Source organism: Danio rerio, chromosome 18, assembly GCF_049306965.1.
Source record: "Danio rerio strain Tuebingen ecotype United States chromosome 18, GRCz12tu, whole genome shotgun sequence".
NCBI classification, from domain to species: Eukaryota; Metazoa; Chordata; class Actinopteri; order Cypriniformes; family Danionidae; genus Danio; species Danio rerio.
The window spans coordinates 25799972-25944150 of NC_133193.1; the positions used below are offsets into that span (position 1 = coordinate 25799972).

Genomic DNA, 144179 nt, shown 5'->3' on the forward strand with positions numbered 1-144179 from the left:
TAATTCTCATACTAAGTACTTTTGCATGCACAGCAGCACAGAAACATGACAAAACAGTGACACAGCAAAGACGAACTGCTGCTCTTGCGGTTTTCAAAAGACGCAAATGAAGATGCAGCTGTTTGTCTGCATTGCAGACAACCATATCCATATCCATAGACAACCATATCCATGCTGGCACATAAAACCTAAGGATGTTCCATATTGAATCTAGTTTCGTTATGTAACTATTTATAGTATAGTAAATATTTATATCTATTTTTTTACTGAGGATTTGCACCATGTTTATTTGGACTTTATTTGGACTTTGACACATTATTTATTATTTTCTTATTTTTATTTGTTCATTGTAAGTGGTGTGGTTTATAGTAACTAAAAATATATTATTTGGAAAAAGTCAAATTTGCTTCACTGTTCTATTATTTTGTAACATACCGTATACCGCGAAACCGTCAAACCGTGGTATTGTTTTAGACGATTATCATACCGTGAAAAATTCATACCGTTACAACCCTAATCACAACCAATAAGCATAGGTTTCGCTTTTGTTTGTGGACCAAGCTTTTTGAACAACACGGAATGAGAGAAAGGCATACATTTATGCGCGGCTAAATAAGACGCCAAAAAAAAAAAGTTTTGCATGAAATAATTCTCATACTAAGTACTTTTGCATGCACAGCAGCACAGAAACATGACAAAACAGTGACACAGCAAAGACGAACTGCTGCTCTTGCTGTTTTCAAAAGACACAAATGAAGGTGCAGCTGTTTGTCTGCATTGCAGACAACCATTTCCAAATCCATATCGATAGACAACCATATCCATGCTGGCACATAAAACCTAAGGATGTTCCATATTGAATCTAGTTTCGTTATGTAACTATTTATAGTATAGTAAATATTTATATCTATTTTTTACTGAGGATTTGCACCATTTGGACTTTATTTGCACCTATTTGGACTTTATTTGGACTTTGACACATTATTTATTATTTTCTTATTTTTTTATTTGTTCATTGTAAGTGGTGTTGTTTATAGTAACCAAAAAATATATTATTTGGAAAAAGTCAAATTTGCTTCACTGTTCTATTATTTTGTAACATTTGTAACATACCGTATACCGCGAAACCGTCAAACCGTGGTATTGTTTTAGACGATTATCATACCGTGAAAAATTCATACCGTTACAACCCTAGTAATGATAGTAGATGGCACACCATAGAGATGTTTAGCATACCAAAATAGAAATCAATTTGATACAAACACAACACAACTGCTAATACTTTTCTGTAAATGTAAAATTAAATCAAAAATAGATTTTAGTAAATCAGTATTTAGTATCAAAGATGCTAAAATAACACTGATTTGATTGCAAAAAAAACAAAAAAAAAAACAGAACACCTGTGAGGTATTTACACTGCATCCGGAAAGCATTCATAGCGCTTTACTTTTTTATGTTACAGCCTTATTTCAAAATGGATTAAATTCATTTATTTCCTCAAAATTATACACACAATACCCCATAATAACAATGTGAACAAGATTATTTTTTAATTGTTTTTAAATTTATTAAAAATAAAAAAACCTGGAAAAAAAAAAAAAAAAAAAAAAAATCACACGTACATAAGTATTCACTTTGCCGTGAAGCTCCAACTTGAAGACCGGGTACATTCTGTTTCCACTGATCATTTTTGAGTTCTTTCAGCTGCTTAATTGCAGTTCACCTGTGGTAATTTCAATTGATTGCACATGATTTAAAAAAATGTATACGCCTGTCTATATAAAGTCCCAGGGTTGACAGTGCATGTCAAAGCACAAACCAAGCATGAAGACAAAGGAATTGCCTGTTAGGGCTGTGCAATTAATTAAAAATCCGATTTCGATTCCAATTTTAGCTGCTAACGATCATGAAAAACCATTAATCGAGATAAACGATTATTAACTTAGCAGCGCGAAAGGGCGCATGATTATGTGTGTGTTTACGTGCGGTGCGCACACACATAAGCATGCGGTCAGCATTCAGTCTCATTCGCACACTGAGACGAGCAGAGTGCAGTCAGCGCACACATCTAAAGTCATCTTAATGTGAGCGCTTTAATGTTCAAACAGGTGTCAAAACACGGTGTTTAGTGATTATTCATATTACCCCTCATTTGTGTAATAAACATTAGAGTTGAGAATCAAAAGACACGTGAAAGAGAAACCATTAAAGCGAAAGTGCGCAATGTTCCTGCTGCCGCCTGTTTTTATGATTAATCAAACAACAAAACAAGAAAATCCCTTAGTGTTTTTGACTGTTTTTGAGTGCTTTTCTTACAGTGAAGATGCTAAAAGCACAGTTTGTTTAATATTTTTATTCTATTATATTTATTTCTCTTTCCTTTGCAGGGTGGAAAATAACTGTATATATGCAGTTAAAGTCAGAAATATTAGCCCTCCTGAATATTAGCAACCCTTTTCCTCACCAATTTCTGTTTCATGGAAAGATTTTTTCAACTTATTTCTGAACATAATAGTTTTAATAACTCATTTCTAATAACTAATTTCTTTCATCTTTGCTATGATGACAGCACATAATATTAGACTATTTTCAAAATACAAGCAATCAGATTCAAAGTACGATTCAAAGACTTAATTAGGGTAATTAGGCAAGTCATTGTATAACAGTAGATTCTTCTGCAGACAATCAAAAATATTTATTGCTTAAGGAGGCTAATAATATTGACCTTAAAATGGGTTTTAAAATATTAAAAACTGCTTTTATTCTAGCCGAAAAAAAAGAAAAAAAAAAACAACAACAAATAAGCCTTTCTCCAGAAGAAAAAAATATTATAGGAAATACTGTTTAAATTCCTTGCTCTGTTAAACATGATTTGGGAAATATGTTTTAAAAAAAATTCTCAGGAGCGCTAATAATTTTGATTTCAACTGATAATCGTGATCACGATTATTTTGGTCATAATTGTAATTATGATTTTTCCCTAAAATCGAGCAGCCTTATTGCCTGTAGACCTCCGAGACAGAATTGTCTCGAGGCACAAGGCTAAGGAAGGTTACAGTAAAATTTCTGCTGCTCTGAAAGTTCCATTGAGCACCGTGGCCTCCATCACCAGTAAGTGGAGGATGTTCGGAACCACCAGAACTGTTCCTAGAGCTGGCCAGCCATCTAAGCTGAGTGTTTGGGGGAGAAGGGCCTTAGTCAAGCAGGTGATCAATAACCCGATGGTCACTCTGTCTGAGCTCCAGCATTCTTCTGTGGAAGAGAACCGTACAGAAGGACAACCATCTGTGCAGCAATCCACCAATCAGGCCTGTATGGTAGAGGGGCCAGACAGTAGCCACTCCCTGTCTGGAATTTACCAAAAGGCATTTGAAGGACTCTTAGACCATAAGATACAAAATTCTCTGGTCTGAGGCAGCATCATGCAATGGGGATGTTTTTCAGCAGCAGGAACTGGAAGACTTGTCAGAATAGAGGGAAATATGAATGCAGCAATGTACAGAGAGATCTTGAATGAAAAAATCAGAATGATTTCAGAATGCTCTTGACCTCAGACTGAAGCGACGGTTCATCTTCCAGCAGGACAATGACCCAAAACACACTGCTAAAATATAAATGAAGACACCCAGACAGGGCCCAGACCTAAATCCTATTGAACATCTATGAAAAGATCTGAAAATGACTGTAAACCATTGCTTCCCATCAACCTGAGAGAGCTTGAAAGGTACTACAAAGAGGAATGGGCGAAAATTCCCAAAGACAGGTGTGTCATGCTTGTGGCATCATATTCAAAAAGACTTGAGGCTGTAATTGCTGCCAAAGGTGCATCAACAAAGTATTGAGCAAAGGCTGTGAATACTTATGCACATGTGGTTTTTCAGGTTTTTTATTTTTTATTTTTTTTGATAAATTCGCAACAATTTCAAAAAATATATTTTTTCACAATGTCATTATGTGATATTGTGTGTAGAATTTTGAGGAAATAAATTAATGTAATCCATTTTGGAATAAGGCTGTAACACAAAAAAAATTATATATATATATATATATATATATATATATATATATATATATATATATATATATATATATATATATATATATATATATACACACATATATATATATACACACATATATATATATATATATACACACATATATATATATATATATATATATATATATATATATATATATATATATATATATATATATATATATATATATATATATATATACATATCTATATATATATATATATATATATATATATATATATACACACACATATCTATATCTATATCTATATCTATATATATATATATATATATATATATATATATATATATATATATATATATATATATATATATATATATATATATATATATATATATATATATATACACACACATATATATGGAAAAAGTGAAGCGATATGAATACTTTCCGGGTGCCCTGTATGAGAGAAAAACACAGACTCACATACTTAATTTGCAAACAGCACATTACTAGCTCTGATTTTCATAAGATGATAGAAAAAACACACTCCACTTGATTGCCAAAATACCAGGAGAAATAAGGCTAAAAAATAGTCAACATAAACCTCACTACCGAGAAACATAGCAAAACTAATAGCTTTGCACACACAAAAGGCCACAATTTAATAAATAGCAAAGCTAACTGTTTACTACTGAGAAGTGCAGTTAAACTAATAGCCTCACCATTTGCCACAACACAGTTTTTTTTTTCTCAAGCCTTTGTTTTTATTTTTTAGCATGATCGTACTATAATGACAGGCAGTGAGAAAACCAGCGCTAAAATCCCTTCCACAGGATTAGCCGGAGTTCCTGGGATTGATGCATACTGGATGAGAAAACACACGCAGGTTATTCATCCCATTTCAAACAGCACTGGCAGGAGCTGAGTAAATAATGTTTGTTTGTTGCAAAGTGCTGCTAACAGGCAGCGCTGAAAAACCCTCTCGAATCAAAGGATGCAGATAATGTCCTTCAGATAGCCGGGGTTTGGAGGGTTCGATTCAGTTCAGTGACTTCATCGCATGAAAAAGTATCTCTATTCATCGTGCTGCGCGTAACGTAAAAATGTTCTGAATCAATCTCCGCATGACTCTGCTCCCCCCTGATGCCCACACACAAAAAAAGGGTCTTGTTTTGGGTGTCAGTAGGCTCATTGAGATTTCAGAGGGCCACCAGCTTTGCGGGGCCAAAGGGTCCTCCACAATCGACTTCATTAATCTAGCATTTCCGCAACCCAGCAATGAGTTGGCGTTATATGAACCTGCCTTTCAAAAAGCGAGGCGCAGTGAAAGCGGCTTGACCTAACACCCAGCTGAACTCTGCCAGAGCTGAAATCCCAAAGTTCAGCCAGACAACAAAAAAGCCCTCTCTTTCTTCCCCAATGTAAAAACACACATCACCCCATGAACCCGAGAGAGAGATGAGAGCGAGCGAATGAGAGACGGGCGAGCTCCGGAAAGACTGTTTGTCGGAGTGTATTACGAACCGTCATACGACACCTGCCGTTGTGTTTTGCTACCTTTCTCACCTCACCTGCTGGGCTGCATGCTTTGTGCTTGGCTCTTGCTAGCTTTTATACATAGTGCTTTCCGACTGGGAGAAGTCCAACTGATCTCCAATAGAGGGATTAGCATGCGCTGCCAAGCCATTACGTCATGTTTCGCCTGGTAAAAAGAGAGATCACAATGACCTGCCAGACTGTGTTGAAGCATTTTTTTAAGAGCACTCCAGGGGAAAACTAAATGCATTTGCACAAACAAACAAAAAAGCATGTCAGATATTACAAGTCTCTGATGCATATTTATTTATCATACCTTTGGTGAAGAGGCAACATGAATAGTTCGCTTCTTCAACAAGGTCAACAGGAGGTCGGCGTGCTTCAACGGAATGTTTAAGAAAACATGCAAACAGGCTAAATAAAAATACTTGGCAGGTCTTGTTTGACAGATTTCGGTTAGTTAAATGAGTTATGATGGAAGGAACGCTTGGGGTCGTGTCCATGCAGTAACAGAGCATCTTCTTCTTGATAAATATTTAAAGTGAAATGAAAGTGGTGCAACCTGTTGGTGTTACTTGTGTTTTATTCAAGAGCTGTTCTCAGCTGCGATGTCCAAAGAGATAACAAAACACACTTTAAAAAAATAATGGACATATTAATAAGTCTTAGGTTTTTGAAAGACGTCTCTTAAAATTAACTAGTGCTGTAATCAACCATTCAACCAATCAATCAATCAATCAATCAATCAAGCAATCAATCAATCAATCAATCAATCAATCAATCAATCAATCAATCAATCAATCAATCAATCAATCAATCAATCAATCCATCAATCAATCAATCCATCAAAATCAATCAATCAATCAGAATTGTTACAGTTGGCAAAATGATAGTGTACAGTAGTAACTGCAGAAGTATTACTGAAAATCATTTCACTGTTATTTAAATGTCGTTTAAACAAGAACATATTTACAAATTCCTAACTTAAAAAGGTCTTGAGTTTAAGACAAAATGTTTACTTTATTTTTTCATATAGTTTTTTTTTTATGGGTAAATCTTGCCTTTAAGCAAATTTAAGGTCAGGTATCTTGGGCCTAGAATTGATGGTGACTACTGCTTTAATGGTAAAGTAAATTTTCACAAACCATTTTTACATTTCCCTAAATCCCTTGCTCACATGTACATGAATATTTTTATAAACAATTTTCCCTACCTAATAAAAAAATAATATTAATAATCTCAAACCACATGAAAACACACTATGATGCATGATAAGAGAAGTAACAGCAGCCTTGAGATGAGAGAGATGACAACCAGGCAGCCTTGTATGCTGGGTTCACATCAAATGCAGAGTTAAGTAAATTGGATATAAGTGCATGCAAATGTGAGAAAAGGGTGAATTACCATCTTCTGGTGCAAAAGCTGCAGAATGTGCAACATGTTTGCAATAAACACAATATTCATCTCAATCGCATATTTTGAATTTGGAGTGAATCTAGCCGTGTTGGGCAGTCAGAAAGGACAAAACAGCATACATGCTGACATCATGAGGCAACAACTCTTAAGTGGCCACACAACCACACTGTAACCAGAGCTTTGAAAACTTTTTACTGTCATCGTGTTTTCATAAAGTTTTGGTTTCTGTTACCAGGTACTGCTTTTTAAGTGGACAAATGGGCAATTGCATAAAAAAAAACAAAAATGCACTTATTAAAATACCATTGTTCGTTTGGACAATAGGCCTGTCACAATAATCAATATCTCGACTTAACATACAACTCATGGACATGACCTTAATCATTTTGGGTGATGCAATGTACACTCACCGGCCACTTTATTAGGTACACCTGTCCAACTGTATATTAACACAAATTTCTAATCAGACAATCACATGACAGCAACTCAATGCATTTAGGTAGGTAGACATGGTCAAGACGATCTGCTGCAGTTCAAAGTGAGCATCAGAATGAGGCAGATGGCATGGCTCTTGGTGCCAGACAGACTTGTCTGAGTATTTCAGAAACTGCTTATCTACTGTAATTTTCACGCACAACCACCTTTTGATGAATGGTCAGAAAAAGGGAAATATCTCAGTTCTGTGGGCGCAGATGCCTTGTTGATGCCAGAGGTCAGATGAGAATGGCCAGACTGGTTCCAGCTGATAGAAAGGCAACAGTAATTCAAATAACCACTCATAACAAGTGAGGTATGCAGAAGACCATCTCTGAACACACAACACTTTAAAAGTTGGACAAAATAACAATGGCCAAACGTTGCCTGGTCTGATAAGTCTGCGTAATGTCAAAGCGTGAAATATCTCAAGACTGTTTTCTTGAACATGACAATGAGTTCACTGAACTCAAATGGCTTCCACAGTCAGCAAATCTCAATCCAATAGTGCACCTTTGGAATGTGGTGAAAGAGAAGATTAGCATCATTGATGCGCAGCCAACAAATCTGCAGCAACTTTACGAGGCTATCATGTCATTATGGACCAAAATCTGTAAAGAATATTTCCAGTACCTTGTTAAATCTATGCTACAGTACGAAGGATTAAGGCAGTTCTGAAGGTAAAAGGGGTCCAATCGGTACTAGGAAGTTGTACCTAATAAAGTGGCCATATCGCCCATACAGTACATAAAAAACAATTATAGCAACATTTTAGCTGATTGCGCAACTTTTCTGGCTCTATTGGAGCTGTCAGTGTCAGTATGATTAAACAAAACCCACTACAGTATTTACTACAAATTACTACAGTACATTTAATAATAATAATAATAATTATTATTATTATTATTATTAAATTTTTTTAGGTTTATATAGTGCTTTTCTGGACGCTCAAAGTGCTTTACATATTTCTGGGGGGACCTCCCCATATATCAGGGGTCACCAATCTCGGTCCTGGAGGGCCGGTGTCCCTGCTGGATTTAGCTCCAACTTGCCACAACACACCTGCCTGGATATTTCAAGTAGACCTTGATTAGCTTGTTCAGGTGTGTTTGATTAGGGTTGAAGCTAAAATCTTCAGGACACCGGCCCTCCAGGAACAAGTTTGGTGACCACTGCCATATATATATATATATATATATATATATATATATATATATATATATATATATATATATATATATATATATATATATATATATATATATATTTAGAGAGAGAGAGAGAGAGAGAGAGAGAGAGAGAGAGAGAGAGAGAGAGAGAGAGAGAGAGAGAGAGAGAGAGAGAGAGAGAGAGAGAGAGAGAGAGAGAGAGAGAGAGAGAGAGAGAGAGAGAGAGAGAGAGAGAGAGAGAGAGAGAGAGAGAGAGAGAGAGAGAGAGAGAGAGAGAGAGAGAGAGAGAGAGAGAGAGAGAGACAGACAGACAGACAGACAGACAGACAGACAGACAGACAGACAGACAGACAGACAGACAGACAGACAGACAGACAGATAGATAGATAGATAGATAGATAGATAGATAGATAGATAGATAGATAGATAGATAGATAGATAGATAGAATCAGTGGCATAAAATGGTCTTGTTTTGGTATCGTTTATCGCAATTATAATGTGGTGCAATATATTGTACAGCAAAAAAAAATAGATTTCATGAGATATCGGCCTAGTGGACGGGGCCTTATACGCAAGCAATTCATTTGAATATTATTATTCTTGAAAACAAAATTGTAAATTTTTGTTTAAAAACATTACAAGTTTAATTTTTCAGGAATCTTTCATCAATACAATGGGCAGTATTGTCTATTTATTCATTAGTTTATCGTTTTTAATGAAGGTAAACTGTTTACTATCACTTTTGATAACTTACTCTTTGATTTGATTGTTTTGATCCCTTTGCAAAAATGAGATTACTTATTTATGCGTTTTATGTACAGTGTATGTATGTATACACGTATGCATGCATCCATATATGTGTGTTTATACATTTATATATAATTTATTACGTATTAACATGTATATATGAGGTGTGTTAACTTTTGTAAAGAAATGGAAACATCTATTCACCAAGTATGAATGTTAGATCCACTCACCTACGTATCTGTCCCACTTGAAAAAAACAAAATGCTAAAATATATCTTCAGTATGTAAACAGCCAACTTGCCATTTTGTCATGTTACTTTTTGTAGATTGAGACTGTAATCTGTACAACTAAATTTCACCTTATCTTCCTCACCAATGCCTCCCTTTTCCCTGCAGTGTCACACATTGATTCTTGTCAAGCCACTCCAAAGCAAAGCATTACCACAAACAATCGCATCAGCCCAAACACACTGCAGAGATCCTTCATAAACACTGTATTTCCCCTTGGCGACTGATCCAGACAGAGTCACACTTTAATCAACCCATGGTTTCACATCTGGCCCAGAGAGAGGAACATGGTGGAAATGGCCACGTCTCATCTACAGCTCCGGGGCCAAATATTACTACATCACACCACAGGACACTTATCTCTTCATACATCCCTCCCCAGAGAAGATTTTACACTCCAGCTAACAGCATGATTTGGAGGTATACCAAGCGCTCGACCTCAAGGTTACTGAAATCTACAACCGGGCAGGATAAGCATTCTCAGTTTGAAGAAAGAGAACGAGTGAGGGAGAGATGGAGAGACAAAGACCCTCTCTCTCTCTCCATCGTGCACATCCTAATCTCTGTCATCTAAAGAGGATGATCTTATTTCAAGACCTATCTGAGAAACTATGGTATTTTAATGCAACTTGTGTGGTCTGGAGGTCTTAAATATCTCCTCGCCACAAATTTGTAACAGAGGATGTGGACGATCAAGTGTCCTCTGATGTGAGGGTCGACATCCAAACAAACTGAGGACTATGGCTTTCAGGTCGAATGTTAAACCCTTTGCATTCTTATGGGACATTTTTTGTCTTTTTCATTAGTTTTTTTTTTGTGTGTGTTAATGCAAACAGCAGAAGTTTTGGTGCAATCTGACATTAATTTTTTAATTTTTTTTTATTTATTGAGATATGAATTTCACCTAGTATGCCCTTTCATGAATATATTTACACTGGGTTCCACTCAGAAAGAATAAAATTAAATAATTCATTGCAGTACCTTTAAAAAAAGTTACAAATTCAGTTATAGGCTTAAATTTTCTTGACAAAACCTCTGAATTGAACTTTTAGTTTTAAATTTGTTTTGGGACTTTTTGACCTATATGGGAGAAATAGTCACTTTTAAATAAACACATGCTGTGATTTTAGCGATGCAGGCCAAACCAATTAAAGAGATTTAATTAGAACTATATGGGTGAATTTATAACTATTTATTATATATATATAGTTGTAGTCAGAATTATTAGCCCCCCTGAATTATTAGCCCCCTGTTTATTTTTCCCCCTATTTCTGTTTAACGAAGAGATTTTTTCGAACACATTTATAAGCATAATAGTTTTAATAACTCATCTCTAATAACTGATTTGTTTTATCTTTTCCATGATGACAGTAAATAATATTTTACTAGATATTTATCAAGACACTTCTATACAGCTTAAAGTGACAAGGCTTAACAAGGTTAATTAGGCAAGTTATTGTATAACGGTGGTTTGTTCTAGAGACAATTGAAAAACAAATAAGCTTGAAGGGGCTAATAATTTTGTCCTTTTGTCCAATTGATAAAATGGTTTTACATTTATTTTTTTTAGTGCTCTTATTCAAGCCAAAAAATAAGCTTTCTCAAGAAGATATATTATCAGACATACTGTAAAAAAATCCTTGATCTCTTAAACATAATTTGGGAAATATTTAAAAAAGAAAAAAAAAATTAAAGGGGGGCTAATAATTCTGACTTCAACGGTAACTCAAATAACCACTATTTACAACCAAGGTATGAAGAAGAGCATCTCTGAATGCACAACACATCCAACCTTTAGGCAGATGGGCTACAGCAGCAGAAGGCCACACTGGGTGCCACTCTTTTCAGCCAAGAAAAGGAAACTGAGGCTAAAATTTGCACAGGCTCACCAAAATTGGACAATAGAAGATTGGTAAATTGTTTCCTGGTCTGATGAGTCTTAATTTCTGCTGCAACATCATCAGGTGGTGAAGTAATAGTGTGGGGGATATTTTCTTGGCAAACTTTGGGCCCATTAGTAACAACTGAGCATCGCGTCAATTCCACAGCCTACCTGAGTATTGTTGCTGACCATTTCTATCCCTTTATTACCACAGTGTACCCATCTTCTGATGGGTACTTTCAGCTGGATAATGTGCCATGCCTCCACAGTCACCAGATTTCAATCCAATAGAGCACCTTTGGGATGTGGTAGAACAGGAGATTTGCACCATGAATGTGCAGCCAACATATCTGTAGCAACTGTGTGATGATATCATGTCAATATGGACCAAAATCTATGAGAAATATTTACACTAACATGTTGAATCTATGCGATGAAGGATAAAAGCAGTGTATATATATGTGTGTGTAAAATGTAACTAATTCGTGGTAACTAATACAAAATATATGATCCATTAATTCATGTACAAAATGTATTCCATCCGGGATTCCCCATTTTCCAGTTTAACTTTGTTCATATCTGAACTAGGCTAAAGGCCATTGTAATCTCACAAATGAGCCGAACACACTTGCTCTTAGTCAGCAAATTACATTGTTTTCACCTCTCTTCCTGCATGATTTTTCGAAAGAGGTGTGAAAAGATCATTTAGTGTCTCAGAGGGGAAGCTTCCTCCAATATCCCCGTAACAACGCGCTCCGCCTGGCCGATTGTTCTTTGCGTGATCATATAAAAAGATTCGGGAAGTGTCACTGCTTTTTATATTGTTGTTGTTGTTGTGTTTTTCCTTTCCCGAACAATGGGCTTCCAGGACAGAGTCCCCTAACGGGCTACCAGATTCCCCGCTTACCGGGTCTCCAACTCCCATCCCGCCTCTGCTATCTTTCTCTCCCCATCTGGCCCAAGCCCACTTCCCCGGCCGGGATCCATTGTGTGATCACAGGCAGCACGCGCAGGGCCGAGGACAGCCCAAACATATTCAGTTCACTCCCTGGAGGACTGCCAATGGACTCACCTAGAGGTGAAGTATTTGGCTTTATGGATTAATTATAAAGACATTTTTTAAGCCAACTAGTTGGTTCAGGATAAAACAATCTTTGTGCTGACTCCTAGGAAATGGGGTGAAAAGGTTTATTAAGGTGCAGCTAAATTTCAGAGGGAAGAAAAACAAAAAAGAAAAGTTTCACTGTTCATTGTAAGAAGCATCGTGATGTGCTGTACAGCATAAAGCACAACTCTAAGGAGTCACTTTCAAAACAAGCTGCTTTTCTGTTGGTCAGTGTGACGAATATGCATGAACGCACAATTCCTGATTGAAATGACAAGATGTCAGCAACAAAATTTCACAGAGCAATGATAAATGTGACGAATAAAATGTGACCGTTTTAGCAGAGTTTAAAGAAAAGTGTGTGTCAGAAGTGTCTGATGTCAATGACCACAAAGAAACATGCAGAGAAACTGTGGGCAAATGCATTCTGTATATTAATAGTGTTTATAAAGTCATAAATGTTCTTTAAAAATGTATCTCGTTTTCCATATAAACTTTTATATATATATAAATCATGACAATTACAAAATAATTACTGTAAATATCCTACAAAAAGTTTGAGATATATTTTTGTTGTTCAAAAATATTTAGAAAGCCCATGTACAGTAGGTCTGGTTTAAAAACAATTTGCACAATTTATGTGATGTTTTAGTTTTTTTTTTTTGACATTATATTTGCTATAATAAATTGTTTTATCAATGATGAATGGTTGTATCAATATTCTTTAAAATAGAACTTTTCAACCCCATTACAATTTTCAAAGTGCAGGGCTTTTGGTTGATATTTTGATGGCTGTATTTTACCCACAAAATTTACCTAGACTCACCTCAGGAAAAAAACATATGAAATCAGGTTGCATCAAAAACATAATGAGAATCTTTACAAAGTCTCCCACAGTACCTTTAAAACATGCACCTCAAATGACCTCTGCAGTAAATCATCATTGACATTTCAACAAGCACACAGACTAGCAGCAATGCACACTCACAGTTTCTCTTTGTTCTTACGGTTGTTGAGCATTCTTCAAGATGCATCATACAGGGAGCCATGCTGTTGCAAAAAGACGTTTCTTCCATATTTGATGTTCAGTGGACCCATACAGCAGCTTCACTGTAAATATAAAAAAATAAAAAATAAATAAATCAGAAGATCCATAAACCATTATGCTTTTTTCACTATCAGTTTAACTCATTAAGTAAAGCAAGTGTTAACTTTAAAAAAAAAAAAGTTTGAAAATATTTGACTAGCAGTCAATTATTTCAAACAATTTTTAAATTCTTGTAAAAAAAAACTTTTTACATTGTTTTGTGGTTACATGTTGGCAGTTGCATAATACTGATGTAATCATAGTCATAACATCACACATTTGCTATAATTAGGTCAACCCCATGTGTCTTCAAGCAGATGGAGAAGTTCAAGATATATGCCTCACATTATCATGATAATCTGGCTCAAGCTTCAAAAATCAACCAACTTCCTTCTTTTTAAGAAAATCATTAGTCCTAAAACTCCTGAAGTGAGTCTCACACATTTCGTTGGTTAAAACAAAAAGTTCAATAGTATTTTGCAGCAAGACACAGTAAAGGTCAGAGCACACTGATCAATTACAGTAATTTATTGCATAATAATAATAATAACAATAATAGTTATTATTATTATTATTATCATTATTATTACTACTACTACTACTATTAATATTACATTTAAAGGGACTAAGCCAAAAAGAAAATGAATAAATGAATTATTACATTATTGATAACAATTTGAAATAACGGTTTATTAGTTACTGAAAATTGATGTACCACAGTAAATGTGTGATGTACCACAAGGATCAGTTTAAGGTTTAATATATATATATATATTTTTTATAATTTACATTAATGTTTAGGGTAAGAAATCAGAGTTGTATAAGTTCATTTTACTTGCGAATGATAAGTAGTATCTTTTGTTCTGGGGATAATTTACCAAAACTTATTAAGTTGATTAAAACGAATATTATTGAATTGAAATTGTGGTTTGACGTAAACAAAATGTCATTAAATACAAGTAAAACAAAGGTTATGCTATTTGGGAAATTAAAAAGTAGTTATAATATAGATTTAAAAACTGAGAAAGAGTATATTAAATTAAGTTGCTTGGTGATGTATTTGATCCTAAAAATAGTTGGAAATCACAAATAAATAATATGATTTCAAAATTAGTAAAATCTGTAGCAATAGTGTAGAAAGCAAGATTTATTCTGTACAATAAATCAATGTATGTATTTTATAACACACTTATGTTGCCATATACAAGTCATTGTTTGGAAATTTGGGGGATACATAAAAATCTGAGTAACAATCCTTATGTACAATGCAGAAAAAAGAACTTAGACTGATAGAAAATGTGGGGTATTCAAATCCTTTATTTTCTTTAAGTTTTTGTATGTCTTTGTGTATGTATTTATTTGGTGTGAAATCATGGAACAGTCTAAAATAGATTCTCAAACAATGTCAGGATATTAATTGATTTAAAAATGTGTATAAATAGATATTAATAAAGGAACATAATGATGAATAGAGGTGTTTGAAAAAGAATTATATGAGAAAGGCATGATAAAATTTCAATTAAAGACTATTTGCATTATTGGGTCTATATTATAAAATGTAAATGTACAAATGGAACCAAACATATAATACAGTATGTCAAAGATGCCAAAATGGTAAAATATAGCTCATGTAAAGCTTATATGTCTCATGTAAAAGAAGAAGTAATGGGGTGGGGAAAATAATAAGCTTGTGCTTTATTCCACTCCATTTCGAGCATGTTAAAATGTTTTTTTTTTTTTTTTTTTTTTTTTGTTAATTAACTTTTAGGTATGATTTTTCTGTTGGAAATAAATGAATCAAATCAAATGTATTTAATAATATTATGTACTCTATGAATAATCTTCAATTAATGTATTAATCATTGTACAATGTTTAACTAATGCATTATTAAAATACAATGTTGTTCTTTCAAACATTAGTTAATGCAATTTGAGTTACAGTACATAAACTAACAAACTAAGGTTATTTGACTAAAATAACATTAACTACACTGCAAAACCCAAAAGAGTAAAAGTAACTCAAACCGTTTGAGGAAAGCGACTGCAGCAAACCATGTAAGTTCAAAAACTAATCCTAATCTGTACTGTGAACTTAATCCATTTGTGTAAATAAAGCAATTTGAGCACAGTAAACCCCAACAAATGAAGAGAACTCAAACCAACTGAGTACTGGAAAACCCAATAAGGTAAGGCAACTCAAATCGTTTGAGGAAACTGATTGCAACAAACCATTTGAGTTAAAAAAAAAAAAAAAAACTATTCGAGTGATGTCAACTTACTCAATTTAGGTTGAAGTTATGTGGTATTTAATTAACTCTTTACCCTTAACACAGAGTTCAAAACTCTTTCCAAATGAGTAGAATTAACATTTAGTCAATTTTGAGTTAACTACACTCATTTCATTTGATATAGTTGACTGTTGGGTTTTTACAGTGTAGCATTAACAAAGATGACAAAAATACTGTAATCAAAGTATTACTAATTGCTCGATTGTGATAGTAAATACATTATTTAACATTAACTAATGGACTAATTTTTATTATTATTATTATTATTATTGATAATGGAAAATAATTATTTCATAATATGGAAAAACAATGTTGTATATAAAGAGTTTTCCAGACTAGTGTTGATTTCAAGGTGGTATAAATTCATCAACAGAGTAAAGTTTTCCTATTCGCACACAAAAGCTGCAAATTAACCTGTTGCATTTCATAACAAGTGTAAATGTTTGCGTGTTTGACCTCTCGCACCCTCTTTTTATGCGTCCCTGGCGTCATCTCTTTGGTGAACTGCCGTGTGTGCATTTGTCACCCCCGCAGGAAGGAGGCCTGGAGTGTGTGCGATGCGGACGCAGCCCCTCTGGCCGAGGGAAGTGTTCCTGTGCGGCGGCCTCTTTGTGGCACGCTAATCGAGCTTTCCTGTCAGCCGGCAGAGTCGTCCCTATGCACACTGCACTACGTGAGACGGGTGGACTCCAGCACTCCTCCGGGAAGTTCTGGGATCAGCAGATAACAATACTGCTCCCACCTCTGACATGCCGCCACTGGCCGACTACATTCTCTCTCTCTTTCTCTCTTCCACTGCAATATCTCTGCTCTGTCTCTCTACCTTTTTGTGACCTTCACAAGCTTTTTCTCTATCTTTCCTTGCTCTTCTTTATTCTCGCTATCTCAATTGTCTTTCTACTGTAGGCCTGTGTCAAAGCAAACGCCCCCTCTAGTAGTCCACGCAGGGGTCATTGTCACCTCACAGTTTAGCCTCTTTGTCATTTTGCCCACACATACTGTTCAGGCATTGATTTTTGGATGCCATGCTCTAGAAGCGTTTAATGAGCTTTGCTTGCTGGCTTTTTAAAACGGAGAGTTTTGTCTAAGGAGTTCTTTGGATCAGCAGATAAACCGTTTTTAAAAAGTCTGATATTATAACACAACTATGCTTTTTGTACTGCAAAGTTGTTTTGAATGACACAAAAGTTCATGGTAACATCCAAAACTTTAAGTTGCACAAAAATGAAGTTAAAAACTTTACAGTTCAAATATTAATATTATTACATTTATAATATTATACTGTATATTCATTCATTTTCCTTCATCTTAGTCCTTTTATTTATCTGGGGTCGTCAGTGCAGAATGAACCGCCAAATTATCCAGCATGTTTTATGCAGCGGATGCCCTTCCAGCTGCAACCCAGCACTGGGAAACACCCATACACTCTCGCATTTACACATTCACTACAGTGAATTTTGTTTATTCAAATTCAACTATATCACATGTCTTTGGACTGTGAGGGAAACCATAGAACAGAGATGAAACCCACGCGGGGAGAACATGCAAACTCCACAGAGATATGGCAACTGACCCAGCTGGGGCTCAAACCAATGACCTTCTTGCTGTGAGTCGATAGTGTTAACCACTGAACTTGCAGGTTTTTTTTTTGTTTTTTTGTTAATAGAGGAGCTCTGCAATGAACAATACATTGTATAACCTTACCTTTAAAAACAAACACATTCAAAAATGAATGTAGGACAATGTTATCTTCTGAGAACTTCCTCACCTCAGAGCTCTACATGCCATATTTACAGATTAATGAAAGTTTAAAGCAATATGTTTTCTACTAGTTTCTGGCTTATAAAAAAGTGAAACTACTGTCCATTCAGATGATTTTCTTTTCCTTTTATTTCATGTTCAAAATAATGAGAATATTTCCATCACAGAAATGTAAGGCTTTGCCATCTCCCTTTTGGTCTCTTCCTACATTCTCTCGTTGACTGCGGAGACTCAATGTGCCTATGTTCATTTTAATTTAGCAATTTGCATTATATTTTACAAAATGTTACTTCAATATTATTATTTAATTTTATTTTAAGTATTGGGTTACTTTACTTGTTACTTAGAAAAGTAAAATTATTACGTAACAAGTTATTTGTAATGTGTTACCCCCAACACTGATTATAATTATAATTTCTAAAATAATTATATAAAATTATAAAATTTACTTAGCATAATAATAAATGACTCTGTATATTTTGAAAAGCTGCTCTGAAATGGCAATTTTCAGATCATCAATTTCACTTTTAATTTTTTTTCTTTTATACACTTGCTTACTATACAATGCTTACAAATTTATCCACCATCAAATAAAAAAAGACAAAAAAAAATATCAGTTAATGTAGTTTAAACATGCAAAGAGAAACAAGAAAAGTAGTTGGTATACTAATACACACACACACACACACACACACACACACACACACACACACACACACACACACACACACACACACACACACACACACAAAGATATCTCGAACAAACTTTCAATGTGGTCACGTCATAGGCCCTTGAAAATTTCCTGCTTGTTATCATATATCATAACTGTAACAAGAGGCAATTCAGTCACATTTTTACATTAAAACAGCATCATAACATAATCAATACATGGACCTTTGTGGACTCTCGGAAGCTATGGAAATTACAAAAATGTAAATCAGGAAATACATTAGGACCATTGTTATTGTTTACATTACTCAAAATGGTCTATAGCAGCAATACTATTAAAGTTACTGTTAATAAATATGAGTTTTTATTGGGTTCAATAACATGTCAATGCATGCCAGGACCCTACTGCTCTTGCCTTTAATTTCTGTAAAATTTCTGACACATTTACTGTAATATTATTTATTATTAGTAGTAGTAGTAGTAGTAGTAGTAGTAGTAGTACAGTAGTACAAGTAGTCTGGGGAATATATGTGTAATTTAATCAGTTTTATTTATTTATTTTTTTAAAGTCAATCAAAGCCAGAGATGGAGAAGACTCTCCATTTTCCCTTTTCTGCTTCGACTCATAAGCCTCTCTCAGCGTGAGGGCTGGATTACAGGGTGTTATGTCCATGACAGCTCTACACACCTTCCACGCACAGTCTTTTAGTCCGACATCTCCATGTCTTCTGTGGAGTGCGAGACCAATGATTAGAAGAGACTACATATGCTCCCCCTGGAGCTCCTTAATCACCTCCACAGCCTGTCCTGTATGGCTCTATTCCAATCTAATCGGATTGCTGTACTGTCCGTGAAAAGTGGCCTCCGAGGACCTTCCCATTCTCATACTCAAAGTCTTTTTTAAAGCATCTCAACGGACGTTCCTTTTTATCTCTTTAAATATTAAGGTTATTTGAGCGTTCAAAGATTTGTCAGGAGGGATTCTTCAAGGACTTCACTCCTCACAGTGAATCATGCAGGCTTTTTATGAGGATGGATATGAACAAAATACAATCATATAAATTGCTCCCACGGACATTTGTCTCCTGTTTAAGTGCCTCTGTCTGTACGATAGCTAAGGAGAGACAAAAATACAACAACATTTTATCTTCAGCCTATTTATGCAGCATACTAAGAGCAGCAATGGCTTAACTCCATTTGGTCCACATAAAAATACCTTTGTTTCCTGCTACAAAAGATGCTGCTGATTGGATGCAGAATACAGCATTCTGAACACATCCGATGAGAATTTTCCAATGAGTGTATATCAGCTCACTGTAAACATCCAAAGATGCTGTAGATGGAGGCCACGATATGAAAAGACTCCCTCGTTTTTTTTCTCCAGCATGTTTTTCATCGTTGTTCAAAGCCGGTCATCTCCCCGTCTCTGAGGATCATTATATTTCTCTCGCTCTCACCACCCACCTTTATAAATGTCAGACAGGAATACATTTTATTTGAACTGATATCGCTCCTTGAAAAGGTACTGCAAAAGTTTTTCCACCGTTGTGTCTGCTTCCACTAATATGATTTGTCGGGCAAATTGTGTCATTAATCTGTTTCTTTTTGACAGCGTGAGTGAGGGGTGTTGGAAATAAGGACCCCGAGAGCAGAAAGGCCCTCTTTCTGTCGTCGGAGAGAGGTTGGTTTGGCAGCACTCTTCCTTTAAGGTAAACATTTATTACTTCAGGGCTGCCCGGCGAGCTGGAGGCAGTCACTTCACAGGGCTGTAAATGTCATCTTCCCTTTGACATGTGGCTGACAAATGAGTCCAAGCTCCAGTGGCCTGGGAGATCTATCAGCCTTCTTCTTCTCCTTGGCTGGAAGCTTAAAGTTATCAGAGCTGCAGAAAGAGCTCCACAGGCCTGAGATCAGCCGCTGACCGGAGGGCGTTGCATTACCTCATGGTGAATGAGTCTCGACGTGTAGATAGGTGATAGAGGTCGGTCATGAGCCTGTGGCATTACAGTTTGAGTACAGAATGTGAAAAATGTTAAAAATAGGTAAATATTTATGAAGGGAAAATTGGTTAAAAATTGGGCCAGTTTATTAGGGATGCTATGGAGCTAATAATATGCTAAAACAATCAGAATTTGAATTGTGTTGATTTAAATGATTGAAAATTGTAATTAAATAAATCAGAATTTTTATATGCTGTTAAAAATTGTTATGCATTTGAATTTCTTCATTTGAATTTCATAACTTGAATATTGAACATCTGAAATGAATTTAAAGCAACTAAATTCTTCAAGGCTGAATTTTTTATAGACGTATTTTCATACTTCAGAATTTTTGTGTTCTGAACTCAGACTACAAATATCCAGTTTGTAAAAATACAGTTTCAAATATCCAAGATGAAGAAATTCAGAACATCAAATTTCATATCCTTAAATTTAAAACTCAGATATTCAGATTGTGAAATTCAGATTTAGCAGAAAGTAGCTCAGGGGTGATTAACAGGGAAGAGTAGACGATAGGATGCATGGCCTAAAAATTTTGAACCAATATCAATAACTAAAAATCATAATAGCCAAGTCTTTCTTTTGGTCGATTTTGATATAAATACAGTTCATATTTTGATATTATATTGTTCATTTAATCTGCAGTTCGTAAATCCTAAAGAATACAAAATCAAATATAAAATATTTATATTAAAAAAGCCTAATTCATCTATTAATTCTCTGGTGCATAAGAATGAGGACAATATATAAACTAAGTCACATGTTTTTTTTCAAATAGACAAAGTTTACTGACATTCTCTGGAAAAGTGTATCCTCAAAATTAGTTAGCATGTTAAGATTCATCAGAACTTTAGTTTAACATAACGTAGCATCTTTGCTTTCTCACAAACAAATCTGTTTCTCTTTTCGTCCAAAACATTTACTAGGTGCTGACAGGCATTTCTTTTTCGTTGTCTCTGGAAAACTTTTTACAGTTCTCAAACAGACACTTCAATGCTCCATGTTTGCCCTAGCTGCTGCCGCAGATGCTTTATATTCTTTTAAAACAGCTTTGGAGAGATGACAACCAAGTGAGATATATGATTTGTTGTTAAAACCTGATGCCAGTTTTTCTCCCTTTTTAAATGCTTGTTGAAGATACAAACACTAGTGGCACTGTCCTGTGCTGACACTGAGAAGAAACTCTTTCAGAACGGCAAAGACTTGATCACAGGTGATGATGCAAAACAGTTTTAAAGCAGCAATCACTTGCACTCGAAAAGTGGATAAATCTCAGTCTCATTTATTTATTTACCAGCAGGCAATCTTCAATATCAATGTTATTTGAATATATTTATTTGTTGGAGCAATGGAAATTATGTCATGTTTCCCCATATTGCCCGATAATTTATCTGTTTAATAAATATGATGCATCCCAATTGTTTTTTTTTTTTTTTTTTTTTTTTTTTGGAGGGGCGAGGGGATGGTTACTGCAAAATAATATTTGCAGAATTCAAATATAAATAGCAAAGGAAGAGCACTGTCTATCTTTGAATACGGACTGGTGAGAAAACTTTGTGTTTTGTCTTTTTTTTAGACCACAAAATTTTCACTTATATTTACCATCAGAATTTTAGACTCAGACTAACCTATAATCTGTTTTTGTTGACAAACTGTATTTTAAAATAGTATTTAATATTATTATATTGCAATATTATTTAATGAACCCTTTAATTTCTGTTTCTTCAGTCATTGTCGTGATACACTTGTAAAGCTGGAAGTATTAACAACTTATAGCGAAATATATATCATTATCATTCAACATGGAAAATAAATATTGAGATTACGTTTTTGCCATACTGCACAGTGCTACTGCCATACCTGATTGCGATCAAGAAATAACTGTGTAAAGAGATTTGAGTGCCCAAAAAAGTGCTATAAAAATGTAAGGAATTATTAATTATTACTAAAAGGGGTAATAAACTGCCTGAGAAAGTAGAACAAAAAATCCTAAAAAGCTAGACATGCTGAGATCCAATTATTAATATTTTTTTGTCAAATAAGAATAAAAATAGTTAAGATACAAATAATTGAATCTATAAGTCTGGAAAAAGTTGTAAAGCTAGAGGGCACTGCAGTGAACCACTGTGTATCTACAAATGGCAAAAACATGGAACCGTGAGGATTCTTCGCAGGAGTGGCCGGCAGACCAAAATGACCTGCATCGACAGTGCAGCGACAACTCATCCAATAGGTCACTTTAGACCCCAAAACAAAATCCAAAGAATTGCATGCCTCACTTGCCTCAGTTAAGACGTGAGTTCATGACTCCACCATAAGAAAAAAAGACTGGAGAAAAAATGGTTTGCATTGCAAAGTTCCGCGACAAAAACTACTATTGAGCAAAAAGAAAAAAAGGTTTGGCGCAGTAATGCAGAAAACATCTTAATGACCCCAAGATTTTGGTAAAATATTGTGTGGACTCTAATGTTAAAATATTAACTTTTTGAAAGGTGTATTTCAGTATGTATGACCAAAAATAACACCACAAAAGAAGATTGTACCAACAGTAAAATATGATGGTAGTAGTGTGATGGTCTGGGGCTGTTTTGCTACTTCAGGACAGACTTGTGTTAAACAAAACCATGAATTCTGATATGTACCAAAATATCCTGAAGAATGTCCGGCCATCTGTTAGTGACCTCAAGCTTGACGCAAACTTGGGTTCTGCAGCTTGACAATGATCCAAAGCACACCAGTGTGTCCACTTCTGAATGACTGAAAAAAAAAAAAAAAACTAAATGAAGAGTTTGGAGTGGTCTAGTCAAAGTCCTGACCTGAATCCAATTTAGATGGCATGATCTTAACAAGATGGTTTATGCTTAAAAAAAAAAAATAAAAAAATTGTGACTGAATGACAATAATTATGATTTTTCATGCATATCATTGCAGCAAACTCATTTCAAGCTATCGGAAATGCTTAAATGCAGTTGTAGCTGCTAAGGGTGGCCCAACCAGTTATTCAATTTAGGAGGTCAACACGTTTTCACACACGGCTATGTAGTTTTGTATTTTGTTTTCCCTTAATAATAGTAAAAACCTTCCATTTAAAACTGCATAACTTACTATTGTTTAAATTAGTTTGATGATCTGAAACATTAGTGTGTGATAAACATGGAACCAAGTAAGAAATCAGTACGGAACACTTCTCCACACCACTGCTGAAACAAATTATTGTTTTTACCACTCCTTTTAATCAGTCGAATGTGTCCATGCTAAACAAAAGTTTAAACCATTTAAAACTGCAATGTATACAAAACTAAAACCCCAAGATTATGTCTTTCAAACCTGCGCCAAATTCAGTGCTGCTCTCATTAAATCAAAAGGGCAATGTACCAAATTATAATAAATATTTACACTTTTCAATTAAACTTTTACAGTGATAATGTAATTTGCAATAGAAAAAATAACAAATCCAACAGTCTCTTAAATTAGAAAAATGCAAATCACAAAACACATCTCACACTTTTGGACCTAAGATTATATTTACTTGATTTGCCGTCGCCTACCTGAAAAGAAAAAGCGAGCCTGTCTTTGTGTCACTTGTCACCATGCAGATCTTCACTTCTGTGATTGAGGTTGGCTGTGTGATGTTAAATGATCTTGAGGCCTGGCTGATGTCTACTGTGCATTTTTAATCTTCTTTTTCTCTTCACGCATTGACGGCTGTCCTATCGCACGCTGTCAACTTATCATTCAGCGATTTCGTTTTGGTTTTGACTTTGTTTATATCAATGTCAGGTTGAGGTGAAATCCTTGACCATCCAATCAGGTGATTGATAGCCCTTGAAAGAATTAGCAGGTGTGTAATTGTCCCGGTCATCACTTCCTTTGTTGTCAACGTTACTGTTTTTGGAAGAGGTCTTTAGACTCGCTCTAGGTTGAGTCTGGGAAATTTGCGGCGGTATAATGGGGTGGCACCGCGCAGCTTGCTGTGGGTTTTGACCCGGACCAGAACACAAGCCGTCAGCTCGAGCGGAGGCACTCCAGCAACTGTCTTTCAGCGCCATTAATCAGACTCACAGAGGACCGCCTTCCCGCCAGATGGGGAAGCTCTCCAAAACCCAAGAAAAATAAGCAGACTAATTAATTCTTATTGGCACAGGGCAATTAGATGGAGGGTTGGCAAGAGAGAAAGAGAGGAGGAAAAAAAAATATGATGTCACCTTTAGTTGGGCACCAAACTTGCAATATATTAGTGTCAGAGCTTGGGTTGGTTAGGGGACGTTTTTCATGGCCTCAACTGTATGGGGATATGATGGGACGTGAGAGAGGAGAAAACACTACAGATAGAGGTTAATGAATGATAAAGAGGCTGTTGCGTTGAGGGATCAAGGCTTTGACATACTGAATACAGCAATTAAAAACACAAGCAACGCTGACATTCTATGCAATGCAGACAGATTTCAAGTCAAAAATAAAAATAAAATGCTGCCTTTTAAATGTGCATTAATATTTCAGACATGTATTATTTTAATTTTAATAATGCAGGGTGTCTACAAATATAGGCAAGTTAAATTTAAGATCTGTTAAGACTTGATTTTTTTTTTTTTTTAATTAAGGTTAAAGGTACAGTATGAAAGTTTGACAGTGGTTGAACTAGGTATTGCATTTAAAAGCGCAAGCACAGGTTGCCAGATTGATGACAAGAGCGAATGATTTAAATTGTGTTCTAAATAAAAGCAACGGTACCCGATTGAATGAAAATGAATATTTTCCATATTAAAATTAGTTTTTGTCCTAATCAACACCTCAAATTGATATTTTAGAAACAGCTTCTATTTTTCACAGGTGAACAACAGCACACAGACAATAATGACCTCAGATACACCTCATGTGCTTTATTCAATGTTAAATGCTAACAATATAAGTTTGAATGCCATTGTACATGACATGCATTGCCATATCCTAAAAGCAGCGGCAGATAGTTCACCTCCGATCTTGTAACTTTAGAACTTTAGAACTAAACACATATGAGTGAGTCAGCATCTACATTTAATACTGTTAAAGAGGTTTAATATGTATTAATCAGATAATAAACCATACCATTTTATGTGTGAGTGCATATTCTGTGCTTCCGAATGGCTGAATTTTCAATTTCTGTAGTGTTTCGTCTGGGAAACAGCCCAACTGCTTATTATTGCGCATCTCGTCATAAAGCGTGTTGTTAGGACACACAGTTACAGTGTAACCTGCTAAACTAATGTTTTAGCTTGATATATTTTTAGTATTTCCTAATTAATAACAACCTCATGTGGAAAGTCTCATGTGGATTCTGCTACTGTCTATGGAAGGTTGCATTTCGGTCACAAACGCATGCATCGAGATCCTTCCTGACTGACTGAATGAATGAAATATGCTGTTTCCATCAAGGCAACCTGGGCTGAGGAAATATAATTAGCTAAACTGGCAATGGGTGGGTAAAATTACCAAAACAAAGAGAGCGTTCTGGCATGGAAGCACATTTTCAAAGCAGAATGTCTGACAAAAATTGTTTCTCAGAGAAACAAGAATGTTCACTTGACATGTATCTTAAATATCTGCAAACATATTATGGTACTGTATTCAGAACTTCCCAGAAATGAAAACTGACAGGTGTCAGAGATCAGACAAATTTTAAATCCATGGTAGCCATTGAGGCATTAATCCGATTGTGGTAGGCAATGACAATTGTAACTTGCCTGAATTTTAAAGTAAATAAATGAATAATAATAAACATGACAAATTTAGAAAGCTGAATGATATAAATTAATAATATATACACAAGGCAATTAAGATTTAGGACATAAAAATGATAAATGGACAAAGTCAAATTATAATTTATCAAATTATAATTCAAACTTTATCAAAAGTTTCATTTATTCAAATGGCTGACTCATTTAGGAACAAAGCAAGTGATTTGATGATACTATATTCTTGGGTTACATATCCTCTATTATGTCTCATATTTTTTGTTGTTGGTAACTCGACTGGAAAACCTGACTTTTTTTTTTTTGCAGTAATGAGAGGTAAAATAGACAAGACAAATCAAACAGTATTTTAGGTTATAATTAAGAATTCATAAGACTAGTAAAATTATACAACATGTATTCTGGTTTTCTTTAACACACTAACATATTTCAAACTCATGCAAATCAATCTATCATTTAAAACCAAAATAAATCATTTGAATGTTACAGGTACAAATTTTAGGGACCACAACTTTTTAATATATTAAGCACCCTTGATTAAATTTCCGACAAAATATTTTAATTATTTAATTTAATTATTTATTTATTATTTTTTAGTGTTTAAAAAATAAATGTGTGAATAACTGTAATGATTTCTTGTTAAAATCTATGATGCATTGTGGCTGTTAATTTAGATTACAATAGCGATTTGGTTGCCTAAAAATACAAGCTTTTAAAAATTATATTATCACTGTGTAAACTACATGTAAAAACTGTTACATCCAGTAAATGCATATAACATGTTTATAGGCACTTGAGTGTACTTGACAGCCAAAAAAAACAATGGTGGAATACATTATTATGTTTGTGTTACACTGTAAAAAAAAAAAATAATAATAAAATCTGTTATTTTATTATTTTTTTCCAACAGCTGGGGTATTGAAAAAAAGTAAAATAACAGCCAGTAAATTACAGAAATGTATTAAATTAAAATTTCTGGTAAATTTCTGTAATTTACCATCTGTTATTTTACAGTAAATGTCTGTAATTGAATGGTCATTATTTTACGATTTTTTCCGGCACCCTAGGGTAAAATATTGGATTTCTTTTACAGTATACTTACAGTAAGCGTGCTTAAGATACTGCTTGGCATTGTCAAATACTGGGCTCATGTGAATAGTACAATATTTCTAATAATTTTTTACAAATACGTGATTAATTCATTGTTTTCTTCTATTTACATCATATGTACGTTGAAAAATATTGGTGTCTTATGGTTGTAAACATATCAAATAGCAATCCTATCATAAGCAGTATTCTTCTGAGCATTCAAAACTAATTAATAATTGCAGACATGTTAGTGAAAAGATCAACAAAGGACTTTATAACAGACATTGGACTACTGTTGTGATGTTTACCTGCTAACACTAAAACATCTAGTACAAACTGAACTAAAATTCCCAATCCATATACATCACTAAAGAAGCCTAACTAAGCCATGAAACAATTCTGATATTAGTTCATTAGACAAAGTTGTGCAAACTATTAATCCAAACACTTTGAAACTTTGTTTATTAGTAGCTAATGTAATTCCATATATTTAGATTAATTACCAAAGCAACTGGGGGAAAACAGAAAGAACTACTGTGTATTTATTCTTATTTTTTTTATTCAGCACTACATTAACAACGTCTTCGTTTAGTGCTCCGGTTAGGTAATGTGAACTGGCTTATATGATGAGGTAGATTTCAATCATTAAGATGTACTATTAGCAAGAACTCCGCTTTATTACAGTAATGTTATGCTCCTATTTGCATTCATCCCCTAGGACTTGCTTTGTGCACTTGGTTTTGTCCTAAACAGAGAAATTTTGCTTTTGGACAGAGTCATTAAAGGAAGAAATTACATTTGCATCCTGTGTAATCAATAAGAAAACTCGAGGGACTGTACAGCTCATTCCTTTCAGCATTGTGGAGATTCATACTAATTAGCAGGATGCAGGCTATAGTCCCCATATTTCCATATTTGTTAGCTTTGCACTTTTTATTTCTATTTATTCGTTCAATTATTTATTTTTGAAATGCATTAGTTAATAGGCACATTATGGTGCTGACAGGGTCGTTTTAGAACCTATTGTGGTTTTAAACACACATACAAGCCTGAAAAGAGCAACTAAACAGCATCTGTACCAAAAAAAATCTGGTACATTTTGAAGTCAAAATGACGATAAAGTGTTCTTTATACTGTGCTGGAAACACAACCTATCCTTCATCCACGGGCAAAGTGGAGTGTGATCTTCACTTCTTTCTGGGAATAGAAGACAAAATTCGGCAGGATAACCGAACCCTCATCAGTCATGAGCCCAGGTCAGCAGACAATAAGAAAAACCCATTTCTCTCAGTGGATGCCTGCCTCCCTTAAACTTCACTGTGTCACAAAGTCATATTTAATTCAAGCTTAAAGCTTTCCTTCATGATGAATCACTGAGGGGCTGAAGGGATGATATCTTTCTTCCTCACCTTTTTTTCTCACCAAGACAAAGACCTTCAAACAGATTAGGTCAGAGCAAAAAAGGTTACTCCCATCATGCAACAGTTTGTGCGAGACCCTGCACCTGAGGATTGTTTTAAAGGGTATTTTAGTTCACTAGGACGGACACTGAACGTTAGCAGCTAGAGGTCACTTTCTGCATATGCCTGCAAATTTAAAAGATGTTGACCAATGTCAGTAAATCTCTGTCCAATGACCTTGTGTTCATGATTGTAAATATTTAGATGCACATCTTTTCTGCATTACAAAAAAGAATTTGCATGTTAGTGGTAGCTCCTTTGACATGCAGTGCACTATATCAGACCCCTAACAATCATGTTCCAATCATTTCTATGGTCACAGGTGTATAAAATCAAATACCTAGGCATGCAGCCTGCTTCTACAAACGTTTATAAAAAAAAATGGGTCCTTTCAAGAGCTCAGTGATCAGGTTGCCATCTGTGCAATAAGTCCGTTTGTAATATGTATTCATTCTACTAAAAATGCCATGGTTAGTCGTATTTTAACAAAGTGGAAGACATTGGAAACAACAGCAGCTGAAGGGTCCACAGTGTGCAAAATTTGGCAACTTTTTGCAAGACTTCTTCAGGGTCCATGAAGCATAGAGAACTTTGTGGAACAGGATTCCATAGCCAAGCAGCTACATCCAAGCCTTACGTCATTGAGTGTAAGGGTTATCATTTTTCAGGGGTGGGCTTGGTCCCTTATGGCCCATTTCTACTGACTGGTACAGTACGGTATAGTATGGTTCACCTTTATCAGGCTTGCATTTTCACTGCCTAAAGGGTGCCAAGGGTACCCTTATGGTAGGCGTGGTGTGCGACAAAGTTTCAGTCGATGTCACTCTCGCTTAAGGAAATATCGCTCAAAATAAAGCTGTACGAGTTGCTCACATAGCATATGAGAAGCACTTCTCACAAAACAGATGCTTTATACATATAAATACTTGTGTATAAATGTTCATTATTAACCTTACCATGGACATGATTTGATTATAACTGCAGATCAATGACAGTGCGAAATAGCCATTACATTACAAAAAAATTCATGTAACATCTGCAATTATATGAAATAAATAAATTAAATATATATGAACACAAACAGCCCCTTACAGTCTCTGATATGTTACCAATTAAATATAAACTACAACTCAAAAACAACATACAATACAGTCCACAGTCAATGCAAATCTCTCATCTGTGTCTCTAACCTTCACCAGCACATGTAAGCTCTGTTATGAAGCAATTCCGTCATTCCGAGTTCATAATAGTCCAAAGGCGATGATAAACATGGCAGTTTGTTTATGGTTTAGGTTGGTGAAAGAATCTTTTGCTCCTTTGTTTTTTCATGCTTCACTCTCGTGTTTGTCCGTTTTTGAAAAGATCTGATGTCAGAAGCACTTTAAAAATAATAAGAAGAAAAAAAAGCACTCAATAATCATGTGCACATTATTATCATCAGTTTAAGAAGTTCGTCATTTCAAATATAGACACGCGGAGAAAGTGAAACTCCCTGGAGAAAGTGAAACTTATACTTTTATAAAAAGGTAATACTTTTACCTTTAGTGGAAACAACCATAAAAGCATACGGTACCAAACCGTACCGTACCATAACTTACCACACAGTGGAAAAGGGCCAAAAGTTCCAGTGAAAGGAGCTCTTAATGCTTTAGCATACCAAACTATTTGAACAGTTTTGGGAAGACCAGTTCCATGTCCAACATGACAACATTCCAGTGCACAAAGCATCTATGAGCAAGTCTGGTGTGGAGAAACTTGACTGGCATGCGGTTATGTTCCTATGTGTGATACATTTCTGAGTCCGTATGTGATGTTAAAGGGGGATACCCTGCCTCTCATGAAAATTGTGACATCATCAGAGATTCCGGATAAATGCGATCTCTTTTGTTCTCACTGTATCTCCCTCATGGCCACTTTGTGGCTGTGACTCTTGTGTTTTCAATTTAATTTGTTACTTTACCACTTTTTGAGATGTAAAATTGCTTTTTATTTATTTATAGGTTGGTAGTAGATTTAGTAATTAGTTAGCATTTTTGTTTGAGCAACCAATCCAGAAGTATCACCTGTTTTTTTTTGTTTTTTTTTTTCTGGGAGAGGCAGGTAAGAACTAAATCCTGAGAACAGGTGAAGTTACTGCAGAGGAACTGTTTATTTGCTTTAGTCTTACTACATATGAACTGTTATTTACTACAAATTATTAAGAGGATAATTTTTGTAAATATTTTTTATGTATTATTTATTTTTGGAATACTGGTACTTAATTTATCTTAAACTTGACATCAGTTGTTGTGACTCATTCATATGTTCGAACTGTATAATTTGTTTTTCTATGTGTTGCTAAACAAGTCTTAAAATGTTCATGGGCCGGAAAACCTGCCTAGAGTCCTGAACTCAACCTGATACAACACCTTTGGTAAGAATTAGAGACTGCTATCCTGGCTTTATCATCCACTTGCCTTATCATCAGTGCCTGACCTGCACTTTTAGAAGAATGTTTTTTTTTTATTTTATTTTTTTTTATTTTAAGTATAGTGGTTAAAGTACATCGAACTAGCAGTTTATGTTACCAAAATGTGTTTAATCGTTGTGCTTTGCTATTGTTCTGACATAAATATTCAAAGTATCTTCAAATAAGTTTAAAGCTACTAATATGATGTAATAATCCATCTCCAGTCCTTGATGACAACACAAAAACATTCTCCAGTCCCAGCTGGGTATGCGAGGGAATCTATTATTCCTCTAATCCCGCTGGAAAAGAGAAAAAGGCTTCCTGCATCATTATTTTGCCTCCAAATGTAACTGACTTTACCACACAACCCTAATTTGCTTGCCGTAATTATAGGTCGTGCTCTCCCTTTGTAATTTATAAAACCTTTTGTTCTTATCAATAATGAATGGGGCTTGGGCGATTCACGCCACTATAATATTTTGATATTATGAAAATGCTAATGCATCAGGGACCCCGTGCCTTATCGGCCAGGTCTGATGCTCTATTAAGCAGCCGGCAGAAGAAGTCGGACGCAAATTGCTTATGTTAATGCCCCTGTTGTACCCAGACAGGATGAGGAGTCTGCAATTAATTTCTTCCAGGCGGCGGATGGACAGGCAAATTTATTTCCCATCCTCAGACCGGTGGCTCCCCCTCCACACCTCCCCTCCCCTCCTCTCGTTTTTCCCTGGAACTCGACGGAGAGCTGGAAAAAGAGAGGGAGCGAAACTGAGAGAAGAGCGGATCCATGACCTAATTGAACGGCGCTGAAACGCAAGAACGAGGCAGCAGCGGGAGAAGAGCAGCGGCATCTTCATTCATTCCGTTGACAGTGTTTTCGCAACTTAAACCTGTTTTATTAATTATGTTTGACATTTCCCTAATTAGTTTCATTTAAATCACATCAGCTCCTAGCAGATGATTGTGCCGTACATCAATTCACCACGGCCTTTGTGAATTAGTGAGAGAGGGAGAGAGCTTAGGCCTTGTATAATTACACAGAATAGGTAAGTGCTAAGGAGTAAAGCCATACATTAGAACAACTGGATTTCTGCACAAATGAGCTACACCTTTTTGGGATGCTGTTATGTGTGTTTTTGTTTTGTGTTTTTCTCTTTTATGCAGAGCAGAATTGTACTTGTGTAGTTACTGATGCACTTCAGTGGCACTTCATTTCCCAATGAAAGGGTGTCTTTGCATGCAAAATGCCTGTTTAACTTCATATTTTCTCATGGATTTAGAACTATAACTCACTAAAGTTACTAAAGTGTATCTGGAATATCGTGCTCATGCTTATTGGTGGTGTTTGTTTCATGCACCGTCTGCTTAGTGTAACTTAAATTACAGTAGTGTTATGTGTCTAAAATTAATATGGAACCTTTTTTACAAGCTAAATCAAATTACTCGTATGAGTCCATTGAACTTATATTATGTTAAACTGCCCTAAAAAAGCTTGTGTAACTTACAAAATTAAGTTAGAACATGATTAACTTGGTGTAACAAGTTACAATGAACTAAAACATGTCATGACTAATTAATCGTAATTTTTACAGTGTAGAGAAGTAAGTGTCTTACCTCATGTCAACATCTAATTTTTATAAACCATGTTGCGAGATATACGAATAAACATCAGTTTTCCAGCAGAAGTGATTTCATAACCATTAACATTTTTGTATTATTATTGTAATTTGATTACATAAAAATGTTGAATATTAAAACAAATGAAAAAAATCTGAAAGAAATATGTTGTTGTTGATTTAATATGCAATCAATGTATATATTTACTTAAAATTGCCACCTTAAATACCTCTTTTGCAGGACGTCCACACATGTAGCGGAATGACAGTAAAGTCTGACTTGACTTGATATTTTATATGAAACAGGTAGCATTTATGAGTTATTGAATCAATTCCTATCAGACAAAAGTTGCATGTTATTTTTTCACAGGATCTAGAATCCATTTTTTTTTTGGTAAAACCGGTCCCACTTTATATTAAGTGTTCTTAACTACTATGTACTTACATCAAAATAAATACAAAAAAATAAATACAATGTACTTACTGTGTTTATAATGTATTTGAGAACACTTATGGTGCTTTTGAGTTGGGATAGAGGTTGGGTTATGGACAGGTTTGGTGGCATGGGTAGGTTTAAGGGTGGGTTAAGGTGTAAGGGATGGTCAACAGTGTATTTACAAATGTAAATACAAAAGTTAATTACAGTTGTAACTACATACATGTATTTAATCAAGCATAAGTACACAGTAAATACATGTATTTAAACAATAGGTTCAATGTAACAAACTATTAGGTCCTGTGTAAGTACATATTAGTTAAGGCCACTTAATTTAAAGTGGGACCGTAAAACCAAAAGTTTTGGAACAAGGATTAAAATTGTTACAATGTTGTACTTTGTTCTTGGTGCTTCGCTTGGTTGTTTGCTTTTAAACAGTAAAGTTTCTAAATCGAGCAAAATAGCTAAAACTTGTCAATTGCGAGTAAACTCCTTTTATTGGTCATAATTTCACGTTTTGTTTTTTTTTGTTTGTTTTTTTCCTCTCAGCTGTCATGCGGTCTTATATTTAATTTATGATGATGAGCAATAAGACAATAGAAGCAAAAAGCTGCATTTTAATTTTGATTGGTGACACCCACAGACATCAACACTAACTATAAATTGGTAAGGTAAGGTAAGACTTTATCATACAGCAGTTAACTTATGCATTATAGAAAGAATTAACAGGTGAACCATTTTCCTAACAGATTAACAGCTCATGTTAATAGTCAACATGATTTCACTTTGTATTAGACATGAAACGCACATTTACTGGTACGAATAATGGCATCCCACCCTTCTCATAATTCTATGCCTATTACATTTCCATAATACACTGAGATATAGCCTGGTTCAGATCGTATTGCTTTACTACAATCAATCAGCTCCAGAGTTTGTTTCAATCGAGCAGAGACCACCTTATTCAGGTGATCTCGGACCGATTATTTTGGTGCAGATAATAGCGTGATTGCTGAATTCACACATGCCAAATGAATCGAGCTAACAGGGGAAACGCGCCAGGTTCCGAAACAAAAGTCTAGATGTGATTCATAAATCCAAAAAAATAAATAAAAAAAATTTAATAAATGATTATAAAAAAAATGGTAACAAATAGTACTTTGTAAAATATACACAACTTTTTTTTATTTTATTTTATTTTTTACACCAATGAAACAATACAAATTAATCAATGCAAACATGCTTACTTTACTGTAGGTCCTCAACAAAATCACCTGTATTCCCTCGTGTTTTAATTCAATCTTACATACATACATACAGGTATTTTCTCTTTTTCCATCTCAATGTTTACTCTTGAAAGTTTTACATTCAGAAACCCCTTTGAGAAAGAAAGCGGCCATCCAGATTGTCACCGGTGTGTTTGCCTAAGATACCTTGGGTACTTATTAAACTACCTTGCTTGCCCACGTTTGGTCTTTGAGGTGCAATCCAGCATCAACAGATGGGAGCACAAATGGGCACAGCGCTACAAATAACCCTTCTCAGAAAAAACACACTTTTCTCTTCAGAGAGCGGCATTTCACAGAGAGAGGCCCGTAAACAGTTGACTAATTGACACTGCTGTTGCCAGTCATGTGTACGGCCCTACATTATGGTGCAATCTTTCCCTACTAGAGGGAAAAGCACAGCACTATTTTTATCCCGTCTCAACATCAAAGGCGGCTTCTCTCAGGGATCCAGGGAGACAACATAACTGTGCCCTTAATGTTCATCTTGTTTAAGCCCCTTAGTGAAGCCCTTGGTGGAGCAGGCATCTCTAAAGCCCCCATTTTTCTCTTCCTCCCTCACTTCGCCACTGAGTCCTGTCTATCAGAATCTGCGCGCTCTGTAACAGAGACCTGGGGCAGAAGTACTTCCACTCGTTAAAGTGCAGGGGAGCCAGTCCGAAAGCTGAAGATGTGTTTTAGACTGGATATACAGGAAGCATCACAGTGATTTAGAATGGTTTGAATACAAAGCAATTATTCAATTATTATTATTATTATTTTTTTATGTTAGCATGGCACGCTGTGAACTTATGAACATGAAATTAGAGCATATATTGTGTGTTGATAGTTTAATTAAAAAATAAAATAAATATAGTTATATGAAAACATAAATTAAACAAAAATTATCTAATAAAAATGTAATAATAATATTGTAATTAGAAAGTACTAGTATAAACAAGTAATGGATCATGTTAATGACCGCACCTTCACTGTCATTGAAGTTCATGAATTGGTGATTTAGAATGGTCTGACTAGACAGCAAATGTTAATCGCTTTTATTGTTTTTTTTTTTATGTTAGCATTTTAGTAGGCTAACACTGTGTATATATTGCATTAAAATATAATAAAACGATTTAACTTCAAAAATAAGATAAAATTTTCAAATAAAATGTTATTAATTTAAAGGGCACCTATAATGCAAAATCAACTTTAGGAAGCTGTTTGGACAGAACTGTGTGTAGGGATATTGTGTCTACATTCATATTGTAGTGCTATTAAAACAAGTATCTTTTTATTTTATTTTTTTTTTATTTCCTGATGTTAAAATATTCCGCAACCTGACGTAACAGTGTGATTTTCCCCGCCTACCAAATTGAGTGACAGCTGCATGTTAACATGTCTTCATAGTAACGCTTATTATCATGTCCATTAGGCAGAATTTGCAAAGAAACTAGGATTAAAAGATCTGTTCAAACTCAGCTGCACCTCAAGAATGAGTTTTACAAGGTTTAAATGTTTTTAAAACAGTGCATGTTTGTAATAAAAAATAAAATAAAAACATGTCTAAATATGAGAATATTTTAATCCCGATTTGTGGATGTTAAATCAGATATATTTATAGTACAGTATCATAATGGATATACATATAGTAGTGTACATTAAATTGTATTCTGTCATAATGAATAAATGGACATGAGTAACTTTGCACTGTTTTTGCATGTCTATGTGTGTGTGTATGCGCAACTCATCGTTGCAGTAAGGCTTGAATACACTCCACTACAAAAACATCAAATAACCTTAGTTGCTATTTTTGAATGATAAACTGTAGCTCTGCTTCATTCATGTCTGTCTCTGCTTGCTGTTACTATGACACAGCAGAAACATGTTGCAATGGTGGGTGAGGAGCTCATTTGCATATAAATGCTATACAGGCTGCAAAAACAGCTACAATTTTCTTTTACTCCAAAATTGACATTTTCAGTAGGGTATAGTACATGATCTGATAGTTATTTTGAGCTAAAACTGTACATACATATACTGGAGACACAAAGACGTATCTTACATCTTGTAAAATTACTAAAATAGGAGCTTTTTAATAAAAAAATAAAAAAATAAAATATGAAATTACAAACGAAAGACTGTAAGCATGCTATAGTAATCAAGTAAATTGATTTTAATTACATCTTCTATCACAGAAGGTTATGAATGGCCTGAAAAAGACAGCAACTGTTAATGGATTTAATTTTGTATGTTAGCATGTTGCTAGGCAAACATTGTGATTTATGAAATTACATAATTTTATATTTTCTTCTGCTTGCCAATGATGCACTTATTTTACCAAAAATGCATAAAATCTGGTGACTGTGAAGGCCATTTGAGTACAGTGAACTCATTGTCATGCTCAAGAAACCAGTCTGGAATGATTGGCACTTCATGACATGGTGCGATATCCTGCTGGAAGTTGCCATCAGAAGATGGGTACACTGTGGTATTAAAGGGATGGACATGGTCAGCAACATTACTTACATAGGCTGTGGTGTTGACACGATGCTTAGTTGTTACTAATGGGCCCAGAGTGTGCCAAGAAAATATCCCCCACACCGTTACACCACCATTACCAGCCTGAACCGTTGATACAACGCAGGATAGATCCATTCATTCAAGTTGTTGGCACTATATTTTGACCCTACACCACCAGCCTGAACCATTGTTACAAGGTAGAATGGATCCATGCGTTAATGTTGTCGATGCCATACCATCTGAATGTCACAGCAGAAATCGAGACTCAGGGCCTACTCACACTATGCCACCCATACCGTGCCCAGGCCCGTTTTCCGGATCATTTGAGAAGTGTGAGTGCGCTAAATCGGGCTCAAGCACGGTTCACTTGGCCGGCCCTGGCCCGGTTGGAAGAGGTGTGCCGAAGCGCGGTTCACTTGCGCAGTACGCTTGTGTGTGAGTGCAAAACGCGCCAAAGCCCGAAACTGAAAGCGAGACGTGACTTTTAAGGGACTGTTTCATATGGATTTATTAATCATTCTTACTGTTCAGTGAACGCAAACTGCCGTTGTTTATTAAAGACGCAGACACCTCACTTCATGACAGATGCGCGCCTTCAGCAGACCTCCTCATTTCTGCAGCACGAGAGCTTTATGAATGTTTATGAGTGCCAAAAGTGGCGGATCTGTTCGGTAAAATATCTGACTGCGTGTCCCCGCATCCCTAAGGACTGTTTGGCGAAATATTTGACGCCATATCAAACAACTGAAACGATATAACTAGAGAAATCTCCACTGTGCTGCTGAGTGAGAGAGCGCTTCTCACTGAACAGCCCAGCAGCGATGACGTAAGCGTGCCGAAGCCCGTTTGTGGTGTGAGCGCGGGCCGTCGGGGGAGACGGGAGGGGGGCAAGCGTGCTTTGGCCCGGTCCGAGGCAACTGTACCTAGTGTGAGTACGGCCTCAGTTTCCTGTTTTTAGCTGACAGGAGTGGCACTTGGTGTGGTCTTCTGCTGCTGTAGCCTATCCGACTCAAGGTTGGACGTGTTGTGCATTCAGAGATGCTCTTCTGCATAATTTGGTTGTGACGAGTGGTTATTTGAGTTACTGTTGCCTTTCTATCAGTGATAACCAGTCTGGCCATTCTCCTCTGACCTCACATGGCATCTGCGCCCACATTTGCCTCTCATTGGATATTTTCTCTTTTCCAAACCATTCTCTGTAAACCCTAAAGATGGTTCATCGTGAAAATCACAGTAGATCAGCAGTTTCTGAAATACTCAGACCAGCCCGTCTGGCACCAACAAGCATGCCACATTTCAAGTCCTCATTCTGATGCTTGGTTTGAACTGCACCAAAACGTCTTGACCATGTCTACATGCCTACAGTAAATGCATTGAGTTGCTTCCATGTGATTGGCTGATTAAAAGTTTGCGTTAACAAGCAGTTAAACTGGTGTACCTAATAAAGTGGCCGGTGAGAGTTTATTTTGATACCATTTTACATTTCAAAATAATTATCTTCAACATGAATACAATTTAACTTGCAACTTTTAAGTGTTATTTTTTGATGATTAAACCACTTTTTTATTATTATGCTCAATGTTTAAAAATCTGCTGTTCTTTTCATTTGTGAAATAAAATTTTAATTAATGAATGACACATTAATTGACCAAAAGTGACAATGAACATATTTTGTGAGGTATAATAGTGTTTATCTTGATTATCTTGTGCTTTATTATAGGAAGCAAGCAAGTAAATAAATAAGTAAATAAAGCCTATGCATTAGTTTATTTTATTAGTTTATTGTCAGCTTAGTCCCCGGAATGAACCACCAACTTATCCAGTACGCTTTTACGCAGCGGATGCCCTTCCAGCCGCAACCCATCTTTGGCAAACATCCAAACACACACACACGCACTCGCATACGCACACACAACGGACAATTTAGCTTACCCAATTCACCTGTGCCACATGTCTTTCAATTGTGGGGGAAACCGGAGCACCCGAAGGAAACTCCACACAGAAACATCCAGCAAACTCCACACAGAAGCACCAACTGAGTTGAGGTTCGAACCAGCAACCTTCTTGCTGTGAGGCGACACCACTACCTACTGTGCCACTACATCACCCTTTATTTGAATTCTATGTTTAATTCTTTTCTAAGAAGCTCAATAGGTTTACTCACATAAAAAGTGCCTGTTGACAAAGAACAGACAGAGTCTCACTTTTATCATTGGAAAGGTGAGATCAGTGCCCTTCCTAATCCCATTTCCCCTATTAGACTCAGCCCAGGGAGAAAAGCCATAGCCAGGCTGATTATAGGGCATTACCTGCTTCCCTTTGATTAGGGCAGTGCTCAGAAATGGCTGAAAGCATAATATGTCTCAATCCAGGGTCAATACAGTCCATTGATGAATTGCTGATGTGACCCAAAGACTTCAAGCCTAGCTAATCACTACACAAAGGCCACTGTATTAATGCAAGTCAATAGTAGTGTGGAGAGAAAAGTCAAAAGGGAAGTTGCTTGTACTGCAGAGAGTCAGAACTTTCTTTCACTTGCTCAAAGAGTCAGAGAAAAAAATGAATACAAAAATAAGTAAAACAAATAAAAATCAAATGAAATAAAGTAAAAAAAAAAAAAAAAACTGAAGATAATAATAAATATTAAATTATTAATTTAATCCCATCAACTTTAATAAAAAAATACAAAATGAAAATAATATATTTTAAATAAAATTAAATAAAATTAGATTAAGTTCAATAAGCAAGTTTAATAAGTAAAAAAATATATAGTTATTTTAATACAACAACAATAATAACAACAACAACAACAACTATAAAAGTAAAAGTTTGTAAACAAACTTTTGTGGTAGCTTGATAAAGACTAGTCTAAAAGTTTAGGAAGTTTGAAACAGTTGGCATTGATAGATAAGTACACATACTGTAGGTATTGTTTCTAGGATGGATCGGCATGTTTCTTGCTAGGAGGTTGCTAGGGTGTTCTGAGTGGTTGTAAGGTGTTGCTAGGTTGTTCTGCGTGGTTGCTAAGGCGTTCCTAGACAGATGCTAAGGTTTTCTGAGTGATAGCTATGCGGTTGCTAGGGTGTTCTATGTGGTTGCTAAGGTGTTGCTAGGTGTTTGCTTTGGTGATCTCAGTGATTGCAAGGCAGTTGCTAACATAAATTAGCATGGTTATAGTATGAACTACCATGTTGCTAGCATGTTTCTAGTATTTCTCCTTGAAGGAAAATAAAGTATACAAAAATAAACTAGCATGTTTTAGCAAGATTTTAGTATGGATTAGCATGTTGCTAGTATGTTTATAGTATGAAATAACATATTGCTAGTATGATTAGTATGTTTGTTAGTATGTTTCTAGTATGTGTTTTGTAGTTTCTAGTATGGGTTAAGGAAGTTGCACACCAGCTGCGCCGCTCAGTGCTATGACAGGGCAAACACCTGACAGTAGAAGTATTGCAAACCAGACGTGCACATTCGCATGTTATTTAAAATTAAACTATTCAGATGGCTCTCTGTAGCGCAGCAGAAATATAAATGGTGTCCTGAGACGTAGCTGGGCACTGCGGAAAGCAGCCGACTTGTGGCACTGCTGTGCGTACCCTGATAGAAATCTTTGTTTAGAATTCTAAAATGCATGGCGGTGCATGCCGCAACGAGTCACATCCGGTGTGCGACCCTCTTTAATATATTGTTAGTATGTTTCGAGTATAGATTAGATTATTTTTAGTTTGTTTTTTTGTATGTTTCTAGTATGGATTAGTATGTTGCTAGTATGTTTAGTATGGATTAGTATATTGTTAGTTTAAATTGGTATGTTATTAGTATGTTTAATGTACAGTCAATGGCAGAATGGTATCGTACTAATTAATATAAAATAATTTGCTTAAAAAATGATTAATTAAAAAAAGGCTGCAAGAAACTTGCACTAGTTTAATCTGATATAGTAAATGGATGGTAATGGCACATTAATAACAACCTCTTGTTTACTTTTTTGCATAATTCATAGCAGGTGTAAATAATGAGCAACTTTTCGGTGTAAATGTGCAAAAGTTAGCACTTCAGGAATTGACTCTTTCCCCCCTCGGCCTCCAGCTTCAGTGTGTTTCCCAGATTTTAGGACTCCACACAATTGCAAGCTCAATCAGAATCAAGGCAATTCTTTCATTTTTAAATACATAATGGAAATGTACGAGGGGTTCCTCATAAAAATTTATATCTCAATCCTCAATTCTAATTTATAGCCTTCCCTCCAGGCACATATTATTCAAACATTAATAAAGGCCCTATACATCAAAAAGCTTCAGGTTTCACTTTTGCTTGCATTCGTAGTCATGCATATTACATATGGAGAGAGAATCCAGCAGCGGTCCGTCTTACTGCAATTACACATCAAATAACAGACAGATTGATTGATTGATAGATCACGTCTAAGGTTTTGTATTCAATCCACTTAAATTTTAATGACCTTTTCAGCACCCCTGCTTAAAGCCTTATATGTTTAGATAATACTCTTTATGCTAATTCTCTAATTCCATAAATTTTAGATTTTCCCTCATCCATCTCTTTCTGTGTCTGAGATGTCCTAAAAATCTGTGTCATGAGATGTGATTATAGCATAAGCTGAATTATTCATTCAATTCAGACGGTGTTTGTGATTGAAAACGTGGAGTCACTGTGAAGTGAAAAGTTTATGTATAATGATGAATGTGTGTTTCTACATAACCGTTTACTAAAAGGTCACCATATCTGGTCAATATGGTGAAGAAAAATGTTTATGACTTATGACTGCAGTGACCTCTAGAAATAACAATCATTCAAATATTTAGCAAAAATGATTAATACTGTAACTGAATCTGTTAACTTAGTAAAGGTTGAGTTAACTTGCTCCCATACACACTGTTTTTTTTTTTGCAACAAATGTGATACTGGTTGGTTGGTTTAGTTTGCTTTGGTTGGAAAAAAAATAAAGAATAAAAAAAAAATTAATGAGTTTTTACAACATGTCAAATTTAAATAGTTTTTCGTTAAAATACTGCAAGGTAGGGTTGTCAGGATACTAGAATTCGATACCTATTGGTACTGGAATTTAAAAAAATTTACATTTTATATGAATATTTAGCACTGTGGAGCACTGATTAAGTGCTGATTTGCCATTGTATTCACATGCTCAACAGAAATGACTGTGATTGGCCATGTAGGTCATTGGTTTACCAAACTCCACGTTCATTATTGAGTGTAACCACAGATACAGAAACCCGTTTACAGGAGCATTTTAAAAGACACGTCGATCAGCTGGTTTGTTTTTAAGCTGACATGCAAGCAATCCGCTGATGAATCGTGGTTTTAAAGTGCTCCAGTGTCCCTGTATCTGTCGTTGTGCTTGGTAAACAGCAGTGAGTTTGGTAAACTTTACGGTCAATCACAGTCATTTCAGTTGAGCATGCAAACACAATGGCAAATCAGCGCTGTTTAAGAACGTGCTCCACAGCGGTCAAATGTTCAAGGAAAATGGACGTTTTTAAAATTGAAGTACTGATTGGTATCGAATTCCAGTATCGTGATAACCCTAAAGGTGTGTAGATATGCATAGTTTTGTATCGTTAAGAAATCAATTTTATGATTGATCCGACTGATTTTATATAACTGGAAAGCACATTAAGTGTATTTTCTTTTTGGTCACACTTTACAATAAGATTTCATTAGTAAAATGAATTTACTAACATGAGTAATTATGAAAAACAATTGTACAATATGGCAACACAGTAATGCAGTGGGTAGAGTTGTCGTCTCACAGCAAGAAGGTCACTGGTTTGAGCCTCGGCTGGGTCATATGGCGTTTTTGTGTGGAGTTTGCATGTTCTTCCTGCCTTCGCGTGGGTTTCCTCCGGGTGCTCCGGTTTCCCCCACAGTCCAAAGACATGCAGTACAAGTAAATTGGTTAGTCTAAACTGTCCGTAGTGTATGAGGGTGAAAGAGTGTGTATGGATGTTTCCCAGTGATGGATAGCAGCAAGAAGGGCATCCACTGCAAAAACATATGCTGGATAAGTTGAAGGTTCATTCCGCTGTGGCAACCCCAGATTAATATAGGGACTAAGCTAAAAAGAAAATGAATGAATGAATTGTACAATATTTATTAATCATAGTTCAACATTTACTAATACATTATTAACATCCAAATCCATGATTTTTAACAATAGTTAATGCACAGGTAACATGAACTATCTAGTCAACAACTGTATTTTCATTAACCAATAGGAACAAATACTGTAATGAATATATTGCTCATGGATTGTTCATGTCAGTAAATGCATTAACTAACATTAGCTAATACAACCTTATTGTAAAGTGTTACCTTATTTTTACTTATTTTTACTTTTAAATTACTTTGTGGTAATTGAAGACACCAGTGGGCACTTTAAAATTGCTTACAGTAGGTAACATTTATAAATGATATTCACTGACAGTTTTCTTGACATTGAAAATTAACAATGTGGAAGAAAAATATAAATTGCTTAAAGTAATTACAAATCTAAACAAGAAAAAGTTGTAATGTCAGCTGTTTATCTGCAGCAAATGCTATTCTGTGTAGATCTACAGCACAAAGAATTCAAAGAATCTTCTGCATGAGCTTAGAGAGGATCACACGAGCTCTACTGATGATCGCATAGCCTGTCGCTTGCGAAAGCCACTGCTCATTTGCATAAAGTCGAAAGATTCTTAACTTGTGTTGTTGGACACATACAGTACACATCCTGTGACCAAAGCTTATGGTCGTTCAAAGCTCTCCACTGAAATAAGGTTCGCTTTGTCGCTATGTGTTACTGGTAGTGTGAATGGGGCATATGTCGGTGCACTTACCACTATCAATTAAATTATTAGTATTATTACAGTTAGTATTAATAATGGTATTGCTATTAAATAGAGCCAATTATGGAAAAGTCAATACTCTGTAACTATTAAAACTGCTAAAATAATTAGTGATTAGAGAAAATTCCACTTTACAATTATTAAAATTGCTTGTTTAAACGACTGTGGTTATTTACAAAGATTTAAAAACAAACTAATTCAATAATAAAAACACTTTTGGTACACTAAATTCTATTTTAGTAGGGGTCTAACAGCATATGTATTTGTCTAAAAGCATCATGGAACGCTTCGTCATGTGCTTCTATGGCAAATACAGTTAGCCCAGATGTGCCTGAAAATAGGCATAAAAAGACCACGTTAGGGGCTATTCACTCAGAATGCATCTTTGCATCTAAAAATGTGAGATACAACACTCACAATTGGTTGATAATGTGCCTATTATTGCTTTGTTGCCATTCAAACAGTTGCCATACCAACAGAAGCTTGCAATGCTTGAAAGTTATTCTGATTGGTCCACTGCTTTGGCATTGACATTAATAAGCACTGCATGTAAAAGTTTAAATTCTTTTATCCTGACACAGCGTCTAAAACGCCCCTCACTTGAGAGGGGCTGCAAAAGAGCCAAATGTGGTATGAGTGTCCATCAAGCATGTTTTTTCATAGAAAAAAAAAACATTGAAATATTAAGACACGGTCCCATATCTTGCTCACATAAGTCAGTCTGTGGTCTGTTCTCTCTACACTCCCACAAGAGCAGAGATTGAACACCAGTTGTCCACTACACCTGCTTTAGCATCATCAACAGATGGATGGACTTCCAGTGTCAGCATTTTCATTAAAGGAGATTTCAGTTTCAGAAGCTTCTTGAATCCTAAATATAATGCACAATTAGTGTTTTTTTCTGTTGTTTTAGAAGATGGTTGGAGCTTTGACACTTTAATACAGTCACAATCACCAGCGATCCAGGCTTGTAGATCTCTTTGAATCATTCACTTTTACTCAGGACTACAAATCTGTCAACATTTGGACTACACTTATCGCACTTATTGTGAACTTTACGACGCGTTTCCCTTGCCTTGCCATGTTCGACCCTTGCTGTTTTTGTTTGTTTTAGCCGCCCAGCTTGACCATTCGTCTTATTGACCATTTGCCTGTAAGTTACCATTTGCTCCTGATTGTGATCATTGCATGCCTGTCCATTCTCTTATAATAAATCCTGCATTTAAATCCGCACCTCCGCTGTCAGTGTCCCTTCACATTACAAATACAGTCTCCAAATTATAAAATTTTATTTTTATATTATTCTGTATTTTATATAGTACTTTGTAGTTTTGTATTGCAAGAGGTTTTTCAGATCTTTAGCTGATTGTGACAAATCATTTCTGTCTGTTCAAAATAAACAGAAAAAAGTAAGCACGGGATGTTTTACTTATTTGTGTTGTACCCCAAAACTAAGGTACACTCTCGAAAAATAAATAAATGTTAATTAATACTTTCCATATTTTGTGATTCACAAGTGCTTTCTGTTCATTTTTGGTTGTGAATAGCATTATGGGACCTTGATTTTTGCTCTGTTGACTTTTGATGTTGAAAATTCATCCCAAAAGATTAAAGTGACTTTTAATAGCCCCTTTCACACAGTAATACTGGTAAATATCCAAAAAAAATACCCAAACTACTTTACTGGTAAATTACTGGTAAAGTTCACACAGGCACGGACGTTCCGAAATTTTTCTGGAAATAACCACACACATCCACTCCAAGATAACAGTAAATTCTGACATCATTACCCAGAAATGAGCTCAAAATGTCTGCACTTGTACTTGTAAATAGGGATCTGACTTGATTGGACTTTTATTTAAAGCTTTAGCAATCTTGAAGCTTATTCCAGAGACAACCAAAGGCAGATGTGCGAACCGCAACTAAATGTTTACACATTTGACAACATTACAAATTCTGTGGATGAATAAGTATTGTGAACAACTTCAATGAAAACATATGGAGGAACACTTTTGCATGTCGACATGTACATTATGTGTTTTTTTGCTGGTGCTCACCAGAGCACTCCTGCACACTTCTGCACAAACTGCAGTTTATCATAAGCATTTTATAGAATTTTTCCATAGTTGGCATTAAGAAGAAACATCTAGCAGCTAAATGTGTCTGGAAAAGTATCCAAAAGTTTTTATTTTCATAAACAGCACAGATGTGAGTGCGTCTGAATGTTTTGATTGGCTGGAGCAGACGTCTTAGGTTCTAAATGTGAACACGCTTTTTAAGGCAATTTTCCTTCAACGTTCACACATCACAGCATTTCGGCAAATTACTGGCAATGATACAACTTCTCTTGCCACAACAAATTTAAATTTCAAAAAGAGCCTGTTCACACAAACAGACGTTTCCAGAAAATTGCCGGTAATTTTCCGGAAAGATCTGTTTGTGTCAAAGAGGCTATTGACATGTTAGTAGTTTAAAATAATATAATGTATATGAAATAACACATAGCGAAATAAGTCTGTAAAATAACAGAAAAAGTACTGGCAGTTTATTACAAGTTTTTTTTTTTTTTTTTTTTTTTTTTTTTACTGTGATATACAACAGCAACTCAGACAATTTATACCTTTAAACTGTTAAAAATGTTAATAGTAGTCACTTTTACAAACTTTTCAAGGTCAAAAGTTGCTGGAAGAAAGATCAAGGCCTCATACTGCAATTCAAAGCATAAATAAACAGGAAAAAAACTGCTACTTTTGTGTACGTACAGAACCATAACTTTTTGTGTACCATTACACCTCTACATTTTAGTATCTTCTGCCTATTCACTTTATTCTTTACTTACTAGCGAGCGCAGCCATTTAAATCTTTTTGGCTGGAGACTTCCGGTCTCATTCCCTTCCATTCATTTTTCAACATAAAAACAGCTCAATATGCTGCTTGATGTTGCAAACTTATATATATATATATATATATATATATATATATATATATATATATATATATATATATATATATATATATATATATATTTTATAGTTCTTGGTTTGTATAGTCATGCAAACACTGGTTTGCAGAGTTAGCAGTTTAACCGTTTTCTGCCGTTTATTATTCCTAGTCATTTTTCCCATAGGCAACTGAATCAGAAGTTCAAAATCAAATCGCAAAAACGAGCCAACTTCCACATTAAAGAATAAGGTCACTGTCGTGGATAATGTCCTTGACTCATATAGTACTTGCAAATACACCTTTTAATACATTTTAGGTAGGAAAATAGCTTAATCAAGAAATGGTTATTGTTAGTCCACATGTACAGGACAGTGCAATACTGTAGTCAGTACAGAATATGTCCACACTGCCATCAAACACAAACAAAACTACCTTTTGAATTGGAGGACGAGCGCAGAACATTAGATGAAGCGAGTTTACAAATGGACAGCAGTATGATCATCAGTAAATGCCGTTTACCTGTCATTTCACCCACACTCTACGCAAAAACCACATAAACAGATTGTTTCCTACAGGGGTCTATACAAACACTGGAGTGGAGATGTTTGTTTTTACCATTCTCATTCCCTAATGTCTGGTAACCAGGGACGGTAAGTCATAAGACATCAGCTTGACTCTATTAATTACCACCTGATCCTTCCTTCCTGGATAATTAGGTACCCATTAGTTCTAATCAAGTAGTTACTTAATTATTGCAGTAATTAGTCTAATGGTCTAGCAAATTGAAGCTTTATCACTTTTGGATACTTAATGTTCTTGGCAGAGTGCATCACAAGTGTCAAGGCTCAAGCTTCAGCAATCAAGCGGTGGAGAAAGAAAGTTATTAGTGCAGCATCAATGCGATGTCTGAGATTTATATGGCCAAATGTGCTCATGTTCGAAAAGGGGAAAGTTGGAGGATGGGTTCACCCATGAAGCAAGGAGGACGGTGTGAATATTCATGCTAACCAACCCGAAACAGCCCACAGGCAAAGGGAGGTTGGGTGATTTGTGGCTTAGCGCAAACATCTCACTTTGTTTTCTCGTTATTATTTGCAAACCACACATCAAACTTTGTATAGTGCAAGGAGTTTGATTTTTCTTGGCTCATTACAGCTGCTGATTTTTCACAAGCTAATTTGAAAAAAACAAAGTAATAAATAATAATAGTAATAGTAATAATACTAATTATTCTAATACTACAAATAAATGGTAGGTGACACTCTCTTCTGTTTGTATGCACCAGACACTTTCTTACCAACACTCCATGCTTCTGAAATAAATCTTAGAGGAAAGAAAAACATTTAAAACTTGAAAATTTTCGGTTGTCAATTGTGCTTTTACAGCAAAAAAACACTGCTAATTCCAACTGTGAATGCTTAAACTACATTTCAAATATTAAGATTAAATATATAAAATATTTGATGTCCCATGGCTGAAACAAAAGCAAATGTACAGCAAACCTGAATTTTAAGACACTCATGCATACGCTGCTATGGCCTGGAACACCATATACCGTTCAGCACTGTCATTAACATTTCAATGGAAGCGCTCCGGTGCTCACGCTTAATTACTCCTGGGTATTTTATAAGACACGGTTGGAAGGTATTGATCCTCTCTATTGGAGTATTCAGCCCATAAACACAGCAGGATCTGAGAGCAATAGCAGTTCTATTAAGTCAAAAACATGACAAACAAATTGGGATGAGGGTGGCAAAAAAAAAAAAAAAAAAAGCTGAAAGCAAATTTAGTTAAGGTTTTGAGTTTATATGGTGAACAGTACAGTAGTCAAGCATATCTATAGCTAAACTGAGACGTGTGACAGACATGTTTGCTCTGTCTCTGGCATGCAAGTTTATGCTCTGTTAACACATTCTTTAATACAAAAAGTTATTGCAGTGCACTACGCAAGTAAAACCTTGCTCACACTGTGAGATTTCAGCCACGATTCTGTCATCCGAGACAAATTTGTGAAATCCTAAAAGATTTTGAAATCCTAGACTAAAATCTGTGATCTTTGATCGTTGGTTTGACATGTTCACAGACAGCCGCTTGGTGCCTGTTGTGATCAGATTTTTTCTCCAATGAAGTTCTGGCAGTGTCAGAAGATTTCAGACCTGCAGTGTGACAACAGCTGTGTTGAGCGTCTATTCAAAAACCAATAGGAGCTGCGAATTTGATGACTTAATCCAAGTGACAATTCAATTGACCGTGGGGCAATGTAAAAAAAAAAAAAAAAAAAAAAAAAAAAAACTCTATCTGGATTTATTATTGAGACACACCATGTGCAAAATTGCCGCTAGATTGCTTATGTTTGCTGTGAGGAATCATTTCAGAACGTGGAATATTGTCACGGGTAGATGACGTCAAACTACGGGGACATTTTCTTTCCTGTTTGGCGCATCTTCATTGTCGTTCAGTCTGACTTTATGTCAGCTGAGATCTCACAGTGTGACATGGGAGCCATGTTCATGCAGTCTGACATGCTACAATTGTTTAGGATTTTGTAAAAATAAATGCATATAAAAACATTGCACAGTGTGAGCAAGACTTAATTCCAGAAAAAGATTGGCCAAATCAAAACAACTGTGATTTCTTCACCAGTTGATTGGTGCATCTATACCAATGGTCTCAAACTCAATTCCTGGAGGGCCACAGCTCTGCATAGTTTATCTCCAACCACCTCCAACTCGCACCTGCTTGAACTCTAGTAGTTTTGAGCACCTTGATTAGTTTAATCAGCTGAGTTTGATTAAGGTTGAAGCAAAACTGTGCAGAGCTGCTGCCCTCCAGGACTACAGTTTGAGACCTATGATCTGAACTTTATGTGTGACAGGTATGTAAATACTCATTCATTTATTAAACTTTTTTTTTCTTTCAAAAACTTCTTGTTAACAAGAAAGATGGTTCTTTAAAGGTTCTTTGTACATAGTAATATGTCTATTAAGAACTATGTCTTCCTGGAGATAAAATGCTGAAATTGTTCTTTATGAGAGTTTTAGGGTTATCTCGTACCTTTTTTTCCAAATCTGTAACTGATAAAGTACCTGCAGCTCATTGCTGGTTTCTGGAGCTCAACCATCAACTACACATACTGTCAACACTCAATCAACAGGTAAATTCATTCTTCCTTATATGTCAATACATTTTAATGTCAATGTAACATCTTGTTTTCGTTTTTTTTCTGTTTTAAGTTTAACATAACATGTGTAACCAGCTCTGTTCAGTTGAGAATGACTCTTCCCCACAGGACAAGTAGCAGAGATTTTTAAACAGAGATTATCAAAACTCTTTGGCCATATTAAGGAAATGCAAATAGTCTAATCCAGGGGTGTCCAAACTTAGAGGGCCGCAGTTCCAACTTCTTTTATTACCCCTGCCTGGAAGTTTCTAGTACAACTAGAAAAAGCTCAAGCTGGTTCAGGTGTGTTTAATTGGGGTTGAAACTAAAATATGCAGAAACACTGGCCCTTCAGGACCAAATTTGGACTAATCCAATTCAATGATCCATGCTAAGCTAAACTAAATGTGCCCAGATTTACATATGTCATTTGTTTTGATACACAGGAATGATGGACCCACTTGCAAAGTATATTTTAGACCAAGACAAGATGTAAAAACTGTTATCCATGTCTGCACTTCAACAACAAAAGTTCTTTCTTTTAATTGAATTACCACAATCCTACTGATGTGCACACCAAAAATAAACAAAAAACAGTGTTAATTTAAAATACTTTCTAACAGATTTTCCCCTCGCTTACAAGAGTAACTGTGCTGCAAGAGTCACTGTATTAGGTGATCTCAGTGTCTCATATATGAGCAGGATTCAGCAGTGTTGAGCTTCAGAGTGAGAGTGAACGGGTTGCCTCCAAAGCGCTGCAAATTGAGCCAGGCTTGTCTGTCATCACCTCCCAATTAGCTGCCGTTTACTGAGTCTGTTGGAGACAGTGCATGTTGGCAGGTGAGGAGAGGTGTCTGAGAGGTGCCAGTGCCAGCCTCCCTACCTGACTAGGATTGACTTATGACCCTGGCGACTGCATGACCCCATCACCCCGACTCCACATATAAACCCTCCCCCGTTCCCTCCCAGCCACCCTTCACCGGAGCTTGTCAAGGCATAGCTAGTAAGAAAAAGAGATAGCAGAGGTAACCTTGAAACCCTCCAAAACGTCACCGTAGTGCTTTCATAGCTCAATGGAAAAGAACAAGGGGGCTAATCTTGTAATCTCAATCATTTGTGACGGCGGTTATTTCTGGGAAGGAACAGCGCTCGGAGGGCTCCAGTGGATTCCCAGTGTTCATTTATCAACAGTGTGGATGCAGATTATTTGTGTGTCATTTCATGTCACTACGTAACCTCGTTCAGAGTTTGGCCAAGAGAGGCTCTCCTTCCATCTGCTTCCAAGGTAATACAGGAATTTGGACATCAAAAGATGGCAATCTCTGGCTCGAGCGACCTTTGAAACTTTTAACACGCTGCTAATAATACGTTTTTACAATGCGCTATCAACCGGCGAAGTGGACAACAGCAGCTGGAACCTGATTAAGGCTTAGATAAGTAAACAGACCAGTGCGATTGTTGAATGAGGTCAAGAAAGATGTACACGATGCCGGAGCCGCGTGGAGTGCATAAATATTGTTCGATATTTTCCATGACCATTTGCAATAGAACCTCTGAACTCAAAGTTGGCTCTCTTTAACTTGACCTAGATGTCACATTCTGAAGAATCCTCCTCCAGATGCCTTCAGAAGGGAAAAAAAAGGTTAGAATAGAAAAAGAAAAGCCCACTCCTTGCCATATGACAGCAGCGTGCGAAAAACTGACACGCAGAGTTTTCAAATTGGGGCCCGGGGAGCTGAAGCATAAAATAACTTCAATCTCACTGGCTCTCTAAGGAATAGAGCAGAGGTGCGACCAACAACAACACAACAACGGCAAGGCAGGAAGGGGTGAAGGTAGGAGTTATTAGAGGATAAAACACGCCTCTCCATCTCACTCCCTCTCTCTCAGGAACCCCAAGGATGATCAATGGATTTAGTCAGAGGGATATTCAAGCAGAAAATTGCTGCCTTTTTGCTTTTCTTTGAAGTATTTCCAGAACACATACCAAAGCCCCAGTCCACCCAGGGTTGAAAATAACAGCACAAGAGCGGTCTCTAAGAGTAATCCTGAAAAGAGAGAAAAGGCAGGCAGAGGAGGCTGGGGGGAAGCTAAATGTTAAAGGAGGTGGGTGAAAGCCAGATTGAAACTTTGCAGGTATAAAATTGAAGGCAGCCAGCTGAACGACCACAGCAAAAACGGGGGCTTTATTTTTCATTCTTTCACCAAACGCATGTTTGGCTGGCTTCATTTCTTGACTGATCATTGATCGCTTGTCATCTATTGATCAGGTCCTGAATGAGGGGTAATGGGATGAACCATCTACAACATCCTTATGACGGTCATGGACATCTCGTGATGAGCTGTTAACCACAGGGACAAAAAACAGATCGAAAGACAAATCATCTCACTAGCCACAGACACATGGATGGATGGGCCATAGGGAGAACAGAAACAGCTCCACTGAGGCGACTGTCAAAACCAAATTTAGAACTGAAGCCTCTAAGTGCATCTTATATCTGCTGCTTACTGTTAATTTGACTGATAGAAGACAAAACTGTGAAGGAACTGATGTTAACACTGGAACTACCAGAATCATATAACTATTAGACTGGCCATTCTCATAAAGGACCTAATATTGTTGTCATGTCATTTACATTCAAACCCTCTATTGAGATTTTAGCATTAAGCTTCGAATGTCTATCAAAATATTATATCAAGACATTTCCCAAAAAAATATGTTTATGTATTATAGCCTACATTCTGTAGAAGTTAATAGACCACCCCCGAATGTGCTCACCCCTTACTTTGTCCGGCAAACAGGAGAGCAAGGTTTTTTCACCACAATGGATATGCTGTTTTGAAGGACATGTCTGAAGTTATGTTGTTGTTATCAGAAAGTTGCTAGGCAAGTCATTTCACTTGGTGACCATCTTTGAAATGCCTCAAGTGCAGTATGCTCAGGCATTCTGTCTGCATGGGAAAACATCAAATTCTCCAAAACTTTTTACCAAACTTACGATTACATTACACATTTTGGAATCACTGATAAAATTAAACAATTGTCTCAAAAGTTTTGTTTCTAAACGTTCCAATCAAACAAAATCAGCATTTTTTTCAGGTTGCTCAAGCTAATGCGCACTCAAAAGGAACAAGATCACGACATCAACCTCATTTATGGCCATTCCACACGATCATCCTCTGGATAATGCTTTGTCAGATCACACTGCTCTTCTGAAGTAATCCACATGGTCTTAATGAGGAATCTCCTCCAAAAGTGACAGTGACTATTTGTTTACAAGTTTGTGGGCGTTTGAGTAGTTGCTGTCATGTGATGTGCATTTGACAGGAAAGGCTGTATCTCGCGTTCATTTTATACAGATTGCAAAACCAGAAAACTTGTTTTTAAATGCATTTGATTCAAATAAAAACAAAGATTTCAAAACTATCAACAGACATATATTTCTTATGTCTGTGAAGCAAGTATTCGCTGAGATTTGTGAGGTATTTGACCACAAAAACCTGTTGTACAAGCACACATCTGTTCCAAGCTTCTCCCCGGTGAAACGTCAGTCTGTAGCAATCGATGAATGGCTCCTGTAATAGTAGGCGGGGCTTAATTCGCCATTTTCATTCATTAATTTATTCATTTTCTTATCGGCTTAGTCCCTTTATTAATCCAGGGTCGCCACAGCGGAATGAACCGCCAACCTATCCAGCAAGTTTTTATGCAGCGGATGCCCTTCCAGCCGCAACCCATCTCTGGGAAACATCCACACACACATTCACACACACTCTCATACACTACGGACAATTTAGCCTACCTAATTCACCTGTACCGCATGTCTTTGGACTGTAGGGGAATCCGGAGCACCCGGAGGAAACCCACGCGAAGGCAGGGAGAACATGCAAACTCCACACAGAAATGCCAACTGAGCCGAGGTTCAAACCAGCGACCCAGCGACCTTCTTGCTGTGAGGTGACAGCACTACCTACTCCGCCACTGCCTCGCCCCATTCGCCATTTTGACAGTTACAATTTTCCACCATTCATTCTCACACATACACTACGGCCAATTTAGCTTATTCAATTGACTTGTAACGCATGTCTTTGAACAGTGGGGAAAACCGAAACACCCGGATAAAACCCACGCGAACACAGAGAGACCATGCAAACTCCACAAAGAAACACCAGCTGACATAGCCAGGCCTCAAACCAGTGACCTTCTTGCTGTGAGGCGACAGTGCTAACCACTGAGCCACTGTACCACCCAGTGCTGAAGTTTAATTATTCAATATGATTTTAATATTTGGAGATTTTTGATGTAGAAGTAAAATAAAGTCCTACACATATATAAAATCATATACTTTATAAAATAAGCATGACATTTTTTTTTTTTTTTTTTTTTTACCTGGGTATGTGTAATTACTTTGTAAAGCAAAATAATTGATGTTATATTTAGCACATACCTTATTTTTAAATAATAAAAAAAAATCTATACTACATAAAAAACAAATGAGTCAGTTGTCATGGCATTCTCCACCCTACATGCATTTGGCCACAGTGTTGATGTTCACAACTCAATATTTGGGAAACAGGTTCATTTTGGTCAGATAACAAGCATCCCCATGGGAATAAACTTTGTAAGATTATCTAGCTTGTTAGATTTATGCGTGTAATTCGATCCTCTCAGCAGCTCACAATGAGTTCATTAATTGTTGAAAGACGATCATTTAAAAGTTTGCACACAGTGCTGTGATGAGTGGATGAGAAAGCACTCACTTTAAAAACAAATGACAGTTTAATACAGTAAGTGTGTTCCAATTAAAATATAGCACTTTTACAATAAAGAGCTGACTTAATGAAGATGCAGAAAATCCTCGATTGAAGGACACAAAGTCCTTCATGGGCAATAAGCAGTAGATTATCGTATTGTTTTAATTGTACTTAACTAATTTTACACACATTTCTTTCTTTATGATTTTATTTATTTATTTTTTTGGTTTCATTTTTGCTTTCTTATTATTATATATATATTTCTTCTTATTATATGCATTTTAATCCCAATGAATGATTTTTTTTCCTATTTCAAATAAAGCCTGATTTAAAAAAAAAAAGTGTTTCACAAAGTGACAGAACAAATCAAATTTCTATAATGCATTTCCCATTGCTATCTCACTTCTGAAATAAACAATATGCCGCTCAAACATTAAATCTGATTTATCGCCATTGTGACGACCAAAGCTCCATTTTCAGGGGTGAAAGGCTCCCCTGTTGCAGCACAGTCGAGTCCTTGTAGTGCTGAAGGTGTTCTAAATTGGGAAAAGCCAAGCAGTGCCAATGTGAGGTTGAAGCTCTGCATTGGCCAGGGAACTTGCGTGCCGCCCCTGGGGGCCGCATGGCACGGCACATCTGACAGCGGAAGCATGTGGCATACGCAGGCCGTTATGGATAGAGCTGGGCGATGGGGGACTTTGCTCCGCCGCTCCCTGCCGTGCTCACTGACGGCCTCATCCGTTTCTCCAGCCCTGCCCTAATAGATCTGCAATGCCTTCCATTCCAATTAAAAGGCCCGGACGCCCTATTTGTCAAAGGACGGAAGGGACAACGAGAGAGGGGTGCTTAGCATTAGTTTTTGGAGTAATTGCCAGCCAAAACGTTGCAAATGGGAGAGAAAAGTTAGTACTGTAAAGCTGGATAGCTCTGGTGATTATTTCTGCCTTTTTTTTTTTTTAGGTTTGGCTTGGCTTGGCTGATTTTTTTTTTTCTTTTCCAGTGAGCTTGAGCTCATAATGTAATTTCACAGCAGTGCAATCACTGAGGTTTGTAAGTGTTTAATTCTAATTAAAGTGTGAGGAAATAGCTGGAAGACGTTTCACCACAAAATATCTTGCACACGGGGTGGAAGAGTTCATGTACCGCAGTTGAACTTCTGAGCGAAAAATCTTTACAGCAGACACACTGGATTCTAGGAAAAACAGATTATGTGGGTGACGCTAGCCTAAGAGTGCCAATTTAACCATACACACATAACTGCCATTTATCTTATGATTATTAAGTTGAATCTCAGTTTAACCAAAAGAATATAACTGCATATAGTACGCAGAAAAGATGGATGGCTACACTAGCATAACTCATGCACATATGCGCATTGGAGAGGAGCAAAGTTTATTACTTTTTTCCCCCCTTTTCTTTTCTTTTTTTTTTTTTTTTTTTGTTATGTGTGTTTCTGTTCATGTCGGTGGACGGGGAATTTCTTTCTATGGTTTAATTCAACAATAACATTTCCGATCAGGGTCTTGGGCATCTCAAGGGCATTCCTGGTGAAATTACTGGGACTCTGCACCATTTATCATAGCCTGACATGTGTCATGTTCCAGACTCCGGTGTGTAGAGGTTACAGCTGAAGACAGCTCCTTCTTTGTTGAGCAGCCATCAAAGACAACATCGCTTATTTATTTTTCCCCCCAAAAAGAGGAGCGAAAGAAATAAGAACAAGTTTAATCTTTTAAATAATAAAAACGAATTAATTAAACTATATATACATTAAATTAAAATGTATATATAAAATAGACCCCTAAATAATTAACAATGAAAAGAAGAAGAGTCAGCACATTGTAACAACATTATGCTTAAGGCAAATAGCTTGGTAGATAATATTAAACTAATGAATGCTAGGTTATTTAAACCCAATTCTGGGCATAATACGGACTATACCTGGGGTATTTTTTAATCAAATGAATAGGACTAAATTCAGTCGGGTTAATTCATATTTTACCCAATTTGGGTTTAAATAAAATCCAGCATTTCTTAGCTTGTACCCTTTCAATCTCACAGAATAACAAAGGCATATGAGCAAGCAAAATTAAATATTAGGATGAAAAAAGTACATCAAATCCTCATACAAAATAAATAAGCAACCAAAATAAGCACCATATGTTATGTAGCTTTAACTGTTTTGGAGAACCATAGTCTGTTTTAAAACTCTTGGGTCATTTTAAGAGTTATTTTTTAAATCGCTGCGCTCTATTAAATGACCATTTGTAGATGTAGACTTGGATCATGACTGTTGGCTTGTTTAGCCACGATAATGAGCACTAAAGAATGTTTCATTGAAAGGTGCTATTGTTGCCTATATGCTTACAACACCTCTTGGCGTTATTCTTGAATAACGGAGCACTGAATAATCCCTCACGGCACATAAAATATAACACTATTGTGTGAAAGCATGGCAGTTGAAAAACAGCCCTCCTTGTAAGGCATTGATTCGTTGTAACAATCTTCTGTAGTCTCACGCTGGCATCAGAAGAGGCTGGTTCAGGGGCTGAGTTTAGGCCTTCCTGACGCTTCATTTGGAATTCTGGCATTGTTCCCATTCTGCAAAGCTTTGCTGATGTTTTTTTCTTTTGGCGGTTATAAATGATAATAATTAAAGGAAAATATACAATAATTAGTCACACCAGGTTTTTCCATCTGGTAGTACCTGAAAGATGTTATCACTGGTGTCTCAGGGAGCAGGAGTGATCTGGGTTCAATACAAGTTAAGCTCTAGTTTCCACAGAATTTGTGCCAAAATGTTGATCATAAATACTTTTAATATTAACTAAATACTTTATTTATTAAGTATATACTTATTAAGCCCTTTTTAGTTGTTAGTAAAAACAAATTGTTGCTTTAGTGATGCATGTGATGGGTTTGAAAACAAGAAATGTGGTCCGCATTGTTTTTCTTTTTTTTTTTATGTTTTTGTTTTGAATTATAAAGTAGCTGCATGATTAATCCCTGAAAGATTGCAATCTCGATTCAGCAATCATGTACTCCTAATTCTAAAAGGTTGTGATTATGTTTAATAAATCTTTGACATTCACATTAGAACATTCAAATCTTTGTTCGACCCAGAGGGACAAGTTGTCATGTATGGCTAATAAAGCTTCAGTCTTTACAAATAGTCACAGAAACACTTTCATATAGTTTGTAGTTTGAAAATAAACCCTGATGTCTAAGAGAGCAATCAACACTGTTAAGACAATCACTGTCGATAAACATCCTTCTTATACTCAAAGTTATTTGTTCAATAGATTCATTTAAATGCTGATTCATCTAGTAATGGATGAGCTATTTAAAAATTTATTAAACCTGAGATTTTTTTAAATAATTTCAATTATACAGTAATATAGCTTTCAGACTCTAGTCTTATTTAAATTTTCACAGAATAACATTTTTTTTTAACTAATTTTAACTTGGCTTAAAATTTTAAAGCAACCAACTTTAGCAGTCAAGTCAGAAGTCTTCAGGAGTCACCTTAAATCGAGTCAAGTGCAGTACTTAAGTTAAAAGTTGATTCAACTCAAAATTTTAAACTCAACTTTAACTTTACTCAACTTTAAATTGAGTCTTTAAACTTTATATATATTTTTCATTTTTTATTACAGCGTAGTTTGTAGTTTGGATATAAACCCTATGTCTAAGGGGGCAATAAAATTCAATAGATTCTTCTAAACTGCTGATTAATTTAGTAAGAAGTGAGCTATTTAATCATTTGTTAAAACAGATTTAGCTTTTAAATTTTTCAATATTTAGGGCCCTATCATACACCCAGCGCAATGCGGCGCGAGGCGTGACGCAATAGTTATTTGCTAGTTTCAGCTCGGCGCAAGAGACGTTTTGCAGCACGCTGTTTAAATAGCAAATGCATTTGCGCTCATATGTGCACCCATAGGCGTTCTGGTCAAAAAGGAGACGTGTTGAGGTGCATTGCTGGCACATAGCTATTTTGAGAAACTATAATAGATTGTTCAATAGACCAGAACAAAGCCAGTCTAAAGTCCAGCACAGAGCGCGTTAGATGTGTGCCTTGCTTACACATACAGACAGGATGTAGGCTACAGCAATAAGCAAATATCTTTAAATATAAAAAAATTAATTAAAATATTAAGGATATATATAGGATATAAATATAAAGGATTAAAATATTACAAAACATTTTCTACCCTACATGAATATAAAAACCAAACTTTCATGCCTTCTTCATCTCGAGAGGCTTTTTCAGTTTATTCATAACAATTTGCTTTTGTATACGGTTTATCATTATAAGCAGATTTATTATTAATTGCATTTGTATATTTGTTTTATTAAAAACAAGCTTAGTTTTTCCCACATGTCAGGTTTTAGACAATATGGGGCACAGCATGTGTATTTGGATATAACTCAGTTTTTTGACCATACTTCGTTATTATCGTTCATTAATTCATTTGCTGGAAATTAGAACTGAATTTAGAAATAAATTTGAAACAAATCTTTGTGCTTAACAAACAAAATTAATTATTTATAGGCTAATGGACGTCTGTGCGTCCAACACGTTTTCTATACATGAGAGTGAAAGCGAAAGTAAATAATGAGGAGGCTCAGCTCGTCTCTCATTCTCACGCTATAGATGCTCTGTTAAACTGTTTTCTTGTTAGTAAAATGCTAAGTTTTTTAACTTACAAAGTCCGTCACGTAAATAGTAAATGCGCTTTGGCACGACGTAACTGACTCTTAAAGGGAATGGGAGATGAGAGTCTGATTGGTTTATTGTCAAAACACACCTATAACTCATTAAGAAAATAAGCTCAACCCTTTTAGACCATGCGCTACAACGCAAAGTGGATTTTTCCGTCCTTAAATTAGCAAAAGTGGATTCGGACACGCCCTTAATGCTTTTGCACCCTGCGCTTTGCACTCTGCGCATGGATCATCAAAATAGAGCCCTTAGTTTGTTTTTTTTTAAATTATCAGAGAAACACTTTGAAACAGTTTGTAGTTTGGATATAAACTTTGATCAAAATCACCTTTTGACACTCCAAATAAAGGTTGTCACGATTACATTAAGGCAACAGTTTTCGACAGCTATTTGTTCAATACATTATTTGCTCAATAAAAATTCTTCAAAAATGCTGATTCATCTAGTAAAGGGTGAGCTATTTAATCATTAAAAATTAGATTTAAAAAAATAATATCTTCAATTATACAACCATATAAACTTGAATCGAACACATTGCGAACTACTTTAATGTTGTTTTGTTAAGATGTCTATGAGAACTGTGTGAAAGTTCTGATATCTTTCATAAACAAAAAGCTACATGATTCTGGATAATGCTTTAAGAAGCAATTGGGTTACACAAGAACATTTAACATGTGTATTAGCTTATTTACACAGCAATAACTTTTTGGGGGCATGAAAAGGCAAACTTTGGAAAACAAAAAAAAAATGAAATTTTAGAAGAAAAATACACTTTTGTCTAACAATACAATTCTGTTCAGCGTATACAACTAAATTTATGATTTTGTGAAAACCATGATGTTATGCATGTAGCCACGCATGAATACTTGGCAACCAAAATGACTGTGAAGGCCTAAAGGCACATAGTAATATCACCAACTACAGGCCTGGCATGCATAATAAAATGCAGAAAAGAAACAATGTTTTATGTGGGATGATTTTGGGAGTATCATGACTAAAACCTTAATATATGAAATATAAAAAAATATTACATTTTAACTTTGATTTAATGTTTACAATGCAAATCCAAGTAGATCCACTTATTTGGTAAACACAGCAAGTCTCTCTATACCATATCTACACTGCAAAACCCATAATTCATTTATTCATTCATTTTATTTTCGACTCACTCCCTTTATTAATCCGGGGTCGCCACAGCGGAATGAACTGCCAACGTATCCAGCACATTTTTACACAGCAGATGCCCTTTCTGCTGCAACCCATCTCTGGGAAACATTCACACACATTTATTCACGCTCATACACTACGGACAATTTAGCCTACCCAATTCACCTGTACCACATGTATTTGGACTATGGGGTAACCTGAACACCCGGAGGAAACCCACGCGAACCAAAACCCAACTGCCAACTTTATCAAATGAAATGAGTGTACAGTAGTTAAGTCAAAATTTACTGAAAGTGAATTCTACTCATTTGAAAAGAGTTTTAAACTCAGTGTTGAAGGTAATGAGTTAATTAAATGTAACTTTAATGGAGTAAGTTCACAGTACTCCTATAGATTAGTTTAAATCAAACGGTTTGTAGCAATCAGTTCCTCAAACGGTTCGAGTTGCCTTAACGTATTGGGTTTTACAGTATTCAGTTGGTTTGAGTTCTCTTCATTTATCAAGTTTTACTGTGCTCAAATTTTCATATTAGTTAATTAATTAGTTATTTATTTAAAAACAGAATAAATGTACACACATTTACACAAATAAATAAATAAATAAATAAATAAATAAATAAATAAATAAATAAACAAACAAACAAACATAATGATGACCCTAAAATGTGCCAGAAATCTGCGCATTCAGGTTCCATGTGGGCCTTGTTATTAGCCAAAAAATGTTGTCAATAGATTACCTTGCATTTATCTTTAAATTTGTTTAACAATGTGTGTTAAAAAATATCAAGCATGTCTGTGTTTTTTTTTTTTTTTTTTTCAGAACAAAAAAATAAATGAATAAGATATAAAATGTTTTTCATAGGTTTTTAGTCAGCTTCAGCACCAGGCTGTGGAGGCTCAAAACTAGTAGTCACAACAGGTGAAGAAATCATTACTTTTGTCAATGGTGTCCAAGTGATCTTGATTGATCTGAGATGTCTTATGTTGTGACCAGTCACTTTCTTCATAGGATTAATGAGACCCCTCCAGTCTGTTCAATACACGTGTCAATTAGAGACTTACACCGGCATTACAGCAGCACATTCTGACTCCCACAACAGCTCAACATTTGCAATCCGTCCTCCAGGAATAATTTATTTAAACATTAGTTCATGCAAAATAAACAGATCAGGATTTAAACTAATCCACTGTTTACTAATAACACAAAATTCCAGCTTTTTTGGGTACAAGTGTCAGCAGAAATGAATTCATCTAAAGGCCATTGCTATCAGTAATAGTGTATTATGTAAGAAGATTTCAAAATCCATAAGTAACGACTGCATTACAGCTTTGCGCACATAAACTGGTCGCTTCTCCGAGTACTAAGCGATTTCCACACTGGCCCACCTTCAAGAAATGAATGTGATATGTCATTGTTTAGGAAGTGCATCAGTAATTGCTGACATGGTAAAATGTAAAATACTGCCAGGAATTAGTGTGTGTGTGTGGGGGGGGGGGGGTGGGGGGGGGGGGGGGGGGGGTTTGGGGACATATAAAATTAATTAAATCCTCCAGCGCATTATTTATAACTTAATATAATATAGTGGAGCATTTTTAAATAGCACTGTATTTGCACATTTCAGAGATACTAAAAGACAAATGACTAATTATGCATAAAAAAGGGGCCTTTTGGTGATGGAGGCATGTAAAATAAATTACAGACGTAGCTTCTTATAAATGATCAAAATGTGGTTTTAAATATTGTTTGGAGAATTGCCATGGTGACCAAAGCTTGTCTAATATCTTTCTCGGTACGAGCAGCTCATTACACGACACAACAGCTCTTTTTCAAAGTGCTGAGTGCCAGATTAATATATATTAGGAATTGGTGAGGCAGCCCTCATTGTGCTAAGAAGAATGGAGGAAACTTCTCCCAGGCATTTACATGTGCATTCAAATTGGCTGTCATTACAGAGAGTAACAGCTTAACAAATGCTATACATCAGATTCTCCCTTTCTGACAGAGACACAACTTGTAATCATGTGTTTTGTCAAGCGGCCTCCTTTTCAGCCAGCGTGTGCAGGCAAATTGTAAATTGATGAATAAAATTAAAGGGATGGTTCACCCAAAAATGAAAATTCTGTCATAATTTATTCATTTTTCACAAAACTGTTTTTTTTTTGTTTTTTGTTTTTTGCAAAAAGTTATTAAAAAAAATGTTTGCAATTAGTAGCCATTGGCTTTAATAGTATTTGTTTTTCCTAATATGGAAGTCAATGGTTACTGGTTATAACATTCATCAAAATATATTATTTTGTGTTCAATACAAATAAAAAATTAAAAAGAAACTTATAAAAGGTTTGGATGTGAGGGTAAGTAAATAATTGATACAAACCTAAAGGAATCATGTTCTTCTGCTAAATATAAAATAAGAAGATTTAAATGATGACAGATTTTTTTGGGGTGAAAAACTTAATTAATAGATAAATAAATACATAGAACATATTTTTTGTTGTTTAAAAACAAAAACTGCATAATAAAAATAACCTGATATGAAATAACTTAAAAAATGTGGTGAAAAATATTAATTCAGTCATTTTCCTTTGGCTTAGTCTCTCTACTTTATCAGGGGTCGCCACTGCGGAATGAACCGCCAACTTCCCAGCACTGGGAAACACCCATACACACTCATTCACAGACACACACACACATACACTATGGACAATTTAGCTTATTCAATTAACCTATAGCGCATGTCTTTGAAGAAACCGGAGCGAACATGGGGAGAACATAAAAATTCAAACAGAAATGCCAACTGGCCCAGCCGGGGCTCAAACCAGCAACCTTCTTGCTGTGATCCGACAGTTCTAACCACTGAGCCACAGTATGGAAAATAATAAAAATTTAAAGCGTCAATGATATTTCATGGAAATTTCTACTTTTCATTCAACGGTGTCATATTTCAATATTTACAAATCTACATTTTGTTTATTAAAAGTAAGTGAATGCATTGCAATGAGCAAGTTATCTGGCACAGTAATTACTACTATTTATTAATAGAGCTATTAGTATAATGTAATGTTAATCCATGTAAATAGTACACATTATTAAAGTTGTATTTACAAATATAATCTAATATGTATTTTCATGTTAACTAACATACATGTAGTTTATTACAGGTAATACTAACAAATTAAACTTTATTGATTGTCGTTTTTTCTAGATTTGTACATTTAAAAAGTACTATAAAAAGAGCTATGAATGTAAAAGCAATATTTGAGTAATTGAAATTTCAGTAATACAAACAATAACAGACTATAATCAGAAACAACTAGAAAAAAGTCATTAAAATTCATTGGTAATAAGAACCTTGAAAAACATCCAGTTTCTGGGGCATTCAAATTATTTTATTCCGATTATTTTAATTACAATTATTTTAATATCATGTCCCCTTTTAGTTGTTTTGGAATAATAAAAAAAAAGTCAGCAGCTTTGTCATTTTAGCATAAGTAGCAACTGTATTAGTCTTTGAGAATGGTAGGGTGGGGGGCATTTGGAGTCAAAAAGATTGAGAACCACGGATAAAAATGGATCCAGGTGTCTACATATATTTAAAAGAAAAAAATGAACATGCCATCAATGCCCAAATCACAAACACACTACAGTGCATGTGCGTGTGTGAGTTGGAAGGCTGTGTGTCCAGCAATGCCTGTTCATCATTGAAAGATTGCTTGGGCTCAGGCTTAGAGGGATTTAAGCTTTTGGAGATCCGTTCTTAAATTGCTGGCAGTTTCTCTTTGTACATCTCTTTTTCCCTTTTCTCTTCTCTATCTGAAGCTTATATGTACTTTAATCTCAAGTACAAGAAGTGGCTTTTGGTAAGAAAACAGACGCTTCACAAAAGAAAGATTCAAAAAAGAAAACAGTGTCAGCTTTGGCAGGGACTTGACTGAAATGTTGCCACAACTCCAGTACTATAATATGGTTTAAATTTTTATGTTGACATGATTGTATTTATTTTTATTTTTTTCACAATGTATTTATATATTCTATAAATTATGCCTCAAAGTATATATTACATATAATTAAGAAAACAATGCATCTAATAATACAAATAATAATAATAATAATAATAATAATAACTACTATTATTATTATAAATTCATTAGTTAAAATTAAAAATATTAAAAAAAATATTAAATTCTGCAAATAAAATAGTTGCTGCAATAAAATATTACCTTTTTTTAAGATATACAATGCTGTTATGATTGTGAGTGTGTCAAAACTGCATCAATGCACCATTCTTAAAACTCCTTCACACACCTTCATGAGCTCGCCTTCTCGTCTTGTGTTAACACTGCCATGTGTCTTCAGTGCCCTCTGCAGCCAGAAAAGGTGAATGCATGGCTGCACTAAAATACACTTGATACTGCAAAACATATCACTGACTTGCTTTCTTTTACAACAAAGCCAAAAAAGGAATATGTAGCATTTAAAATTACAAAAAGTGGGATGCGAAAAAAAATCTATGTCTATGAAACAAACTTTGAAGGCTTCAACCCTGTCCTACAAGCAGAAAATGAATAAACAATCTAGTAAGTCAACAATGGGACAATATATACACTAGACTATATAATATTGCATTATCAGCTGTACATTCAGTGACCTTAGCTTTCTGATGACTGATATTTCTCACAAACCTGTTTATAACTTCTCAAAGGTCTTGTTTATAACGTCAAACTTGCTTATAACTGAGAAGTTATACTGAAAACATGAGCTCTTGTTTTTTTAGATTAAATTTTGTTCATTTTGCAAGTGTGTGATCTGATCTTCTGTAGTCTTGCAAAAGCCCTGACTTTAACCTAAGTCTCCTTAAGTCACTGCGTAATGCTATCGAAAGGCTTGATAATGATAGTGTAAACAACTGCGCTGCCTTGACATGAGGTCATGGATAACTTAACCTTACCATCTGACAAATTTACTGATTCTGATAGAATTAAGAAGCAGGTGTACTATTTTTAAGAAAGGTTTATACTACAATAAAGGAATTATAAGTATGACTATTAAAAAGGAAAATATTAGGATTAAATAAAATAATATATATTTCTTAAAAATTAAATATTCAAAATGTAATAAAAGATGAATTTACAACATAACAAATTAAATATAATCAATCAATTAAAAATAAATAAATATAAAATACAAATATCAAAAATAAAATACAATGAATAAAATAATAAATAAATATCTTATTAACTATTATTATGATAAAATACAAATAAATAAAATATTAATAATAAAATAAAATAATAATAAAATTAAATTAAAATAAAACACAAATATCAAAAATAAAATACAAATATCAAGAAAATAAAATTAAATAATTAAAAACAAATAAATATAAAATATAAATATCAAAAAATAAAATACAAGAAAATAAAACAATAAAAATATTATTAAATATTATTATAATAAAACACAAATCTAAAAAATAAAATACAAAATCAATAAAATAATAAAAATTACATAAATATAAAATACCAATACTAATAAAATAAAATAAATTTAAAATAAATAAATATAAAATACATATATAAAAAAATACAAGAAAACTAAATAGATATTAAATATTATAATAAAATACAAAAATAAAAAATAAAATACAAATATCAAATAAATAAACATAATATTAAATATTATTTTAAAAAAAAACAAATATAAAAAATAAAATAAAATATCACACAGTAAAGGACGGGCTCAGTTGACCAGCACATAATGAACATGGAGAGGTCTGTTTGTTGTGAAAGACTCTAGTATGATGGAGAGAACTTTGTGAAATGTAGGCTTGAGAAAGGGTCAAAGAGGTCATTTTCACCGGATTCCCACCTCTCCTCTGGCACATCACTCAAAACAGATTGGGATGCCAATCATGCACACAGCTGGCGTCATTGTCCTACTGCAGCCAGACATATCTCTCTTCAACACACACACACACACACATTCTCTATCTCTCTCTCTCTCTCTTCCGCTCAAGTTGCCATAGTAACTAATATCTAAGTCTGCTCTTACACCGGTCCTGTTATTATACGAGTTATCACTTGTTGAGTTTGCTGTTTCTTTGACTTGGTAAACACTAAGCAATAGTGTAGTTATCTTGTTTATTCAGTTCATTTATACTGACAGAATTACATGGAGAAGGCTAAAAAATAGTAGTAATTGCTATTTAATGAAAGACAGCTTTGTTGGACAGACAGACAGATATGTAGACAGATAGAAAGACCAACAGACAGACTTTTTTTTGCAATTATATGAGCTCATCTAGTCATCTGCTACTTTAAGTGTTGGTAGTGAGAGAGACATACAAAGTAGCATCAGATCAGATGAAGCAGATGTTGTCACTTTTAATGACATCATAGATTACCCCAGAGCTTAGTCCAGTTCTTTCTTCCCATGTGTTTCAGAGGCTCGGCAAAAGGCGAGAGGCTCAACTACTGAGTCCTGGCTTGCGGCTCCCAGTAGACTCTTCAAAAACGCCTTTAAGAAAAGTCTTTCAATGCGACAGACTTCACTATCCTTTGCCTTTCACTCTCGTTCTTTTCCCATGCACCAGACCATTCTCCTGGTGGTAGCCTCTCTCCTCAGAAACTTGCATACCAAAGCTAATGACATTACTGTGCGATCAGCCCAGACTGGAGGTTGCTGATGTGTCATTAATAGGAATTTCCCCATCTATTATATCGGCTCCATTAGGCACAATTTTGCATACATCTACTCCTCCTATTCATCCCTGCCTGATAACACTGATACTGATGTCATTCATTGTTAGCTGCCACCATTCAGCCAATGTCCAATTTCTGAGATCTATCCTTGAAAAATTGGTCTATTCACTTCTTTTACACATGCGAATGAAAGACATTTTTGAATGGGAAAATTTGTTTAAAAAAAAAAAAAAAAAAAAAAAGTTATATATATATATATATGTAAAATATATTACATAAAATGCATTAATAAGCAATATCACACCAGTAGTGCTGTTATATGGCTGTATATTGGGACTGCTGGGAGGCGTGCATTGGCTTGAGGCAGGTGTAGTGAACAACTGCTGTTCAATCTGAGCTCGTGTGAGAATGGACCACAGTAGGCATGGTACGATAACCGGTTTCAAGGTTTCTCGTGGTTTAGAAAAGTCAAGGTTTTAAAACCGCTAACATTTTCTGCTAAACCATTCCTAAGGTATATAGTACATCTGGAAAGTATTCATAGCGCTTGACTTTTTCCACATTTTTAATGTTACAGCCTTATTCCAAAATAGATTAAATTAATTTATTTCCTTAAAATTCTACACACAATACCCCATAATGACAATGAGAAAAAATGATTTTTTTGAAATGGTTTCTAATTTATTAATAATAAAAAAACTGGAAAAAATAAATAAAAATAAATAAATAAATTACATGAACATAAGTATTCACTGCTTTTGCTCAATACATTGTTGATGCAGCTTTGGCAGCAATTACAGCCTCAAGTCTTGCCACAAGCAAGGCACACCTTTCTTTGGGAATTGTGCCTATTCCTCTTTGTAGTACCTCTCAAGCTCGAGTTGGATAGGAAGCGACGTTGTACAACCATTTTTAGATCTCTCCAAGGATGTTCAATAGGATTAAGGTCTGGGGTCTGGCTGCGCCACTCAAGGACATTCACTGAGTTGTTGTGAAGCCACTTCATTGATATTTTGGCAGTGTGCTTTGGGTCATTGTCCTGCTGGAAGATGAATCGTCGCCCCAGTCTTGCTGCATTCATCTTTCCCTCTATCCTGACTAGTCTTCCAGTTTCTGCTGCTGAAAAACATCCCCACAGCATGATGCTGCCACCACCATGCTTCACTGTAAAGATGGTATAAGCCTGGTGATGAGCGGTGCCTGATTTTCTCCAAACATAACGCCTGACATTCACTCCAAAAAGTTCAATTTTAGTCTCATCAGACGAGAGAATTTTGTTTATTATGGTCTAAGAGTCCTTCAGATGCTTTTTGGCAAATTCCAGTTGATTAGTGGCTTCTGAAGACAGTTCCTTAGTCTTTGTGCTTGGTTTGTGCTTAGACATGCACTCTCAACCCGGGGAACTTATATAGACAGGTGTTTGCCTTTTCAAATCATGTGCAATCAACTGAATTTACCACAGGTGAACTACAATTAAGCTGCTGAAATGTCTCAAGAATAATTAGTGAAAACAGAATGTACCTGAGTTAGAGCTTCACGGCAAAGGCTGTGAATACTTATGTACATGTGATTTTTCAGGTTTTTATTTTTAATAAATTTCCAACAATTTCAAAAGATTTTTTTTTCGCATTGTCATTATGGGCTATTGTGAGTAGAATTGAGGAAAAAATTCATTTAATCTATTTTGAAATAAGGCTGTAACATAAAAAATGTGGAAAAAGTAAAACGCTATGAATACTTTCCAGATGCACTGTATGTAAGGTTTTTTTTTTATGCGTTTTTAAGTTTTGTAAAGAAATCTGTGTTTTTGAAACTAATAAATATAGCAGATGTCATTGATATATTTATTTGAATTATTTAGTCTGAAATGTTTACTGTTCCAAAATATTATAAATGTTTCTCAAAATAAAATGTGTTTAATGGGGAGTTGTTGTTTTTTACCCAGACATTTAAAAAATAACTTATATTAGAGTAGTAATCACAACACTGTGATACTATGAAAAAAGATTATCATACTGTCAGAAACTTATACCGGCCCATGTCTAGACCACAGACTCACAGCACATGTGAGCATAACATTAAAGTGTCTTATATTTTCATTGTGTTTGTGTGTAAACACAAACTTAACACTTGCGTCTTTGATAGTGCCTCGCACAAGAGCACCAAAAAGAGCACCACAAACTTAACACTTGCGTCTTTGATAGTGCCTCGCACAAGAGCACCAAAAAGAGCACCAAAAAGCGTGTTAACTGTGTATATAAAGTGTGTAGTATAAATCGTTCAAGATACAATAATTTGGTCACACTTTATTTTGATGGTCTGTTAGTTGAATTTAAGTTACACAGCAACTAATTCTCATTAGATTATAAGAAGACTGTTAGATTGAGGTTAGGTTAGGTTTAGTGTTGTTGGCATGTACTTGCAAAGTTTCTTTAAGTCAGTTAAATATCTGTCGAAAGAGCAGTATCAGCGGATTTTAAGCAAACAGTCTACAAATACTCAAATGGACCATCAAAATAAAGTGGAACCAATAATTAAAATTTTTACATGCAACTCATTTATTAATGCAAGTATAAAAGCAGTGGACCAATCAGAATAATTCAGCATTCCAAGTTTCTTTTTATTTCTGATTTAAAGCTTCTGTTCACTTTAAGTTGGCATTTGACGCAAAATGGCAGGAGGAGACCCTTTAGAAACATTTCTGAGTGTTGCATCTCACATTTTTAGATGCATTTTGTGCAAATGACCACAAATGTTGCAATGTTGTGGTCTTTTTATGCCTATTTCTGGTGAGTGTCACATCTGGACTTGGCTGTATTTGTCTTTGCCATTCATGAACTAGACCTCTACATCTGTACCATGACAATTTGGGACTATACACATACTGTTACATATTCTTATATTACTATTATGTAATATTATTTATTACATATTAGTCCTGTATATAATAATTTCAAATATGCTGTGTGTATGTGGTGCAGTGGGTAACACAATTGCCTCACAGCAAGAAGGTCGCTTGTTTGAGCTCTGGCTAGATCACTTGGCATTTCTGTGTGGAGTGTGCATGTTCTTCCCATGTTTGTGTGGGTTTCCTCCGGGGGCTCCGATTTCCCTCACAGTCCAAAAACATGTGCTGTAGGTGAATTGAGTACGCTAAATTGTCTGTAGTGTATGTGTGTCAGTAAGTCAGTAAGTAAACGTGTCAGTTTCTTTCTTCTGTTCAACACAAAATAAGATAATTTGAAGAATGTTGAACTGATAGCCATCAACTCCTGTAATATTTATATTTTTCCTACAAATGCTACCACTTTCCAACATGCTATGCCTTTCACTCACACAGTTTTCCAAGTAAAAAAAAAAAAAAAAAAAAAAGATTTTGTTAGCTCATTTCCTCTAGTGTCTGACAGGAGCTGCAAGTGTCCCCATTTCACTGCAGGGCCCACAGTTACCCAAGCAAAACAAGCCCCACTAATCTGAGAGAGCCTTGACCTCTGTCTATGAACTTTGTCACTGACAACTCCGGGACGTGGTTATTACAGACATTGATTGTAATTGCTTCGTCTGGTATGTGTGCTGATTATTCTTTTGCCAGGCAGCTGAGTCCCTGGAGTAGTGTCAAGTCATTTGAGCCCTTGGTAAAATGTACACATTTCACCTACAGTATGTAACGCCTTCCACTCATCACCATCTTGCCTCCATGCAGCTACCATCCAGGTTGAGCAAGTCAGGTGGAAATAACTGGCGCAGGCGTGACGCACGTGTCAAAAACTATGCACATGATTCAACAAGAAAGTGCCCCCCTCAGAGCTGCATTTCCTGTGAGAGATCCAACCGGCTTCAGTCTAATATCCTGTCCCGGATTAGACCACCACATCACACCAGAAGCAGAGAGATGGAGAGGTGTGATATCATTTGGCCAAAGAGAGTGCCAACAAAGTTTGACAATGTAGTTAAAAGGCCTCAATAATAATAATAATAATAATAATAATAATAATAATAAATAAATAATAATTATTAATATAATAGCAATAATATTTGTTAATAATATTTGATAATAATAATAATAATAATAATAATAATAATAATAATAAATAACAATTATTAATATAATAGCAATAATATTTGATAATAATAATAATAATGATAATAATAATAATAATAATAATAATAATAATAATTATTATTATTATTATTATTAATAAAAAAGCTATAATATTTGATAATAATAATAATATTAATAATAAATAACAATTATTAATATAATAGCAATAATATGTGTTAATAAAATTTGATGATGATAATAATAATACTAATAATAATAATAATATGTTTTGCTTATAATAAAATAATAATTAGCTAATGTTAATAATAATAATTATAATAACTATAATAATAAGAAGAAGAAGAAGAAGAAGAATTATTATTATTATTATTATTATTATTATTATTATTATTATGTTATTATCATCATCATCATCATCATCATCACTAGCTAATAATCATCATCATCATCATCATCATCATCATCATTATTATTATTATTATTATTATTATTGCTAACAACAACACTAATAATAATAATAATAATAATAATAATAATAATAATAATAATAATAATAATATTTTGTTTAGACCTTACTATAAAAGTAATATTAAAGCATGAAGTATTACATATGAAGTATATTTCCAAATATGCAAGTGTGCTTGTGTGTCAGTCTGTTTGTGTGCATCAACAATCCATTCCATTAAAAAAAAAAAAAACTTAACAACAATATATTTATTATAAATTCTCAAATATAAAATGTATTATTATTATTTTCTTTGTTGTGTATGTATGTGTGTGTGTATGTATTTATGGTAAAAATAGTCTGACTTTTATTCACTAAATAAAAAATTTATTAAAAGATAAATAAATAAATAAATGTATTAAATATATAATACATATAATATTCTCAGTTATTTATTAATAGGGTTTATGCAAGTGTTTGACTTTTGTTAAAAGTTTAAATGCTGAGGCTTACAATACTGCAATATAAAATATTTTAATAATAAAAAAATAATTGTAATATTTATTGCTATTAGTAAATATGTAAACATTTATTCAATTTGTAGTCAGCACGGTCCAAAGCTACTTTTAACTATAGGCATGGTATTCTGACAATATGATAACCTTGGATAAAAATATTACAGTATCACTCTATTGTTATTTTGCTTTTTTTTTAACACTAAACAATACTGCACTGTTCAGGTCTATAGCAGGCATGAATGAAGGTGCATTTGTGATTACTTTTTAAAATGTTTGCTGAATTGTGGGCTGACCAATAGCTTTTGATATAGGTGGGCCTTTGATGCAGGAGATCCTGTTGCCTTAAATAAATAAATAAATAAAATACTCTGACATCATGATTTAAAACTGTGATTTTCCAAACCATGGTAAACCTTGAAACTGGTTATCATCGCATGCATACTTTTAACACACTTATACAAGTATTTTATTACTATTTTCCCTCTCTTTCTTTAAATATCTTTAATATGTGACATTATATTTTTTAAAATAATGTTTGGTTAAACTAAGGAGATAATTTTCAGTTTTGGCTGTACTACCCTCTTTACATTTATACATCTGGCAGGTGAATATGCATTCATTGTAATTATTTTATTACAGTAGTTCCTTCATTTTGCGAAATCAAAACCCTGAGCATGGTATTACTAGCTTAATACTCTATAACATTTAATCTGCATGAAAAGATAGCAACAGCAAGTAGCATTAAAGGTCTTAATATCCTATACAAGAATAGCTGATTGTTTTCAGTCTTGGAAGTAGAGCTTACAGATAAAGAGGATCTAATGGGAAGGGAACTAATGGGGGAGCTGACAGCTACTGGACAATCGGACAGTTCCAGCAGAGTCAGTTGGCTCTATTAAGAGAAAAGGCAAAGAGGTGTAAAGGTATTAGTGAGAGAGGACGACAAAGAAAAAGCACACGGTTTAGGTCTCGCTACATTTGACTGCGTCCATCTTTGTAGCCAGGGGCTGATCCAATCATGCCCTCCATCCTACCCCCTCAACTTACCCTTCAAACAACCCCTGCCCTATCCTGTTCAGCCGTCCCAAGGGTTAATTCCCTGTCCTGGAGCTAAAACAACAGGATCACAGCCATGGTGCTAATACTCAATAGACACTGACCTACTTTGCAGGATTTGTGTAGGGGAAAATCCCTGATCCACTGCCCTAATGCCAGCGATGAAAGTGATCTAATGGTCCTAACTGCTCTGTTTAATCTGAAATCATGCTCATGTTATTAATTTCCCATTATGGGAATGTGGCTCTCCCGATGGGATTAAACGAGTCGTGTTCTCTCCCTCTCTCTCTTATTTTCTCCATTCCGATGACCTCTGCGTGCAAACGTACATGCTTGAACCATCTGGCTGTGCAAGCGCTCACATCCCCGATTTATTTGTTTGAGCATGTGCTTCCACTGATCTCCCATGACTTTTGCTCGTGATTTTGACTTTGACACCATTCGCCTACAGTTCAACCTACGTTTAATTCAACAGATGTTGCGTAATATTCACCTGGACTGTGCCTGTAGTACAATCCAATAGTTATATAACATTCTCCTTCCTTTTGAAAAAAAAAAAGAGGATAAAACAAAAGGAAATCTCAATTATAATGATCTGTTGACAGATTAAAAAGGGTATCAACACCACTGATGCTCTGCTTACACTGTGTGTGTGTTATTGAACTAAACTGTGTATGAGCAATTAATGACAAACGGTGATAAACAAGGGATTTAGTTCTGGTATAACAGTCAAATATCGAAGAAACAGTTCGTTTAATTTCCACCAGGGGGCACTTGTTTCCCCAAACAGGCAGTAAAAGTTGTCAAGACACGAAAGATGCTCATCTGTGTCTGAATGAAGCACATCATGTGTGTAACTGATATCCATGATACATACTAAACACTAGACTGTTTGTATTGTACACTAATTCAGCTAAAAAATAAGCGGTTACATCTTAAAAATGCTTAATGTGCACCAACTAATTAATCAAGTTTACTTTGCTTTTCCATTTCCTTCAGATGTGACTTCATTAACAACAATCATCGTGATATTTGTCATTTAGGCTAGGGAAATTTTACACCTCATGGAAGAAATAAACATATGACAACACTCGAGACATCAAAATTGGTTTTGAAAGGAGAAAAGAAGAATCCTGACTTGAGCAGTATGCTGTTTCTTTATCAACAGATGCCACAATCCGCGCTGCCAGCTTGAACAACTACGCCAGCCTTTCTCTCTCTCACTCTCTCTCCCTGTTAGTACATGTTTTCCTATCAATCCATCAGAGTAATTTTGTATATGAAAGGCGAGAATTCAAATGGCTGAATAAGCAAAAAAAAAAAAAATCCTTATGAACAAGAGTCTTTGAGTGCGTATCTAATAATGCCAAGCTGACATGCAATACATCATATTACCCATTAGCAGTTACCGGGTAAAAAGAGGAAACAAAAATCTGCAGGCTGTTGACAGATCAAAAGACCCATTTGCATCGCCTCGTGGTCTTTTCCATTCAATTTTACCATCAGAGTAACAAATACTTCATAATGCTGTGCATGGGAAAAACACAAATCAACATACAAGCTTAGCTGCCCACCTGTGGCTCATTACATGCAGTACATGAATCATGTAGTAGTGTAAAATAATAATAATAATAATAATAATAATAATAATTCATTCTCTTCTCAGATTAGTCCTTTTATTATTCTGGGGTCGCCACAGCGGAATGAACCACCAACTTATCCAGCATATCTTTTACGCAGTGGATGGCCTTCCAGCTGCAACCCATCATTGGGAAGCATCCATACACTCTCGCATTTACACAAACATAAAGGATTAAGAGCTTGGGGGTGAAAACTTTTCAACATTTTGAATATGTCAATGTTTTTCCTTATTTTGTTGAAATATTATTGTTTTCTATTAAGTGCCGCCTTTCGGAAATAACAGAAAACACTTGAATGCTTCTGGGAACACAAATTAAATGAAATTTATCTTTATATTATGGATTTGAAAAGTTTTCACCCCCTGGATCGTAATGACTCGTGTTTCCTGCTGAAGCATCAAGCGAGGGTTTAAACCTTTTTTAACATTTGTGTTGGAGTCATCATCTTAGTGAAAAGAAGAATCGCACTACAATACAGTCACTGTTGGAAAGGGTTAAAATTTGCAAAAGATGCTGCAAAACTATCTGCAGGATATGAAGGATTTTTATTTCTGAAGAACAGCTGTCAGTTTAACTTTTTTAACTAGAGCAAATAAGAAACTCATCAACATCACAAAGCAAAAAAAAATAAACACTTGTAGATTATCAGGAAACCACCCACATTGGGTAAACTTTTGCATCGGGCCATTTCATTTATTTCAGCTATGGTTTTGTTTTTTGTTTATATGCAAACATATGTTATGTCAAATATCTTACTCTGGATAGTAATAAATAAAACTTAAAAAAAGCTTAGTCCCTTTATTAATCTGGAGTCACCACAGCGGAATGAACTGTCAACTTATCCAGCACGTTTTCACACAGCGAATGCCCTTCCAGCTGCAACCCATCTCTGGGAAACATCCACACACACTCATACACTACGGACAATTTAGCCTACGCAATTTACCTGTACCGCATGTCTTTGAACTGTGGGGGAAACCAGAGCACCCGGAGGAAACAAATGCAAACGCAGGAAGAACATGCAAACTCCACACAGAAATGCCAACTGACCCAGCAGAGGCTCGAACCAGCGACCTTCTTGCTGTGAGGCGACAGCACTACCTACTGCGTCACTGCGTTGCCCTATTACTATTATTGGTAGTAGTAATAAAAGCAATAATGACTGGAGTAATAATTTCATTTCAAACCACATACAATAAGTAATAAACAAATATTAATTAAATAAATATTTAACAAATTAACAATTTTTTTTTTACATTTAATAAATGCCGCCTTGATGAACAGAATAACTTTCTTAAAAAAATAAATAAAAAAAAAACATGGTAAAAAAAAACTGACCCCAAACTTTTGACTGGACGTGTATGTACATGTATAAACATGTAGTTCATGTAGCATATTTACTGTATTCATCTAGGATTATCAAAACAGTGTATTTGGGTGCTCTTCCTTTCGTCTGATTTTTGTTCAATAAAACATTACTTTTTTTTTTGCTTTTCACCAAATCCAGTCATATAAACCGCCAACTTATCCAGCAAGTTTTTACGCAGCGGATGCCCTTCCAGCCGCAACCCATCTCAGAAAAACATCCACACACACTTATTCACACACAAACACTACGGACAATTTTACCCTACCCAGTTCACTTGTATAACATTTCTTTGGACTATTAGGGAAACGGGAGCACCTGGAGGAAATCCATGCGAACGTAGGGAGAACATGCAAACTCCACACAGAAATGCCAACTGAGCCAGCCGAGGCTAGAACCAGCAACCTTCTTGCTGTGAGGCGACAGCACTACCTACTGCACCACTGCGTCGCCATTAATATTATTATTATTACATTTACATTTAGTCATTTAGCAGACGCTTTTATCTAAAGCGACTTACAAATGAGGACAAGGAAGCAATTTACACAACTAAGAGCAACAGTGAATAAGTACTAAAGGCAAGTTTCAGGTCTGTAAAGTCTAAGAAGGTAAGTATTAGTAGTATTAGTTTTTTTTTTTTTTTGTACAGTTAGTGTGATATTCAAAGAGGCAATTGCAGATTAGGAAGTGAAGTGGAGACTAAATAGTTGAGTTTTTAGTCGTTTCTTGAAAGTAGCGAGTGACTCTGCTGTTCTGATGCAGTTAGGGAGTTCATTCCACCAACTGGGCAGATTGAGCGTGAGCGTTCGCGAAAGTGATTTCTTCCCTCTTTGGGATGGAACCACGAGGCGACGTTCATTCACAGAACGCAAGTTTCTGGAGGGCACATAGATCTGCAGAAGTGAGAGCAGATAAGAAGGAGCTAGGCCAGAAGTCACTTTGTAGGCAAACATCAGAGCTTTGAATTTGATGCGAGCAGCAACTGGCAGCCAGTGCAAACGGACTAGCAGCGGAGTGACATGTGCTCGTTTAGGTTTATTGAAGACAACTCATGCTGCTGCATTCTGGAGCAGTTGAAGAGCCTTGATAGAGTTAGCTGAAAGCCCAGCTAGTAGAGAGTTGCAGTAATCCAGTTTGGAGAGAACAAGAGCTTAAACAAGGAGTTGAGCTGCATGTTCAGATAAGAAGGGTCGGATCTTTCTGATGTTATAGAGTGCGAATCTGCATGATCAAGCAGTTCTAGAAATGTGGTTAGAGAAGTTTAGTTGGTCATCAATCGTTACTCCAAGGCTTTTCACCATTTTGGATGCAGCAATGGTTGCCCCATCCATCTGGATTGAAAAGTTATGGTGTAGAGTCGAGTTGGCAGAAACTACAAGCATTTCCGTTTTTGCGAGGTTCAGCTGAAGATGATGATCTTTCATCCAGTGTGAAATATCCAACAGGCAGGCTGAGATGCGAGCTGGAACCGAGGGATCATCATGATGAAAAGAGAGGTATAGCTGGGTATCATCAGCATAGCAGTGGTAGGAGAATCCATGTCTCTGGATGACTGGTCCTAGAGATGATGTGTAGATGGAGAAGAGAAGTGGCCCAAGAACAGAGCCTTGAGGTACCCCAGTGTTTAGATGCTGTAGGTTGGACACCTCTCCCCTCCAAGACACCCTGAATGACCTGTCAGAGAGGTAAGATCTGAACCATTGTATAACAGTGCCCGCAACGCCCAGTGACTCGAGCGTAGATAGCAGGATCTGGTGGTTGACAGTGTCAAAAGCAGCTGACAAGTCCAGCAAAATGAGGACTGATGATTTAGAGTCTGCTTTAGCCAGTCTGAGATCCTCCACGACCGAGAGCAGGGCAGTCTCAGTTGAGTGGCCTTTCTTAAAGCCGGATTGCTTGTTGTCCATGAGATTGTTTTGAGTAAGAAAGTCCAGAACTTGATTGAACACTACTTTCTCCAGAATCTTGGCCATGAATGGAAGCAGGGATACTGGTCTGTAGTTTTCAAGTAGCGTATGGTCCAGGTTGGGTTTCTTTAGCAGTGGGGTTACCCTAGCCTGCTTAAATGAAGTGGGGAATAAACCAGAGTCAAGAGATGTGTTAATTATGTGAGTCAGTGTTGGTATGACTGCAGGAGAGATGGCTTGCAAGAGATGAGAGGGAATGGGATCGAGTGGACAGGTGGTTGCATGGCTAGATAGCACGAGTTTGGACACCTCAGACTCAGAGAGCTGAGAAAAAGAGGTGAGTGTGTGTGGTGTTGGTGTTGTATCTTGCGTGTTTGTTGTAGGTGCAGCAAATTGAGCACTGATTTTTGCAGTTTTGGTGCAAAAGAATGTAGCAAAGTCATCAGTAGTAAGTGTGGAGGATGCGGGTGGAGGAGGAGGATAGAGGAGGGAGGAAAATGTTTTAAAAAGTAGGCGAGGATTAGTGGCATTGTTGATTTTCAGACGGTAATATGTCTGCTTTGCAGAAATAACCTCAGCTGAGAAAGAGGACAGAAGAGTTTGGTATGTTAAGAGCTGTGCAGGATTTTTAGTTTTCCGCCAAATTCTCTCTGCAGCCCGAAGTTTTGAGCGATGCTCACGGAGAGCATCTGAGAGCCAGGGTGCAGGAGGACTGGCACGGGCTGGCCTGGACTGGCAGGACTGGCACGGGCTGGCCTGGATAATTATTATTATCATCCTCATTAGTAGTAGTAGTTATTTGTAAGGTCATGACTGGTTGTGTAAGCATTTTACAGCATATCATACTGTGAATGAATGTGTATGTGACAAATAAAATTTGAATTTGACAACTATTTTATTATTTTACTTCTTGTATGACCTGAAAAAGAAACAAGAAGGCATTAAAACAACCCTAATATGAGAAAAGGATCGATTACTTTTTATTTTGCACAAATTATTGGTTTATGCCCTCTAGTTTTCATACATTTAACTGCATTCATTCATTATAAGTGACCAGCATTTAGTTAAAAATGAGAGGCACAAAACAATTTCAAACATTTTTAATTTTTATTAACCAATTCTAATGTATGTGCTATTATGGCAAATGAAGGGCTACGGTCCAAAGATGACCTGTTGTGTCAAACTGACTCAGGATTATACGAGTGAAGATGCTTGCACAAAGATTTTAATTAGTATAAAATTGCAAAACAAAAAAAACAAAAAAAAGGAAAGAGGGCAACAGCTCAAAAAGCCTTACAACACTGCTGTGCTTCAGAATGTATCTTAACACAAGTCAAAGAACACAGTATCCTCAACGACGCCTGTTTTGATGTTCTCAAACTTACTTTAATTGCTTTATTAGATCAATTCACCTCATACCTCATCTAAAAGCTGTGGGAATTGTCCAAATACCCCCTACACACACAGAACAGAACATCCTCTTGCATAGAACATGACCAGGTTCAAAAGTTCAAGCCAGTCGCATCGGTGACCATCAAAAAAAGAGCTCTCTGATCAGGCAGCTGTACATGCGCTGTTAAAAATTCATAAAACCACAAATGTGCAAAATGTACGCACCAGGACGACAAGTTTATGCAAATTCAAAGTGCACACACTGTGGCATGAAACACTCTTCCAGTGCAAAATATAGAAAGGAAATTCTCTTTTCCAGTTCAAGGTGGTTCTAAAAAGACCCCTCAAGCGCAAGTTACTCCAAGGACCTATATTTAAACCTTGTACTTTTAGGTTCAAAGAGCAATGCCCTTAGAAACTTGGCACCATGAATTATTTGCGAGGGAAAAGGCATGATGCATCTTTTAACATGTGCAGTCACTTCAGACTGCAAAGCCTACAAATGTCATGTCCTCTTAAGATCAAAAGTAATTGGTCAGGCTGCACAACAAGACACAGGGGTAACAAGGCAGTTTACCAGTGTAACAGACTCAAATGACAGAGTGTGAGAGCAGAACTGAGCTAATAGACCCACTGCAGGAGAGGAGACTGGCAAAACTGCATGCTACTTCATTCTATTTTCTCACCGCATATGCATGTTATATTTTTACCATGTTTTTGACTCACATCTAACATAAGCAAATGTGTTATGAAATATTTTGTTGGGAGGAAAGAAAAGGGGGAAAAATCAGTTTTAGCAAAGAACAGGGCTTCTCAAAGTCCGTACTCTAATCTGGATCTGGACCACGAGGGTATTCAATCCGGACTCCATTTTGTATTGCAAGACGATGGCCACTATAGAAAGAAACACGGACATTTCAAACAGCAGTATCTACAATATAAAAAGATATACAACACAACACCTAAAGTTTACATTACTGATTTCAGTTGCATTCTGAGCTGCATGCAATGCTTTTTAATGCCCACACCTAACTCCATGCCTAACCCTATCCCTCACAGTGACGTCACTAGCTCTACTGAGTGCAATGAGTCTGACATTGCATCTCTGAGATATGCAATTATGGTTATCAGTAGTTTTGCCACATTTGTGTTGTATTTAATGTGTTTTGAACGCAAATGGCATTTTATTTAATGAAAAATAAACAGTGTTGGTGTGATGCATGTAATGAATGTTTATTAAATACAAGTTATGTAAAATTAGTTGTTCCGGACCTTTGACCTTAATAAAAATTCTGACTTGGACCTTTTAATTGAGAAGCTAATTGAGAGCTAAATTATTAAGGTTTAAAAAACATATTATCTGTTAGTAAATTGCCATCACATAAAAGCAATAAAAAATACTGTAGCAAAGCGGACTGCATTAACTGTAGTATTATATTTATTAACAAAATTTTTTTTAAAAAAGCTAAACTTTTTCACTACATTTAAATATTATGAACATGACAATGATTCATAAAAATGCATTGTTTGCATGTTATATTTCAGCTATTGAATGATCTTTTTTGTCCTTAAATAATTTCATATATTACATTGGTTAAATCTTATTAAACAATCCATAATATTAACTTAATATATTATATTAAATGCGTTACCTGTATCATAGAGGTATTGCACAAAAGTTAAATCAAGAAAGCCAGGATACCAGAAAAATTCCCAGCTTGACCTCCCAGCCCTCCTGACTTAGTCTATTACATGTTTGCAGATCCAGGTTGAGAACAAGCCGCTATGTCAAGTCAGGATAAGATAGCCAGAATAAGTGCACATGCATTCTTCATCAAACCATGAAATGTATAACAGAATCAATGATGTAAATATGAAAAAAACCCAAAGTGAGTCAATCAGGTGACACCCTATTGCCCCTCTTTCCCCACCAATCTGGTAACTCTGACTGATCTGAGAACTCCATTTACTTTCATGCAGAGATTTAATGGAAGCATCTGAGGTGGTGTATTAAAAATGAAGATAACATAGGTCATTTACTTTGCCTTAAATCTGACTAGTGGACATTGATGCTACTAAAGACATTTATCATGAACATTATTCCAAACACTTGTTTTCTATAAGTTTAGATTACTTCAAACACTCAATATTGCACATCATGTTTATGTTATTTGATTAGCTTATTTAATCTAAATATAATAATTTATATGTATTGCTTTCATTTGTTTTTTCTTTCTAACAATATATGTACAGTATATTCAAGAGTTCACACTTAGCTGATGATTGCTTATAAAGCGTGTTTGGAATGCTGTCCTGGGAGAGAGCCCTGAGCTCATAAGGTCCACGAGCCCAGGGCTCCCTCCTGTTTGCAGGGTGAGAGGAGAGTTTGAGCTCAGGTAGGTCTTTAGACCTCTTATAAGGGGCTAGTGATAAATTAAAGACTGCTGTATAGAGATATACTGTTGGTTAAGAGCTTGACTACATAGTGTCAATTTGGATTGGTCAATTAACCTACTGTATGGCGCATGTTTTTTCAACTGTGGGAGGAAACCGGAGAACCTGGAAAAAACTCACGCGAGCACGGGGAGAACATGTAAAATCCACACAGAAACGTCGACTGGCCTATAGGGACTTGAACCAGTGACTCTGCTGTGAGGCAACAGTGCCAACCACTTGGCCGCCGTGCTGCCCTATTAAAGATAAAGGAGGGGGAGTAGGGATGGAAGGGGGAATTCTTCAAGGTGAAGATAACTGAAGCAATAAGCTCTGGTTACTTATAATGAGTTAGGAATCATATGATCAGGTTATTATGCGATAGCTAATACAGGACCAGCCGTGAGCAATCATAAGCATGTGCTCCTCTCAAAATTAGTTTATAACTAAACTTCCCTACTTGTATGTATACTTGTATAGTGCTCAGCACAAATGAGTACACCCCTTTAGAAAATGTATATTTTTAACCATTTCTTAGTGAATATAGACAAAATTATTTTGGTGTATTTAAGAAACATATTTTTATTTAACAGTTAAACTCAAGCCAAACATTTACTCTCCACACATTATTAGAATTATAACTAAATTTAAATTGTAGTGAGTTATTGCAAAATAAATTAAAAAAAACGCATAATTTTCAAAGATTTCAACTGACTTAAATATTTTGTTTTTCTTGATTTTTCCTTTATTAAGATTTTTCCTAAACATATTAACTTTGGTACTAATTTCTGGATTCTGATCTTAATTTGTTGTTGTTGTTGTTGTTAAATTAGTTTTAGTTTCATCATTCATTCTGATTAATCTAGTGTATACACATGCATATGATTCTAAATCATCTGATAGAGAATATACATTTAAAACAGATTTATCAGGGGTGTACTTATTCATACTGAGCACTGTACAGTACATACAGTACATTTATTTTCATACATCTACATCTATTTTATATCCTTTTTTATATCTCCCCTATATTTAAGTCTGAAATGGCCATATATAAACAAAATTATTAATGTAATTGAACATACATATTTAATTTAATATTTAGAAAATATATGTAAAGAATACATCTCAGTAACTTAGTTGCATAAAAGCAGGCTAAATAAAGTTAAGGCTAAATTCAACTGGAATAGTTTAATCCCAGCTTATATCTTATCTTCCTTTTGTGCAATACAACTGAGCTCATTTTCCAGTCATTCAGCTGTTCTCCTGATATGACAGAACTGACAGAGTGTACTTTCTCCGATTTTAGAGAATTCAATAAAAGCAGTTTTGTATTTTTTTTTTAAACAATTTTGGGACAAAATTATTTGCCCCTTTAAGCTAACTTTTTTTTCGATAGTGTACAGAACAAAACATCATTGTACAATAACTTGCCTAATTACCCTAACCTGCCTAGTTCACCTTATTAACCTAGTTAAGCCTTAAAATGTCACTTTAAACTGTACAGAAGTATCTTGAAAAATATCAAGTAAAATATTATTTACTGTCATCATGGCAAAGATAAAATAAATCAGTTATTAGAAATAGGTTTCTAAAACTACTATGCTTAGAAATGTGCTGAAACAATCTTCCCTCCATTAAACAGAAATTTGGGAAAAAAATAAACAGGGGAGCTAATAAGTCAGGGGGGCTAATAATTCTGATATATATATATATAAACTGTGTTGACTAATCAACTATGTCCCTGCTTGCAATATTGATAGTAAAATGATCTATTACACGTTCTCAATAGATACAGAAAGGAAAATGAGAAAACTGAGAAATACAGATGGCTCTTGAGGTGTTGGCAGTTGTGTAAGTCAGTGTTCAGGGTCAGGTCAGGGAGGATCTGGAGACCACAGAGCAGAAGATATGGATTGGGTCAGCGAGCAGGACAGTCTGGTAAGAAGGGAGACGCTAAGGGTTTTGTGAGGGGTGTGTGTGTGATGGGTTTCCGTACCCTGGAAGGAGGTTAGATACAGAGGAGCAGGTGTTGCCCTCTGTGTCCATAGCCAGCAGCTCTCGAGCACTTCCCTCAGAACCCAACTGTCAGCTTTGATAAGCAGGCTTCTCCATGCTCCACATGATTCTCACTTGATACTAGAACTCAGTCCAGCATAAGTACAGTGAACAAATGTAACATCATTTTTGCTTGGAAATAAGAACTTACAAATAGGTTGTACTGAATGTGGGTAAAGCAGTCATTTTTTAGAACAAATTTTAAAATTTGGCAAGCATCAAAGGTCCCCCTGTATACCAGTGAAGATTCAAAGTTGATGTGTATAACTGAAAATTAGTGGCTCAAGGTGAGATTTTTGAATATAGAAAAAAAAAAAAAACATTGCAGTACAGGTACTTTCATTTTGGTGTGCTATAATCATATCATAATTACTACTAAGGCCCTGTTTACACTGATGTGTTTTTAGTTTTAAAATGGTTTTGAAACTAAATTTTTCACATCCACATTGACATGGGCTTCATTCATGCGCACCCACTTTCTTGGTTTAAACCAAGCGGCAACCTCCCTCTCTCCCTCAGGAAGCCAATACGGAAGTAACTAAAACTGCAATTCATCCGAAATTCCGCTAATCCTGGCCGCTTCTGGCTCCAAAACAGAGCAAATTTCAATTGAGCCCACTGTTAGAATGGCCAACTTTACAGCAGAAAAAAAGGTGTTTACAGCCTGGTACAAAAAAAGATTTTGGTTAATATAGCTAATATTACCCTTCATGACAACTGTGAGGGGGGTGAATTTTTTTTATAACTCATCCGTTTCCTTTATATTAAGTTATATTAAGTTTGCATAATTAAGGGCGTGGCCACTTGAGTGACAGCTAGGTCTCGTTGGTCGCCGCACGTCACCTCAGCTGAATCCTGCAGATTAGCCACTGAACTCGGCATATTTGTTGTATTTTTGTGTTGTTTTATGTTGCTTTTAACTGCCTTTTGGACTTGTTCCCTACAATTATTAGATGGCATGGCATGCTGAGTGCACTTAATTGTGCTCACAAACAATTCACGAGGCCTCCATTTCCCATGTGAGTAAAGTTATATATTTATATACCATCTCTATACATGTATTTGTTTTATTTAAGATCATTTATCGTTTATATTTAGAGCTGTAATGCACTCCAGAATCTGACAGATTGATTAGCTGTAGGCTCTAGAACAGTCGTCTGAAGCGTTGTCATACAGTGTTATGCTGGATTTCATCAATAGTCTTACATTAACTAACACAGACTATATCTGAAGTGTTTGGAAGTAATTCGCGTTTTCCTGCTGTTGAAAAACGTCATAAGAACAATGTTTAGTGGCTCAATATATTACTGCAGTGTTTTTAAAAGTCTAAACACTTTATTGATATAGTATACAACCAAGCACAAGTGGTCAGAATACAAACGAGTCACAGGTGATAAAGTATTAAGCGTTCTCCCAAAGTGTGTCTGAACCAGGTCCAAGGTAAATGCCAGCACGTGTCTGTAGCTCCGCTCACTCTCCGCCTCTTTGCCCTTGTTTGGTATCCCGCCGTGGGTGTGATGACGCGCGAACAAAATGGCGATGGTTGACCGCGCCTACTTGTGGCTTCTTTTGCGCTCTTTAGAAACCTATGGGTGACGTCACGGATACTACGTCCATATATTTTACAGTCTATGGTTTAAACATGAGGGTGAATGCTGTCCTCAATAGACATACAGTATTTAAACTACTGCTAAACTAGTACAGAAACGTAGGAAAAATCACACTCTATGTTTATATCTCTCTCATTTGAGTGTTGCATTGCTGTATATATTGTGTGTAGAGTGTAACCGGTGCACTGTATATACTATAGTATACTCAGTTTTACTCTATATATTCATTACAAAAAGTAAATAATAATAATAATGATAAAAATCATAGTAATAATAATAATAATAATAATAATAATAGAGCAGCCCGGTGGCGCAGTAGGTAACGCTGTTGCCTCACAGCAAGAAGATCGCTGGTTCGAGCCTTTGCTGGATCAATTGGCATTTCTGTGTGTTTGCATGTTCTTCCCGTGTTCACGTGGGTTTCCTTCAGGTGCTCCAGTTTCCCCCACAAGTCCAAAGACATGTGATACAGGTGAATTGGTAAGCTAAATTGTGTGTATAGTTTACAGTGTGTAAATGAGTATGTATGGGTGCTTCCCAGTGACTGGTTGGAGCTGGAACTGCGTAAAACATATACTGAATAAGTTGGCGGTTCATTCCGCTGTGGCAACCCCTGAATAATAAAGGGACTAAGCCAAAAAGAAAATGAATGAATTAATGAATGATGATAGCAGCACGGTGGCTCAGCGATTAGCACTGTCACATCACAGCAATAAGGTTGTTGGTTTGAGTCCCGCCTGGGTCAGTTGGCAATTCTGTGTGGAGTTGTATGTTCTCTCCGTGTTTTTTTTTGTTTATGAGTGTGTATGCGTGTGTGTGTGTGCGTGTGTGTGTGTGTGTGTGTGTGTGTGTGTGTGTGTGTATGTGTGTGTGAGAATAAGTGTGTATGGGTGTTTCCCAATACTAGGATGCAGCTGGAAGGGCATCCGCTGTGTAAAACTTATGCCAGAATAACAATGTGACGAAGTGAAGATTCATTCCGCTGTGACGACCTCTGAATAGAGACTAAACCAAAGAAAAATAAATGAATAAATGAATGAATGAATGAATGAATGAATGAATGAATGATACACAGACAGACCCACAGACAAATGGACAGACCAACAGATCCTGGTGTTGCTACCAAAACATTCAAGGTGAAATGGGGTTATTTTGTTTAATGTCCTATTCAGGCTGCATCCATTATACTGATAAAACCTTCTGACGTACGACTCAGCAGAGGGAGCAAAAATAGTATGACTGAGGTCAGACATCTCTAGTCACAGACACATTAAGCAATGTGGGGCAAGCTGTACTGAGAAACATTCTGCCTTCTCGAAGATTAGTGAAAAAAAGAACAATGTTTGACTTACTCAATGTAAACAAAAACCTCAGCACATAAGGATGGTGATATCATGCAAGACACTGTAAAAAAAAAAAAAAAGAACATCCAGAAGCTTCCATATTCACCAACTTGACAGCAGAAATCTGTAGCAAGCAAGGTTTTTTGTACTGATTAACAGTTCAACTGATATGGTAAAAAATGGTGAGCACACAAAAATGTAATGTGTGAGTGTATATATTTGTGTGAGGCAGGAGTAGGACAGCTGTCAGGCTCTTGTCAAGACAGAATTGGGTTAGAGAAGCTTACATGACCCAGACATTTGAGTCACCCCCGGGGTCAGGGGCCAGTCAGGCATGGCAAGACATCACCAACCCATTTGCCAATCCACTGAAAGGATGTGTATTGGGTCCTAAAGGGTCCCAAAGGGCCTGTATAACACATCTCAGAGAGATATGTACATAAATTATTAGAACGAATCATAATTTGACTGTGCCATGTTGTTTACAAGATAAATTCCAGTTTACACTAGGGCTGTCAAGAGATGACATTTTCACTATAAGATTGTCACAAAAAAATTAAGATAACATTGTTATACCTATTACAAGGTTTCAAATTGTCACCGACTCGGTCCCGGTCATTCCCCTCGCTGACCAGCAGAGGCCGCCCTCTCCGGACTTTTAGCATTACATCATCCATCTACACTGATTGCGAATACACCTGATCTGAATCTTGTTAACGACCCACGTACCTCATATAAGCCGCACTCAAACACTCAGTCAGTGCGAAGTCTTGTTCAGCCCCGGCCAGCATTACTGAGCGTTATATCCAGCCTGATCTCTTGTGTACGACTCCAGCCTGTCTCTTACTAGTGGTGGGCAAAGCGAGGCTTCGTGAAACACTGAAACTATCGAAGCAAATGTGTCGAAGCTTCGAAACACCACTCTAAGGTGACACCTAGTGGTCATTTTAATTATATTTCACTGAAACAGCTTCAGCAAAGAACAGTTGAGCAAATTAGGGTATGAAATCCCACTTTGCAGCCCTGAATCTGCAAGTGGTTTAGACGAGCGGTTTGAGTCTGTGACCACCATGCGGGAATAATGGGTTCGAATCCATGCTAAAACAACTATTTTGAAATGCTTTAATAGCAGTTGGTAATGCTTTGTTATTGTATCGTTTTGTTTCAACATTGCTATGACATACGAATAAACACCTTGTAAATAAATTTGTATTGTTTTGTTCATAAAACAGGGTTGTTGCTAGATCAGATACAGTTGTGGCCAGAAGTTAACAATAATTATTTATATTATTAATTAAATTTCCCATTGTATTTTATTAACGTCTATCCAAAACCTAAACCCATCACAGTACTTTAAAAATATGAATTATTGTTTTACAGTGTATAAAAAATGATGCTAAAATAATGGCATATCCGTAGCTGTATCCTATCTAGACTACACCATAAAACAGTAACATGATTAAAGTATATAAAATCATGATTTTGTAGTATTTGGACTAGTCGGGATTCGAACCCAAAATAAATTTGTAACACAGATCTGTGGTGCACACGCACGGTCCACTAAGCCATACAACACACTGTTACATCATTGATCATGCCAGTCAAATGCAGATTCTCCGGGTCATGAAACGCCTCTGAAATGATCAATGCTTTGAATCGCTTTAGTCACGTGACCAAGTGTTTCGAAACACTTTAGTCACGTGACCTGGGTGTTTCGGATCATGCTTCGGTACAGTGTTTCGAAACACTTGCGCTTCGGGATCTCGACACTGTGTCGAAACGTCAGTTTCACGTCAGCCATCCTTATCTCTTACTTTGCTTCGCCTTCTGCCTGCCCTCGACCCACGCCTGATATACGGACTCTGATTCTCGCTGCCTGCCCTCGACCCAAGCCTGTTACACGGACTCTGATTCTCGTTGCCTGCCTTCGACCCAAGCCTGATACACGGACTCTGATTCACGCTCGCTGCTCTCTACTCATGCCTGGTAACTTACTCTGTATCTGTTCACCGTCATTCTTGAAACCATTACTACTACTGTGGCTGTGTGTGTGCACCCAGGTGCATATTGTGTGTTTGAGTGAAGTTGTGATTAATAAATACTGCATAATGGATCCCCGTGTCAGTCTCCTCGTTACACAAATATAATTGTCATTCCAAATCTAAAATTGTGATTTCTAAGATCTGGCATTTTTACAAGACTTTACAATCTTCAGTGTTTCCCCTACCATTATATTAGGGAGGCGCCTCTCTTTCCCACGGCTTTCCCTGCGCATCTTGAAGTCAAGTTAATTATATTTTATATATAGTGCCAGATCACAACTTCTTCTAATAAACAAGCTAAATAGCCGTATGTAATATCTTATTAACACAACGGCATGTGATTTCTGTCTCTACATGGTCGTGAGATTACAAATTTCTGCTCTCTTAATTGCGCACAGTGGAGTTTTAGCCACTCTCTGCTGTTTGGAAATGAGTGTGTGTGTGTCATATCTGACAGGACCTAAGACGCACGTATGCTCACGTATATTATGCATACCCTACAGCAGTCAAACACAGGTAAATGATGTGTGGGAGCGTAATGCGTTTACATCACAGCAGCTAGAATATATAGATGCAATAGGACCTCTGTTTAGTTTATTGGCGTGATTCGCGCAAGTGATGCTGTTTGTTGCAAATGCAGTCACTGAATTTCCAGTGTTTTGAGCTGCTATGACGCGTTCGCCCCTATCTAGTGTCTCATCCAACCTTATGAGCTTTCCCGGAAGCACCTTGAGTCTTCTCCAAATTTATACCTACCGGCCCTGTGATCCCAAAAATAGTTAAAAACTCGGAAATAATGACAGCGAGAATGAATGAGCAAGAGAACAGGGGCCTCATGTATCAATGCTGCGTACGCACAAAAACTTTGCGTACGCCAGGTTTCACGCTCAGAATCGCTCACGTTTGGATTTACTAACAATGAACTGAACGTGGGAATGTGCGCAGCTTCACGGCAGCTTTCTGGCAGGCGTACGCACATTTTGTGCGTGTCTGTTTTATTTCCATTGGCGACTCCTAGAGGCAGTTGTGTTAAATTCCTTTCTACAAAGTGTCTGAGCCTTGCAATAGCAGCTGTATGAGACGGGTTCAGCAGGTATATAAGGTTTCCATACCATACATTTGACCAGCTAAACATTAAAGCACAATTTGCAGCAGTCACCTGTTTTCCCAATGTAATCTGAGCGATCTACCGCACGCACATTGCTATAAAGACACTATCTGAAGATGAATTTGCATGCGTGAATCAGAAACATTTCCATTCAATAAATGTGCAAATAAAATATGATGCTTATTGATATGAACTTATTGATGATTCCTACTTGTCTTTCTTGTGATAAATAGTTGGCAAAATCTGATATGTAGCGGGGGAAAAAACAAGAGAGTTCATCAGACGCTGGATTCGAGCCGAGTTCATGCTCGTTCGTGTCAATTCATGATCACATGCGTCTTACGAGCGCGCCACTGAGACTGTTAAGCGTCCTGCAACATTTTACAGATATAAACCACACTATTTCTTTTCTTTAATGCACTCAGTGCGATGTTCAGACCCAACTGTGTTGACCGCATCAGCTAAACTCTCCCACTCTATTTTTTTCTTTTGTTGTTAATTCCGGAGAACAAACTTGCAAATAACACCGCTTTTCTCCGGTCTACCTCCGAAAGCAGCACCTCCAATTCACAGTCTGTTCAAAGTTTCTCTTTTTGCTTGCTTTTGACATTGCTTTTTCGTTGGATTTTGCCATTAGCATAGTCATAAGCATATTCATATGGGGGAGGAGGCAGGGAGGGGTTTTGTGCTCGTGCATGTTGCGCTCAGTTTCATGTTCATTCAGATGTACAAAAGAATATGCGTGAGATTCGGCGTACGCAGTGTTTCATACATCTGAAATTTTTTCTGCGTACGCACATTTACAGCTTTGTGCGTACGCAATGTTTTAGTAAGATTTCCACGCAAGTCTTCGTACATGAGGCCCCTGATCACAAAAGGCATAGTGATGGTCTAAGCCAGGGGTGTCCAAACTTGGTCCTGGAGGGCCAGTGTCCAGCATATTTTAGTTTCAACCCCAATTAAACACACCTGAACCAGCTAATCAAGCTCTTTCTAGGTGTACTAGAAACTTCCAAGGAGATATGTTGAAATAAGTTGGAGCTAAACTATGCAGGAGTTTGGAAACCCCTGGACTAAGCATTACATTTCTTCGGTTAAATGAATAGAGGGTTTTGAACTTGCGATATCTTTACTACTCTATCTCTCTCATTGATGGATTTGCTGTCAATAGTTGTAGACAAGCAAAATATAACAATGTAATTTGGAAACACTGCAAATTATGGAAGAAGAGTTCAACATGTCTCAATCAAGAAAAAGTTTGGACCTATAAATCTAATACATCTTTACTAAAAGGTGGACCTATACACTGTTTATTGCAATAAGTTTATTACAAGAATATACTTATAATATAAAGTTGCAAATCTTTTACAAAAGTACTTTACAGTAGGTTTGACTTCACAAAACAAAAAAAAATTCTTGGCCACTGTCCCACTGCACCAAATTTCATCCTGCGTTTTTCCCACTGAATACGGTATGTGGAACACATGAGCAAAATCGGTCCGAAAAATAAAAGATTTAAGGAAATTCAAAAAAGTGATCAAAAGATTGTTGTCTGATGAGGTTAGTTAGTTTGCATGGTGGATGATGATGTTTTATTCTATAGGTTATTGCATGGCGAGTAATTTTGTTCCTGTTTTGAAATGTGGAGTTACTGTTTGTTTTATGCTTTAATTGTATTTTTCAGCCATACTTAGTTTTTTTTTTAACAGTGAGAACCACAATGGAAACAAACCCAGGGCTTCATTGTGCTTTTATCCTCGACAGTTTTGTTTTGAAATGTATGGGATGCTTAAATTTTTTGCACAGTTTGTCTAAAATCTGTCAAATAAAAATTTTATTCAATTCACATTAAGAAAAATGCTTGGGGAATTTTAAACAACATGCTTCTTCTTAAAATGTGCTATCAGTTATTTGTTTTCAGACATATTTTTATTTATTTTATTATTATTATATTTTTTTTTTATTGCTTTAGTAAAATTAACCGCAGTTCACTTACAAACCTTGCCATTGTAGGTCATGAGACATCTGACAATGTACTCTCCTGAAACGAGAACTTTCCTGTTGATTGCAGTGCGCTCTTTCTGATCCATAATGGCTGAGACCAAATGCCCTATAGCAACGAGAGTAACTTTGTTAATTACTGTGCTCGCTGTTCAATTAACTATGCAATAGAGATCACTGCCAGACCTGCTGCTGATAACAACTATCAGTCATTTGGAATTTATAGAAATTCATTAAAAATGCCGACACCTGAGCAGATTTTCAAATGAACCCGGAGGGATAAACTCATTTCCACCGTTCTTCTGTTTTTTTTTTGTATATCTCAGAGACACCAGTTCCATTCTAATGTCCTCACACACATTTAATCCACATAGCAGGTTGTATGGAAAGATACTATATAATACCCTGACAAAAATAAATAAATAAAATGTTGAATAGACTACAAATGTCTTACTGCCTCACATGGCATCTATAAAAATCAAAAGAATATCTTTATGCTTGACGAAAATACAGATTTGGCTCTTAGTGAAACTTCAGTGTTAGTCTATAATGTGCCCGGTTGATGGCTTCATTGAGCCAATAACCGGAATTCCTGTGTTTTCTGTGGCATTTTTATGTTTCCATGGATACAGAGGACAGACCGTTAAAAAGCAATTATTGAGGAAGAGAGAGTGGAATTCACCCCTTTGTCAAGATTTCATAACAGCTGTAATAACACTGTCCGCCACGCTAATGCGAAACTCCTGAATGAATCTGCCTCACACGCATCCGCTCTGCTTCTCCGAGGACAATATACTGTCCTCTGTATCAAATCAAGGTCCATTATAATTTTTTTTTTTTAAACTCGCTGCCTATTTAAAAAAAGGCATGTATAGTATGCTTTTTGCTTGTCTCAGTCTGTGTTTTGATGTGTACAAACACAGCACATCTAATCGCTGAGAAAACAGGACAGCTTGAGGTATATATCTGATCCTATCATATCAAATGTGTATCTAAACTGAAACAAATGAAGTAGGTAATCTCTTTTTCCATCAGGAAAGCCATTCTTCATATCAACACCTATCCGTTATAAAATCTTTCCAAAACTGTCAATTTCTGAGCAGGGTGAGTGCGCGCAGTATAGACTAATATATACACACTAATATGCACTGAAAAAAATTATTCAAAGATGATTCCTTGGATTTACTATTTTAAGTGGTTCTAAACAATTTATTTGTGTTGAATTTAAACAAACAAATTAAGTTGAACATTATTAAACTTAATTTGTTTGTTTAAATTCAACACAAATAAATTGTTTGCAACAATTCTGCATGCAACACTTTTTTCAGTGACAGACAGACAGACAGATAGATAAAGCATATACATCTATTGCCATCTTAATGCAAGTGCTTTAATGGTCAAATACATCTACATTGGTGTCAGAGCGTGGTGTTTAGTGATTATTCATATTAACCCTGATTTGTGTAATAAACAAGTTGAGAATCAAAAGACATGTGAAAGAGAAACCATATCAAAGCCGCACTATTATTAAAGTGACAGCGCGCAATATTCCTGCTGCCGCCTGTTTTTATTATTGATCAAACAACAAAAGGAGAAAATCCCTCACTGCTCGACTAAAAGACTTTTGTAGCAGAAGTTTTTTTCTTACAGTGAAGATGCTTATAGCACAGTTTGTTTCATATTTGTATTCTATTGTATTCATTTCCCTTTCCTTTTTTACAGGAAGTACAATAACTGTATACATACACAATTGAAGTCAGTATTAATAGCCCTCCTGAATTATTAGCGACCCTTTCCCCCCAATTTCTGTTCAATGGAACGATTTATTTTCAACCCATTTTTAAACATAACAGATTTAATAAAATTTTTAATAACTGAATTCTTTTATCTTTGCTGTGATGACAGTACATTATATATTTACTAGATTTGTTCAAGATACTAGTATTAAGCTTAAAGTGACATTTAAAGGCTTAATTAATGTAATTAGGCAAGTCATTGCATGACAGTAGTTTCCTCTGCAGACAATCAAAAACATATTGCTTAAGGGGGCTAATAATATTGAGCTATTAAAATACTGTAGGTTTCATATTATTTAAACCTGCTTTTATTCTAGCTGAAATAAAACAAATAATCCTTTCTCCAGAAGAAAAAAAAATATTATAGGAAATACAATGAAAAAATTCTCTGTTAAACATCATTTGGGAAATATTTATATATAAAAAATTTACAGGAAGGCGAAAATTTTGACTTCAACTGATAATCGTTTTGAATAATCATGATTACAAGTATGACCAATTAACCGTGATTATGATTTTCCCATGATCGAGCAGCCCTAGTTTTTGTCCAACACCATGAATTGATATATTAGAAACAGCTTATATTTCTCACAGTGTGACAATGATCACCTCAAGTACACCTCATGTGCTTTATACAGTTTCAAATGCTAATAATGTGAGTATGAATGTAATTTTACCTGACATTTATTGCCATACTACTAAAAGCAGCAGCAGATCTTGAAAATTGTGATTCAGCATGTAATGTACATTTAATAACGCTAAAGAGGGTTAATATGTATTAAATAGATTATAAACCAAACTAGTGAGTGCATATTCTGTGCTTCTGAATGGCTGTATTTACATTTCTGTCAAGTTTCGTCTGGTGCAAACAGCCAAATTGCTTATCACTGCAAATCTAATCATGAAGCATGTTGTTAGGACACGGGATTACAATGTAACATAATGAACAACCTCATGTGGAACTCTGAATCTGCGTCTCATTTCGTAGTCTACTGTCCACCAAAGGTTGCATTATGGTCCAAGATGCATGCTTTCAGAGCCTTTCTGAATGAATGAAATATGCGGTTTTCCACCAAGGCAACACGTGTGCTGAAACATAATTGGCTAAACTGGCAATAAGCAGGTTAAAATTACCAAAACATTTTTCAAAGCAGAAAATCTGACTTCAGCATTGTTTTTCAGATAAACAAGTATGTTCACTTGGTACGTTCCTTAAATATCTGCAAAAGCATTACGGTATTTTTATGCTTTAGATGAGTCAAAAACTTACATACAGCACCTTTACGTGTATGCTCGGAAACAAAAATAAATTAAAATGTTCAAAAAACACATACATGCATATATACGTACATAGGGGTGACACTTGAAAACCCATTTGTATCTTTGTATCCTTATTTTTTGTCCAAATAAAGTATATTTATTATATAAAATTGTGTAATACTATTTTTCTCTATTCATTGCACCCTAGGTTTTCCACTTCTTCAGTTCTTCTCAAGACCACACCTGAACGCTGTGAACCCTTCCTCAGAGTGACAGTCACATTAAAATGCCATTAAAGTGTGAAATAGGAACAAGGCGTGAAGGGAGGTTTAACCCCAAGCTACTTCTGAGCACCCTTGGATTATACAGATATACTTTTCTTCCTTGTCCACTTTTTTAACCAGTTGCCTTTCACTTTCATGTTCACTTTCCACAAGGCCAATGAAAAAGAAAAACATGTTTGTGTGAGGGGTGGGTTGTGCAATAGTGGGCTGATGAAAGAATGGCAAGGTTAGGGTGTGAGTGCATTAAACGGCCAATGCCTACCTCTATTTTCCAATCAGTCTATTTTCTATGTGTCTTTTAGCAAGCTCACCTCTCACTCCACACATGCATAAGCAATGGGGGATGACACTGCCTTGCACCTGAGCACGCTTTTAAAACACACTCTGTGCATCTGTGGCACATCTACAAAAAGAGCCAGAACAAAGGCGCTGAAACCTGGGATTGTTCCATGATCGCAGCAGCAACAAAAGTGATCGCTCACGCAAGTCACAATAACATGGCCTGTGTGTAGTCTGCCTTCTTTAGCAAAAACTTGTTATTTTATATGGATTTGACTGCATTTCAGCACTAAAAAGTACTGTTGATTTTGCTAAGGGTCTCAAGCTGTGCTCTTTGGAGGAGGAGCGGTGCATGGACTGAGATCCTGGCTTGTGTCAAGTCAATGAGACTGAACACGTTAAAACTGATGAGAGTGTACTTAGACAGGTTAGGGCTCACCACACGTTTGCTGCCTGGATGCACTAAATAAATCAATAGTATCTGCAGGAATATACAGAAAACACATTTGGCTGGAAGTCATCTGTTTTAACAACTCAACTCAAGTCAGATTTAAACAGAACATGTAATACATGTGCATACACAACCTTTTTAATGTTTTATGATAATCTTATTTTGCTCACAAAGGCTGCATGTATTTCAGAAAAAAATACAGTAACATAGAAAGTGACATTCAATTTTAATGTGAGATTAAATAACTGTTTTAAGTGTAATTGTATTAATTCTTGTGTTTTAAAGGTAAATTTTAAATATGACTAGTATTTATTCATTAATTTTCCTTCGGCTTAGTCACTTTATCCATCAGGGGTTGCCACAGGGGAATGAACCGCCAACTTATCCAGAATAAGTTTTACACAGCGGATGCCCTTACAGATGCAACACAGTACTAGGAAACATTCAAACTCCCTTGCATTATGATTAGTATTCAGTGTTACATGACTCTTCAAATATTCTAGCATTCGTAAACTCATACAACACCATTCAAAAGTACCATTAAACATTTATTTATTTTTATTCATAACAATATGTTGTTAAGATTGTATAAGGGTAAACGTAAACATTTATATTGTAAAGAATAAGATTGCAACTAAAAGCTATTATTTGGAAGTTTTCTTTTTTAATCAAATCATCCTAAAAGTAAAATGCATCATGGTTTCCATAATACTACACTCAAAAAAATAAAAAAATAAAAAGAATAATTACTTAAAAAGAATAAATTATATATATATATATATATATATATATATATATATATACACATTTAAATGTTCAAACTATTTATGTAAAAATAACTGAAATAACACAATTATGGAGATTTAACACCATTTAAATTTGTCATGTTACTGTAACTTACTCAATTTGTGTTGTGACCCAATGGAATCCAACAGTTTTTACAATGTATACTTTTTTTTTTTTTAATTTAGAACTGACAAATTTTTATGATCAATTATTTTTGATAAAATAAACACTAATAATGATTAATACAACTAACGAACAAATTAAAAAATCTATTTCTTGAATGAAACAATGCTCTTGAACAATGTACATGCTTAAGAAATAAAGAGGATGTCTTTCAAAAAATAAGGATTCCTCTATGTATTTGGATTTATTTTGTAATAAAGTTTACGGCCCTTTGGCCGCCGGAAGGAGGCAGAGAACCGACGGAGCTTTAAAATATTTATTTATAACAATGACGGCAGCTCCTCACGGAGACTGCCGTCTAAACCAAAACAAACGGACGCAGCTCCTCACGGAGACGGCCGTCAAACTGAAAGCAAAAGTAAAATATGTCCGGGCCCGGTCCTCTCTCGGCTTCCTCTGCCATCGGTCCTCCTCTTATGGTCCAGAGCTCCTTCCGTGAGATCCGAGGCAGGTGCGGACGGCAGGTGTATCCACTTACGCGGTGGCCTCACCCCGTTCCCACGGCTCTCGGCCACGCCCCCTCGCCACATATTTATTTATTTATTTATTTATTTATTTATTTATTTATTTGTTTATTTGTTTATTTGTTTATTTATTTATTTTTTCGTTTTTCTGTTTATTTATTTATTTTAAGACTTTTGCTGCTATACTTGTTTACTGATATCTTTGTCTTTGTAATTTTTTGTATGTTTATTAAAACCAATAAACAAAAAATAATAATATTAATAATAATAATAAATAAAATAATTGATCGTAACAGCAAACCATCCTATTATAGTAATTTCTAAAAGATCACATGACACTGAAGATGGTAAGTACTGAAGTAAATACTGAAGTAATGACCATGAAACTGCATTAATTAAATTTGTGAAAAAAATCTATGTATTCGTTTTCCTTCTGCTTAGTCCCTTTATTCATCAAGATTCGCCACAGCTGAATGAACTGCTAACTTATCCAGCATATGTTTTACACAGCGGATGCTCTTCCAGCTGCAACCCAGTACTGGAAAACACCCATAAACTCCACACAGGAATGTCAACTGAGCCAGCCAGGACTCAAACCAGCGACCTTGCTGTGAGGCTACAGTGCTAACCACTGAAAACCCATGCCGCCCATCTGTTTAACAGCAGTTTCAGCTTTTCATTGATATCACTGGGATAGATTAGAATTCAAAATTTTTTTTTACTTAACCATTTACATTAAAGCACAGTGAAAGCTGATATCAAACCACTTAAATACCCCCTTCACACCTCAACTACCCAACTATGAAAGTTAAACTGCGTCCATGTCTATGGGGGGATATAAGAATTCTTTCCTAATTAATTCCTCTGCCCCGTGTAACCCTCAGACTATTCGTAATCCAGAAGGGAACATCTTTATTGATCTTGGGAACGCTTGAGTAGACTCCCAATGCTTATCTCAGCATAAAAAGCATCTCTTGTGACGAGCCACGATTTAATTAGATGACAATCACTGTTAACAATGCACTGCAGACATCACAAAATTTGCACATTGGTGCTGGCAGTGATAAATTTCAGCTGCTCGGACAGGGACAATTCACATCCTGGAATTAACTCTTTCCATATGAGCAGAAATTTCAAAGAAGGGCTGCAGTTATTGTTAACTAGAGGGAAAAAAAAACACAATCATTTTCCATACACAATCTGTCAAAGCCTGAGCTGCAATTAAGGTTTACCCATCCGTAGATAACAGACTAAACTCGCTGCACTTTTTTTTTTTTAAGCAAGCTGCAAATGATGATGGTAGATGGTGATGTTTCATTGTTATAATCACAAAAAGTTGAAAAGAAGCAATTTATTTGAAAGTCATGCAGTTTGGGGTATTATCCACAAGAGGGCAGTGTGTGTGATTTTCCAAATTATGAAAAATAAACACTTTTCTTAAAATGCAAAATATAATTTATAAGAATACTTCATAATTATAGGTAATATTTAAATATTTACGTTCATATAAGTGCACATTATGTAATTCAGCCTGCTAGTATTGCTCTTTTTTTCCATCTATTTAATTGTATTTATTTTTACACTTAATTCATATTTGCTCATGTATTTTTTTTATAATAATATTACATATAAAAAGTTGTCAATAATAAAATATATCAAATAACAAAATAGGTCAAGTTTAGGTCAAATAGTGTTGATCATGTGGTAAAAACACCTTTAAGTGAAAATGTAATTGTTTTAATTGCTCTGAATAGTCATAAAGTATACCCGTGTAATTGTTTGTACCCTAACACCCAGACAACAAATGCATGCTTAAAAACAAAAAAATCTAATAATCTGTGATGTCTACTAATTTACAATACAAGTCATAATGTGATATTAAGGAATTATATGCTTGCTCAGAGTAATTCAAAGGGGTCGGTAGAAAAGTTATGCATGTGAAAACAAGTGATAAACATAATACTACTACTACAATCAATAATGAAAAATAAAATAATAATAATAATAATAAATAAAACTATTAAATGAAACACATATAAGTGTAGACAAAATAACTAATGCACAAATAATAAGACTGAAATTATCCATAATTAGATTAAGTTTGTGTAGTTTTCTTTTTACTTAATAGCAACTAACTACATTAAATGTCACCAATAAATAATAATAATTTTACTAAATACTGTTTTTACGTTTCAGTCATATTGTATTTGGGAGTCCATGACATTTAAAAGACCGAAAAGCCCTGTGTTAGATGATGCCACATCTGCAGTCATAAACACCTCCCAACACTTCATATTCATAAACTCATTAGCTCATCTTTCATCCGTAATGATGGGATCTTTTGGCAAAAGCTTTCTCTGACCAAGTGAGTCACATCCTGACCGCACATTACAAATCCCAGCCCCCAATGGCTGGCACTAAACATGGCACTTTCAAAAAAAAAAACAAGAAAGAACGAAAGAAAATTGTCGGGCCACGGTACAGTATTTTTTGGAAAGCGGGGCATAGGTGAAGGCCAGGGGCTAATGGCAATGAGGGATTTGTCAGTCATCCTAACATTTAATAATCCCTGGCTCTCCATTTTCTGCTGTTTGTTTATATTAACCTCTGGTTGAACCCACTTTAGAGGCAGCCTCTGTGCCAGAAAGTTCACTGAACATTCAGCATGGAAGCGGAGAACATGTCATCTCGAATCTATTAGCCCACAGGGGAGATTGCAGTCCACACACACACATACACACACAGCACAACTCGCATACACTCTAGGTAAGCTGCAAACCCTCACATTTTCTGTACTGATGGCGCCTGTAACTGAGATTATTGCATGCAATGACCTGATTCTGACCTCCCTTTTTCGCTCATGCTGAATAATCCTATCAAACAATGCAGTACATCTAACTGTTACTGCTTTCGACCGCATTCGGCATCACTGCGAATGAGTTCGCCGATCCTCCTTTCATTGCATTTGTTATTTTAGTCAATTAAATTATGATCACAAAAGTCAATAGGTGGAGAATATCTTTTGAATGTGAAAATAAATATTTGGATTTTGGAGATTGAATGCAACAGATTGCTGTTATTACCCAGACACAAATATTTAAGTAGTGTGTGCTTATCACTTGTAAACAATAGTGGTGCTCTGCTGTAAATGCTGCTTTCATTAACACTGTAGTGAGCACATAATGCTGAGGACACTTATCTTGTAGGATTGCTTACTGACCATTGGGTGGTGATAAAGAGAAGACACTTCAGCAGGGACAGGAGAATCTCTTCAGTTGAACACCCTCAAGGTGGGATGGAGGCTGACCCAAGATAAGTGTGAGGTCATCTAAACAGATAACGAAACAAACACCTTATCCTGGCAATAGAAAAATTAGTGTTATTTGCTTTCTGCATCTCAATTGTAAAAACTTGTAAACAATATAATCCCAACAAAGTGGCCTGTGTGACATTTAAATCTTTAACATGACTGTATGTAATGTATGTGTGTGTGTTAAACTGAATTGATGTTTATTAGTCCCTTACAAAGCGTGAATTGACCACACAAAACAAAGGTAACCTCAGAAATTAGGTATTTTATTTTTATCTAGATCTATATCTAGCAAAAAACACATATATTAAGAACTTAAAAATATTATTAATCCTCTAAAAGCCTTTTAGAACCACGTCTTTAGTGAAATGTTCATTTGTTTTGAATACTACTCGTTACATATGAAAACATGAAACCTTTTTAACAAGGACACGATTTTCAATCTGCATTTAAGTTAATACAATAGTTAAAACACAATTTTATATTTTAGTCAAAATATTAATGGAAAATAGAGAAAACCAGAGTTGTACTATCATCCTAAATTTAAAAAACGTGGTGGCATCAGGTTACTGTCTAAAAACACTAACGTTAAGTTAGCACACACCACGTTTGTGATGAAAGTGGTGGACATGTACAATTAGCCTACATAAACATAGAAACAATGCAGTAAATAATACTAATAATGATAATACTGTGCTCTGAACAAAGCGAACGTACCTCATTAACTCTTTTGATAGCTTTATTTTGGTAGATTCTAGTAGTGAGAAACTATTTCACCGCAACAGCTTCTGCATACATCTAAACGTAACGATCCATAGTGGTTCATAATGATTGCTTATTGGCTCTGGAGTCAAAAACTGACCAATTAAAACAATGTGTAGGCGGTCTCATGTCTAATCTGATTTGATATGGATTTGCCTGAAAAGTGGGCATGTTTAAATATCCAGTATATATATCTTAATATTTTTTTTAAATATAAATATTATATTTAAATCAAATTTTTAATGAGGGTACATTTATTTAAATTATTTATTTAAAAATCAGACACACCGAAAGATTTAGATGGGCGGGAGTAGGGACTGAAAACATGTAATTTAGCCAATTGCCGTGTACAAATAAAACACTGGGCGTGGCCTGCGTTGCGCGAGGCGTGGTTGGGCTTCTTCAGCAAAGTTAGTGAGACCAAATTATTTTGTTTATTTATTTTTGTCCGCCAAATTTGATTCATGTGTGTTTGTATTATTTATGTTTACCTTAATAAAGATATCAATTAGAAAACATTTGTATTATATCAAACTTTTACAAACAGCAAGGGAACTGTTTTCACGTATGCAGTGTCCTCACCAGGCAAACAAATGCCCCTGTGCGCGCGCGAGCGTGTATTAGCATTGTGAAAATCTAATAGATAATGATATACACATTATTGCTTCAACAGAAACCAACATGACACCTACTGAAGAAAAAACACTGGATTTGGTCCTTGACAATGAGCAGAGAGGTGGTTACAGCTCTGGTGAAGTAGTGTCTGGACATATTTCTCTCAAACTTTCAAGAGAAACCACAGTCAAAACTATAAAAGTTCTGCTGAAAGGATATGCTCAGGTGAGCTGGATGCATAGGCAGTCCCGCTGTTCAGAAGAGAGAAAATACCTTTCCTTATCCAAGACACTTGTAGGAGCTACAGGTAGGCCTTCTGCAGTGCATAACATTTTTTTTTTTTTTTTGCACTTTGCATGTATATTTGTGATGGTGAAAGTGTGACATGTTCAATTGGCTTCAAACCTATGAATGTGGTACCGTTTAATTCATTAATGTCTGATTAGGTATCCAGGACTTCATCCTTGATAGTGGCACACATGTAATCCCCTTTGTGCTACAGCTACCTCAGAGGTAAGTAGGGCACGATTGTGAGAATGGGACAGGGGCCAGCATAACTCCATTATGCTGGGTCTCCCACAGTCAATAAGTGGATGCTCTTATTTGCCTGGTGTTAAAGATGTACTGAAACATTATTATTATTATATATTTTTTTCTTTGTTGCGTTTAGTCCTAACACAAAGTTTAAATATTATTTTGAAATCTATATGTGTAAAGAATGTATCCTCTTATTTCTCATATGAACACCAATGACCTTTTTTCTATTGAGGTAAAGTTGGTTTTATATTCCCACATTTGTTCACTAACAACTTGGGACATGCTCCCTATATTGTTTACCGTGGTACTTTGAATATTCGGTCTAAAACCACGTGTAAGCTATGATGACTTGAAAACAACATTAGCTTTATTTAATTGACTGTAGACAATGTTGTACTTTGATAGTCATTGGCTGCTAATATGGTTTTACTCCTTAGAATTTGCAAATAGTATTTTTGTGAAGTTATAATATTAAGGAGAAAGTCTGAATGTGTGAATATAAAACTAACTTTACCTCAATCTTTTTCTTGTCTCCAAGCCCCTTGGTTTCCTCATTTTCTGGAAAACATGGTCGTGTTCACTACATGGTGCAGGCAGTTTTAAAAAGGCCTTTCAATGAGAATCAGTGTGTTTGCAGAGATCTTTGCATCATTAATCACATTGATGTCAATTTGCCAACATTAATAGTAAGTATATCAAAAATGCCCACCCAATTCAAGATATTCAGAAGTGTAGTCCAAATCCACTGTATTTATTAAACAGTAGACAAAAGTACTATCTCTGTGCTGCTGAAATGTGCATTTGATGGACGCTTCCCTTTCATATGAGGCTACAGGAATGGTTTGTAAATGGCAGTGCAGAAACACCACTCATGGCATAAGTCATATGACATTATGGCAGAAACAGTATGTCTAAATTACACATTGCTTTTTAAAAGTCACAAAGTTTCAAACCAAATGCAATTTCTACTCTATCCTACATTATTATTTCAAACATAATTGATGTCTGAATTTCGAGTATTCATGAAACAGTAAGCAGAAAAATACCCAAAAGATCGAGAGGGGTCTGGCTGCAGACTTGGTGCAGTGCAATCTGGGCTGCATCCAATGCTTTTATAATGGGCTCACCTAACCACACCCCTAACCCTACCCGTCACAGTGACATCACTGGCTCCATTTGAGTGCATTGTGTCTGACATTGCATCGCTGCATCCAGATACTGTTGAAAAGATCTACTGCTTCTGGGGTGATTCTAAAGTATACTTACTCACTCATTTTTACAATTCCAATTAACTATGCAATTAACTATTCTGAGATACCACAGAAGAGGCGTTGTGAATGCTACATGACAATTTTAACATTGCGTTTGTAGTACATTTTTTTTTTATTTCATTCATACTATGCATTAATTCTATATATAGACTATTTTAATGTGGTCATGTCATTGGCCCATGAACATTTCCTGCTTGATATGAAACTATTTCATTACTGTAACAAGAGGCAATTCAATCAAAACTTAATGTTAAAACAGCTGCCATAACATTATTTATTAATATGTGGCTCTTTTTGGATTCTCGGAAGCTATAAAAATAAAAAATGTAAAACAGAAAATTCGTTGGGGCCATTGTATTTGTTTACATCTCTCAAAATGGTCGATACAGTATAAGTGAGGTCGACTCACATATGACACTTTGCTCAGTCTCAGTCAAGTGGAAAAAATTTAATTACTTATTTTTTATATTATAGTATAAATACTTAGAACATTCATGATCTCTAAATTTGTGTTTGTACAATTATTTTGAACCCCTTTGAGGCAAGGGAAAACTAATATAATGATAATAATATCATAGGTATGGAACATTCTTAAAAACCTCTGCAATAATATACAGTAATTCATCTTGATTTTATTTATAATAAGAATCTTGAGTTTATTTATAATAAGAATGTAGAATTTAAATGGTCAGAATTTCATCTTGTCTTCTGATTCAGAATTTTTGTTACAGTCTCCTGTATCACAAACCTGTAAGAAGATGATCGGGCGTTGGATCTTTGCTTCAGGTCCCATCTCACTGACTGTCAACATAGACCGACAGGGTTATTGCAATGGTAAGAGAAAATCAGTATATTATAAACTAGGTTATTTTTTATTTGTAACTAGGTGAATCAAAATGGTCTGTTGAAAGGTTGTAAGATTTTTAACCCTTTTATAAAAAAAGATGTATGAAGGTTTCCACAAAAATACTATTTAAAATAATATAATAATAAGTTATTCTTTTGTACTTTACAAATACTTTCTGTATTTTTAATACAACATTTTTCCAAAAATCCTACTGACCTCAAACTTTGAAACAGTAATGTATATTGTAAATCTAGTCAGATCACCATCACTGCCAAACTTCTGGTTCCAAATTCACAAAACATGTTATCTTACCTTTCAGAGTTACTAAATAGCAGTAAACATTTTAGCTAATAGTGCATCTAAAATCGCACACTTCCTTACTATATAGTATGTGAAAAACAGTAGGTGAGCCGAGTAGTATGTCTGAATTTGTTAAAACATTTACAAGAACAAAAGTTAGCCCTGGCACACTGCTTATTTTCAGGATTTTTTGTCCACAATTGGCAAGTAAGGACCGACTCTTAGCCTTAAGATGTTTTGTAAATACCATCCCAGATTCCTAAGAGTTTGTTTCAAGATACATATGAATGTTCAGAAAGTATTTCCTTCTGATTTTTTAAACATTTGATATTTTAAACATGTTGCTTTTCATCTTCTCAAGCTCTCTTCACTTTTTCTCAAGGAGAATCAATCCCAATAGATGCTCTGATTGAGAACCGCTCCTCTCGCCTGGTTTTGCCAAAAGCAGTGTTATACCAGAAACAGACCTACATGGCCAATGGCAAAACAAAAATCACCAAGCAGGTGGTTTCCAGTGCTTGAGGAAATGTAGTGGCATCAGACTTTTCCAGTAGATGGAATGGAAACGCACTGAAGGTTCCTCCAGTTTCTCCTTCCATACTGAATTCAGACATCCTGAGGGTGGAATACTTCCTTTCAGTGAGTAATCCATTTTAGAGGAACTAAATATAACATTTTCACTTAAAAACAATTCAATCAATGTTTTATATATAATTTGTATAGCAAATGCTTCCAATAATTTTTAAATACATAAAAAAAGTTAGTTTACTTTATACCATTTAAATGAATGTTGTGGTTGTGCCTCACCTGCAAAAAAAAATAATATATATATATGCACTGCAGTTCACAGAATTAGCTGTTAAAGCACCTAGTCAGCCATTCTGTTGTTGGTTTAGCATATTCGTAAAGACCACAAATTTTAACACTGATTAATATTTCACCGGCGATTCATTTCACTGTGCTGACCCCTGATAAGTAAGGGACTAAGCCAAAGGAAATTGAATGGATGTATGAAATTTCATCAACATGAAAACATGTGAGTCAAGGCATATAAAGCAAGAATCAAAATTTGAAAGAAAGCCAAAAACCTGTCACTTCCGTAATATTTGTTTTTCCAACTTTAGAAGTCACAGGTTTTCAGCATTCTTCAAATCATCTTATTTTGTGTTCAGCAGGAGAAAGAAACTCATAAAGATTTGCAGTATAACTACTTAAGGGTGAGTAAATAGAGTAAATTTGCATGTTTGTTCCTATTAGTATAATAATTGTCTTACATTTTAGCATTACAGTGCAAAATTGATTTTAACTGGGTCCAGCCCTGATCGTGCAAACATAGGCAAATTCTTGCTCACCTAATTTTTTAGTTGAATCAAATGAACTTTTCTTGTCATCTCAACTTACATCAACCAAACTAACTAAAAAAGTTTAACTATTTATAACTTAATACATTTAGTTGGAACCTTATTGACTTATTAAAATACTTTAAATCAATTAAAAAAGATTTGTTGTCTTTTTGTCATTAAGTTTTTGACAGTGTAGAACAGGGGTGGGCAAACTCGGTCCTGGAGGGCCGGTGTCCTGCACTTTTTAGCTCCAACCCTAATCAAACACACCTGCTTATAGATTTCTTGTGATCTTAAAGACATTGATTAGCATGTTCAGGTGTGTTTGACTAGTGTTGGAACAAAACTCTGCAGGGACACCGGCCCTCGAGGATCAAGTTTGCTCATCCCTGGTGTAGAATGTCTATGAATAAATCTAGCCCTGGTTATACAGTAGTAAAATTTTGATCTTACTTCCTTACTCCCAGGGCCGATTATATCAAAGTTGATATTTAGCCACACAATGTTGGTGTTCCGTAACATCTCATTTTTACAAGGTAGGTTGTTAGCCCAATGCTCAACCCCTAACCTGGAGGACCAGGACTTACACGCATACATTACGAACAATTTCATTAATTAATTCATTTTCTTTTTGGCTTAGTACCGAAGTATTATATATCAATCTGGGGCCAACTTAACCAGCATATGCTTTACGCAGGGGATGGACATCCCTGGGGAACACCCATATACTCTTATTCACACACACACACACACACACACTATGGACAATTAGCTTACCCAATTTAGCTTGGCCACTTGAACATAAGGAGAACATCCAAACTCCACACAGATGCCAACTGACGTAGCTGGGGCTTGAACCAGCGACCTTCTTGCTTTGAGGTGGCAGTGCTACCCACTGTGCCACTCAAAATGTTGATTTACTACTTTAAATGACAACTATCAAAATAAAATCATTACGTTCAACCTCTTCTTGTTAACGCACACTTAATAAACACCCTTGTTTGAGTGGTTGCATGTTTCTTTTGTTTCTCTGCTTCAGGTTATTGTTGAGATACCAGGTGCCAAAAATCTGGAGGTGCAGCTTCCAGTGGTGATTTGTACCAATATTCTTGGCAACAGGTTTGAAATGAGCAGTCGTTCTACTATGGGTTTGCTATACCCCACATTTACTCTACCAGATGTCGCTGAAGGTACACTGTAAATAGATGGACATAAATTGGTCATTAAGGTAAATGTATGTGCTGTATGAACTTTGTCTAATTATCATTTCATTATAAAGCCCCTCCCAGCTATGCAGAGGTAATGTCAGGGGAACGATATGAGGAGCAAAGAACTTTAACCTGTCAGTCACATCCAGACTGGTTGTTGGATGGTCCAGGATTCAGCTGCATTCGTCATTTCCACGTCCAGCCTCCTCCATCTTATTCAGAGGTCAGTTGTTTCTTCGTCATTACAATGTTCCTGGTAGACTTAAAACAGTACATTATTTTTACATTGCAGATTTACCCAAATGAACACTGAGATTTTTGTCAAAGATGCTTTTGGTGGAGAAGAGTAAGGATCACCATTGTGCCTTTCAATCGTGCTATCGTTCCTTTTTCTTCTCTGGAGTGTTTCTAGATTATGGACAGCATATCATTGAAATGTTTCTTCCTCTGTTTGATCATGAGCTCTTTTCAAAGTTCTGAAAGTTGTAGCCTCGCATAGCCAGGCTTTTTTGACAGGTTTTATAATGTAAACTTTTTTTCAGTCTCCTATTTTGACAACTATTTGACAACTCTTCCAAATAGTTGGCTGGTTGATGGAGAGAATAAACTGTAATGTGAACCAAACGTAATGCCATCTGGAGTCTGACAGTGAAAAAAAATAATATCAACATACCGGGAATGTTCAATTATTTAGTATAAATGCTCTAAGTTTATTTTGAGGTGTTGCTTTTTGGTTCAGGTTGAAATGCACAACTGAAATGTTGGTGTCTAGTTTGTGTCGATTGTGTCAGTGTCACTAAAAAGTTTTGAATGCTGGAAAACAAGTTTAGTGGAGTTTACTGATTTGTCACAGCATTAAAACTAAATAAAACCATGTATTTGTGTACAACTGGAGTAATTTCCTTTTATTTTTATGGAAATTGTCTTAGTACTCTCTAGGAATCAACAACTTATATACTGTATGTTTAAATAGCACTTGGTTATTTGAAAAACAATCCAAAAATGAAGGACAATAGGGTTGTTTTCAGCATACATTCAATCCTATCATAAATCCATATATTTTAACACATGAATAGATAATCAACCCTTATTCAGATTTATTCATACTGGAAGAGAATGTTAAAATTAACATTAGCAAATTTAATTAATCAGTTTCAGAAAAAGTAAACAAAGTGTGTCCTTTACCAAATTTCACACAGTTTAAACATGTATATTTAATTTTTGTTGTTTTATATTTTATTCTAAATGTACACAAAAGTCTATCTGTAAATAATACTGTTTATTTCTAGAATGTTCAGCTCCATCTTTAACACTTAAAGACAAAATTTCACTGTTATTGTATGTTTTAAATGTATTTTAAACTTTGAACTGTCAGTCGAAGAAAAAAAGTTACCTGAAATCCAAGTCGACAACAGAAATTTTAACAATGATTGTTTAAATGACAATTTTGCTTTGCTTGTTACATCAGTTTTACAAAAAGGGTGCAGTTCTCTAACTGCTCAAAAGCAAATAAAAACATCCACCTTTGCTTTTTACATCAGTTTTACAAAAAGGGTGCAGTTCTCTAACTGCTCAAAAGCAAATAAAAACATCCACATCAATAATTCTAATACACTTTACTTATAACTTTAAAAATACATGCTGACATTTTCATAAATGCTGCAAAAAAATAAGAATAAATAAGATTAAAACCTACCTGACAGATTATGTATACTTGCTGTGTCTCAGTAGTCCTATAAAGTGTATTATTGGACCGGCGGAGCCGCCTGAACTCTCAATGCCCTGAACCCAAAGAGATATCTCGGGTGAGATTTTATCCAAGTGTGAATGTACAATATTTATAAGAAGTCTGAATTATTTAACATGAGGCCGTCACACAGCCAGCTGTTACCTTTTGAAATGCTTTACTGATACAAAAAAGAGAAGTCTAAAATGAAAGACTGTAACCTATATGTTAACACAACATAAGCCTCTATGCAACAGCAATATTTACTTACCTCTCACTTCAAGAAAACATATGTAACTTTTCATTAGAAGATAATCAGAGTGTGGATGACATTTCTTTTTGGTTCAATGGAGATTTAGTATGATCTTTCACTTTTATCTTCTATCAGCTTGTATATTCAAGCATGGGATTAAGACAAGTTGCATCAGTTACAGCAAATCTTTGTTCAAGGCTTAACGTAAATAGATCATCTATTGTACTGCTCACTGTTTGGTCAATGTTGTATCTTTTTTTCTCAAGTATCCAGTGCGGTCAACAAAAGGCCCTTTTTATTCAGTTCAGTCATGTGTATCTCAATGACGTTTCTGTGAATCTGCTTCTGCAGGTGTTACTTGTTTATAAATGTAGCTTAAATAAGTTTAATTTCACTTGATACTTGATCTATCCTTTATTGATCTAAAAGTCATGAAATCCTGCAATTTTTTTTTGATATTTGATGCTGAGTTCATTTCAGCTTTAACAGTAGAAATTTGAAACAAGACATTAATCTTGGAGGCGGGTTGAGTCAATATAATATCTTGTGGCAAAGATCTTTTTTATTTTCTTCTTTCTTTTTTGGAAATATGAACCCCAGCTGTAATGTCACGTTCAATAAGTCAAGTTTCTTATTTACCGTTGATCTTTATTAGATCACAGGCTGTGCAGAATGAGTCAGTATTTTAATGACATATGCTGAAGGGACATGGCATCTGCGGCATCTCATGTTCAACAAAATTTATAACCCACATGTGCTGCTGCAAGTAAGATGCCAGTCCGTTTGTGCAACACCATGTTGAGTATAACATGCTCATCGGCTTACACGGAATCTGCGTGCGCAGAATTTTGCTGATTTTTAGCCCAGCATTGATTCTGTTTTACTTGTGTAAATGTGTGTAAATTTATATTTATTCAGTTTTTTAATGAATTTCAGTAATATTATTGACTAACATGAAAATATTCATTCGATTTATTTACGATACATTGTGCAAAGTAAAACTTTTCAGTCTTTTAGTAAAGATTATATGAGAGACTTGCTTTATTTACCAAATAAAGTGGATCTAATTGGATTTCCATTGAAAACATTAAATAAAAGTTAAAAGATGTAGTTTTTCTATCATTTGTTATTTTTTTTTTTATAATACTCCTAAAAACATTCTGCATAAATCTGCAGAATTTTAACAAAATTCTGCGCAGAAATAGCAAAAAATGTCCGCAGATTTCGTCTGGCCCTACTTATAAGCAAGTGAATGAAGGAGATGAAGCACCAGGTTTTGCAAATTTAAGGTTTAGTGATCTCAATCTTGAAAATTGTATCACATATAAACCAATAGAGTGCATTAGTCAGATTCTGGAAGTAAAATGACATGGATTTTTACAATATAAAACATATTCAAATAGCCTTTGCAAGCCCTGCATTTGGTGGTAATCCTCTCCAAACTCAAACCCCACAAGCACTGGTCCTAGGGTGTAGATCCACCAAGTTCCCATTACAAGGTCCCCTTAAGGCAAGTCATTTCACTTGGCAACCGTCTTTGAAATTAGTCATTGCAGCGGCTATTTCTTTGAATTAGGAATCATCAAATTTCCCAAACATTCATTTTACAAAATATACATTTTGGAATGAGCAATGAATTTTGACAATAACTCTTTTGAAGTGGCCTATTTTAGATAAGAAAAGGTCATAGTTTGGTTTCAGTTGTCCACAAGAACAGCAGTATGAGTAAGAAACGAAACGTCCACCGTAACTTATCTAGACAGTGTTGAAGTAACAAACAAATGCAGCCATGGGACAACTCAAACCTTTTATACTGTTTAGATGTTGCCTTTTGACTTGCCTTTATGTAAACGAAGTTGCTCCTTGGCTGTTGACCCAGCTGTTCTTTCTATCTCCCTATGTTAAAGCAGTTTTAACACCAATACATCATTGATGAATTGGTTCAAAACAGTATGAAAGGTTTGATTTTAAGCATGTTCGAGGTTCATTCTGACTCCGGTGAACCCAAGGTACTGCCGTGTATTTTGAGACTGCTATATGCTGAATAAACATTTTTCTTAAGATTTTCTTCGTCATAATTTTTTCTTACAATATGCTCCCACTGAGCAGCCAAATAAGGAGAAAGAACCAAATCTCCTACCACAGCCATGCTGATGACACTCAAATCTACTTCGCCTTACTGCCTAATGACTTCCACCCTATTGACACTGTCTGCCTATGCATTGATGAAATTAACAGTTGGATGAAAGTCATTGCATTTGGGAACATAAATTAGGTTCTCTTGGTGAATGAGTGCTTTGGCTTTAAGGGTGAAACAACAAAAAATACAATCAAGAATCTGGGTGTGATTCTGCAGTAAGATATGAGTTTCAGTAGTCATGTCAAGCAGTAAGTAAATCAGCATATTCATTCATAATTTTTTTTTTGTCTGCTTAGTCACTTTATTAATCCGGGGTCGCCACAGTGGAATGAACTGCCAACTTATCCAGCAAGTTTTTACGCAGCGGATGCCCTTCCAGCTGCAACCCATCTCTGGGAAACATCCACGCACTCATTCACACACACACATATGCTACGGACAATTTAGCTTTCCCAATTCACCTGTACCGCATGGCTTTGGACTGTGGGGGAAACCGCAGCACCCGGAGGAAACCCACGCGAAGGCAGGGAGAACATGCAGACTCCACACAGAAACACCAGCTGACCCGAGGTTCGAACCAGCGACCTTCTTGCTGTGAGGCGACAGCACTACCTACTGTCGCCTCACACTACCTAACTACTGACAGCCACTGCCTCGCCTAAATCAGCATATTATCATCTCAAAAACATTGCAAGAATTAGATGCTTTGTTTTCAGAGAAACTTGTTCAAGCTTTTATCACTAGCAGGGTGGATTACTGTAACAGCCTTCTCACTGGCTTTCCCAAAAAGACACTGGCTCCCAGTTACATTCAGAATAGATTTTAAAGTATTACTTGTCTGTAAATCACTAAACGGCCTCAGACCTTAATACATTACAGAAATGCTCACTGAATACAAACCTAACAGATCACTTAGATCTTTAGGATCACATAAACTAGAAAATCTAAGAGTTCAGTCAAAGCAGGGTGAATCGGCTCTCAGCTACTACGCCCCTCGCTGCTGGAATCAGCTTTCAGAAATGACCAGATGTGCTCCAACGTTAGGTACATTCAAATCAAGACTGAAAACAAATGTGTTTAGCTGTGCCTTTACTGAATGAGCACTGTGCTACGCACAATGTACTATCGAATTATGTCTTTCCTTTCCTTTCTTTTTCATTCTCTTAAAATCGGTTTTAACACGTTAATCTGTTTTAATCATTTTTAATTTTTTTTTTTTTTTTATGGTTGTCTCTTTAATTCCTATTTATGTGAAGTGCTTTGAGCTACCATTCTGTATGGAATGTGCTATACAAATAAACTTGTCTTGCCAAAGACTGAAGTTTGTCATGTGTTCATCTAACATCTGCATCTTCATTTCAAACCTATCTTGAAGGGAAGACAGAACCCTGAAAAAAAATATATCTTTAAAGCCTACTGGATTGTAGTCAAGTGGATTATATCACATAACTTTTTTTTTTTTTTGAATTAGAAGAAGAAGTACAAATATGCAATTAAAAACAACTTTCACATGTCAGTGTGACTGTGGATTAAGATGCTCATCAGGCAAACGTTTACACAGAAAAACAATTAAAAATCTGTCCGTCTAACATGCTGAACTGTCAATGAACGGTTTTAAAAAGAAGCTACCCATGGAAATGCAAGCTACTACAGAGGATACACGTGGAGTGTTTCATTACAACCAGACTTTAATCCTTTTGTATTTACATTTGTGTCATTGACTTTGTCCACTCTCAAGTGTGATACGAAAAGCCTATTGGCACTATTCACTGGCTTAACAGAAAGCAACCATACTGAGCAGACTAAAGACAAAGCAAACATTGTGTTTTAGCATTACAATGCCGATAACTGCTGGAAGCCTGTGACAGATAAGAAAATGAGCTGACTGTCAATTGTCAAACGCCAGGTCTCAAAAACACCTTTGTTTTGTTTGTTCCAGCACTTCCCAGAAGCCGTGATTGTTTTCATGGGCTTAGTGAAAGCAAGGGTGCTGCTTGAATCAAGGACGAGAGGTCAAAGAGTTGATTTTTCAGCAGTAATCAGGACCTAATAGATAAGGCTAATGATGGCTGTTCAGAATGAAACCATTTGAAACAAACTGGCCAACAGTCAATGCTTTTACATGGACACCAATACTCCGATTTTAATATGATTAAGACAATAGTCTGATGAGGAGTCTACCATGCAAACAGCAATTTTTGTTTACCTAAATCTGACTAAAGTCATTATTGAACTAAACAGAAATTGAACTAAGACGTGGAGTGTTTCTATTTTAGTCATATTATTGAAGTGCAGTAAATGTAAACACCTTAACACTATTATTGTTTTGTAGTCCTTTTCAGCTTGATTTCACTAGGAAATGTAAGTATTTTAAATTTTGTCAGTTTAGGTACATTTTGGTACATTTTGCGACAGGATTCAAACATGGCAGTTGTCAGGTATTTGATGACAAACAGCTGAGAATGACTGTTGTTGGGAATTGTTGTCTATTGGCATTGGTGTGATTGCTGTATACATATTACTTGTTTTTGTTAAACATCAACTGAGCAGAAAAATTCTCAATGCCATTATGATTATTTGTCCAATAAAATGAATGGTGTAGCTTTATCTGTTTTTAACAAGTGAAATGGTCACAAACGTCTTTTGGGTTTCCCATACAGGATCAAATCAAACCAAATAAAACATCAAATGTTTAAAATAACATTATGTCTTCCATTGTTTGTGTTGTTTTTAACCAAGAAAAATAACTTTGTTTGGTTCTGAGACAAAAATAAAAATAAAAAATAAAAAATACATACATATATATATATATATATATATATATATATATATATATATATATATATATATATATATATATATATATATATATATATATATATGTTGTACATTGGAATATTTTGATTCTGTTGTCCTCAGAAATAAAGTTCACAACTCTGTTACTAAGCCCCACAAAACTGAATTTTGGGGGTTTGTCACCTTTAAAATGCAGTGATATTAGAAATCTTGGTGTCATCTTTGATCAAGCTCTGTGTTTTAATAGCCATGTTAAGTCTGTTGTTCGTACATGCTTTTTTTCATCTGGAGAACATCACAAAAATCAGAGATATTGCGTCAAAGGAAGAGATGGAGATACTTGTTCATGCATTCATCTCTTCTTGATTGGATTATTGTAATGTTCTGTTCACTTGTCTGAACACATCTTCTATGGGTCGATTGCAAGTTGTGTAGAATGCAGCGGTGAGGCTTTTAACAAACACCAGTAGGAGGTCACACATTACTCCTGTGCTTAAGGCACTTCACTGGCTTCCTATTAGTTTTAGAGTAACTTTTAAAATTCTGGTCATTACATAAAGAGCATTGCATAGTAAAGCATCCCTACATATTCAAGATCTTTTACGTAGTCACTCATGTAGTCGGTCTCTGAGGTCTTCTGTCAAAGACCTTTTAGCCATTCCCAGAACACGTCTAAAGACTAAAGGTGACCGTGCCTTTTGTGTGGTGGCCTCACGGCTCTGGAACTCTCTCCCGTTAGCACTGAGAACTTTGGGTTCGGTTGATCTTTTTAAAATGCATTTAAAGATGCATCTTTTTGGTTAAGCTTTTAATTAACCGTATTACTGTTTCTGTATTTGATTTTTTTATACTTGTTTTGATATGTTTTAACATGTTTTCTTTTATTGATATGTATTCTTTTACTTGTTTTTTTTTTTATTGTAAAGAACTTTGTGACTCAATGTCTGGGAATGGTGCTATATAAATAAACCTTTACTTACTTAATTACTTCTTACTCACTTACTTACTTATTTACTAACTTATGAATCATCCTTACTTAGCATAAATAATGTGTCCAAATGTCCATTCAATACAAGAAGTCATTAGTTTGAGGTCAAAGTGGAAGTAAAGCAGTCAGTCAAGTTTACATTATTTTGAAAATTGCTTTCCAATTTAATGAAAATATATTAAACAAACACAATTCGTGTAACCATTTTGAAGAAAAGGGCATGTTTCACTATAGCTTTTAGAGCTAGGGTGAAACCATCTTGGAATATTACTGTGTCTAATGTCCCAAAGTTGGTTCAGTTTCCTAAGGTGAACAGATACAGTGGAAGTAACGGGCCAACCAAAGAGAATGGAAAGTCTAATTTAAAGGTGCAGTATATAGGTTTGACACCCAGTGGTTGAACTAGGTATTAAATTCCTGGATCAATGTGAGTTTGACTACTGTTTTACATGACATTTATTGCTGTACTATTAAAAGCAGCAGCAGATAGTTCACCTCAGATCTTGAAAATAAAATTAACCATTTGAAATTGAACTTTAGAAATGTGAAATAATGCAAACCAACACAGGGAGTCAGCATGTACATTTAATAATGTTAAAGAGGTTTAATATGTATTCATTAGATTATAAACCTTACCATTTTGTGAGTGAGTGCATATTCTGTGATTCTGAATGGCTGTATTTAAATTTCTGCCGTGTTTCGTCTGGTGCAAACAGACAAATTGCTTATCACTGTGTATCTCGTAACAAAGCATGTTGTTAGGACACGGTGTTACAATGTAGGCTGCTCATCTAATGTTTATGCTTGTAATATTTATTTTTATATGCTAATTACTAACTACAGACATATATACTACTGCGTCAAGTGACCGGCGTAACCCACAGTGCATACAATGCACGTAGCTGTGCATTTATACTTCTGCGCGCTCTCTGTTGGTCTGCATTAACACTTCCGAAACGCTAGTTGGCAGTGAGGTGTTAATGTTCCTCTGTGTCGAGTGTCTTCTCTGCTGTTTTGCTTTTCCTGAACACTTCCTGAATGTACAAGTAGCTCAAACTCGCTCATTTTGAGGCAGGAACCGGCGGACATGCAACAACTTTAACTATGAGGTAAACACAAAACAAAACTTTCCATCCGGAGCTCCTTCACGCCGACGGCCACAGCGTAGGGCTATGCATCAACGCCGTAGCATACGCATGCGTTTGACGCAGAAGTATAAATCAGCCTCAAGTCTCCTGGAAGCTACGGGTCCTCAAATAAGTTGCAGATCCGCCCTCGCTCTTCAGACACGCCACACACACTCTGTCAAAAAAAAAGTCCATTATTTTACGTTTTTCTTTGGCAGCTGGGGTGCTGGAAAAAAAGCATTAAATAACAGCCGTTTAATTACAGCAATTTGCCGTGTAATACACTGATTCATTCATTTTCTTTTCGGCTTAGTCCCTTTATTAATCTGAGGTCGCCACAATGGAATGAACTGCCAACTCATCCAGCGTATGTTTTTACGCAGCGGATGCTCTTCCACCTGCAACCTATCTCTGGGAAACCTCACACTCATTTACGCTCATACACTATGGTCAATCTAGCCTACTCAATTCACCTGTACCACATATCTTTGGACTTTGGGGGAAACCGGAGCACCCGGAGGAAACCCATGCGAACGCAGGGAGAACATGCAAACTCCACACAGAAATGCCAACTGACCCAGCTGAGGCTCAAACCAGGGACCTTCTTGCTGTGAGGCGACGGCACTACCTACTGCGTCACTGCGTCGCCTGCCGTACAATAATGGATGTTAAATTACAGAAATTTCCTCAAATTTAAATTTCTGGTAAATTTCTGTTATTTAACACCTGTTATTTTACAGTAAATTTCTGTAATTAATGGCCGTTATTTAACTTTTTTTTCCGGCACCCCAGCTCGCAGAAAAAAAAGTAAAACAATAGATTTTTTACAGTGTAAATAATCATAACCTAAGGTCTGTCATGTTTTAGGATGCCATCGAAACATTCCCATTGTGTTCCATGCTATTTAAAATGTTTTGTGAGAAAATGCTGTGGGTTTTTGTAAATTGTTTGGATTGTAAGAAAATGCAGCGTGTTTTATTAATTTGTTGGCGTTTTTGAGAAAATGCAGTGCATTTTTTTTTAAAAATGTGTTTGCGTTGTGAGGATTTACAGTGCTTGTGCTGTCAAACAAACGAAGATCTTTTGTCAATTTGCTTGTGTTATTTTTTTTTATATATATAATTGCGTGTTTCTTGGTCATTATACAAATCAGCCTTTAAGGGAGAAATTGTTTCTTAACAACTACGTAAACAGGTATAGATTACACAAATTTTTTTTTTTCACAGAATGTTCTCAAGAACCACTGAAATTAATCAGTTTGTTAAATATTAGAATTTTTTTGGGTTCTTTACCTTCTTGCGAATAACTTAAATAAAGCAAAGTAGCTGAAATTTCTGAACTGCCTAGATCAACAGTAAGTGGGGCGCTTGAATCAAAGACTCAGTGTTCAAGAGTTGTGTTTCCAGCAGCAGGAAAGTGTGTGACGCCACACGCTGCGATGCCCACATTTCCCCTGTTCTTCTATGAGGGGTTAAGTGAAGTCACAGAAGGTTTATCTGCCTTCATATTGCCCTGCCGCCATCAATAAAATGCAACAATGTGTCTTGAAAAGTCAGCTTATAAAAGTTTCAGGAAACTCTGAGAGCTTAAGTGATCTTCCCCCGGCTCCGCAATAGCCCTGCAGCATCCAGGATGTCTGCTTATATTAATTTCATGGAGTTTAAGAGGTCAGCAAACTCATTTGGAGATTCTTATTCATTTATGAACCCAGCAAACCCCCCTGTTCTGCGGCGCTCTAAGCTTCAGGGCCTCGCATGCTTAAATTTACATGGAATATTATATAGTTAGTTGTGTGAAAAGTACAGTGCTCTTGCTCAAGCAGGCAGATTAAGGCTAAGCAATGCACTTGGAGATGACAGTCAGACGCATTTTAAAGAAAAGGCAGGTGGATGAACCTGTGTTTCTCAGAGCGTTTGGATCATTGCTTCATCTAAAATGCAGAAGATTTCTAATGAGACAACGTGAGACTGAGAGAAAGCAGCTTAACAACAGACCTGAGGGGAGCAGTCAGTGAAACTGAGTAAATGAGCTCTAAGCTGCTTGGCATAGTGAAAATCTTACATTCATCCAGCTATACTATAGAGAGCTACATAATAATAATAGTAATGTTACTTTTTTTTTTCAAATTTTTCAATTTGCATTAATGCTATTTTTATTTTATTTATTTTATCATTTGATTGTTTTAAGTTATAATTCACACATTTTTAAAATGATTTTTATTAAAAGCTGTATAGAAGCATGCTATAGAACTACAGATTTGCAATTATTTGGACTACATATCCAGTCATGCACCGCTCACACGCACCTGTTCCAGTTTCCATTGAGTACATACACACACAGCCAGAAGATTGTTACAGACTGATTACAAGGACTATTTATACAGCACACATAGGCTCATCAGTGCTGAGTCTTGTTTAGCTGTATTTTGAACATTACGATGTGGTTTCCTTGCCTTGCAGTGTTAGACCCTTGCCTTGTTTTATTGTTTATTCCTAGTCTGCTGTATTTGCCTATATACACCGGTTTGCCCTGTGTGGACCAATGCTTGCTTGACTATTCTATTTTGAATAAACCTTCATTTGAATCCACACTTCCTTGTCAGCATCCCATCTCATTACAAAAGGTGTGTCAAAAAACAACATAAAATTGTATAAAACAACAATATATTAATTTAACAATATATTAAGATAAATTTTAATGTTTTTAGTGATGTTTGCAACAACTTATTTTCCATTTAATACAGTTTTATTTGTGTATCTTCAAATGAATAGAAGTGAATAAAGTTGTTTATTTTATTTTTCGTCTTTAAAATATAACTGAGGCTTTAATTGTCATTTATTGGGAATTTATAAAGCATAAATAGTCCTGGGGTGAAGCAGTGGCGCAGCAGGTAGTGCTGTCACCTCACAGCAAGAAGGTCGCTGGTTCGAGCCTCGGCTCAGTTGGCGTTTCTGTGTGGAGTTTGCATGTTCTCCCTGCGTTCGCGTGGGTTTCCTCCGGATGCTCCGGTTTCCCCCACAGTCCAAAGCCATGCGGTACAGGTTAAATGGGTAGGCTAAATTGTCCGTAGTGTATGAGTGTGTTTGAATGTGTGTGTGGATGTTTCCCAGAGATGGGTTGCGGCTGGAAGGGCATCCGCTACATAAAAACTTGCTGGATTAGTTGGCGGTTCATTCCGTTGTGGCGACCCTGGATTATTAAAGGGACTAAGCCCACAAGAAAATGAATGAATGAATGAATAAATAGTCCTAACTTTAGATTAGGTCACAAAACTGAATGAAGTTAAGCATTTATTAACGTGCAAATTGACTATCAATATATGCCTGAACAATAAGAATTATGCATGTTAATTTAAATAGTTTAGTTATTTACTTTCGCATTGTGAATAGTCTTTAAAAACCAGCAACTACTCTCAAATAACTGATTTATAAATTATGAAATACTTAATTTAGTAATAAAAAATAATAATTAACAAAGTATGAAAATAAAATCAATAAGCACAATATACAGGTGCTTACAACTCAAGAATACAGCATTTTTATCTGCAGTTACAAACTCCTTACTAACATAAAATAACTGCTCGATCGTGCAGATTTGCACTCTATAACATCAGAAAGATCCGACTCTTCTTTTCTGAACATGCAGCTCAACTTCTTGTTCAAGCACTTGTTCTCTCCAGACTGGATTACTGCAACTCTCTACTAGCGGGGCTTCCAGCTAACTCTATCAAGTCTCTTCAGCTGCTCCAGAACGCAGCAGCACGAGTGGTCTTTAATGAACCTAAAAGAGCACATGTCACTCCGCTGCTCATCTGTTTGCACTGGCTGCTAGTTGCTGCTAGCATTAAATTCAAAGCTCTGATGCTTGCCTACAAAACGACTTCTGGCTTTGCTCCTTCTTATCTGCTCTCACTTCTGCAGATCTATGTGCCCTCCAGAAACTTGCGTTCTGTGAATGAACGTCGCCTCATGGTTCCATCCCAAAGAGGGAAGAAATCACTTTCCCGAACGCTCGCGTTCAATCTGCCCTTTTGGTGGAATGAACTCCCTAACTGCATCAGAACGGCAGTCACTCGCTGTCTTCAAGATACGACTAAAAACTCAACTATTTAGTCTCCACTTCACTTCCTAATCTGCAATTGCCTCTCTGGATATACCACTAACTGTACTCAAAAACATACATAAATAAATAAATAAATAAATAAATAAATAAATAAATAAATAAATAAATAACTAATGCTTTCCTTCTGAAACGTGCCTATAGCACTTATTCATTGTTGCTCTTATAGTTGTGTAAATTGCTTCCTTGTCCTCATTTGTAAGTCACTTTGGATAAAAGCGTCTGCTAAATGTAAATGTAAACATCTGTTAACAAATAATTAATTATTTGCTAATGCTTAATAAATTCATAGTGTGTAAGTATTATAAATTAAGTATAATTTAATTTCAATAAAAAAATTACAAATAAATAAATAAAAAAAAACTGAAAAGGTGCTTTTGACCAAATGGCACTGCATTTGATTAGAAAACAGAAAAGTAATGAACAAAAAAAATAACTAAATAATAATAATAATATTAATAAAATACTATGGACAGTACTTATCAATAAACATGTCTCAAATCATCCAACTCATCCCTGCTAACAAGAATTACCTCTAATTTCTATATTTTTATTATCTCCTGGAATACCTTGGCATTGATATTATGAGGAATATTTTTTTTTTTCAGTTAATGCAATAGCATTGCAGTGATTGCTTTGGGCAAAAATAATAAAATAAATAAACAAATAAAAAAGAAAATCATGAAAAAGGATTTTATCCAGTCCTACAGCTATAACACAGAAATAATCAGGAGATTTAGTCCATAATAATGAAGTCCAAAAAAAAAAAAAAAAAAAAAAAGCAGAGCCACAATAATAAAACATAGCTCATCCAAATCTTCTCTGATCATACTCATATTAAAATAATATTCTAATTATTCTAATTATGTTCTAATTATCCAACGAGATGAGCTAAATACTATTGTACATATCATACTAAAATTGTAATGTAGAAAATTAATATAACTACATTTAATGCAGCTTATTTCTTTTTTATTTACATTGGGTTATGCATTTATGAAAAGTAATTATATAAGAATTAAGTAATTTCACAATATTGATAATAATAAGATTCATGAAGAGTTTTTTTCAGCCTAATGTAAAGAAAACGGATCCATACAAATTAAAGAATTTCTTTTGTCTACTTTATCAAGCTTTCAATTATATTTTAAAGGCCATTTTCTCAAAATGAATTTTTGTTTTATCCTACACTACATAAGATCTCCACTTTATCAGCACACCTTTCTATTTTTGTTTGCGTTGAATTTGTCATTTCTATTTTCTGACTTTTTTTTTACACAACGATGGTTGATTATTTACATTATATATATATATATATATATATATATATATATATATATATATATATATATATATATATATATATATATATATATATATATATATATAAACTTCTGAGAATTCAAATTATTATCCATATTTATTATTGTTTTATTACTGATTTATCATATTCAAATTACAGTGGGAATTTTGGGTTTTGTTTTTATAACTTCATAATGCAGAAAGTATTATAAATTTATGAAAACAAAACCCAAAATTCCCACTGTAATTTAAATGTAATAACAACAATAATAATACATAAATTTTGAGTATGACTTCCCCCAATCAGATGCATGTAATGTATGACAATATTTCCACATTTAAACAGTTTACATTTTAGTAAACACGTAATACAAATAATCAATCAGCTAAGGCAGTGGTCCTCAGAGTGGGAGTCGGGACCCCCCGAGGGGTCGCAGGACAATGAAAGAGGGGTCGCCTGGTGATTTCCAAAAATCTATTATTTTTATTAAACCATAATAATTACCATATTTTATCCATAACCTACTCAAAAGAAAAAATTATAAGTTATAGTTACTACACTACTGTATATAGTTACTATAGTAGCTTATAGTTACTAGTTCTGTTGGATTGCGACCCCTGGGGTAATTACATTATATTAAAGACACAGCAATGGTGTCTGGTGCAGCAGATTGATTTTATAACACCAGGTTAAACTTTCTGGCCCATTTACAGCTCTGACTTACATAAAGAAAAATCTGTGAAGAATAGACTTGGGTCTGTTGCTGTGTGTGTGCCATTGCATGCAAGCTTTCTGTAATTTTTAACCACCACAGAAGATATTGGGGGTCACGAGTCACTCGTCGCAGGCTGAAAGGGGAACCCCTGAACTAAGGAAGTGTGGTGAATTGTAGCTGATTGTTAACACTATTCACCTTCAGTGACCTGCCTTATGTCTCTATACTGCACAGTCATGAAAGGATAACGCTGTAAACTGTATATGTATATATTTCACGTGTATTTGAAGAGCATGTAAACATTTCTCCGGGGGCACAGGGAATCTCATTGTCTTGCAGGTTTTTCTAGCGGCAGTTCAGTTTCATCCATCTGAGACTTTATTTAGTTCTGTAGTCCTGTCTCGCTTCCCTCTGAACTGAAATCAGTCTGCCGGCCTCCCTGGGGATGACAGTAATGTCACATACCAGTTTGCCTCTCATATTTCACAAACAGGCCTCTACCTATTAAGGATGACTACTTACCACGGAAAAGGTGTGTCCTTCACATCTGCAACCTTCTCATATTTTCCTGCATAGACATGTACTGTATGACTGTTCACAAACACACACGCCTGTGAGGAAAAGCACAAAAGCAAATATCAAACACATGGGGTACATGTGCATAAATGCGAGATTACACATGATGGATTTAGATGCACTCGTTGTTCTGTTTGTTCAGGTGCACTTTAGAAGTTTTTTTTTTGTTTGTTTGTTTTTGTTTTTTTAGAAATTTTGAGATAAAATATTTTATTAATTTAAACAGAAAATTGGAATTGAAATTATTGAAGTGAAGATGGTCAAGATGCGGTACAGTTAATGCCAGAAGTTTACATACACTTTATTGACCTTATTCTAAAAGGCGGAAGTGCGCCTGTTTTCGCGATTGTCTTAGAACTTCCGTTTCAGTCGCCTATGGGAAAAATGACAAGGAATAATAAACGGCAAAAAACGGTCAAACTACTTGCTCTACAAACAAATGTTTGCATGACTATACAGACCAAGTAGAATAATATAACAAGGGAATATCAGTTTGCAACATCAAACAGCGAAACAAGCAGTTTTTAATGTCTAAAAATGAATGGAAGTGAATGAGACCGGAAGTCTCGCGCCAAAAAGATTCAAATGGCAGCGCCCGCACGTCTGCGGAGAATAAGGTCAATAAAAAGGCACATAACCATTAAAAAAAATAATAAATCAGATGTTAATGTGACTTACACATGTGAGTTAGGATTATCAAGTTTGTTTCTGTTATGCTTATAAGCAGAATAAGGAGAGAGATATTTTTTGAGAAATTGTTACAACTTTTCTTGAAAGTCAAGTTTACTTAAGATTTTTGTGCCACTGAAAAAGTTCAGATGATGGTGTCAATGTTTTGGACGTTTCTGATTAGCTAACTGACAACATTTGAGTTAACTGGAGGCACAACTGTAGAACAGTGTTTAGGGAAAACCTTAAACACACTGATTTATTGTGTGACAACATGGGAAAAAAATAAAAATAAAAAATAGCCAGATTACAATTTGCTAAATTAAACTGGGAAAAAGAATAATTTTTGGATACATGTCCTGTGGTCTGATGGAACTAGGATTAAACTGTTTGGCCACAATGACCAGTGTTACATTTGGAGGACAAAGGGGAAAGCTTACAAGCCTAGGAAAAAACATTCCGACTGTGAAGAATGGGGGTGGCAGCATCATTTCAAAGGGCTGTTTTGCTGTAGGAGGGACTGGTCCACTTCACAGCATACATGGCATTATGAAAAAAGAATATTATGTAGAAATACTGAAGCAACATCTCAACACTTCAGCCAGGAAATTAAAACTTGGCCACAAATGGGTCTTCCAAACAGACCATGACCCTAAGTATACTGCCAAATTATTAAAAATTTCTTTTGCTTTGAGGACAACTAAAATAGTAAATGTTTAGTATTATTTAACACATAAAAAAAAATTATGTTCCTTTTTTTAGAGTGAATGTAAACTTCCAGTGCCAATGCAGTGGCACAGCAAGAAGGTTGCTGGTTCGAACCTCGGCTCAGTTGGTGTTTTTGTGTGAAATTTGCATGTTCTCCCTGCCTTCGCGTGGGTTTCCTCTGGGTGCTCCGGTTTCCCCCACAGTCCAAATACATGTGGTACAGGTGAATTAGGAAGGCAAAATTGTCCGTAGTGTATGAGTGTGTGCGTGGATGTTTTAGTGTATATATATATGTGTGTGTGTGTGTGTGTGTGTGTGCATATAAAAAGTCTACACACTCCTGTTAAAATGCAAGGTTGCGTTGTAAAAAAATGAACCCACAGTAAATCAGTTTAGAATTTCTTCCACCTTTAATGTAAGCTATAACCTGTACAGTTGTATAAAAACCTAACTGTAATACTTTAGGTGCAGGGAACTAAAAATAAAAAAGCTAAAATAATATGGTTGCTTAAGTGTGTACACATTTTTAAAAGTGGGGATATGACTGCGTTCAAAATAAACAATCACATTCAAATTCATTTTAAATATGAGTCAGTACAGACCTGTCAGAAGTTAAAGTGTCTTTGATTAACCCAGAATAAAGTTCAGCTGTTTTAGTAGTGTTTAGTAGTTTTTTAGTAGACATTTCCCTAGTTGCATCTTACAGTGAAAGTCATGGTCCACAGAGAGCTTCTAAAGCATCAGAGAGATCTCATTGTTAGAAGGTATCAGTCAAGGCATTGGATATATTATGGAACAAAGTGAGGACCGTCATCATCAAGAGAGGAAAATATGGTGCAACTTTGTCATTACTGGACATCCCTCCAATATTAATGAAAAGACAAAAGGAAAACTGATCAGGGAGGCCTACCTATCCAAGAGGCCTACAGCAACACTAAAAAAGTTGCAGGAATTTCTGGCATATACTGACTTTGTGATACATGTGACAACTATCTCCCATATCTCCCACTATCTCCCATATTCTACATATGTCTGAACTATGGGGTAGGGTGGCAGGATGGCAGCCTTTTCTTACAAAGAATACCCAGGCCCAGTTAAATTTTCTCAAAAGCAACCATGGTTGGACTTTTTGCTCATAGATTCACAAGGAGTGTTTGGTACAACGTACACTTAATTGCAACAATATAATTGCAAAGTATAGTTTTTTTTTTTTTTTTTTTTTTTTACATAAACTGCCAAACATACCTTCTATGCCAACTTTTTTCTGTAAAGCTTAAAAAAGTATCCATTTGCACTAAATAGTATACTAAATTTACACAACTGCTCTGCATTCATTTTATGTTTACCCCAGTTCTGCAATGTTGATTGCATATTTTGACCTTTCTGCGCACAGAAGTTTAAGTGCCTCCTTGCGTCTTTAATAATTCACCTGCATCCACCTGCTCCTCCTTTACAGTCTGTCTACTCTTGTCACGCATCCTCTTTATCTAACTGAATATTCAAACAAGACTCTCCGTGACTGTCATGTCTTCTTTAAACAAGAAACAGGTGGGCAGCTAAACCAGTAACTATGGAAAGAAATGAGTAAGTGGAAAACAGGAACGGAACACAGGAAAACAGAGATAGCAGAAAGCTGAGGAGAACGCTATTTAAATCAAGAGTCTTTATTGGGGTCTATGGCTCTATAAATAGTTGTTAACAATAATAGAAAATTTATAATTGAACAAAAGACTCTTAGTGGTCCTTTCTTAGAAGTCCTCATGTCCGTTTGCCTCTTAGCTTTAACTGTAATGTCTTTTAGGCTTGCAGGCTTGTCTTTCATAAGCTTTTCACAGCAACTACAGTATGTACTAAAAACTTAACAATGTTGCCAAAACAATCTTGCATCTGAGAAAAAAAACTAAATCATGTATTAGTTATGCCAGGCCAAGAGGTGGCGATGTTACTTTGTAAAGAAACAGTATATGGCTGTGCACATCTGGTCCAGTAGTCTGCCGTAGTATCTGCCAGTAGTATCGCACATGAAATCAGTGTTTTTTATAAAATAGCCTTTATTTAAGTTCCAAGACAAAATCTTTATTGTTGTCAAAAAGCCATTGTTGAAAGTTAAAAAAAATTACATATGTTTTATTAAAAATTCAAAATGTTGTTGTTTCTCCAAAATGTCTCCAATCAAAACAGTGGAATCCATTATTTGAACGAATCAAGTGAACCACCAATTCAATTGGCCATTATTTAAGAGCCATTTTTTGAATGTGCTTTCTGAATGAATAGGCCACACTGCCTTTTTTCTTGAAAGTCAATCAAGACTGAATCAGCTTCCTATTGTGCACAAGTGTTGCTGTTGATATTGGTATAAATTTAATATTTAATAATATTGTGATATTCAAGATTTGTGAAGTCATACGGCTGCGGATAACACTGAGGATGGAGAATGAAAAAGATGTGACTGACATAACGCGCCTTTTCCGCTCAGAGTTGACTTTTTTTTTACTGAAAGCGCACATCGCGTAACAGCAAAAATGCGAGGTGCAGCAGGTGGTTAAAACGTGAACTGCGCAGGTTGCATAAGCAGAGTGCAAAACACTCGCAGCCGTTAGTAAATCATTCAAAAATGGCGTCTCACAAAGTGAAGTTTAATTTTAAACTAATTTCGAGAGGAGCATGTGCTCATGATTCAACCAGATGGTCTACATTAGCTAATTATGATCCTCCAATCAAAGGATCTTATAGGATATACATATATATATATCCTCATTTCCTTTCTACATTCTACAACTATCTTCATCTTGAAGAAACCTCCCTCCTCCCCTTCTTCCACCTTTATCCAGAATGGGCGGCACGGTGGCCCAGTGACTAGCACTGTTGCCTCACAGCAAGAATACCAATGGCTTTTGGTCCTCACTGGGCCATCTAGTATTTCTGTGCGGAGCTTGCATGTTCTCCACGTGCCCGCGTGGGTTTCCCCCCGGTTCCACGGTTTCCTCCCACCATCCAAATGTGCTCCATATTATAGATAAAATAAGCCTAAAACTTTTTCCTAATGTCTTACTCTCAGGAAGTTTGCTTTGGTCTCGGCAGTGGGGGAGTTTAAGATCGACCTGATCTCAATCTCTTCTCCCCCTACGAAAGGGGTAAGCCCTGGGCTCAAAGATCCCTTGAGCTCAGGGCTCTCTCCCGTGACAGCATGCCAAACAGGATATGTATAAATCCTGAGCTAAGTTTGAACTCTTGAAAAGCACAATGCAAAAAGCAATTTTACTGTAATCAGCCCATATATGACTTAATGTCCTAAATGCCATTTACCTATCTAGAAGCAATTTATTCCATTGTATTTAGAGAATAATTTATTAAATTAATTTCTGTATGAATAAAAATAGATTATTTAGAAATGTGATGGAATATTTTATTTTATTTTTTTGAGGAACATTAGTATGAATAATATTGGTGATGTTTCATATGAATCTCTAAATCTGAATACCAATTAAGGTGGAAGCTATGGCTGGCTATAAAAATATTTGTTAAATCAAATACTTAAATATTTTCAAAGATACTTTTCATATATAATTACCACATTGTGTGTTATATATATATATATATATATATATATATATATATACATATATATATATCAATGACTGTAAAAAATATGGACGACGCGACAGCCCTTTTTCCCATTGAACGCCTTGAGGGCAAAACGCCTGCTTGACGGGCACAAACTGTCGTAAAAGACTGCTGAAATTGGAGCCAGACATGCGCAGAAGGATTGTCTGATGGAGCCAGAGGAGGAGCCGCGAAAATGAGCAGAGTCGAGCTTCCAATCAAACGCTTTATGTAAAATCAACTACGCCCCCCGAACTTCTCAGCATGCGTTTGCTGTCATATCAACACAAATGGATGTAATAACGTTAACAAATATGAAGGTTTTATATATTCAATCGCGCCAGCTCCAGGCCGCAGCGCATAACTTACTCGCGGCGTCGCAGGCTGATTCCGGCTCGCATGCGGCAGCGCCTGCTCGCTCGGCCGCCGCATCTGGCTCGATTGACTCGGGCTGGAATTGGGTAGTGAGTCCAGGCATCCGGAGTAGGTCCAGCAGAGGTAACATTAGTCAGTCTGAGCTCTAAGAGATAAGTCTCCGGCAGGCGAGAATCTAGCCGGAACTGTGTTTTGCTATCTGGGTGGCTAGGCGTGTATCAGCAAACTAATAAAGCCCGAAAAAAGCTCTGAACTTAGCGAATAAACAGTGTTCCACCAGGATCATGTATGTCAGAAACTATAGTTTACTGCTGAACTCATTTTGTCATGGTAAAATAACACAGAAATCGAATAATAACATTTCAGTCTACTTCAGTCTCCTGCCGAAGCTCAGACGCCGCGCTTTGAGAAACTGTCAATCACAGCTGTCAATCACGATGATACGCCCAGCATTAAATTACTGCTAAAAACAAACTGTTTACAAAAATGAAGATCTGCAACTATTTCAGCACAATAACCAGTGCCTTAATCGACCAGAACTATCTTTCGGGACATTTTATTGCAAGTGTAATAATTTTTTTTTATTTGGGCTCAAGTCTCCTTCATTAACACGGAGGAGGCGGGCTTTATGACTTGTACTGCAGCCAGCCCCCAGGGGGCGATCTAACGGCCGAAACCTTCACTCAAACGTAGGCTTGCGGCACACTTGATATATATATATATATATATATATATATATATATATATATATATATATATATATATATATATATATATATATATATTTGATGTTTAACAGAGCAAGCACATTTTCACAGTATGTCTGATAGTATTTTTCTTCTGGAAAAAGTCTTATTTGTTTTATTTTGGCTAGAATAAAAGCAGTTTTAAATTTTTAAAAATCCATTTTATGATCAAAATTATTAGCCCCTTTAAGCAAATTTTTTTTCGATAGTCTACAGGACAAACCATCATTATACAATTTGCCTAATTACCCTAACTATCTAGTTAAACTAATTAAGCAAATTTAGCCTTTAAATGTCACTATAGGCTGTATAGAAGTGTCCTGAAAAATCATGGCAAAGATAAAATAAATGAGTTATTAGAAATGAGTTATTAAAACTACTATGTTTACAAATGTGTTGAAAAAATGTTCTCTCTGTTAAACAGAAATGGGGGGGGGGTAAACAGGGGGGAGGGGTAATAATTTAGGGGGGCTAATAATTTTGAAATTCAACTGTATTTATATATATATATATATATATATATATATATATATATATATATATATATATATATATATATATATATATATATATATATATATATAGTTAATTGATATACCTATTAAGATAAATGTTTAACAAAGAAAAACATCAAATGCATCCATAACCATCGCTAGAGACACTAGAGAAACTACCCCATCTATATTCCATGGTAAAAAAAAATGAAAAAGAAAACTAGTGCATGATTAATGATCTTACCTCTCTTTATTTCTCTTGAACCATACAGAAGAACAGCTCCACCTTGACCGCTCTATTAAATCGAAGAGCCAAAGTTATCAATTGAGACGTGGATGGAAGGAAAGTCAGTCTTTTCGCAGCGCCACGGCTCCTCTCGGCCCTAATGGCTCTCAATACGCAGCAAAGCCAGCGAGAGAGAGATGTTGCGTCTACATTTTTGACTGATTATGCATTTTTTTCTTCCTCGTTCTCTCTCTCTCTCTCTTTCTCTTTCCTTAAGCTATTCATAGAAGATAGATTCATCATTCCAATTTGTCAAGCCAGCGAAGTTTTCAATTAATTATGTTGCTGTAGAAGAGGCAGTGTGTGTATTAGGGCTCCCTGTCAGGACTCGTCTGAGGCCCCATTTACAGGACTCAAAATAAAGAGGTATCAGAGAGGTGGTTGGGCACAGCAGTAATTAATTTGATGAATGCCTTAGCGGCGCAAATAGTGGCAGCCGCGTGTCTCTTCATCAGCTGGCGTTTCGGCAGTCACCCTGCTCAGTGCTAATTTGAGAGGGGCCGTCTCATCCGTATAGTGTACGTCCTCGAAAGCGGACCAATTCTTCACGTCCGGGGCCACATGTGGGGGCCTTATGTTTCCTGTCAGCTTTGTCCTTGGTGCCAAGCAACTTGCTCCACTTAATGCCCAGTTCTTTGACTTTGTGGCCTGAAATGGGTAATCGGGTGCCGCCGGGATTTATGGGGCCCGGAGGTGCCGCGTCCTTTGCCGACTCCCGTTGTCGTTCTCCCCAAAGACAGATTAGTAAGACGGGCGGTCTCAGTCTGGCAGGTGGAAGCGATGAGGAGGGGGAACCTGCGCACCCCTATGCCAGAGAAGACGTGGAAATGCTGCAAGCATCTTTAACACAGCAGTGATGAAGAAATATGGTGCTGCTTGCGGTGAGCAACGATGGAGTCGGCACTTCTGTGAAAGAAAGGAGAGGTGGATCTGTCCTAAAATGATGGATCATATTATTGTGGTTAGGCAGAAGAATGCACATCGTCAATGTCAACAGCGCGCCAAAAGCTCATGGAGGAATAATTGGGCTTGTGCCACATAATTCAGGTTCAGATTTTCACAAGTGGGGGGACCTCATTATAAATCAGGTCAGGCTCTGATGCAACACTATAAATCAAAGACAGACGTGGCTCAAACAATTAGATAATTACCACAGCCCCATGTCACCGCTGTTTTAGCAAACCACTTTGGAGGTACAGGAGCGGGGCGGTAAAAATGCTCCATAAACCCCAGCATAATTAGTCTGGAGCAAATTGGAGAGAAGCAAGGAGAAAGAGAGGTGAGATGAGAGACACACAGGGAATTCCTATCGGTTTGTCAGGCGTATGATTGAAATCATGTTGCTTAATGCTTCAAAATGACAGTTGGAACAATAGAACTGTAGTTTAGAACACAATGCCTTTAATGAAAATGACAAATGATAAGTGGCATGTGTTCAACTGTTACTGTAGAAAACTGCATTATACAGCGATCACTGATACATGTGGATATTTATATTTTGATGGTTTATCTATTTTACTTTATTACTTTACACAATTCCTATTCTAATTTGCCTTTATGAACATTAAATTATCTAAATAATTATTTTTGATATCATTTCATGTATGTAATTTAAATTGAGTGCTATACGGTAAAAAAAAGAAAAGGTTTCTGTCACGTCTTGTTTCGTTCTGTTCATGTAATTGCATTACAAGACCCTAAATTCCTATACAACTTTTGATGTTGACTTTTGAAACATTAACTCAATTTAATCAAGTTAAATAAAGTGTTTAGTTTTAAACAACTAATAAAAAATAATAATAATAAAGGCGGCGCAGTGCTGTCGCCTCACAGCAAGAAGGTCGCCTTGGCTGGGTCAGTTGGCGTTTCTGTGTGGAGTTTGCATGTTCTCCCTGCGTTCCCGTGGGTTTACTTTAGGTGCACCGGTTTCCCCCACAGTCCAAAGACATGCAGTACAGGTGAATTGGGTAGGCTAAATTGTCCGTACACTCTCAGAAATAAAGGTATGGGAGCTGTCACTGGGGCAGTATCTTTTTAAAAGATACATATTTGTACCCAAATAGTCCACAGTGGTACCTAAAAGGTGCATGTTAGTACCCAAATGTAGCTAAAAAGCTCCCTTGAGATACCATTATGGACCCTTGAGGTACAAATATGTACCTTTTAAAAAGGTACTGCCGCAGTGACAGCTCCCGTACTTTTATTTCTGAGAGTGTAGTGTATGAGTGTGAATGAGTGTGTGTTGATGTTTCCCAGAGATGGGTTGTGGCTGGAAGGGCATACGCTGGGTAAAACAGGCTGGATAAGTTGGTGGTTTATTCCGCTGTGCCGACCCCAGATTAATAAAAGGACTCAGCCGAAAAGAAAATAAATAATAATAATAATAATAATAATAATAATAATAATAATAATGATTAACTATGAATGTAGAAAACTGCATTATACAGAATGCGATCACCGATACATGTGGATATTTATTTATATTTTTTCAGCTTATCTATTGTCATTTATTATTTTACCCAATTCCAATTCTAATTTGCTTTTATGAACATTAAATTATCCAAATGATTGGTTTTGAGATAATTTAATTTATGTTATTTTAATTGAGTGCTATACATTAGAAAAAAGGTTTCTTTCACTTTTTGTTTCACTGTGTTCATTTAATTGCACGATAGGACCTTAAACTCTTATACAACTTTTGATTTTGACTTCTAAAACATTAACTAAATTTATTGAAGTTTAATGAAGAATTGAGTTTAATAAATAAATAAATAAATAAATAGTAGCAATAATAATACTTTTATTTGAAGGATCCCTTTAATTTTTTTTACTGACAAAGTAACTCTGCATCATCTGACAACTAGCTGTCATTAGAGTTGGTCCACCAACATACATTCTACTGACTACAATTAATTTTGTAACAGTGTAATAGTAATACAAGTTAGCTGACATAGTTAGACATCTACTTATACAGTCAACACAATGTAAACAGTAGACCATCTAAATAACACATTCCCTCTTTTTCCTTTCCACTGTGATCCTCTGTGCATCAGTACATCTGGCAATGAGTTCACATGTGCTTGTAATGGTTTGGTGGACTTCCACTGACCCCTAGTGCTCACAGTGCTCTTCTATATCTCCAGCTCCAACTCTTCCTCCAGAAAGCCAATTACTTCCTCATCCCTGAGATTACCCCTAGTCATGGCTGCCATCTCAGATCCAGAGGCAGGGGTCCAATTGACCCCAATTGAAAGTGTCATTTTTCAGCACTGCCACACTGCAGAGATGTTCATTCCACCATAGACGGGGGGCAAAGAAACTGGCACTTTCCTGTACCGACTACACAGCTTTACGACCAGCTCCTTGTCCAAACACTACCACATAAGACACATAAGAACACACACAACTCTAAATGGCTTTTATGTTGAGTCTCTATAGGTGTAATATATATATATATATATATATATATATATATATATATATATATATATATATATATATATATATACTGTAAAAAAAAACACATTTAGTACATCACCTTACCCCAATCCTACCTCTACAGTCAACCCTCACAGAAACCTGTTGAAATATTTTAATGACAAAAACAACACATATATTGTATGGACAAAATAAAAAGAATATCAATCATTCATTCGTTTTCTTTTTGGCTTAGTCCCTTCATTAATCAAGGGTCACCACAGCGGAATGAACCACCAAATTATCCAGCATATGTTTTACGCAGCGGATGCCCTTTCAGCTGCAACCCATCACTGGGAAACACCCATACGCTCTTGCATTCACACACATACTCTACAGACAATCTTAGTTTACCCAATGGACCTATACCCGCATGTCTTTGGACTTGTGGGGCAAACCGGAGCACCCAGAAGAAACCCACACAAACACGAGGAAAACATGCAAACCAGCAACCTTTTTTGCTTTGAGGTGACAGCAATACCCACTGCGCAACCCCATAAAAAGTATATCCTTTCATCTTATGCTCTGTCTGTTTATTGTGTGGTTACAAATGTAATGCATTGTGTTGTAAAAGTAATGCATTGTATACAGTAATGCATTTTTATAATTTCTATGAGTGGATGGAGACACGACATGAATAACAGCATCATAAAAAAGTTGCAATCTTGAAAGTAAATTTTGGTTTAGGAAAAGCATTTTGTTTAGCAATGATTTTTTATTTTTATGTTGGACCTGTAATCAGTACCTAAAATTTTTTTTATAGTTTATTAATTTTTATTTTAAATTCCTCCATTGCCCTGATATTTCTACATTTGCTCTGAAGATCATAAAATAAATAAAGTGAGAAATATGATCACATATGAATGAGTACGTTTCAGATTAAAATGCAAAAAAAGATAAAATACTTTCCATGAGGTCAATATCAGAGGTTTGAACCTACTGTATACTAATCTCATGGTTCGGTTATGATTATCATGCTATAGATTCGATTTGATTCAATTTCTCGGTGCATCACGGTGCATTGACGATGCTTTACATAAACAGTTGAATATTTTACTTAGCAACACAATAATTCTTGTATTAAAATTTGCTATTTATTTACTCTATATATAGGAATTACAGATTTCAAAGAAAATGTCATAATATTAAAAAGGAAACATAAGCTTGACAACAAAAGATCCCATTAATGTCATAACAAATGCCCTTGAATAATGCAGCCTGTAGTTTACAGCAAGCATCAAGTGTTTATTGAGATGTATTTGAGATTGTGATGTCTGTCATGTCTTTTGTCTGTCTTTTCGGGGGGTTTTCTCGTAAGGCACGGCTTTTGAAAATGATGACATGAGACATGACACTGCTGGGTAGTTGCACTGGTTTACCAACACTAGTTTGTTGTTTCTAATTTCTTTGCAACTTCATAAGTGTTTCATTGTTGTAAACGATGAAACAGGCTTGTGGTGTTGCACAGTTTGCTCTGTTTTGTGTCAGATTGCAAATATATTACTTCCAATACAATTTTGTTTTTTTATTACAAGCAGTCAGATACATGTACTGTACCTTTAATTTTACCTGCTCAAAGAAAACCAGTACTCAAGTACAAAACTCAAGTATGCACAGAACAACATGAGCATTTATAGCAAATAAACAAATGTAAATATTATGTCGCTTGCTTTTAGAGCGCTGTCGAGCGAGTTTATAAATGCCTGTGATTGATCACACGCTCACCAGAAAAGGCTGCAAATGGACAGTCAGAACAGCTCTGGCAATGTTCAGCAAACACACGGACATTGATGTTAAACGGCCATGCCGATCAGCTGATCCAATATAGACCGCAACCCAGTGGTGAAAACTCGCTCTGCAGATGGGCTCATGTCTGGATTCCCAAGTAACTAAAGAGAGGAGAGAGAAGAGATAAAATGTTACCTCACAAACTCGCCAGCAGGTAAAAGGGGCCACAGAGAATAAGTAAGAGAGAGAGTTTACAGATTTTGTTTAGTCTCAGCTGGGTTCTGATGTACTTCCCTGTCAGTGAAAGACTGTCCAGCAAACTCACAAGCAGTGAATTGTGCACAGTTATCTACTTTTAAGTAGCCTAGTTGGAGTGTTTTACTGTAATTACTTGTGGTCTTCTCTCTCGCCATAGTAAGATACCACCATATAACGCATATCTGATGAACGACGTCAGTACATAATAACTAGTTACGATTATTATTAAACTGATACTGTATTCTTTGCATCTGAATCACGACGCACCGGATAAACTAATAATTTTGACCCCCCCTAGTCAATATTTATAAAAAACTATTAATTGATTGAATATACAGAAATTGTACTATCTAATGTAATGTAATGTGTATATTTATATAGTGCATTTATCGTGTATGGCCATGCACCCAAAGCACTTCACATTCATGAGGGGGGTCTCTCCACACCATCAACAGTGTGCAGCATCCACTTTGATGAGCCACAGGACAACGGCACAAGTACTCTCACCACACACCAGCTATTGGTGGAGTGGAGACACAGTAATAGAGCCAATTCAGTGGACAGGGATGATTGGTCAGGGGTAAATAAGAGCTCCTACCCCTTATTTTTAATGACCACAGAAAGTCAAGACCTCGGTTTAATGTCTCATTAGAAAGACAGCACTCATTGACAGTATAGTGTCCCCTTCACTTTACTGGGGCATTCGGACTCACACAGACAGGCTGAGTGCTGCCCTGCCGGCCTCACTAACACCACTTCCCACAGCAACCTAGTTTTTCCCATGTGGTCTCCCATCCAGGTACTGACCAGGCTCAGCCCTGCTTAGGTTCAGTGAGTAACCAGTCTTGGGCTGCAAGGTGATATGGCTGTTTATTAAATGTAGAATGATACAATATTATTATCAGGATATGAGATGACTAAAATTGTGATAAGAGATTTTTTGTCATATCGCTCAGCCCTTAAATTAAATATGATTTTTAATTGCTTTAAATTACGAGGCCACAGGATATGCCCTCATAAACTGCAACATTGTAATACCTAGGTCATACCCCTGTCAAAATTTGTGTCCTCGTTAACCACCAAAACCAGTGAACACACACATAAATTCCTTGTTAAGGTGGGACGGTATTGAGAGGGGCCGTCCTATGTTTGTGTCAAGGCTGAGTGCAAGGAGCCTCTCAACAGCAGTCCAGAAATCGAGGTCACAGCACTGCAGTGAACCAAGCGGAACAGATTGTTGCTGAACCTCTAGGCTTTTGCAGACACGTGTTGATCCCAGTACAGTGTGCCCTGCTTTTTTAGCTCACCCTTTCTCACACACACAAACACACACACACACACACACACTCACGTCTCCTCAGTCAACTCCCCTGGCTCTGGCTTTATAGAATATGAGGAAAATCTAAACTCCTGGACCGTGGCAGTGCCCCTTAAATATCTTGCTCTACAAGCACTCAACACCGCCCTCCCTGGAGGATCTGCCAAAGAACACTGTATGCCAGCTCTTAGTCTACTACATCATCAGTCTTCATGCGGACTTTGAAAACACTCACTCCATTAATGTCTGTTACGCTCAGAGGTCGATGGGAGCTAAAGATCACTCCTTCCCATGACAAATGTGGTTGGTATACACAACACTTTTGAACTATGAGGTCGTATGCTACAGTTGTTTGAGAAAACTTGCAAAAGTACTCAGACTCTTGACAAGTTAACTATTATTCTAATTTTAATAAATGCAGCATTTCATACAAAAATGCAAATTCTTTATTATAAAATTATAAAAGGTAAATGAATAAGCTGGAATCTGGCAGTGGCGCAGTAGGTAGTGCTGTTGCCTCACAGCAAGTAGGTCACTGGGTCGCTGGTTCGAACCTCGGTTCAGTTGGTGTTTCTGTGTGCCTCCCTGCCTTCGCGTGGGTTTCCACCGGGTGCTCTGGTTTCCCCCTCAGTCCAAAGACATGCAGTACAGGTGAATTGGGTAGACTAAATTGTCAACAACTGCATCAAATACTCATTATTAATAAAGTTCTTACTGTAGTATTTCTCACAAATGTTACGTAAGAACTTCTTCCTGAGGCAGCTGAGGGCAGAGATTGAAGCATGCTGACAGGCACCTGGAAACGGTGGGTGGGGAGGACTAGCCTTAAAGGCCCAGTACAAGAAAACAGCAACAAGCTGTTAAAAGCTATAAAAAATAAACTTCAGAAAGGTATAATAAATAATCTGATGGGTGTTTTGAGCTGAAACTTTACAGACACATTCTGGGGAGCCAAAAGACTTATAATAAATCTGGAAAAAGGGGTAACCTAGGTGCCCTTTAATGTAAACCAGCTGATTATCCCTGCCGAACATTCCCACATATGTGTCAGAGCCATGAGATCGCTCTGATGGGAGTAGCCTTCAGGTGCAGAGGAACACAGAGAGCTGAACAGATCTTTTAATCCCTTTTGCTTTGCAAAAGTCCTGTCTTGTAGATATGATTATAAGCCTTACTATGGAAACATGTTGATATGCAGCTGTCAATCAACGGGGTATATGCATACAAAGTTTTAATTTCAGCCAGCCAGCCTCAGAGCTTTCCATTATAAATGATTTTTTTAATTTGTGATATTTACTACCTGATAGATTTATGATATGAAGTAGGTCTCAGACCAGACAAGAAGCACTGTGTTAAATTCCATTTTCCCCCACCTTGTCTTTAAAATCTGCTGATCCTGACGGTGCTAGAGGTCACATGGTCTTTCATGTTTTATGCTTGAACAACTAAATGAATGCTTAAGTCTAACTAAATGTATTGTAATAACACTACAACATAGATGATGTAAAATAAACCGTATGAAATTAAAAGAGTCACATTAAGCTTTCACTGGAAGTTTATCATTGGCTGAAAAACACTAGCTGTGCATTACCCTATTTGATGGGTGGGTAAAATCGCACTCCTACGTCACATTGTGACATGCCTCACAATTGCAGGGGTTTGAATGATATTTTAATGTCAGGAAGTTTAAAAAAAAGACTTGTTGTGTTTCTATCACTTTAATATAACAGTGGACACACTATACCTACACACAAATCTGTCCAAACAGCTTATAAGTTATGTTATATTTAAGTTACTTATATTTCCACCATAGGTACCCTTTAAAATAAAAATGTTGTAATTTCAAACACAACAATAAAAAAAGATGCCATCAGGACATAATATATTTTGAAACAACAATTACTGTACAGCATAAAACAATACCAGTGTTTTAAAGTCAGAATAGCAAATAGAGAAATCAATATTTTTGACGCTAACTTTCATCAAATTAAAATAAATAAACTTCTAAATGGCAATAAGTTTATTTGAAATTGGGAAGAATATAATCTGCAATTTACCTTATGGTGTATAAACCAATGTAACTTCAAAATATATATATATTATAAAATTGCTTATAGGTAAATTGTATATTTTCAAAATTAAAATTACATGTTAAAAAATACTGTAGATTAAATTTCTAAATACTTATTTCAATCAATTATTTTACTTAAGGATGGTCTGTATATTGTATATGACTACATAATAAAAAAAGTGTTCATTTAAATTTTTATTGTAACACAAACATACAGACACACAAACTTGTACAGCTATCTTTATAGACACTTCCTACAGACAAAATTGTTTTATTTTTAATTTTATCACTGTTTATTCTATCACTGTTTATTCTACTATTTCCCAGAGATGGGTTGCGGCTGGAAGGGCATCCGCTGCGAAAAAAAAAACGTGCTGGATAAGTTGGCGGTTCATTCCGCTGTGGCGACCCCTGATTAATAAAGGGACTAAGCCGACAAGAAAATGAATGTATGAATGAATGATTATTCTACCCAAAAGCCAACCCAGTTACACAAAACAATCTACATTTTTACATTTTCAAAATACTGTATTCTCTGTAATTTATGGGCAATTTTTATCAAGCAGACCAAAGGATTAAAAAAAAAAAAAAAAAAAAACGCCCACCAAAAGGTCAGATATTGGTATTGCTATACATGTGGGGACATTTTAGCTATCTGTCCACACACACACACACACACACACACACACACACACACACACACACACACACACACACACACATACAAACATAAAAAATTCACAAATAACTGCATATATAATTAATTTCAGTTCCTAAGATGTGTGACATCCTGCTCCTAATCAAGCCACATTTTCAGGAATAAGCCACATCAGCACAGCTGTCACTTCAGCTCGGGTCAGGGTTTTGTCAAAGCCATAGGTTTCAAAAGTGTTTGTCTCACTAGATCACTGTCAGTAAAACCTCTTTAAATAGATACTAAAATCACTTCTACATAAGTCCCATCTGTCACGGTCGTAGCAGTACAGTAGATGGGCGATGTTTTGAGGCACAATTGATCTTTTAATAATGTCATGACCAACACACGACCTGTCGAAATGGCAATATGAATCATGACTGAGGAAAAACTGAGATATCAGGTCTAGCAAAAAGCAAAAAAAAAAAAAATGTAGCAAGAGGGCAGACGATTCAAGATGGACACAAGTGCTCCTCTTTCCTCTCTTATTTACCTTTAAAAAAGTTATTAGACGTGATATCACTCGTGGCGTTCTGTCATTATTGTCATTTTGCATGAGTGCCATAGTAGTGAGTTGTGAACGCTGTGACAGCAGATTGACCCAGGCTGCTGTTCACTTGATTGATATCTGTGCAGACAATGATCGTCCTGAGCTTTTTTATGCTCCCCCTTGTGCTGTGCTAGTTGGTCGGAGAGGGAATTGTGGGTAGGGGGAGGATCGACATGGGGGAAATTGTCACACCAGGAAAGTCAGCGAGGCGTAAAGCCCTGCATGGGCAAGCGGGGGTCAGTGGCTTCTTTTTGCCCTCTCTGTGCCCTAGGTAAAATGATCTAAGTGATTCTGGAGCTCCGCCACCGAGCCACTGAGCGAGAGTGTGAGGGAGAGAGACACAGAGATTAGCATAGATAACAAACAGCTACCTCTAAATATTCCACGTTCAATACAATCGACAGCACTTGTGGTGTAATGTTGCTTTGCACAGGGTGTCATTTATTGTAAAAGTAAAATCAAATATTTAAAAATAATAATTTTTGCTACAAGATTTACATAAAATTAGTGTAAATGTCTGTTTTAGTTTAAAAGTTTGCCACTTGTAAAATATTCTAAAAAATTTTCCACTTGTAGAATATAGAATATATATATTTGTGCAAAATGTATGTGTTTTAGATTAATGAGAAGCATTTTAAAACACATTGAATTTATTGATATCATTACATAAATATTGTACATTTCAGGGGCCTATGGCAGAATATTTCTGGGGCCCTATCTTGCTCTAAATAGAGGAGTGTTGCCATTGCAAATCGGCACACAATGATTTTATTGCTTACTGAATCCAGTCAATGAAACAAAAGTAATGCCTGATTTCTTCTACTAAATAACTGTCTGGATGATTTGGACATTTTAAAACCGCACTGTTTTTATTAACCAGCACTTAAAAAATTAAGGATTAAACAATCTTTAAATAAAGGGAACAGTGATTCTTACTTTGTGTCCTTCTGAGTGTTTAAAACACATGTTATTAATTTGGCAAGCAGATTAAAGATTCTATAAAAGATTCTAGGTGGAGTTCTATTCTATTCTATTGATTTCACTGTTAAAATGGTCAACTTTACAGCTAAAAAAAAGTGTTTACAGCCTGGTACATAGAACAATTTTGGTTCATATAGCTAATATTACCCTTCATGACAACTGTTAGGGGGTGAATGATTTTATAACTCATTTGTTTCATTTATATTAAGTTATAATAAATCTGCATAATTAAGGGCGTGGCCACCTGAGTGACAGCTAGGTCTCACTAGTCGCCGTCATTTCACACACTTCCTGATTCCGGCTAATTAGCAGCTGAACTCGGTATATACATCGTATTTTTGTTTTGTTTTATGTGGCTTTACACAATCAGTTGCTTTTTGGCATTATTCTTACAATTATCAGATGATATGGCATGCTGTGTGAATTTAGTTGAGCTCACAAACCATTCACGTGGCCTCCATTTCCCAGATGAGTGAAATTATATACTTACACCATATCTATATCTATATGTATTTGTTTTATTTAAGATCATTTATAATTATTTTTTCTTTAGAGCTTTAATGCACCGTAGAATCTGACAAATTGATTAGCTGTAGGCTCTACAGTCATCTGAAACACTGTCATACAATGTTATGCCTGAATTTCATAAATAGCTTTGCCTTATTTGGATGTAATTTTGTAATTTGGATGTAATTTTCGCATTTTCCTCCTGTAGAAAGGCATCATAAGAACAATGTTTAGTGGCTCAATGTATTACAGCAGTGTTTTTAAAAGTCTAAACACTTTATTGCTATATTATACAACCAAGCACATGTGGTCAGAACACAACAAGTCGCAGGTAATAAAGTATTAAGCGTTTCTCCCATAAAAAACCCATCTAAGCAAAATGCTAGCAGCCGTCTGTAGCTCCACTTATGCTCCGCCTCTTTGATCTTATTTGGTTACCCCCAGTTAGAGCGATGATGTGCGAACAAACTGGTGCCGGTTGGCCATAACCTATGGGTAACAGCAGAGATACTACCTCCACCTTTTACAGTTTATGTTCTGAACTCAGCAAAAACTCCTTAAAACAACAAAACAATTAACATTATACGATGCAAAAATTGATCCATAAATAATAAAATCAATAAGCAAGTAATATAAATTAAATATGAAAAAGATTAATATAAAAACACAAAAAAAGGGAAGAAACAAATTCTGTGTTAATGTTAATATCCAAATTTTTAAGATGCAGGGTCCAGAGTTTATAATAAACTATGATTAATTAAATTAGGAGATAACGTTTAAAAACATGTGTCGGGAAAAAATATTATCAGTGTGCAAAATATGTCAGTGAAAGACATTTTATATTTGATAAATAGAGGATGTTTATTACTCTGTAATTGCCTATTTTCAACGAATGTGCTACTGTATTTTTCTTTGACATCATCATTAGCACTTAAAAGCAATGCTCAAAATGATTTTCTGCTTGTCTCTTCCCGTCGTCATTTTACACTTGAAGAATAGCGTTAGATTCTTTCGTTTTCTCAGTTTAATTTCCTAAATAAATCAGCTATGTAATAAGACAGGCAATGAAGTAAAGGCCATAGCTGTGTCTGTGCACTGATCCGTGTTCTAGTGGTGACCAGTCGGTCTCGCAGGTCACCTTGGAGGAAAAAGTTGAACCGCGAGAACAAAGAACACATTAGAGAAATTAGATCCTGTGAGCTTCCTTTTGATCATATGACCTTTACACAAAAACACTTTCAACTTTTATAAAATTATAATTTTTTGTTTTCAGTGAAAATGTATAAACATTAAATTACTAAAGTACTGTCAATAAAGATAATTAGTAAAATGCAAATAAAAACAATTTCAGCGAGCAGATGGCTCGGGTTGTTGGGGCCCTCTAGTGTCGGCGTGACCCTATGCATTTGCTTAGTTTGCATATAGGGAGGGCCGGCTCTGCTTATTTGCTAGCGCTACATTTATGTTTATGTCATTTATGTCCCTCCACTTTACAGTGGCCGAGAGAGCTTAACGCGCTGCAATTTAAGAAAGCACATGCAATTACAAAAAAAACACCAGCAAATCAAGAAATGACCTTCATCAATTTGACAGCACACATGTTGCAAAATGGTCACAACACAAACAACTGAAGAAACAGGCAGCAAATGGGTCACAACACTTGCAAATATCCATATAACACAACGGAAATGTTTCTAGGGGACCCAAAAACATGATGAACACGTGAAAACGTGTACATTCATACATAAATGCATTCAAATGGTGCTTTCAAAGTGATTAACATTAAGCTCACATGACAGTCAGGATTAATTCAGAAGGAGAGAATCCTTTTTAAGTCAACTGTTTGGCTTTTATGGTGTGTCCTCTGTTGTAAAAGACACAGATGTGTTTCTTCATTTCCAGCGAAATGACTTAAAGTCCCTGATGATGAGGTGAGGGGAAAGGTTAAAATTACATTGTTCTGGTAAATTACACTCG

At 35.9% G+C, this 144179-nt stretch overlaps 3 long non-coding RNA genes and 1 pseudogene across 4 annotated transcripts; 2 read left to right on the forward strand and 2 right to left on the reverse strand.

The window, feature by feature from the left end:
• Positions 1-13037: 13037 nt before the first annotated feature.
• si:ch211-147m20.3 lies at positions 13038-101930 on the reverse strand. The gene is made up of 5 exons (NR_120393.1): positions 101829-101930; positions 101022-101159; positions 92298-92407; positions 23073-23187; positions 13038-13732 (listed from the first exon to the last, which is right to left on the reverse strand). It is a non-coding gene; the product is annotated as a si:ch211-147m20.3 (long non-coding RNA).
• LOC141378832 (uncharacterized) lies at positions 55357-97087 on the forward strand. The gene is made up of 3 exons (XR_012394319.1): positions 55357-55626; positions 61480-61536; positions 95563-97087. It is a non-coding gene; the product is annotated as an uncharacterized lncRNA (long non-coding RNA).
• A 296-nt stretch (positions 101931-102226) lies between the features above and the next one.
• On the forward strand, positions 102227-108888 carry si:ch211-147m20.1p (si:ch211-147m20.1, pseudogene; annotated as a pseudogene). Its single transcript, NR_197951.1, has 9 exons — positions 102227-102283; positions 102547-102795; positions 102935-103001; positions 103564-103711; positions 105028-105130; positions 105826-106082; positions 107826-107976; positions 108066-108217; positions 108287-108888. The product of NR_197951.1 is annotated as a si:ch211-147m20.1, pseudogene (transcript).
• Positions 105153-109784, reverse strand: LOC141378833 (uncharacterized). The gene is made up of 5 exons (XR_012394320.1): positions 109691-109784; positions 108127-108255; positions 107564-107981; positions 106220-106250; positions 105153-106058 (listed from the first exon to the last, which is right to left on the reverse strand). It is a non-coding gene; the product is annotated as an uncharacterized lncRNA (long non-coding RNA).
• Positions 109785-144179: the final 34395 nt, after the last annotated feature.